The 144,179-nt window shown below is 38.6% G+C and overlaps 3 protein-coding genes and 2 long non-coding RNA genes across 19 annotated transcripts; 2 read left to right on the top strand and 3 right to left on the bottom strand.

The window, feature by feature from the left end:
* Nucleotides 1-55,691: 55,691 nt before the first annotated feature.
* On the bottom strand, nt 55,692-75,248 carry znf217 (zinc finger protein 217). Of its 4 annotated transcripts, none has more exons than XM_057830110.1 (5): nt 75,132-75,248; nt 66,400-67,757; nt 60,116-60,223; nt 57,363-58,694; nt 55,692-56,662 (listed from the first exon to the last, which is right to left on the bottom strand). In XM_057830110.1, the coding sequence occupies exons 2-5, from the start codon at nt 67,715-67,717 to the stop codon at nt 56,550-56,552; spliced, it is 2,871 nt and encodes a 956-aa protein (XP_057686093.1). In that variant the 5' UTR covers nt 67,718-67,757; nt 75,132-75,248; the 3' UTR covers nt 55,692-56,549. The 4 variants fall into 4 exon arrangements, with proteins under 4 accessions (XP_057686093.1, XP_057686092.1, XP_057686091.1 ...); XM_057830109.1 differs by lacking the exon at nt 75,132-75,248 and adding an exon at nt 74,710-74,804; XM_057830108.1 differs by lacking the exon at nt 75,132-75,248 and adding an exon at nt 74,471-74,703.
* Nucleotides 74,638-79,329, top strand: LOC130912206 (uncharacterized). The gene is made up of 3 exons (XR_009062568.1): nt 74,638-74,893; nt 76,709-76,931; nt 78,881-79,329. It is a non-coding gene; the product is annotated as an uncharacterized LOC130912206 (long non-coding RNA).
* Nucleotides 79,330-82,285: 2,956 nt separating this feature from the next.
* On the bottom strand, nt 82,286-105,635 carry bcas1 (brain enriched myelin associated protein 1). 6 transcript variants are annotated; one of them, XM_057856293.1, is made up of 15 exons: nt 105,562-105,628; nt 105,414-105,478; nt 105,135-105,210; nt 102,685-102,968; nt 94,690-94,830; nt 93,898-93,951; nt 90,407-90,442; nt 89,665-89,883; nt 88,601-88,663; nt 88,446-88,487; nt 88,310-88,366; nt 87,080-87,118; nt 86,350-86,469; nt 85,614-85,820; nt 82,286-83,089 (listed from the first exon to the last, which is right to left on the bottom strand). In XM_057856293.1, exons 2-15 carry the CDS (start codon nt 105,450-105,452, stop codon nt 83,018-83,020), a joined length of 1,449 nt encoding a protein of 482 aa, XP_057712276.1. In that variant the 5' UTR covers nt 105,453-105,478; nt 105,562-105,628; the 3' UTR covers nt 82,286-83,017. The 6 variants fall into 6 exon arrangements, with proteins under 6 accessions (XP_057712276.1, XP_057712269.1, XP_057712293.1 ...); XM_057856286.1 differs by having other exon boundaries at nt 93,898-93,987; nt 105,562-105,626; XM_057856310.1 differs by lacking the exon at nt 93,898-93,951 and having other exon boundaries at nt 105,562-105,635.
* Nucleotides 105,636-113,812: 8,177 nt separating this feature from the next.
* pfdn4 (prefoldin subunit 4) lies at nt 113,813-120,423 on the top strand. The gene is made up of 4 exons (XM_057858066.1): nt 113,813-113,928; nt 115,300-115,407; nt 116,447-116,587; nt 120,125-120,423. The coding sequence occupies exons 1-4, from the start codon at nt 113,902-113,904 to the stop codon at nt 120,254-120,256; spliced, it is 408 nt and encodes a 135-aa protein (XP_057714049.1). The 5' UTR covers nt 113,813-113,901; the 3' UTR covers nt 120,257-120,423.
* Nucleotides 120,424-125,039: 4,616 nt separating this feature from the next.
* LOC130930079 (uncharacterized) lies at nt 125,040-128,464 on the bottom strand. Of its 7 annotated transcripts, none has more exons than XR_009066988.1 (10): nt 128,303-128,464; nt 127,683-127,781; nt 127,513-127,619; nt 127,119-127,166; nt 126,226-126,286; nt 126,103-126,153; nt 125,834-125,902; nt 125,612-125,725; nt 125,458-125,528; nt 125,040-125,323 (listed from the first exon to the last, which is right to left on the bottom strand). It is a non-coding gene; the product is annotated as an uncharacterized LOC130930079 (long non-coding RNA). The 7 variants fall into 7 exon arrangements; XR_009066990.1 differs by lacking the exon at nt 127,119-127,166 and adding an exon at nt 127,856-127,889 and having other exon boundaries at nt 127,513-127,589; nt 128,303-128,452; XR_009066985.1 differs by lacking the exon at nt 127,119-127,166 and adding an exon at nt 127,856-127,889 and having other exon boundaries at nt 125,041-125,323; nt 128,303-128,449.
* Between the last annotated feature and the right edge of the window lie 15,715 nt (nt 128,465-144,179).

The raw sequence follows: 144,179 nt of genomic DNA, 5'->3' as shown, positions 1-144,179 counted from the left end.
AAGCATGGGTCCATTTATTAATGTCGGTCAAGTACAAGGCAGGTCGAAGGTGGTAAAGATGGTTTTCTTTTGACCAAACAAAAATACAATGTAGATAAAATTAAATTAAATTTAAAAAAAAATTAAATAATATTTTGACTTAAAATAAAAAAATAAAAATAAAAAAAAAACATGCAAGTACAATGTTTATGCATATACACTAAATAATTGACCAGATCTTGTCATTAAGGTGCAAACAATAACTATTGACAGTGCATTTTGTAATTGTAAAACTGCTGGACAAAACAGAAAACATGTGCAAGTAGTACTACACATGTTCACTTGTTCAGAACATATATGACAAGCTCTGTCATTAACGTGCAAACATAACAATTATTGACAGTAACTTTAACTGTAAAACACTGCTCAATGAGGGAAATGGCGTTTGGGTGTCACAAAGCTGTTTACTCACATCATCCACCAGTACTTCAGCGCATCTTGTGGTTGATAAGTCTGAGAGTGAGATTTGATTGATTTTTGTTGTCATTTCCTCCTTTTCTTTCTCTTTGCTGAAAATTGCTGTCATCACTTCATTCATACACTCTTTTATTATTTCTACATCAGAGAACGGCTTCTTATGTTTGGCCAGCACCCACGACACACTGAGTGAGCAATTCGTTGCAAGTTGTTGTTGTGTCATAGATTTAACAATAACCTTGCTTGACTATTGATATGACTGCTTCAACCTGTTAATTTCTTGCCTTCTCAATTCTGATTTAGGAGGAAACATCTTCAAAAGAGCTGTGTTCTTTAACAAAATGGAGTTTCACATTTTCACTTTTTATCAGAGCAACTGTCTTTAAGCATATTTAGCACATAGGTTTGGCACTTGCACTTGGTAAAATGGACGCATATTTGTCATTCTATTCCTCATTGAAACGGCGATTTTCGGTGTCCACTTTTCTTCTCTTGGTCAACTTTGAGTATGCCATTTTGTTAGATTCGGTCTTTTACTAGTGGCATGTGTGGTGTGCCCGCATGCAGCGAGAGTGCCTGGGTAACACAGGAAAATAAATAAATAAATCACGTTTGCTCACAGTATGACTCACGTTCTTGAATGAAAAAAAAGTACACGACAGCATGTACAACAGATTGCAAGGTGCCGGGTGCGACTCGTGTTTGAGGTTGCTGACATTGTTGCGGTCCGTCCTCGCTAGCTAGTAGCATGCAGCCTCTCTCAGCCAATCAGCGCATCGTTGTCAAAAAGATGACAACAAAAGTGAGAACATGGAAAATATTTGACAAGAAAAAGGAAACAGAATTTAGCGGAAGAATATCGCGATAGATCGGCGATTCATACAAATGATATATGTTGGAAAAGTTTTGGGTTGTTTCTGTTTTTTTGTTCATTCGTGGGTCCGCAGAGAGGTGTGCCGTGGTCCGGTCGTGGACCGCGGTCTGCTAATTGAGGACCACGGGTATATACAGTATTTGTTTGTTGGTTCTTTGTTTTTGCGCTTCAGAGAGGGCAGGAAGAGGTTACCTCTCTACAAGGATATTAATAAACTTTTACAGTGTAAGGGGGGAAATGTGTATATATTAGTGTATATATTAGACTTAAATGGTTTTGATAATAACCCAATAAAAAACTGCAGCCATATATAAGTAATAATTATTTTAATTGTATTGCAGTGTAAAAGCATGCATAATTATGGCAATAGCCCATCAAATATAGGTTCTGATTTGGCAGCACAGTGTTTAGCACCATTCCTTCCCAATGGAGAGGTCATAGGTTTCAATCTCAGCTGTAACCCGCTTGTTTTCACAAGGCTTTTTCCCACATTGTCGGCAGATGTCAATGTAAGTGTCAAATCTTGTTTGTCTGTATGTGCACCGCGACAACAAGTGCAGGATCTAAACACCCGTATTGTAATTGTGCCATGTCATAGCCCCCTCTGACCCCAAAATTTTATCACTTATACCATGTTGTAAAGCATAGTTTAACCTAAGTTATACATGCATTAGACATTACCAGTTAACAGTCACAAGTGGACATGAAGCTTTCCCGATGACTCATCAATTTCTGTGAGGCTCGAGCAATGGTAAAAAACGTCTCCCAAGCCTTAAAGTTGTGCTTTTCCTCGAGTAGCAGATTAGAATGGAGAACGCGGAGCTAATGTCAAGAAATCAAATGGATCAAATGATGCAAATGTAAGCAACGGTGACGGTGACGGGCGAGGCACTTGTCACTGTGGTCAAAATTCAGATGTGCAGTCTTAAAAAGGCAGCCGCATGTTGGACAGGAAAATCAATACTGCATTTTGTTATCCATCTTTATCTTATGAGCTAAAAGAGAAGGATGATGTGTCATAGAGTGAGCCCAGGCAGACTTGGACGGAGATCTATCATTGTAGAGAGTCACAGGCCTCTTCCTGTGTAAATCATGTGTCACATGGGCGGCAGGTTCATTCTCTGGCCATGGAATACATTTAGGCCTTGGACACCCACTTCCATTTTTCTCTTTTGATCGAGTTCTTCCCTGCAGTGGTGCACCTGAAGTGGATTATTTTGCGACACGGAGCTTTTCATTGTTCGTTTTGTTACTGTCGTCCACATCGGATGGATCAAGCGGGGAGGAAAAATGGTGTTCTTGAACAACTGATTGATACATTTTAATTAGCTCTCTTCTCGCAGGAGCACAGCTGTCACAGCTCCCGAGGTTTTAATGTGACAAACGCTCAACGGCGAGACGTGAGAGCGGAATGACAACACCTGTGGTAAACTTTAGCAGGGACTCAATTTCTCCCAGGTGCGCACTCAGTCCTGCACATATCAGAGGCTCAAATTTAAAATGGACAGTTTCATCTTGCCATTTGGGGTGATTTCTGACTAATCACCTGACAATCATAGGACTGACACATACACCATAAAAAATTGACTCTAAAATTTTCACTTTTAGTCTTCCACTGGATGTGATTGTGTTGTCATCCTAAAAAATAATGGGCTATGATTAACAATATTTTTTTGTTACCATTGCCGACAACAAACATTAAATGCATGCAGTACTGTAATGAAATGGCGTACACATGCTTTGTTATTGTACTTTTTCTTTTTTCTTTTTTTAACCTGTCCTGTTCAGCTGCTTGACACAGAGAATGGAGCTCTGAGTGTACGATTGGTCTGAACAGTTTTAATGTATCACATAGGAGTATGACATACTTTCATTGTGATCATTCAACATACCTCGTTTATTAGGAGAAAGCAGCGAACAGGAAGGGGTTGTGGGGGGACAGACGAAAAGAAGGAGAGAGAGACAGAAGAAGCACAAGCAACAACAAGAAATACATTGAACGCCTACACCAACTACTAACTATGAATATGTTGGTGCTATCGTTAGCTAGTTGTATTTCCGGTTGACACCAAATTGGGGGGCCTGATAACAAACGAAAGAGGGTGGGGGGAGAGTGTCTGAGAGATAAGCCATGTGGTCTAAAACCCAGTATTTGTGTGAATCCCTTGTGAGTGTATGTTGGCATCTTATTCTATGCTGTCTCATCTCTCTACTTGAGTGTGTCTATTTTCACTGACTCATGCGTGAATCCCATCTAACATGTGATAGTCCCACAGATGAGTGGAGATGCCGCGTGGGTGCCGTGCCAGGGCCATGGCTCTTGCCTGGCCAATCTGGCAGGGTCAACGGAGCCCACCCCCCCTCCTGCAGCCCAGCAAAGTAGAATTTTCATCAATGTAATACCATGCATGTATGTTAATCCTTAAGCAACTAAAGCTATTTCAGCAACTAATATGACCGAGTGGGGTCATTTGTGACCCCATTGACTTATAGGCGGAGATTGAGGGGGCAGTGCCCCCCGGTGGCCGAAAAATGTCATTGCATATAATTGACTTTCTTAAAAACTAATTCAAGTTCAAGTTCCGAATTTTTTACATAAGGCTTCAATAAAAATTTCCGAGTTAGCGCGGGTTTAATTCATCAGTGGAGTTGATTTCAACAAATTCTGTGCAGTTGGTCAGTTATTTGTTAGTTTCAGGGCTCCGAAGTATGTGGTGTCAATGGTGCCTGCATAGCATACCAATAAAAAAAAACATATGCACGCATGAGAATCACTGATGACCCATGGCGCAAAACACAGACAAGACTGAAAAAGCAGTTTCTGCTCTTGCACTCCTCTTTAAAAGAAACTGCTGTATTTTTAAGCCACAACAACTGTTGTGTTTGATAGAACAATATGTCCATATGCCCTATATGTCCATAGCATATTCATGGCGCATGAAGCCCCAAACTATTTTTAATATGTCCGTTTTACCCTGAAAACCCCCATTTACAGACATCGTGCAACCGCTTTTGTTTCAAACCAGCCATAAAACGAAGGTAGTTAATTATATATATTATTCAAAATGTCTGTTGTTTTTAGTTTATAATCATTAATGGATGTCTCATATTTCGTTTAAAAAAAAAAAAAAACGGCTTTAAAAAATTATTCACTCACATATTTTAAACAAATTATGTCACAATGAAAAAAATGGCATCTGTAAAAGAGTCACGGGTATATACCTCATAACTATCACTTAATTGTATTTTTTTTTTTTTTTTTTTTTTGTTACTGTCGCATTTTCTCCGATATGTTAGATGATAAATAATTGATCCAAACAAAGAAAAAATGAAAAAAATGTTTAAAAGGGTAAATATATGAGAAAGAACATCTCGACCACTCCTTGATGTCTGCGATTTCTGCATCTCGAGCCTTGTTATATTACCATGTTTCACCCATAAAATCCCCCAAAAATCCGGCTCTGGCCATTCACATCTGTGTCTTGACACTCAATGATACATGCTATATGGAGTTTTTGGATCGAAACAAGGTAAGTACGCGATAATATCTCGTTAAAGTCATGGTGTCTGTAATTCTGCTCTCGCGTGCTCTCACCTCCAGATAGGGTTTTGCTGTTTAAAAAACATTTTTATTTTTTTTTAAATGCCCTCCTGTTCAAAATTCTTCTTGCCCCAGAAAATTTACATTTTAAGCTTTCCAATGATGTTTCACACATGCATATCGGACAATTTTGAAAGTTGGCCAAATTGGGTGTCTCAGAGCGGAATTTCAAGTCACCTGAGTGTTTTCCGCAGTGTGCAATCAATAGTGTTGGCTAAGTTTTCAGGATAAAGTTATGAAAACATACCATTGCATGTCAATAATTGTAATATGAACTGCAACATTTGTAATCCAGCAGCTCTGCAGGGAACAGACTATCTTGGCAAGTAGGGTGGAGTGATATCATTTTTTTTGTGATAACGAAAGGGACTCCCTAACAGACGGGGCACGAGTGGCCGAAGCACTCCTCACAACTGTGGTTGCATTACGCATCTAAAAACAATAGTCCCGCAGAATGAAATGAATAACAGCAGTTTGGTGTGACATTGTTTTGGCCGCATGGGTATTTTGACGAATGATCTGCATTTTGAGTTTATTTGACTATGTTAGATCTGTTAATGTCATTTTTATTGGCATGCTAAGCAGGCACCATTGACTTGCACTAGCTTAGCCACTCCGGAGCCCTAAAACTAACAAATAACTGACAAACTGCACGGAATTTGTTGAAATCAACTCCACCGACTAATTAAACCCACGCTAACTGGAAGATTAAGCCTAATGTCAAAAATTCTGAACTTCCCCTTTAAAATAAAAACATAGCTGTTAAAATGTTATCTATAAAAATTGTAAAGCAATAAAAATAAAAAAAATGAATGAAATGAACAAGATTCCTAAAAGATTTTTTATAATGGGTCAAAATTATTTTTAGAACAGATTATGTGACTAGCACCTTTGCTTTGCTTAGCCAAAACTACATCTGAAGAGGCAAGATTAATATTTAGAATTTCTTCATACCTAAGCTTTCAAACGCTTCAACAACAACTGAGCCACCCCTCCAGACACACACACACACATACACACACCCCCACACCCCTACGCACATACATAGAAGTCAAACTACCGGAATATTTATATATAAATGATTGTTTTAGGGTTGTTCAAATTTATTTTACTCTTTCAAATATATGTTTCCAACATCTTAAGTAATCAAAGAATTGTCTTGTTATTATTTTATTTATCATTTTTTTTTTTTTTTTTTTACAAAAAAATAAAATAAATAAAACACGCACAGATACAACAATACAGTTACAAGCTTCTCTACAAGACAAGTTTCGATTATATTTGCCGCACAGATCAGCTATTCCTTGAATAAATCTATGAACAAATGAGGATTCCTGGTAGAATGTTTTTAAATTTTTGATTAAAATTATAAAAATGGCGCACAAACACGTGCACCTGCGGTCATATTGGCCCCACTTGGTCGCTTGAGGATTAAAAGTGCAATTTTATGGAAATTTGACTTTTTGGTGTTTGTCTACAAATATTTGGGTTAAACCATAGAGCGTGAAATTAAATAACTATGTAAATCTTCAGTGATCTACAGTATTTCTAAAAATGTGTCTGTGAGTGAGCAGTTCAGCACTATTATGAAACAGTGGAGCTAATTACCATAATAACCAACCTCCACTGACATGATCAGATCGCCTCAACAAGGTTCCAGAGCGAAACAACCAATCTGATCCAGCAGCCAAAGCACTATCATGTCAAAGGCAACCAAATTATCCAGATCAGCATTAGCTAACAGCTACAGTATTTGAGTATTAGTTTCTGATGATAATGTTATCACACCCCTTGAGCAAATACGTTACGCATGACATTTGGACAACTGAGTGTTTTGCAACTTGCGTCAATTCTGATTTTTAATGAAATGGAGCAAAATATGTATATGGTATCATTAAAAAAATCAAGAGACTTTTGAGTGTTTGAAGAAACTAACACTAACGTTTTGCACATATTAAAGATGGTTAAAAGGATTTAGGACCACAATTTATATTTTAACATTTGACTTTTATTTAAATAATACAAGCTCGAATTTACTGTATATAGTGCCTTTAATGGAATCCATCCTTATGGAGTATTGTTTTGTTAAGATTGAAAATGTTGAGTCTTGAAGAAAACAATCAGTGTTATTCTAAGCAGTGGGGCAACCTTACTCTTCAAGTAATCAAATTTACCATAACTGTTATTCTCAATATTATAATATATTGACACTATAAAATTGTGAAATGCTGTATTTGACTTCCAAATAATGTTTTTATTTTATATATACAGTATATATATCGTCTTCAGTGATAAGCTGAAAATTGACTACAGACAGTGCTCAATTTTACCTTATAAAAGGACAACCTGAAAAACATTCACACAGAAAATTTTCAAAGCCATAGACCTGCACTGATCCATGGTTTCTGCCAAAAGAAAAAGAGGATTTTGTGTGCCTTACCACTACATTACTGAAAGGAAATCTTGTTATCAAATTATAATAGCCAGGTCGAGATTGATTTTACAAGACAGACAGTTATACTGCAAAGCATAAAGACATAAAGTAATTGATCCCTCGCTGCAGGCGCATGATGATAGCAGAGGTCTCGTCCTATGCGGTTAGCATAAAAAGACAATCTTGTGGTGCAGCTAGCGAGGTGGGAGGTGCAAAGACAAAGCAAGCAGCAGGTAGTCAGTCATTGGCGACATCTATATTACATCTGTGAGATGAGCTCTCCGAGAGGCAATCATTGCTACCATTCACATTCGCCACAAAAGAATCATCTGGTGTCATCAAAGTGTGTGAAATTGTCAGACAGCTCCCACCTCAAGCTTTCATCATGTCGTCCCAGAGCGCTTGAATTTAATGGGGGTGCGCCGCCAAGTGCTCTCATTCTGTTTTAATGAAGTTTTTAAAGTTGGTGGATCGCTTATGTATGAATGTCACAGGATGCATTATAATACATTCTCCGTCTTCATACTGTATCTATCTATTCATCCAACCATGTAATTCAATCTTATTTACCTAGCTACAAAGTCATATTTGATCTAATCTTGTTTTAATGAGGGCAGCATCATAGTATAGTGGTTAGCAAGCCTGTCTTGCACTAGAAACGCTAGTGTTTGAAACTTCCTATGCATATGGAGTTTGTTTTTCGTTTTTAGTCTCGTAATAAACAAACCTTCACATGTATGTATGTATTTTCTTGGCATGTGGGGGGAACACGGATTTCCCAGAGAAAACCCACACAATCAGACGTACAGTATACTGTATGCTTCACAGTCAATAAGAGAATGGCCAAATGCACAATCTTCCATATCCCAAATATAACCCCCCCCCAATCATCTGCTAATTCTCGCTATATGAGCATATGACATGCTGAAACACTGAAACAATGAAAACTGCTATTGTCAGTAGCTAATGTCAAGGCAAGGGGCCATATTAGAAATTTAGATATTAGCCATTAGTGCGGGAATTTGTCTAGTTACATCCCACTTGGTTAAAAGTGACCCAAGATTAAGTGAAACAAAGGCGCGGGAAATGCCGTTGTCTACTAAAAAGACAATGAGATGTTAGGAGAATTTAAACAAAGACTGAAATAAAAGACAAGATCAGCTCAGAAATGGAGATGGGACTGAGGCGACTCATCAGAACGGAGAGAGAAAAGCGCCGCATTTGAAAGCCCGTAGGCTTAATACAAAAAGTCTAATCAGACTAGCAATCCCTGATGTTAATGAAGGTGTCACACATTGCACAAAGAAAGTTGTGCCTGGCAATCTTCCATTTTTCGGCTGCCTACACCAGTGACATTTCATCTCACATTCAAAGAGCGCCGAGGCCCCTTAATGAAATGCATAATTAACATATTCTAATTGTGCTGAGCACAGTGATGGTTTTGACAGAGCTCACTTTCCATGTCTAATTCAATGCTAATTTAATCTGTTCTTTTCCCGCCGACATGACCTTTCTTGATTGAGTTTCACCGCAAATAATTTTTTGATGGATTGATTTATCAACCCCTCGCAAGGCGACAAAAGTGCCACTTTTGGAAAGACATACATCTGAACACTGCGGAGGAAAACAATCTACTATTTTCACATATCGTTAAACAGAGACTGCCACATTGTATGTTGTACTCTCTAGTGTGATGTTATAGCGATGAATCGTGAAAATTGACCACAACACAACTCTAATTTTTGCCGCACGTATTGCAATAGCATATACATGTCCATATACAGTACATCTACAAGCTACCGAGCCTATTGAAATGAACACATTGACAATTTACTTCTTTTTTTTTTTTTTTTTAATCTCATATGCGTACTTTCATTAAGCTGTATTAGTATGCTGACATGCTTCAGTCATGACTTTGTTTGGACTTGATGAGTTAAAATTAGTTTTAGTTCATTGTGGAAGAAAAATTGTAGAAAAAATATTAACACATAGTCTAGAATAGACCTATGATCAATTAAAATACACCAAAAAACCTGTGCACCAACTGTGAATCTAGCATGTGTACTGTAATACAGAGACGATTGCTCTAAGACGAAGGCAAGGGAAGCTGAGTTTCCCCCGAAATGTCAAAAAATAAGTGATCCAATGTATACTGTTTTGTGTACGTCATTGACTAAATATGCGTTACAGCACTCACCCTTTCTTCAGAATTAACTTCTTACCAATGGTTACGATGCAGCTTGCTTTTCATTCATCCACGCAGCTTCACAGTCCTTTAAACAATGCAGACTGCGCTGTGTCTCCAGAGTGCTAGTACATTGTTCCAATGCAGCGAAACAAGATGAGTCACTGTCTAAAGGCTGGGTTTATCGGACGCTGAGCTCCTCTGGGTATGTATGGGCAGTGGCCGGGTCTCGACTGGCCTGGATGCTGACTTCTCTGTATGATGATTGGATGATCTGTCTTAGGGTGGATCCCTTTTTGATTTTTTTTTCTAGTTTCCTGAGCGAAACATGGGCTGCGCCATCTTGGAAAATTTCTGCTCCGAACTTCCGATTTAGACAAAACATCATCAGTTGCGGTTGAAGTTAGCAGTGCGTTGACAATGTCAAAATCAAATCAAAGGGACATACTGATTCTCCAAAAATGAATTTAGCGCAATGTAAACAAGGGTCTTTACGAGAGACTTTGTGTGCTGTGCGGGGCAGTGCAAACTCCTGAAAGCGCATAAATATATGGTTTGAAGGGAAATGTTTTTATTACGGACCAGCTACAAAACGCCATTGTGGATGTACCCCGCCATACGCCTTAAATCCGAAACCAGCAGACAATATTTCAAGAATGTGGATCGCTTCTCTAAATTCAAGATTATATTTTTTTCTTATCACTTTGTTGATAAGAAACCCACCGAAGAACATCCTTTCCCGGAACTTTGGTTGTATTGTTGTAGTAACAGCTACAGCAGCAGCAATAGATTGAAGGAATCTGACCTTCGAGCCAGACCGCCGGAATCGCACCAGCCGAACCGCCGAGCCTGCGCTGGCGCAGCTCCAATGACCTGGGCCAGCAAGATCCCAACAATCCAGCCAGAAGGCGAAACTCCGCACGTTCCCCTTAGTCTTAACACTTTGTACTGACTCCATTTTGAAAGGTTTAAAAAAGGCTCACCGAAAACAAGTTGACAATTTATTCAGATTGACAGCGATCAAAACGGCAAGGTGAAACAGAAACATTCAGGCAGGGAGCCAAGGTCACCCTATCATACGTGAATAAAAGGTTCCTGAGAAAAATGACAACGCTTAGTTAAACATTCAGTCTTTTGAAGGCTGTGGTGGGGTGGGCCTGGCGAAGGGTGTTGTTTTAGTATATTTCTTCTGTTGCGGGTTTGGGCGGTCAAGTTCATGCGGCTTCTTCGTTGCTGGGTCGTGGTTACTAAGGCAACTGAGGTTGGAGGTTGGGCCTGCCTTGAACATGAGAGGCGTCACACTATCAAACTTAGTTCTTCTTGTTTTCAGGTGTTGCTTTGGTAGGCCGGGGTGTCTTGGCTCCACCCAAGAGATGACAATTGCGTCATTTCGGGGGTGGTGTGGCTCAGTGGTAGAGTAGTTGCCCCCCAACCCATAGGTTGTGGTGAACCCTGATGAACTTGTCTAAGTGTCCTTGAGCAAGATACTGAACCACACATTGCTCCTGGTGCTGCTTCACCAATTGGTGGATGGCGAGATAGTGTAAAGCGCTTTGAGGGCCTTCAAAGGTGGAAAAGCCCTATACAAGTATAACACCATTTTCCTTTGCTTATCAGGCGAGGGCTGATATGGAATGTACTGATGACTCAGCGCTGGCCTCTTGCTTTGTGAAGAGTGCGTCTGTGTATTATAACTTATATTTCTTAAATTGTAATATTTAAACTATGTTAAAAGTATTTTTTTTATATATCGAGTGTGTTAGAATAATGCAAAAAGTGAGACGGTGCCTACGAGGAAAGGTACTATCTCCTTCAAGTTCTTGTAAAAATTATTATACTGCATCATTACAATCATTATCGTAATATTCGTAGCAAAGGCAACAAGTCGTTTCATGGGCCAGATTTTAGTTTTCGTATTTTTGTATTTTCGTATATTTTTTTTTCCCGTTGTTCGTGTATGAGGACACATTCAACTTTGTGGCTGTGCAGGTACTGGAATGCCTTGGAGCTTTTCAGCTTCCTGATGGCGTTTCCATCCAACGCCATAGGGTCAATAAAATACAATTTTTTTATTTTACTTGTGGTCACCCCCGGCAATTTCTTTGTGTTGTCTTCCCATGCTGAGATGGCAGAAGGATGCGGTCCAAATAGTGTTTTTTCAGGGTTCTTACTGAGTGATTTCACTCCCACGCCATTGCTGTCAAGTCGCAAGCAGAAAGCAGGAAGTAAAGCGGAAGTACCTCGGAAACTTGTCCATTGCTGCTAGTGTTTGGAGGCTTGCCTTCTAAGAATATTTTCTTTTCCTTGCGAGCAGCGGGTGCCAATGAGCCCCTCCACCGTCACAAAGCACTCACAGACGGACACAAAAAAATTGTGCTTCCCTTCATTGAAAGACCAGGATCCACCACTGCTGTAGTGGTTGTAAAACACCGGCAGAGAATAGGTTAACCAATTCACCTTTCGTGTAAGGATTACTAGGCATCTTCATAGTACAAGAAAGAGCAAATAGAAAAAGACATTGGAACAGTTCCCAGATTCTCCTAATTTGTCATATTTACAAAAGTTTGTTGCCATGTATGCAGCAAAGACGCTGTCTTCTTAAGAATGCTGCATGCTTTTGTCAAATATTTCCCTAAAGGGGATTTACCTGAATCCACGTAAACCTTTTAGTTATTTCTTGTTGGACTATATATTCCAAATATAGAAGTGACATAAATCTCCTCATACCCTGTTCTGCCTATAGGCATCAACCAAGCAGTAAAATTAGAGGAAAAAGTCAGTGTTGAGGAGGAACGTGGAGCTGTCAGTCAGTCCGTCAGTAGGAAGGGGGATTATGCCGAGCTCAGAGGCGTAATTGAACACCGTCGAGCCCGCCCTCATTTACATCTCTCCCTTCCGCTGCTTTGATTGGCAGCTGTACATGAAATGCCACATCGGTTGAAAGTATGTCGTGAGCTGGCACTAACAATCCCGTGGCTCCGGGGAGACCTGCCATATTGTAATTTGGTTATCAGGCATGAAGGAAATAATTCCAAGTGCCAGGAAATGTGAGGCAGAATAAACGCTTCGTCGCTGCAACTCGCCCAGGGTGACAGTTCTTATTTAATGTACCACAAAGCGTCCCGTCGCCTGTAGATTTAGGCTGCTGAACAAGGGAAGGGGTGGGCGGAAGTGTAAAAAACAGAAAGATCATTAAGGAAACTAATAGAATGTGTTTTGCTGTCAAGTTTGAACCTTGTTTTTATCATCATTAGTGAGATTGTTTTTTTGTTTTTTTTAATTTTGTGTTGGAGGAAAGCCCAAGCTTCAGATATGCTACAGCTCGAGTGGAGTATACAAATAAGACCAAATCAAGGGAATCAAGGGATACTTCAGTCATTTTGATGATTTGTTTCTAAATGCATGAAATCTGTTTATGATAAGTGCTGAAAACATTAATAGGCTGAGAAAAATTGGGTGCTTAATCTCCGAGTAACAGTAAAAAAACGTGACATCACCTAGAACAATTGCTTTTTGTCCCGCCCATAATACTATATGAAGCTTATAGTCATTAGTGGCTGCCTTCTGTAGACATAGAAAACATCTGAAAAAAGTATCATCAGGGGTGAAAGTGGGCCGGAGCAGCGTTCCAGCGTTAGTTTTGGGGCCGAACCGCCGTTCCAGCAAATGGTGCTTTGATCCCGAAAATATGACAACAACTGTCTAAAGCCCATGCCATGCTGCCACACACTCATCTCCAATATAAACAATCTACTAATGTGCGATTTACATACACAAATGTTAACAACAAGCCTAATAAAGAGCTTGTGTATCGCAATGAATTTCCACCAATATTGATTATTCATTTCTTTATTCTGCGTAGTTCGTCTCTCTCTGTATCTGATTGGTTCAAATGCACGTTTTCTCTCCCCAAGAGAGAGTCAGCTGCAAAACGGGACTTAGACGAGCGGAGGAGAGGCCTGAGAGGTCTGCGGCCAGACCCCTCTCCATTATTTGGGAACAACAAATAGAAGAAAAAAAACAAGCTTGTTGAATTAAAGGGGCAATGCAACGGAAAATTGATCAGTGTTGATGAAGTCTATTTTATCTTCCATGTTAATGTGGACATTGGACTTATTTTTGTTCATTTATGTAAAGCTACTTATTTATTTCCTTCTAATTAAAAAAAAAAAGTCAATGTTTGCTTTCCCTTCAAAATATATTCCATTTCACTGCGCAAAATGTAAGTCATTTGTACTTGTTTTTTGTGAATGTTGTGTGTATGTTACTTTTAACTCTACTATTTAAATTTAAAAGAAAAAAAAAGAGAAAAAAAAAAGGTCAATTTTAGAGTGCATCCTATGTTCTTGAATAGTTAAAATTAAGGTTTTGCTTTTAGATTTGAGGGAATGAGGGAAAATAAAAATTAGATGGAGTTTTAGATGGAATTGGAAATCAGTGAAAAATACAAATTAGAATTGTATTGGTAGTATTGCTTTATGCCTTGTTCCGGTGTAATGAGGTAGCATAATGCATGTGTGAAACATTTCATTCATTCATTCATTTTCTGAGCCACTTATCCTCACGAGGAGTACGGGGGCGCTGGAGCCAATCCCAGCTAACTATGAGCAGTATGCGGGGTACACTCTGAATCAGTTTTTAGCCAATCGCAGGGCACAAGGAGATGAACGATCATTCGCGCACACAGTCATACCTATGGACAATTTAGAGTGTTCGATCAGTTTACCATGCATGCTTTTTGGATATGGGAGGAAACCGGAGTACCCGGAGAAAATCCACACAGGCTCGGGGAGAACATGCAAACTCCACACAGGAAGGCCGGATTGAACCTTTGATCTCAGAACTGTGAGGGGAACGTGCTAACCACTGTGTGTGTAAAACCTGTTTGGTTTTATTGTGTGTTATATTTATAACTGTGCCAAAAGCCGTTTTTGCATTTTGGTGGTTCTAGGAGGCTTCAAAATCTTTCAATAAATGTTGAATTAGCAATTATGCATTGATCTTCAGATCTCTACCATTTATGTGAATAAAATTATATTTATTTTAATAATCAATAGCACAACGTACCCCAGTGTATTTTCTCCAATGGCACAAATTACTTCATACGGGAAGCAAATTGTGCCACAAGACCACTTTATTTTTTTGATGTATGTTCCAATGTGATTGTTATCAAGGATGCAACACATATTAACCAAAATGCAGATATTTCATTCAGAGGCATGACTATAATCATCTTGCTTTAAAGACACTCAAGTAAAAAAAAAAGAAAAAGTAAAAACTGGCACAGCTCACACCACTCTCCCCTACATGAAAGTCTGTGCATACTTAGACTTGCATTGCTTCATCTTTCAGAAACTTGACTCAAGAGTTTTTATACAGTGGAGCACTAAACCACATCTGTAACAAAGTGCTGTTCATAAATACATGACATAGTCTTTAGTGTAGAACGCGAAATTGGGATTATAGACATTTAAAATGCGTCCAATAATAGTAAGCAAAGCATCCCCATAGCAGGATCAATGTTCTCACAGTTTGAATTTGTCGATCCTGTGACTGGAGCTAGAGTATGTGACAGGAGCAGCCGGCAGGAGTGCATCACAGGAAGGAGCCAAGAAGCAACGAGCAGGGAGAAGGACAACGCTTCAATTGCCCCTGAGTTTTATTGTTGTGATGTAGAAACAGCCTCATTGAATTTTAACTTTCAATCTCTTTTCATTAGTCTTAAATGTGTGAAAATAAAAAGCACAGAACTTAATGGTCGGCACACAGTGTTAGCTGGAGAATGTATCGATTCATCTTCAAAAAGTAAAAACTTTTGAAAACATTTCGACCTCGAAAAATACAAGCACTAAACTATTGACTAACCCTATTTCACAATGGGTCTCAAACTAACTTGAATTCTTAAATCAAGGTAGCTACATCTGCATTGGATAGGTAGGTTGTTTTAACTATTCATTTCAATTCAATTCATTGGGAAAAGGAGAAAAACAAGACAAAAGAATTCAACAGATGCCGAGAAAAAACAGAACACACAGCACAAGAATTATAATTACTAAGTGGACCCACAGATATGAATGGATGGATTGATTAATAGGTAGTTTATAAGACTGCATTAAGAAAAAATATGCTATTGTATTTGTTATAGACATAGTAGTAGCAGACAAATTCATGATGAGCACAGAAGCAAAGCAGATTCGGGTATGCTCCTGCCTCATTTGCCTGACATGTGGTGAAAATGGGTCCTGAACGCAGCCACTTCACTTAAGTGGCCCAGGCCTTATTTGTTATGATGCACTGTTTTTGCATGGGGAATCTTTTCTCTTGAGATGGAGCTGTCACGTTGTTTAAAAAAAAAAAAAAAAAAAAAAAGGAAAGAAGGCTCCGACGCTGGCAGCAGCCCCCGGGCAAAATGAAAACAAGTAAGTGGCATAGATAAATCATGCCAGCCAACGTCTTGTTGATGGATCAGATAAGACCAGAGCATCTCAGGAACACTGTGCTTAATGGAGGTCCCAGTGGCAGCTGTGGGTGGCTTCATCATGACTGACTGTAAGAGTGCTCCTTTTGTTTATGTGCCATAACTAAACAACTTCATAGATTTACTGTAGATATGCATTAGAGGCCAGAAGTATATCGGCAAGGACAGAATTTTTATTAATTTTGTCTCAATGCAATTCACTACAGATTTAAAATACATAAAACCTTCACACAAATACAACATTTATTAATAAAGTAAAGCCATTTACATGAAGAATTAATACATTTTCAGACCAGGAGACTTTTGACAAAATGGACAGAACTTTGTTAAGTGTCCTTGAGAAAAACACAATCCTAACTGTGACTTAACAGTGTCTTGCATACAGTATATGCATGAATGGGTGAATAAAATGACACATTTGATTACACGATGTATCATAATACATTACCTCTTGTTAAATCTATACTTAAATATATATGGAACTTTGTCGCGGTATGCGTGTGTGTATGTCTGTTTCTGTGTGTGTTCGTTCTCCATGGAATCCAAAACAGCTAGGCGGATTTTGACGAAAATTTACACAGTTTTACTCTATCTGTCTGGGAGTTTTCTTAGATGGGTTTGCCTCCATTTTGTGTGGAAAATTAATCCGAAGCACCAAAAATGAGGATAGAAAACAGACAGCACCTTCTTTTGGGCAAAAGACGCATCTCTTGCGATTGCAATGTCACAGTTGGCTTTCAAATTTTATGTACAAATTTATATGTGATGTTATGATACGTTGTGGCTTTGAGTACTCCTCAACAAGACGCTGGATTTCTTTTTTAAAAAATGTACAATTTTCCGGAATAACAGTAAGGGATTTGTTTTTGCTGGATATCTTAATCTCTACTGTATAGACAAGTTTCATGAGCGAAACATGGGTGGCGCCATCTTCGACATTTTCTGGGTTGAGTCTTATCAAGTTGTCTTCCCTTGCCTAACAGTGTTTTCCACCTGTAAACAAATGAACAAAAACTTGTAGTAGATGAGTGTTTGTTTTCCATTTGTTTACCGTTGAATAACTAACAAAGCTAATAATATCTCAGCTGTGACACAAAACACAGAATTGTAGTCAAACTGAACAGAATTGTGCAGTCCTACATATAATTATTAGCACCAGGCTAACAGCAGATAGCATGTGTTGCAGCCACATTGGTACAGCAGTTGTCGTAAATAATATTAGATTTCATCATTACAATTATCATCATAATAATAGTATCAAAGACAATAAGTCGTTTCATGCATGAGATTTTAGCTTTAGTATTTTTGAGCACCGGACACATGAAAATGCAGGGAGAGGAAGAACATACCTACCATAACACAGCGGCAACATGACTACACAAACACCCGTTTTTTTGTGGTGGCACGGGCTTGGTTCAACACTTGCCTTCATGAACATGTTGTCCTCACATGTCATGATGATGGCAATGATGCGTTATGCCACTATAGCTCCATTGTTGTTTTGTTTAGAGACTGTGGAAAACAGAAGTCGTGAACAGAAATGCGGAAGTGGAAGTACCTCAGAAACTTGTCTATAACGGTGAGTTTGTTTGTTTGGCTGTCTGTGTGTTCGTGTTTTATGGGCGCCGAAACGGCTGGGTGGAATTCGACGAAATTGTACACAGTTGTACTTTGTGTCTGGGAGTTTTCTTAGATGAATTTGATCTCTGTAGGCCTCAATTTAATGTGGAAAATTAATTAGACACAAAACAAAAAAAAACTAGCATAGATAATGCCAATTGTCCCTGTTTTACCTGAGCAACGCCATGGGGAAGCCCAAATTTCAAGGTATCTTATGTGTCGATTTAACAAACCTTGGCCCAACAACCCAGCACATGTACTGTATTGTGCCCAGCAACACTGGTCAATTCTGCTGGTTCTGTTTAATTTTTACTTCTATTTTCTAAATAATCCGTGGTGTGCTGCTGTAGCACCTGAATTGCCCCAACTAGGGTCGTCGTTAAAGGATCATTTTATCCTTTCTGATAATTGTTCATCAACTTGTCAAGTGCTCCCTATGTGAACAAAGTGACAGTGAGTTGATGACTGACATTCCCAGGCAGAGTGACCATCATTTGTCCGCCAGAAGAGCGGCAAATGCCACAGTGTGGGGGTGTCCAAACAATGGGCTCGCTGCTGGACTAGTCGGCTCTCTTGTCAACAAGGATTGGCCCCCATTTGGAATAGGTCCGCTTGGTCGACATCCTCACCCACTTTGTGGAGCATCATTAGGCGCGCCTGCCAATTTACAGGCCGGGGTTAGCCGGATGCCATGAAAACAAGGCATCATTCCTCCTTATGTTTGCATCCATCCCGCTGCTTGATGAGTTCACAGTTTGGATTATAAGCATCTTTGTTGATGACATATTTGTTGTGCTTAATTTTTGCCAGCTCGACAGGGAACCTCATTGTAAGGTACCACATCACATTTTTGTTCTGCTTAACCTGGCATGGGCTCAAATTGGTAAACATGGTTTAAGATAGTGTACATTCATCCTGACTTGAGAGTGCATTTGTTTAGTGCCTGTAAAGGGCCGAGACAGGTTTAGAGCATCATTACTCCACTGGGAGTTTGTAGACCCCTTGTAGCCATGCACTAGCATGGCTAAATTGGCTGCATGTCAGTCTGCTTGGCCGTTGTAAGGCACTAAAGAGCCTAATGATGTCTGGTCCGGGCTGCTCCACTGTTTGGACATTTGATCTTCCGCTGCAAGTTCTGTAATGTTTGACCTGTTACCACCAAGTTATCAGCAATAGGATTCCTCCAAATGTATCGTATGTCTCCCAGTGGATGAACAAGGAGAAGAAATGGAATGGTGATTTAAAGTTGGGCCATTTATTTAATTGTAGTGTTATTAAAATGGGACTTTAGTTTCTTGGTAGTACTGTATTAGCTTGCTCAAATTCTGTAGATTATTCTGAAAAAATCTTGAATTAAGGAATTGTTGTCTAAAATAGCTTCATCTACAATGGTTTGAAAAAGTATCTGAACCTTTTGGAATTTCTCACATTTCTGCATAAAATCAACATCAAATGTGATCTGATCTTGGTCAAAATCCCACAGATGAAAAAATAGTGTCTGCTTTAACTAAAACCACAGAATCATTTATAGATTTTCATATTTTAATGAGGATAGTATGCAAACAATGACAGAATGGGGGGAAATAAGCAAGTGAACCATCACATTTAATATGTTTTACCCCCGCATTGGCAGCAATAACTTCAACCAGACACTTTCTGTAGCTGCAGATCAATCTCGCTTATTGATCAGGACTAATTGTGGCCCATTCTTCTCCATAAAACTGCTGTAGTTCAGTCAGATTCCTGGGATGTCTGGCATGAATCACTGTCTTTAGGTCATGTCACAGCATCTCAATGGGGTTCAAGTCTGGACTTTGACTTGGCCACTCCAGAACGTGTATTTTGTTCTTTTGAAAAAATTCTGAAGTTGATTTACTTCTGTGTTTTGGATCATTGTCTTGTTGCAGTGTCCATCCTCTTTTTTAGCTTCAACTGTCTGACAGACGGCCTCAGGTTTTCCTGCAAAACATCCTGATAAACTTTTAAATTCATTCTTCCATTAATGATTGCAAGTTGTCCAGGCCCTGAGGCAGCAAACCAGCCCCAAATCATGATGCTCCCTCCACCATGCTTCACGATGCGGATGAGGTGTTGATGTTGGGAGCTGTTCCATTTTTCCTCCACACATGACGTTGTGTGTTACTCCCAAACAATTCAACTTTGGTTTCATCAGTCCAAAAAACTTCTGTGGAGTGTTCAAGTGCCTTTTTGCGAACATTAAGCGAGCAACAATGTTTTTTTTTTTTTTTTTAGGCTTCCTCCGTGGAGTCCCCCCATGAACACCATTCTTGGCCATAATTTTAAATATTGTTGATGTGTGCACAGAGATATTGGACTGTGCCAGTGATTTCTGTAAGTATTTAGCTGACACTCCAGGGGTCTTTTTTACCTCTCTTAGTATTCTGCGCTGTTTTACGAAATGTCAAGGTTCGCAGTGAGTCAGCAACAGGCACACTTTTGCGAACTAGACAATGTTTATTGATTAGAAATTGCAAATAAATGAAGTTTATTGATTACAATCCCACAAAGCAAGCAAAAAAACAAGCATAACACAGAATAACCACAACGCTAGGTCTAAATTGTCACTTGTCATCACCTAAGACCCCCACGATGCAGTTAAAACACACCCAAGTACAAGAAACGATGGCGCTAGATATATTAGTTGTCGAAGCTAAAACATCCCCACGCCACAGTTAAAGCACAACGAGTTCCCTGATAATGAATCAAGCTCCTACCTGTCGACAATGAGCGGGGAGCCAAACGCTCCTGGTCTGAGTATCCAAGGAACAACACCGAGCGATCACACGTTAATCCACAGGAGACTCTGGCGTGGCCCGGAAATGTTCGGCTCTTTATTGGCACATGCCACGTGAGAACAGAGATGGCCAGCCCCTGCTCTCAGGAGGCACACTGCCTGCCCAAAAATGGTAATCTTAACATGTTTTGCTCAACCTCTTAAGGAGATGAGTCTCGTGTCTAAATATGATTGGTTCACTCGTTGTACTTTTTAGCAGCAGATGGTTTGTATCAGGTATCTTGGTAACCATAGCAATAAGCTAAACCGCGTCAAAGTGGTGGGCATAACCTGATAAGAAGTATTACAGTCAGTCCAAAAGAACGTGTGCACATAGCAAACAGCAATACACAGTTAGTTACTCTTAAAGGCACTCTCAAAGGCAGTTATTGCTATATAAATGTGCAGTTATTGCTATATGTGTGTAGTTATATATGTGGATCCAGTTCGGGTCACAAAAAAGGTCTCAAGAAAGGTCATAAAAAGGTTACAGGTGTTTTTCTCCATTCATGCGCTGAACTCATCTTTGGTGCACAGCCACTCCTTGGGAGAAAAGCAACAGTGCCAAACTCTCCCCATTTGTTGACAACTTCTCTGACTGCCGAATGATGAACATTCAGACTTTTAGAGATGGTTTGGTATCCTTTCCCAGTTTTATACAAATCAACCATCCTTGATCGCAGGTCTTTAGGCAGCTCTTTTAACCGAGCCATAATGTACATCAGACAATATTTCTCATCAAGAAAATTCTTACCAGGTGTGTCTTTTATAGTGAGCAGGGCAGCTTTTTTTTTTTTTTAATGGAATTTTATTGTCATCATCATTGGTATCATTGACAATCATTGACAATTACAAAATGTGATATGATTTGCCCGAAGGAACCGAAGAAGAAGACAAAGGCGGACGAGATGAAGCATATGCTTATCAGTTTCCCGTCCCCCATACAACTAAAGACGCACATTCAGGCATGGAACATACATCAAAACTGTAAAATAACACAGTCAACAATCTGGGTTTGGTAACTAAGCGTCCAGTCTAGCAGCTCCAATAATTTTAGGGCGTACAAGGTTATGACTTTGTCATGTCCCTGACATTTTTGCATCTGTTTGCTGTGGAACATTTTGTTGTGGCTATGCGTGTGACATGTTATCACAGCTGGTGTGAGTAGCGACTCAAAATGCTTTTCTTATAAGTCTCTTAAAAGGATACATTGCTGAGGTGTACATGGTGGCAACAATTGGCGCACACAAGGTCACTGTAACAGTTTCATCAGACATGAATGTATGAGAAAATCAAACAACATGCTGTACATATTTTATCCCAAGATTAATGTCTCCACAACGAAAACATGCTTATTATTCGTTTTATACAGTATCTTTTCCATATACTCAGTAAACGAGACATTTGAATCAGGAGCTCGGTAGACACAGCAGATAATTATGTTTTTACAATTGGGGATTAGGAGTTCAATTGTAATACATTCCAGGAGATTGTCAATCATAATTGCAACACCCCCTCCCCCCTTAGATGCCCGAGACTTTTGTGTCATGTTATTTAAACCACTCATCAGTGATTGGGCACACACCTGACTTAAAATGTTTGGTAAAAATTGGTTTCAATTGCTCTTTAAGTCTCCTTAGGCAGAGGGTTCATTTACTTATTTTCCCCCCTCTGTCATTATTTTCATGCTATCCTCAATAAAATATGAAAACCTATAAATGTTTGGGTAGTTTCAGTTAAAGTATACAGTGTTTTTTCATCTGTGTGATTTTGACAAAGATCAGATCACATTGGATGGTGATTTTATGCAGAAATGTGAGAAATTCCAAAAGGTTCACATACTTTTTCATACCACTATAGATGCAATGAAGCCACAATGGAATGAAATCCTTTCTTGCATTCCAAAACATGCATCTTAGGATTGGTAAAGACCGCAGGATAAATTGTCCATAGGCATAAATGTGAGTGTCAATCTTGTTTGTTTTCTGTATTCATGCAACAATTCAGGCTCTTGAAAGTGTTATATACAACTGATGTACCATATAACCTTTTGATTTTTTTCCCCCAGAGACAACCAAGCTTTCTAAATCATGTGTACTTAAGCGAGGCAACTCCACTTCACTCTGTCCCTAAAAGAATTCATTAAAGACTCAATATCATAAAGTAAAGACAGTATTTGACATGGAATTCAGGTTCCACTTCAAAATGATCAAACAAAAAAAAAAGAAGCTAAAATTCAAAGTAATTCTTTCATTTAGCAGAATGATTTTTGGATGTTATGGATCCGAGCGAGCACACTTGCGGGATTTATGGACTTTAAAACCATGCCCAGGCTTTTTTTCCCAGACTAAGATGGAATTTCCTGTGTAGCCTTGACACCTTTGACAATTGGGACAAGAGGCAACCTTCACAACTTTCAAGAGTGCATAAAACTTGGATCAGTTGTTTTTTGTTTTTTTTTTTTTAAGTGCAAAGGGAGTGTTGCAGCTCACCACTGAATCAACATTTCAAAGTCTTCCAAGAGCCCTTTATTCATGCTGCACATCATGGTGGAAGACTCATTTACATTGTTGGGGCATGTGAAGAAACATGGAAAATACTCTGCTTATTTTAAAATTGTAGTTTATGTAAAATTGAATATATTTGACTGATAAAATTTGACAAAATGACTGTTGTTTCAAATAAATGTAACTTTACAGTGTAGAAAAATGTCTGTGCTCAAATAAACAAACACGATTTGGACAAATACTATATGTTGCCAGATGAAAACAAAACTTTAAAAAAATAATGAATACTAATTACTTCATTATTAATAGCAATTTGTTTAAAAAAAAAAAAAAAAAAAAAAGATTACATTGCACTCAAAATAATTTCAGTGCAAATGTTATTACAAAAAAAGTCACTTAAAATTACAGTAATCATTGTACCAAACCCAGCTTTGCAATGTAGTATTCTTGTAATACCACAAGGTTTCCATGTTGAACAATGTTGACTATCCATGCAATGATCCATTAAGAACAACTTTGCCACAATGCATTCATTGACAATGATTGGATCCCATTATAATTTTTTTTTTATATAACATATCAGTTTTTAATGTTCACCAGCCAATCACGGAGCACACACTGTATATTTTACCATTCTAATTAGTATGGGGTTCTGTTGGAGTTCATCTTAAACGCCCACAAAGTTCACAAAGTTTTCCTCTTGACACGAGTATAAGAAAAAAGGGAGAAAAAAAGTTGACTCCTTGAGTGAGCTGTCAGTTGATTAGTCGCCTTGATTAGCATTCTTAAAAGACGCAGGCGCTCCATATTATTTGCATTCCCATTTAGCAGCGATTTTGCGGCGGGCGCACCGTGATTAAACTTGTCAAGAGACTTGATTGACGGGGTCAAATCTCCACTGAAATGAGGAGGGGGAGGGTAAAAAAGACAAGTAAAATGGACACTCGATGTGTCAGCTTGCATTTCCTCTGCCGCTGTAACAGTGCCTCCACCAGTTTCACTCAGGAATGTTTTAATTTTACGACTTGGATTCCGCCTGTCAAGAAGATGGGCTTTAGTTCATCTGAGGAGATGTGATGGGTGTAAAACAATAAAAACGGAGAAGATTAGGAGATGGGCGAGGACAAAAAGGAAAAGAGACCCCTTTATTGGACAGATTTAATTACACTGAATAGAGATTAAGGCAGGCGCTCCACTGAAGTGTGAAATTAACCCTTGATTACTGATGGAGGCTGAAAACAAGCGTTAAGATTGACCACTTGCTGGTGCAATTACTTGTACGTATATTGCAGATCACTGCCTTTTTTGTAATCTCACTCGGATAGGTAATGTTAGCGCACATAAATGAAGAGCGAAAGGTACCTACGTTATTAAGCCCTCAGCTGAGAGAGCAAAGACTCTGTGGTCGGCTGATATTGAGCAGCTTGCTTGCATCCAAGTTTGTAACCCTTCCATTACAATAGGCAAGAAGAGCAAAAAGAACATAAACAACTAACAACACAAAAAGAGTTCATTTGTTTTTGCCATTTGTTTGCCATAAAACAATACCTAACAGAAACTGGCCTGGTTAACTTAACACACATCTGTAGTATTGTTATGGAAAAGAAATTAGATTCATATTTGCTGTGCGCTAGTCTGCCAGCCATTGCTCAACACACTGTCATATTTCGATCAGCTTAAGTAAACGCTATTTCTGAATCTGTCGGGGTTCCAAGCAACGTAAGGCATTGTTTACCATGCTTGTTAGGGAAAAACTCAATTAGTGCAACTGCACAGCACATATACAGTGTATCACAAAAGTGAGTACACTCCTAGCATTTCTGCAGATATTTAAGTATATCTTTTCATGGGACAACACTGACAAAATGACACTTTGACACAATGAAAAGTAGTCCGTGTGCAGCTTATATAATAGAGTTAATTTATTTTCCCTTCAAAATAACTCAAAATATAGCCATGAAGATCTAAACCGCTGGCAACAAAAGTGAGGAAACCGCATGGAAACTATGTGCATCCCTAAATGTCCAAATTAAGTACTGCTCGTCATTTTCCCTCCAAAATGTCATGTGACTCGTTACAGGAGTGCTGTCAGCATTGCTGCAGAGATTGAAGAGGTGGGGGGTCATTCCGTCCACCATGCTTGAATGTAGGCATGACACACTTATCTTTGTACTCCTCACCTGGTCGCCGCCACACATGCTTGAAACCATTGGAACCAAACAAATTAATCTTGGTCTCATCAGACCATACACATGGTTCCAGTAATCCATGTGCTTTGTTGACATGTCTTCAGCAAACTATTTGTGGGCTTTTTTGTGTACCGTCTTCAGAAGAGGCTTCCTCCTTGGGTGACAGCCATGCACACCAATTTGATGTAGAGTAAGGCGTATGGTCTGAGCACTAACAGGCTGAATTCCCCCCCCCCCCCCCCTCTTCAATCTCTGCAGTAATGCTGACAGCACTCCTGTAACGAGTCACATGACATTTTGGAGGGAATATGACAAACAGTACTCAATTTGGACATTTAGTGATGTACACAGTTCCCATGCAGTGTACTCACTTTTGTTGCCAGGGGTTTAGATATTAATGGCTATATTTTGAGTTATTTTTAGGGGAAAATAAATTAACTATATTATATAAGCTGCACACAGACTACTTTTCATTGAGTCAAAGCGTCATTTTGTCAGTGTTGTCCCATGAAAAGATATACTTAAATATCTGCAGAAAGGCGAGGGGTGTACTCACTTTTTTTGATACACTGTACATACAGTACACGACCATTCAACAGATGAGTCACTTAAAAATATTCTTATTTCTTAAAGTAAAGCATGTTGTTGTTTTAACAACTATCTAATGAATAAGATTGCATGTGTTTATGAGATGCGTTTGCTTGATCCTGATATTCAGTGACTTGACTTAAAGTATAGTGTACAATGAAAACAAATACATTTTTCCCCCCAAATTTTAAAAACCGTAGTATACAGAATAGCATAAAAAAATTAGATTATAAATGGAATATATTGCGGCTGTCAACTAATTTATTTTGAAATACAGAAATTGTACTTTAGTATGGGTGATTTCAAACCATGTACAGTAAAAAAAAAAAAAAAAAAAAAAAACACACACACACACACACAAAAAAACAAAGCAATAGTAATATGGAAGGTGTACCAATGTACCCCCACCAAGACTTACGTAAATAACCACTAGCATGGATTTAAATATAAAAATAGTCAAGTTTTAGAAATCATCAATACGGAAACTGGCATAAGAATTTTACAAGGTACTACCATAATAATAGATAAATACATTAAAAGAAAAAAAAACAGTACAATGAAAATTTTTTTGAAGGTAATGGTTAAAAAATTAAATGGACACCAATTGTTGTTCTGGAGTGGTCCAAATCACCCAGCGGGCTTATCTTCCCATCCCACACATTAGTAGTCAGTCATCCAGAAGGGAAATGTGCACATCCGCTAGTTCAAACCTGATGTTCACGACTAGGAGACAGCCAAATGCTCTTCCCCCCGCCAAGGCTGTAGCTGTTTTGTATAATTAGCAGTAATTAATGAGCACAAAGTCAGGAGTCGTTTGTGTTTTAAATCATCTTAAACGATCCCATTAGCACTTGTCATAGTCGCGTACACCAAACAGCGTGAGATCAATTAGATTTTTGTCAAATTAAAGTGGTTTCGCGACGCTTTATTGTGAGTCTTCTAGTGGGCCTCTTCCGTGCCGGACCGCACCTTCGCTATATAAGGAGTAAGTATGTCAAGTAAAATAGATTTTGAACTCTAATTTCTAGGAATTAAAAATAAAAGAAAAACTTTTTGAGATTTTGATTGTTATATAATAGGGGTGTGTATTTCCTCATATCTGGCGATATGATTTGTAACGCGATTCACAGGTCACGATTCGATTCCATCCGGATTAATTCCAATAAGACGATTATTGTGATATTTGTATATAACTTTAGAGAAAAAAAACAAGTCCAAATGGACATAAGTACATTTATATCATTTTACTCCTGAAACCTCATCCAGCACTCAAGTAAAAAGGTTTTTGTTTTAGGTTTGAACAACATATGGCTTTCATTATAACTTTTTCTCCTTTTTAGTGCAAACCTACGCTAGTCCAAACCTGCTTGAATGTAGATTCTAAATGCTCCATGACTCTCTTTTTACAGTCAAAGACAAAATGAGCCCAAATTTCAGACTTATAAAAGGACTAATCCGAGCAACCACTAGAGGGCGACGTACACAAATCTCCATTCAGATTAGTCTAATGTTGTTGTTACTTCAGCAGACTGCACGGCAATGCAGCTGCGCACTGCTAACTACTGGACGGGAGAAGAAGTGCAGCAAATGAATTTTTTGTTTCCACCAAAAACACACGTGTAAGGATTAATATAGACGGATTTTGAATCAATATGAGAATTGCGTGACGTAATATCACGACATATCTCAGAATCGATTTTTTTTAACACCCCTATTATAGTCTATATTTATTGACAATGTACGTATAAAGCCAGAAGGATGTTATTGTTTTTGTTTGATTGTATTGCTTTGCTTTGGGTTGCTACATTTTTTTCCGCCTTCGAAAGTTCGTGTTGTGTAGATTGCTGTGTTTACATATGCCCAAACGAATCGATCCTTAGGTTTTGCTCACACGCTCGAAACGGGCCGGGTTTTAAAGCGCCCATATTGGCAGCATTTTTTTTTTTTTTTTATACAAACAAACAAATAACAAAGAGGAACGTTTTTTCCTAAAAAGCTGAGAAAAATCTAAAATGGGTGGGTTCTCACAGAAATTTGATTGTTTCACAATTTTTCTATTTGTGCCATTTTAAGAAAATGAAAAGCGTGCACTTTTGTTTATTTCCACATAAGCACAAACGCTTGTTTCCAGGTTGCATGTGCGTGACAGTGTGCATACTATAAAATATGTAGCCTGTCTTGTACATTTCATTGCTGCAAGCTGAGCAGACAAGGGGGGAGGACGTAGAGGAGAAATAAGGTGCCATAATGAATCTAAAAGGCATAATTCATTCAGATCAAGCGCGCTCTGGGATGAGTCATGCACCGGTGAGCCCCCTCCCCCCCCTCAGTCCCCCCTCCAGACCAACCCAGAGGTCTGAAGACAGTGGACGAGACGATGAAGGCGGGATTGATGAGCACACATAAATTCTAATTATTCCCAATGCATGGCATGCTGTAAATGGCCGTCCTCACAGTGGTGGCCCACAAAGTCTTTCTCTAACAAACTAAACCCTTCTTCCAAAATGTCTCCTTGGACCATTTTATGAAGGAGCTGGACAGAAGGAAGGAGGGGGACTAAAAGAGTATCAGTAAGGGCTGGGAAAATAAGGTAGAACGATCAATTAATCCAGCTGGTAATTGGACGAGTGTGTACATAAGGCGGTAATGTTGTAAGGAAAGTCATCTATTGTGCACATTCATTCCTTCTCTGGCCAGTGAACCCTCCCCCCACCACCCCCACATCATCCTCTGGATCTCAGGTGCTTAGCCATGCAAATCTGTCTGACAGCCCAGTACATCTCTGTCCGCCTAATTGGACAGTATGGAGTTGTTTATGGATATCACAGACATTTAGGGCTCAGTCGGGGGCTGCTCAAAAATCATTAGCAAGCGGCCCCCGTTACTGGCCTGTCAGCTTCGCTTCACCCACGTCAAAGGCGTGCGATAAAGAATGTTTATCTCTTGCAGTGGCTGGAAGAGCGCTGCTTAAACTCAGCACAAGAACTTGATGAACATTCAAGCAAGAGCATTTAGATTTTACATACACGTGCATGACAAAATCAGATATAAGGCATGTACTGTATATGTATTGGAGATGCCTTTCAACTGAAAACGAAGAAAAAATTGACGATGGTCATCAAAGTTGCAGAGTTCTCCTCGATAGGTCATGCTGTTTTTTAATAGTTTTTTTTTTATATTTGGGCCTTTTTAAATCTCGTTTAAAGACACACCTTTTTAGACTCGCCTTTCCCCCAGATTAGTTTAGCCTGGTTTTATTTCTCAAGGGTTTTTAATGTTTTTGGATTTATCTGTTTTATTGTTTTATTTGCTGTCTGACTTTTATCGTGATGCGTTATTTTGTTTTTTTTTCTTTTCTTTTCTTAATGTCATTGTATAATACTTTCCTGCCTTTTATTTACTATGAGTCATGTTTGTCTTTGTTGTAAAGCACTTTGGGGACCTTTCGGGTTTTGTAAAGGGCTATATAAATACATTTGATTTGATTTGATTCATACTATATTACTTTCATGTATGGTAAACTGACATTTAGAATACGAACAAAGTTTGCTTGACTGTGCTACATGCATTGAATGAGGCAAAGATAGTGTCTTTACCTGAGTACATCCAGTATGTTGGTAGGCAATTGAAATGAAAATGGATTTGTGGAGTTAAATCATCTTTGTGGATGGTGTCAGTGCATTAGTAAATAAGATATTTCTTTGTTCCAAAAATACCCCTCCCTCTCATCATGGCGATAAAAACTCACCTGGATCTCGGCTCTTTAATCTTTGTGTAAACCTACCTTGCTTAAAATGATAATTTTCACCAATTTACATACTATCTTACGTCAATAGTCAGATGTTAAAATAAGACTAACCACTGACACACTGCCCTGACACAATGGTTCTCTTTATTGACTGACTCCGTCACAGTTTAATGCTCATCAGCTGGTCATATATTTCAAAAACAACATCCACACATTTACAAGGTTGTCAATGTATTAAAATTGTTTAATTTGTTTCGACACACAAGCACACCCATTTTATTAAAATTGATTAAATGAAAATAACTTTTGAACTTGTATTTACATATGTGTACAGTACACGTATGTTCTCCTTTGTTTTAGATGAAACACATGTAACTTTTTATTTTTTTGAAGAAATCCACGATTAATACAATAAGTGTTTAGTAATAATACCACGAGTGTTTCTTTTTTAAGGCTCGCTTCCTTTTTGTTCATCCAGTGATGATCTAAAAGCAGGAGACTGAAAGCAGACTAGAAGAATCCCATATCTTCATACAGTAGAATTAAAAAACAAACAGCAGGGCAACTGTCATCATGTACAAACAACTTTGTGTTGGCAAACTGATGTAGGCAAATATCAAACACCTGTAAAGTTTTTGGTTTGAAATATTTATGAGGGCCAGGCAAAAAGTACGACGGATATATTAGTGCTGTCAAGCGATCAAAATTTTTAATCGCAGTCAATCGTATTTTTTCATAGTTAACTTACACCTTACACCTTTTTTAGGGGGAAAAAAAATCTGTCCCATTATTCTATCAAATTTTAATACTAGCACCGTCAAGCGATTAAAACAATTGTGTTGAATTTTTTATATCTTTATTTCATACACTTTAGTTTTCTATATACATGTTTAATTAAATATACCCTTTGTTATCATTGGTTTCATATTATTTATGAATTAAATAACATAAAATGAAACGTGACATATAAGACAAAATGATTGAACTCACCAAAACTCTGGTCTCCCAAAGCATTTACTTAGCACATCTGTGCATTTTAGGGGCGCTTGCGCCAGTCAATCCACCTCAGAGTGCCACATTTTGGGCTAAAAAGCCAAAATTACACTTCGCCTGACACAGGGAATTCAGCCCAATCCTCCATGTGTTTTTGCCGCATATAGTGTGTGTCGGGCCGCCTGAGAGCATGCCTGAGAACGTGCTCCAAAACAACTAAAATGGATTGCACAAAGTTGCCAGTCGGGTTCATAGCCGCCTCAACGTGCCCCATTTTGTCCATTAAAGTCCAAAATGAAGTTACGTCTGATAACCAGTATTTCACTTTGGCTCTCTGGTCCAACTCTGGTGTCCACGGGAGCACACGTATAATCTTTCATTCCAAACTACGGGGGGTAGGCAATGCCATAATTAATTGCATGTAAAAAAAAATTGACAGTGTCAGAGGCGGTTTGCGTTAATGCTGTTATTACGTCCTTTAACTGACAGAATTAATATACTAGTATATCGGATATATATCTAACTAGATATCTGATGTGCGCTATGAGCCAATGGAGACCCAACGTTGTCATTTGTCAGCAATTTTACGCAAGGGCCGTTCATAAATATATGTTGCTTGCCCCGTTAATACAGTTTGTTATAAACCAAGCCATTTTTAAATCCCTTAAGAATTCAGAGATTTAATTTTTGCAGAGATATTCACACCTCCACTGCGAGTTGGCCACCAGTAACTTATGGCACCAAATCCACGTTAAGACATCTAGCCTAATATATGTGATATATGTGCGGCAGACCACATAATTATATAGGTATATACTGTACTACGTATTGTATATACATCGCACTTTTCTTAGATTTGTGATATTATCATCATGAAATCGGTGATTAAGACTCCTCGTTAGGACCTGCCTAATTTCAGCATTACAAAATGAGCTCAACAATAGCTCTTATCTTAAACAACTTATAAGTCTGGTTGCTGTATATCTTGTGTCTCAAGTCTTCACTGTACAGTGGTACCTTGACATACGATCCTTTCAAAAGCCAACGTAAAATTTGACTCGTTATTTGTCTCGACATATGACAACATGCTAGAAATACAACGATTTATGACAGCGTTGCAATTTCATTGTTTTCCCGCAAGACTGACACAGTGGATTTTCTTGTGAAATGAATCAACATGTGTTAGGGCTCCTCGATTGCAGGCGGTTGGCCAGACGGGGGGAACGGCACCAGCTGGGAGCGATCACAATCAGCCACCTTCATTAGCCTGCTCGTCGTGGCCGCTCATCGCAAGACCAACACTTTCGGCATCCCCCTCAGTCACTTCTTGCACTCAGGTATTTTTCATATTGTATCGCACCCGACCATAGACATCATCATTATTGACGGGTCAGCTCGGCCATGCACTGCGCAACTCCTTCAAGCAGGGGGCCACCCACCTAGCTATTCGCAAACACTAACTAACGGTGGATTTCGGTTCAAAAAAGTACAAAAGCTGTACCACATACAAACAGGAAGGATTGTCTCAGGAGTGATTTGTTCGAGGATTCAAAGTAATTATTATATTTTTTTCGTACTATGCATGCATTTTGAAACGTGAAAAAAATTTAGAAATTAGCCGTTAAGGCATTGGCATCATAGTTCGTAATATTTATGTAAAATAAATGCTACCTGCATGTTTTTTTGTTTTTTTTTGCTTTTAATCAAGAATCGATATTTTCATCCATAGCTATAAAGAATTCAAGGATTTAAGCATTTATTCACAAGAATTTCAACGTAAAAAGCTCTTTGTCGTGGTATGGTGGCGCCACAGTGAACTTAAAGACGAGCTGCACATTCGACAAATTTACGTAAAATAAAGCTACCTGCACGGTTTCTTTTGCTTTTAACCAAGAATCGAGATTGTTTTACGTCCATATCTATAAAGAATTCAGGGATTTAAGCATTTATTCACAAGAATTTCAACATAAAAAGCTCTTTGTTGTGGACTTGTGGTAAGGCGGTGCCACAGTGAACTAAAAGACGGGCCGCACATTCGACATTTACGTAAAATAAATGTTACCTGCACGTTTTTTTTCTCCTTTTACCCAGGAATAGAGACTGTTTTACGTCCATATCTATAAAGAATTCAGGGATTTAAGCATTTATTCGCAAGAATTTTCTATGAAAAAAGCTCTTTGTCTGTGATTCCACTCGGTGAGCTTTGACGGCCTTGCCAACAATTGCAGGCCCCCTATTTATTGGCCCTGCACCCATGTCACCCATATCAATTACATTATGATGTCTATAGCCCGGCTGATTCGACTTCTTGTTCCGTCCCAGTATTCTCCATGCCTTATTCCTGAGCTGTACCCTCGCCTGATTGACAGCCCGTCAACTCCTGCCAGCTACTACCCGGCATCCACTTGCACTCCTGCGAACCTCGTTCGCACTTAAATAAACGTTGAATACCAGCACAGTTATTCTCTTTGTCTGCTTTGGGGTCCGCTTCCAGCACACCGTAACAACAGGGGTCCCAAAAAGGCTAGTGCGGGTGGTGAAAAAATGTGATGCTTAGCATTGAAATTAAGATGGAAATGATGGAATATGTCTACGATCTCGAAGGTCCTCCTCCGACCTCCATTCACCGGTCTTTATAAGTTAAGGTGACAATTATCATTATTGTAACATCAGGAAGGAAGTCACCAGCTTCGTTAGGTTTTTAATAATTTATTTCGGAACTTGTGCAACACAACACGGATACTGTCCGCCATAGCTGATGCCAATAAGAACAGAACATGAAAAGTGAAAGTAAAAACTCTAACGCACCTCTCTCTCTTTTGTCAGTCATATGGTGCGTTCAGGAACAGCATGCAAACCACAACCCCCAAATTAGAACCCGATTCGTTACATATTGATATTATATTATCTGTAATTACTATTTGCAATTGTACCAGCAGTGTTTATTAAGGGTTTAGCGTTGTTTTTTGGCCCATGGAACGAATTAATCGAGTTATAATGTATTCTTATGGGAAAATTCTGATCGACATGGGACCATTTCAATTTACAAACCAGGTCCTTGAACGAATTAAATTCATATGCATAGATATCACTGTATTATGTTTAGAGAAAATTGGGTGTGTGGCTCATTTTTTGCAGAATCAAAATACTTAACTATGTTCAAAATAAAATTTGCAAATTACTAATTGGGTCATTTGTAACAACTACCGTAATTTCCCGAATATAACGCACACTTTTTTTCCCCCCAAAATCAACTTGTAAAATCATGGGTGCGCATTATACACGGGTACATGGATGGAGACAGAAATATATATTATATATATATGTAAAGACAGATTTTTTTTTCTTGACACCGCCATGTTGTGTTGAATAAAACGTATGCGGCAATCCTTTGCCGACCATTACGGTACATGACGTCACCATTTTGTTTCGGTAATACTTGTTTCGGTAATACCACTCTGATTGATTGAATGATTTCGTCTGTGTTAAATTCTGCTTTTTTCACTCTTCATAAAGCACAGAATTTAGTTTCTTGAACTCATTTGAGTCAACGTTTATTGCAACTTGGCAACTCGGACCATAACAAACGTAACACAACACAGACTTCCTGTGTTCGTCAACTATATCTGTCCCTCGGGAAACTGAAACCCAAATAACAATAGTTCCTCTTGTTAGTCTACACCGATGCACGCTTTCGGTTTTCCAATTTCTAGCCTCACTTTTATTTTACAGTATCTATCCATGGAAGAAACATTTATTCACCATGATGACACGAGCAAGTTATACAGCAGCCTTTAAAAGAAAAGCCAAATCTATTTTGTTTTCTCCTGGATTCTGGTAAGTTGGAGAAGTTATCAAATCATATTATTACCGTACATATTGTCAGTTTACAGTAATGTTTTGAACTACCAATGTGCTATGCTTGTGCTGTGTTTCACCAGTGAGTAAAATGACATTTCTGTACCTGTACATGAGCTCTGTTGGTGCTAAAATTAGGGTGCGCATTGTACACGGGTACAATAATTTCCCCTAGATTTTACAAGTAAATTTAGGGTGTGCGTTATACATGGGTTTGCCTTATATTCAGGAAATTACGGTAAATCTATTTTCCTCACACAAGACTAGTCATTTTCAAGATAAAAGTGTAGATAATATAATAAGGTAGCAAAGTCATCTCAAAGACAAACCAGATCATACCATCATTGCCGTCGCGTCATCAAGGAACTGATTGATTGGGCTCATTTCCGAAGACTTGACGCAATGCACAAAAACAGGTGACGGGACAAGGGTAAAATCCAAGTTCAGTAACGCTCACTCAGACAATTTTTTCCCCTCCACTCCCCACTCTTAAAGCCATTCTGTCTTTATAGTTGGACCAATCAATGGCAAATGTCTATTGTGTGTTCTATACTCGGACCACTGGCCTCCTCTTGCACCCAACCATTATAGAAATGTTTCTTCCCATCAGTGCTTTTACTTATCACTTCCCCGGTGACATTGAACTTCCGATGCCCCCGCTGCCGAGACACATCTCTGAACTCGCACAATCACTCTTCATCCCCCACTAACAATTTAGTAATGAAGTATTGATTTCCAGATTCTCTCTCTTATGGATGATATTAGATTTTGTTTGATAAACTGTGCCCAGGCCTCTAATCTGCACGCTCCCTTTTCCCACTGTCTGTAAAACAAAGTGCCACTGGAGGGATAATGACCGAGGAACATCGATGAACTCATTTCATCAATTTGTAACACTTGACAATGAAAAAGGGCAGGCATTTTTCAAACGGCAATGTCAAAGTTTATTGCTCTGGGTACAGTCTTATTGGAAGCCAGACATCTTGAGCGGCGTTGGGCCCTAATTTATAGGCCCCGGCGTGCCAGTTACTTTTAGGGGAAATGTTTGGATACTGGGAGGATATTACAGCTGCACCTGGCTCATTTGATTTCAACCGGCTCTCCGGGGGATTGGCGTGCCATGTTGGAAAATAGGAAAACAGCAAACGGGAGCTCGGTTACTTGCAATGCAACACAATGCTGCTTTGGGGACATAAATCAGTGTAATATGCATGTGTGGCTTTCATGGCTGCAGCAAACGCACACTTGCAAGGTGTGGCTCGATGACTAGTATTATATACTGCATTCAACAATATTTACGGTACTTTACAAAAGTCAACCAGGGTTTGGTTTTTAATGGCCTTTTTCCACAGTCCTCTTGGCATCATGAAACAGTACCTAAATGCATAATACATAAAAATACAAAACTGAATAGACATGGCCCATTAAAGAAGCCATTACATCTGGATTTAGATAAAGGTGCAGACAGAGGAATTAATTTGCACTGGCTTCAAGGGAAGCATTTAAACACAGAAAAAAACACTCTAACATTAATGAACCACATTTTACCAATATCATTAAAAATGTTGAAGAATCATAAATTCAAACTGACACAAACCAAGAACACAACATACTATAATTGCCTAATTTACACACAAGAGCTTAGTTGAGAAAAAAGAAAAAAATGAGAATTTTTTTTGTTTGTTTGTTTATTGTCTTCTTGGCAGGCAACTTGTAGCTCCGCAACAGTGGACTTTAATCTCCTTTTTAGCTACCATAACAATAAGGACCGAACAATTTTAAACTTGCGGCATTCATGAAGGAATAAAAATGGTAAGAAAAAAAAAAGTGCTTGATGCGATAATGATGGAGTGATCACTGCCAGTTAAAACGGTGGTTAGCAGTAAAACAACCATGACCGCTACACAGGAAGTATTGTTTGTTTCCAGGTGGATCTGAGAATCGAACCACAGAGCTTGCAATGGCTTGCATCTCTAGCTACATCTTCTTTTGCAGCTGGCCTGAGGCATATCAGGGTGCGAGAGTGCTGACGCTAGCGTTCAGCTCAGTGCTTTTCCTCCCGAGTGCTCATAAACTGGTCCCGTTAAACCAAGGGACCGGAATCTCATTAGCCCCGGTCGGCTTCAGGAAAGGGATTAATCTTTGCCTTCGCTCGCCGACTGTTAGTCTTTGTTATTCAATAAAGAAACATTGAGAAAGTTTGTCTTTCCGCCTACTTGCTCTTATATCTACAGCAGGTAGAATGCATCTAAATCGGTGTCTCTAAATTGGAGTCCTCAGAGACGTTACATGAAACATGAAACCTATTTGCGCATTTGTAACTTTCCAACACACGTGCTGTTCTTGATGTTTGCCTGCTCATGAGCCTCAGGCGGTTTATCGGGTGCAAAGTCAAATCATTTGTTTCCCTTCATTCATCCTGATACAATGAGGGACCCAAGGAACACAACAGCCAATTTAGGCAGAAAATCCCAGTTCGGCAAGGACTAATCTGATTGCTCCGCTCCCCTGAAATCTACATGTATAGTGCTTATCAAGTGGATTACTGGCAGGTAGGAAGAATAACCCAATTTCAGGTTACTTGTTTCGTGCTGTGTAGTATTCAGTGTCACAATGAATTAGCAGACATCAGATATTGCTTTCTCTGGGATGGATGTCTAACTTCCTTGCTCAGGTTGTAGGAGCTCATTTACTTTTTTTTTTGTGTGTGTGTGTTATTGTTGTATAATTTGTCGGCATGGGTGGAACAAATGTTCAAATGTAAATGTTCTGCAATAAGATAATGGCTTTGAGTGAGGCATTTAAGAGGAGGATTCAAGCTTGAGTGTGAACATGTAAAGGGGTTACATTTTTCACTTTTGAAGGCAGATTTGTGGGCATGCATTGGCTTTACAGGCCTGGTAACAAGCCTGGCTATAGTGTAACAATGTCTACATCCAGTTTAGTATTGACTTTTATCATGCAGTGTAAAAACACAATAGATACTTCATGCAAATTGCACCATTTGTAGTGTTTATGATTCTGTGTCACCCAATCAACCGAGTATAGAGTGTTTTGTTGCACCATATCATTAAGGTTGGGCCTGCCAGGAGTGTAGATTTGGTGACCTCAACAATTTAAGAAAAAAAAAAAAAATCAAAATGAAATACTGTTTAACAATATTTATTTGTCATTACATTGCAAATAGTATTGTATTCTTACACGTCACGCCAATGATGTTGTAGTGGTACACACTAGAGATGTTACCGAAAATTCGGCACCGAAAACTTTCGGCCGAAAATAGCTAACATTGCATTTTCGGTTTTCGGCTAAAAGGCTGAAAACTACCACCGAACAGTGTGAAGAACAGTAGTCGTACGGTTTTGCGGTTTTACTGGTCTAAAATTATAGGCACCAGATCAGTAACGGCAACATTTCTTTAGAAAAAATTAAGAAAATCCGCATTGGGACATCATTAGCAATTTCAAGTCTACAGTTTTGTGATTGTTAACTTGATATTATTTGGAAAGGCAAACACCTAGGCTTATTAGGTATTGGTACCTTAGTTGACATTGCAGGCATGAGCAACCAAGCACAATATAAAAGATATTTTGCATTTGCTTTGCATATCTGTATCAACAGATCTTGGAAGCATATTTAAATGTATATATCTGCTTCTTTGAAGGGCTAACTGACCACAATGGCCTCCATCAGCTGTAAATTTGGGACCACAAGGACTCTTCCTTCAGATTGTTGTCCATCTCAATTGATGGATAAGAAGGAGTGAGACCTTAGTTAGGGGGTTGACCAAGATCCTGGTGGTTGATCTGTCAGCACTCCTTGAGTTTACACAAATGCACTCGTCAAGACCACAAGAAACAACGTGAGACAAAGATTGAATTATTTTGCTTGTATTTTTTTTGTATTTGTATTATATATTATATTATATATTATATCTCTAAATTGTCCGTAGGTATGAGTGTGTGCGTGAATGGTTGTATGTCTCCTTGTGCCCTGTGATTGGCTGGCAACCAGTTCAGGGTGTCCCCTGCCTACTGCCCATAGTTCGCTGGGATAGGCTCCAGCACCTCCGCGACCCTCGTGAGGAAGAAGCGGCATGGAAAATGAATGAATGAATATTATGTATTATATTATATTATATATTATATTATATATTATTATAATTATATATTATATTATATTTATAATATATGTTATATTATATATTTGTATTTTGCTTTGAAACAATGCAGGCACCCCTCATCACCTGGCCATGGAGTAAGAATAGATTGACATGAGGCCCAAAGCACTTTTGAAGTTATACTTAGTTTTAATTTATTTCAGGACTTTCTTAAAATAATCACAGACTACGTATTCCAACTATCATACATATTTTGACTACACCATGGCCATCAGACAAGAACCTCTTATAATTGGAATTAACCCGAACATTGACTGGTCCTTAGTGGAACCGGAAATCATTCAGTTTATATGGTCATGTATTTGTTTCCTACATGGTGAAGCCTCTTTCTTGATATTATCATGTTTATAAATACAGTTTGAAGCACCTCAAGTAAGACAATGTTCCCGAGGTGAAAAAAAAACAAAACTCTAGTGGTTTTTGCGTCTGAGGTAACGGATGACATACAATCGCACCTGCCCTCCCTTATCCATGGACCATAAGTACAGAAGTCAATTGCCCTTGAGCAAGAGCAACAGTACTCCCAAAGGTGGTTTATGGGTGACACACCAATGTAGGCATGAGCAATATCACCCTCTGCTCCAATCACTTCTCCTTCTGGATGTAGACAGGGAGACCTTGCTTAATGTACAAACATTGTAGTGAGACACAATTCCCTCACCTATTGAGTGACCATAAAAGAAACGGAGTGGAAACCATTATGGATGCAGGGGACCGTGCCAGTTCATCCTCACGTGTCTCAACTGATCATATTTCCGGATCAACTTCACACTAATGCACATTGAATGCATCACGCGGACGACTCTTGGTTTATGTTTTTTCCATTGCACGGCATTTTTACAGTTGGTACATAGCAAAAACACTGTAAGTTCAAATATAGTTTGTTTGCTTGTACTATAGCTGCTTTCATCTACTTGCTGACAGGGCCATTTTGAAGTTTGTTTTTAAGGTCTCTCTAAATCAATACCTAATTCCAACTGCATTTGCATAAGGCATATTAAATACATTATGAAAAATTAAAAACACGGAACTGCATATTTTAATTGTAAACAAGTTGTAAACTTACATCATCGGTGCATAAATGTTAATTTTCAATGTGCACACTATATTGTATGTCGACCTTAATCATCAGAAGTAAGTTCATGATCAGTGCATCAATCATGGAAATGTTTTTGAATCAAATGAATGAATTGTTAATAATAATGTATTATTGTTATTCAAAATGATCAATTTAATTAAAGGTTGAGTATAGCTTTTAAACTGCTTACAATATTTGAATGTCGCTTCATATCCTTGACCAAAGCAGTGTCCACCACGAGCATGCACATGGCCTGCACTGAATGATTTAATTGAACAGTAATTAAAAGTTATACATTAATTTGGAGGACACTCATAGAATTTTGTTGTGCACTGATCTGCTTTCACAATCCATGCACCGCCAATCAAAAACGATCATTTCATCTCCTTGAAATGTGGTGTAATAACATCCTGCATAGAGATGTCTCTGTAGAGAAAGGTATGCAGCGATTCATGCAAGACCAGAGAATTGCTACTGCGCTTGGTCAATGTGGCAACAGACAACATAAATGGGTACCCTCATAAACTGAGCTGGTGATAAAAGCTGGTAACTTAAAAATATCTGCATACCTCATGAAATGAGTGAGAATAAATTGAATTCTTAATGGAATGGGATACCTTAGGTACGTATCATATTTATTACCACTGCTTATCCTATTTATATACCGCCCCCTAAAAAAAAATCACAGTCACAAAGAAAAATGTTACCAGACCTTAAAAAGAAATGACACGTATGCACCCCATCCATTCACTGTGCTTCTTTTTCTCTGTAGGGTCACTAGTGAGCTGGAATCTATCCCAGCTGATGTTAGGCAAGAGGAACGGTATTTCCTGAACTGGATGCCAGTTATTAACTGGGCACAATTCGAAAAATATCTATTTCACATTAACAACTACAGACTATTCTAAGTCTTCAGTTAACCTACAGTGCACATTTTGGTGATGTGTGTGGAAAATGGAGTACCCAGAGCATTACGTTGATCGCGATGTATCAGTTGATTGCAACACTAGTGTGGGTAGATCGTAGCATAAAAAAATTATCATTATTATTATTGGGGGGGCTAAGAATTTACATAGTTAATTATGTTGTGTGTGCAAAATATGTGATTTGCAACACAGATCAACATATAAATCTAGCATCCAGATCATTTTGACTTCATTAGTAGCTCACGACATACATTCCCCTGAATCCCCGCTGTCAAGGTAGATCGCGGGAGGTTGTCTCCTTGAAAAGTCGATCTTGGAGCAAAAAATAGCGAGCACTCCTGACCTAAAGAAAACCCCAAACAGGCATAGTGATAACATGATCGTTGCTCTCAGAACTCTGAGGTGCAATTTCTAACTAGTCAGCCATTGCACATTACAATCTTCTAAATATGAATTGATAAATATTTGCAGGACACGATTGATTTATCGTTATCATTTAAACTGTGGATAGAAATATTTGTGTTCTCATGTCCCAGTACAAACTGTAAAAAGCGCAGCAAGTCAGTTCAGACAACATTTGCTTCTGTCGGAGGCTCCGATGTCACCTGAGGGGGAATCACATGGCTGTCATCCCAGAAAGCCTGCCGCATTGATGCCTGCTTACCATCTGCTCCCCATATGAGCAAAAAGGCACCTCAATCACGCTGTCATTGAACTATCACACCAAACATGTTCTCTGCCTTTGGACCACATCTTGGGAGAATACGCAATGGAGCTATTTGGCTGCCACAGATAAGAAGAGAACGATTGTGCCAGAATTTGAGGACATGTACTAGTAGAGTGTACACCATTGTCCCGCCCCTTCTTCTCACTAGGCATCTAAACTGGAAGCCTTTGGACTCTTGTAAATAACCCCTCCATGCCTTTGGTTTTATCATTCCCTGACAAAATTATCCCAGGCCCCTCCAGAGTCGATGAGAAATAGCATTACTTTATGGCACGGAAAAAAGGAGGAGATAAAAAGAGCAGCCAGGGAGAGTAAAAGGGAGATGGGGCTAAAAAAGGTCCTTCAGGGAATGTGGTGTAAATGAAGTTCCAGGAATGACACAGGCGAGCAATGAGGCGTGGATTGAAAATATACGCTGCACATCATCAGATAGAGATGCCGGTGGAAATGGCTTCATTGAAGTGTCAACCCTCATCCATCAATCAATCATCCGCGAGAAACAATAACGCTGCAGTGGTGGCGGTTCGGCTTTTATGGGGCTTACTCATGGGTATCGGAAACAGCACTTAAGTGTGGTTCTGACACTGTACGGGAAACAGAGGTCTGCTGCTGAGCTTATTCCATATGCAGGTAGATAGCACACATACACACCGTGAAGGGGACAAAGCAATGTACTGTATACAGGAACTGCTGGTATTAGGGCACTGGACACAAGTGGGAACACTTCGAGGGCTCAACCCACTTCAGAACACAAAACTGTAATCTTTCTTTGTGAGCATTCCAGCATCAAATTACTAACTTTTATTTTCTTAAATGAAAGCATCAAACAATGGCTGTGAAGAGGAAAAAAAACATTACTCACACTAAAATGAGCGCCACAAAATTTGGTCACTTGAGTACACTAATAAACTACACATACCAGACGGGTAATTATGGACAATCTGATATTTTTACACACACTATATTGGCTTAGACAATAAAAAAATAACCTGTATACGCTACATATTAGGGTTGTGAGTCTTTGGCATGAGGCTGATTTGAAATGCATCTTGATACACAGGTTGTGATTCAATATGGAAACAGTATCTTTGAAGTCATATCGGTTCAATTATGATTCTTTTCAGATTGGAAGTGATACGGTAGGGAAACAAAGTGATACAATTTGATATTATACGGAAAGACGCAACAAGATTTCAATAAGATCCTACCTTGGACCCCAACTGATCACAATTGACATGCCACAAAAAATGTTTGAACCTTACTGCTGGCTGAAAACGACAATGTTGTTGCAATGCTGTGTCTGGAGTTAAGTAGTCTAATTTGTTGGTTGGTGCCACTTTACCAAAAGGGGTCAAAACATAGAGAAGGATTTTGCCATTATCAAAAATAAATAGATAAATGAAAAAGAAGTAAATCACTTTCCAATCAAACTATAGGCATGGGACATTGTGCAGGGCTATAAGATCAGCACTCTGACAACATGAAAATAAGTGCCCGAAAAGCTTAATGGTCCAACAGTCACTTTTGCTGTATACGAGTCTTTTGAATTCCCCAAACCGAGTCTCTTGATGGCTTCTGGGCATCATGAAACATGACACATCATCCATTATTCTGTACATGTGCCCTGCTATCTCAGCTCACTCCATATGGCCTCTGTTGTCTCCAGACACCCAAATCCCTTTCCTGAGGCCAGGGGCTGTTTTTGTGGGAACCACTACATCGTTCCTCTTCCTCAGAGGAGCAGCGCAGGCTGACGATGATGAGCTATCACAGCCAGAGCCCAGATTCCGCCTCGATATACTTGACAGGATGCGCAACAATCGACTCGACCGGCTTTTATTTGGCCCAATTGCTAATTCATGCAAGTTGACAATCTGGAGGCAACAATTAGGAGTGATGAAAGCAGCAGTTTGACGATCACAAGAGTTGAGAGGAAGAAGACAGAAAATTTCGTTGGCTTTCGTACTGTTTACGCACCTTTGTTGAGACATCACTCTCGAGATGGACAAGGCGATGCTAACGCAAGCATGAAACTGTGTTTTTCTTCTGATTGCAATGGTACACGCCGAGGGCTTCAAATTGTAAAGTTTGGGACTGCAGTAGGAGTAGATAAAACCTCAGGTGCTTCATATCCTAGTGTTGGAACTGTATAGCTATGAAAACACAGATGGCTCCAATATGCCATGTGCTTACAAATAACTGTACTTTGTGTCTTGAAAGTGTGGTTGTCTCTCTCTAATTGATGCTGTGCCCTAATTACTTAGTGACTCAATCCATTCAAGACAAATGTATTCTCCCTCATTTATAGATATATAATTTCATAGACACTTCTCAAACATCTACATACAAAGTTGACCCCATAGCCTTTTTTAACTAATGCTAACCAAAAGAACAACACCTACTAACATATAAAAGCAGTCTCTCAAATGAGTCAAAGAGTATATATTTCCCACATGTTGTGACGGAATCCCGTGAAGAGTAATAAAGGTGATTCATTCAAGTGTTCCAGTTACAGTAACTCTGACTCGATCGTTCCACAATATTATGTTTCGGAATGCTATGAGCCTTGGTTATTGCCAGTGCTGCGGTTCTCTATAATAGTCATCTTTATTTTGTCTCAATATTCACTTCATATAAAAAGTCACACAGCGTTAACATTTTTTAATATTTCAAACACACATTCGTATAAATAAGGCTTCTCATACCAGGTGACTTTCAGTAAATAAACAACCAATCTTTGCAGAAAAACAATAATTAAGGTTTATGATTCTGATGATCGTGAAAGGAGGGCCTGTCATGTTGTCTTTGTGTTGGATCTTAAGATGGAGGTAAACATCTGGCACAATCTGTTGTTCCTGATGTTCCTGTATTCCAGCAAATAAACTTAGGCAAAGTCCAGAGAATCTTCAGCTGTTTATAGTCAGAACCATCATTAAAAAAATAACCAAAAACACATCCTGGCAGGCCCAAAGATGGAAAGTCAGCGGACGGATGTCATAAGCTGTTGTCGACTTGCAACGGCCGCTGCGTGTTTGCGCAATGCGGGGGAATATGAGGGTGATGCTAAGTGAAATGCTCATTTTGCGTTTGTGATTACCGAGGCCCATGGGCAATATGCGCTAATGTGAGCTAATGCAATAGATTACACAGTGCTGGCCCAGGGGAGCAGACAGCAAACAGATGTGGTCTGCTCAAAGGGGAGGGAGGGGGTGACAAAAAAGCCCAAAGTTGAAAGTGTTCAATGTACTACAGAGTGGAATATTTCATTTGGTACACATCAACAGTAACAAAAAAAGAATCATGCTCAAGGTCAAAGTGCAAGGAGCAAATATACATATACAGTATATTTTTACTAGTTATCTAATTGAAGGCAAGGTTGCAATGTAAAAAAAAAACAACTGTTTCCTCTTATTTGTTAAGACTGTCAAAATACACATGACAGCATTGTAATAAATATCTAGGGGTGGGGGGGTTATCATTCTCTAGTCCCATCTTGTTCCTCTTGTTTGAGTTTCATGAAACCATGGCTCAATTTGCACTCATGGATAAACAACAAATCAGCGACAGAAAGCGTGACTGACAAGGTCATTCGCACTACACTCACAACCACATGCCCACAGCTTTGTGCTGAATTGTTTTGTAGGCTACAGGGGCGTTACTGAAAATATTATGGCATAACTGCTTTTATTTTGCAAAAGACAGAACTCCACAGATCCGTGGTCAAAACAAGGATGAGCATATTCTAGGAGCACTCATTGAAAGATGTCATAGGAAGTAGGGCCATAGGAAATTGGGAAGAACCAGAACCACTACAGACAACATTCTGTTTACAGAAGAAGTTTACAGGTAAGTGTGAAAGTGATGTACAGTATATTCCCCATGACAAAGGCAATAAGATCAGGGTGTACATTGTCTAAAGTAGTCTGAAAGAGTCTTCTTTCACTTGAGGTTAGCCTGGATAGGCCTGAGCACCTCTCCACCAGGAATAGGATAATAAATGTTGAAAATGGAAGATGTTTGCGTTCGCTGTAATGCTGGTTTTAATTGAATAGCATATAATTGGTCTTTTTTTTCAGTTGGGTTTCATTATGTTATGTTTCATTATGTTCAAGAACTAGATACGTAGCATATGTTCAGTTCATAATTTATTAGTTATTTTGCTCATTAAAAAAAGAAAAGAAAAAAACTTTGGTCCTGGGGCGAGGAGGTATCCCCTTGACTGGTGGCCCTATGGAGTAGATGTGCTGGCACAACTTCCCTTTAGGATGGCTCGGGTGATGCCCGTCCTATCGCTGTGACCTGGCCAGTATGAATGGGTGCACTTTTGAAAAGGCAGCACAAGACACAGATTGAGATATAGCTGTCGGTCCCGGGATTAATAATTAGACCATGACTATTAGGATAACAACTGACTAATTCTCCCAGGTGATCAATCGTATTAGGAGTTGCCGACTGCACATCAATAGCATTGCTGGCATATTCACGCTACCCTGTCATACCCTACTTCTCTGTCCTCCATCTTCCTTTTTTATCAGTTACTTGGTATATGCCTTCCTCTGAGGGTACCAGTATCGGACTAAATCACGACCCCCACAATCCAATTTTTTCCACTCCTCCTCCTTTCGCAAGTTTCGTTTTTCATTTTTAAATAAGTACTTAAAACCCCTCTGCAATAAAACAGTTCTGGAAACAGGAATGTTGCTCAGCACATTATTTGTAAATGAATAATGAATAAACTCCCTCAACGAGATTGATTAAGTGCATATTTCAAACAAACTCAATTTAGTTTGAAAAGCTAAAATTAAAGTGCAAAAGTACATAAATACAGTTTACCACAATGTATTCAAACAAATATAATATCGATTAAAAAAAAAAAATACGTGAATGTCGAATACATTTTAGAAACTAACACTATGATTTAAAATTGCAAAATTATAACCTTCCACCCTCCCAGTGGATGAAAGGGTTGGCAATGAATTGGACATCTATCGCTGTCAAAGGTGGAGATGAGCTACAGTGCAAAATGGCTGTCTTGTATAAAAGATTTCTTTAAAGTAGGGCTGTCAAAATTATCGCGTTAACGGGCGTTAATTAATTTTTTTAATTAATCACGTTAAAATATTTGACGCAATTAACGCACTAGGCCGGCTCAGACAGATTTAAATGTCAGTACAGTGAAAGGCCAACTTGTTAATTGTGTTTTATGGAGTTTTTCCGCCCTCTGCTGGCGCTTGGGTGTGACTTGCATATGATATGTGGCGTAATGTCGCCCTCTGCTGGCGATTCAGTGCAGCTGATTATTTGGGTTTCGGCGCACTTTTCTGACGTGATTATATGTCGACGCGAACTCACACTAATAGACAGTGCTCTTCAGACCAGCTAACGTCCGCATCCAGTATTCAGTTGCAGTTCTCATAGCCCCATCACACTGTTTGTGTCTAATACATGCATCACTTGTGAGTTATATTCCTCCTTTGTTTATATTCATGAGCATTAGATAGTTATTGATGATGTGTATTTGAATTTGTTCACATATATGGTGAAATGCAGTTACATTGTTAGATGCTTGTGAGCTAATTGGCTAGTGCTACTGCTCAAATGGACACGTGTGTGTACATTTTATATTATTTTGTGATTTATGCAAGTTATTGACACATTGCCTTGTTATTTTCAGTTTTGCAAAAATACAAGAAACGTGCTCCTGTCAAAAAGAGATGACTTCAGTAAAGCCCATGCAACTGTGCCACACCGTCTGATTTCTTTTTGGAACTTATGTTCGCTATCTGTCAATTTGTGTACTCACACACATTGAGGACAGAATAGGGCTACTGGTTTATTTTTTGATTGAAAATTTTACAAATTTTATTAAAACAAAAACATTAAGAGGCGTTTTAATATAACATTTCTATAACTTGTACTAATATTCATCTTTTAAGAACTACAAGTCTTTCTATCCATGAATCACTTTAACAGAATGTTAATAATGTTAATGCCATCTTGTTGATTTATTGTTATAATAAACAAATACAGTCCTTATGTACCGTATGTTGAATGTATATATCCATCTTGTCTTTTCTTTCCATTCCAACAATAATTTACAGAAAAATATGGCATATTTTATAGATGGTTTGAATTGCGATTAATTGCGATTAATTACGATTAATTAATTTTTAAGCTGTAATTAACTCGATTAAAAATTTTAATCGTTTGACAGCCCTACTTTAAAGATAAATGTACTCGAGTGATCCCGCGTTTTTCGAGGTTAAAGGGGACCAGGACCAGCCGCAATAAGTGAAAAACTGCGAAATAGCGCCCCCTCCCCCACACGTTTTTATTTTTTATTTTTTTTATTTTGTTTTCAATGTATTAAGATTTAGCATTGGAAAGAGATTTAGCCTATATAAGACATGTTTTTTTAAAAACTTTTTTCCCCACAGTATAATTAAAAAAAAACTTTTATGTATGTATATTTTAATAAATGTTTTAAGAACTTCAAATGTAATAATAATAAGTTTTAAACATGTTACTGTCCCACCGATTTATTTTAAAACAAGGATAAAGTACAATGCTGTCTTTATGAAATGCTTCATTGAGTGAGTCCACTCAAATCTGTTCATGAGTTGCCACAGCAACTGTTTAACAAGCTAAATGATAATTGACAAATGCGGCGCTTTGAAGCTTCGACAACCAAGCATCTCTGGCAAGATCGAACCTAAACGCCTGTCAAACATTGTTAACTTTAATCAGCAACTCCAGTGCACTGCCAGACCAAGAAGAGTAGCAAGAGGGAGAGGGAGACTACGTGATCGGATCCGGAGAGCTCACCTGTATGTTTTTATTTTTAATTGGAAAAAAAAAATCCGCGTTGGACTGAGGAAGCGAAGTTTAAAGTGCGCAGTAGTGAGGGGATCACTGTATGGCAAATTGGATACAAGTAAAATTCAACACAAGAATTACTAAGTTAAAAAAATGCAGAATAAAAAGTAAAACCCGCTAGCTCTCTGCTGATCTTGCTAGAAGCACTCTTATACAAATGGGGTAAGGCAACCAGAGTGAATTACGCAGTGCCGAACTAGTTCTGTTCCTACTCTGGCGATGTAACCCAAATTTCCCCTTAAGTCGGATTTCGCCATTAATATCAAAATTTACGTCAAAATACTTCATATAAAAAAACTAAAATACAATTAAATACATAATAATAATAATAAGATGCTGTACTTACAATTACGTCTTAGAGGTGAAGAGAGAAGGAGGGGAAGCTATGAGAGCTATGTGCACAGCTGCACATACTGGTTTTGACATAATATTAGCAGATTAAAGTAATATTACGAGAAAAAAGTTGTGAAATTACGAGATTAAAGTTAGTATATTACTCCGTTAGTTTTCAAAGGTTTATTTGCAACCCGAGAGTACGGTACACAACTACTGTAAGCTGTAGCAGACCCCAACAAAAAATAATAATAACGTAACAACTCTTCCACGTCTCCTTCTCTCGCTCCAGTCAGACACATGGTGCGTTTAGGGACAGACCAGCAAACGCAGCACTCAACACATCAACATGGCAACCTGAAGCCTACAGTACATGCAATCCAAATCATTACATTACTGTCCTTATTTTTACGTTATATGAACTGGAAGTTGTTTGGTTTTGCAGACTTTGACTGTTGGTGACATAAGGTCTGTTTTAACAGTGAACGCAAAACTACATTTGACCACGAGCAAAGCGTTTTTTCACAACGGTTTAACTTTTGTCTGAACGCAGCCTATCTTTACCAGTGTTCGTCAGTCTCTTCTCTTTCTCTGTTATTTTTATGATATTAAGCTTGGTTCCAATAATTATTGCTTTTCTTTTGGCTGGACATAAAAAACCCTGTTTTCTTCATTGGGGCAATAATAATCTCTGCCATCCTATCAAAAGCTTGTCTCCAACAAGTTCCCATCATTACAAATGTCCAACGACTTTATACAAGCAAACATGTTTCATGATCTTGACAAAGTTTTTCAAAGCCACAATCATAAATTACATACAGTACATAAATACTGTACATGCGTTTACTAAAATTTCTCATTCTCGCTATGCACACATTGAGGAATGAGGCCGAGATGATCACATCTCAGACCTCATGGGCATTCAACAGCATCAATAGACTCATTCTCCAGAAGTAATCATTCTTCATATTGCATAAAAATTACAAAGTGGTTAAAGATCATTGAAATTCTATGGAGATGGACAATAGGCTCAAAAAGTTTTTTTTTTTTCCCCCAAAATAATTTTCTGAACATCATAAAAAATTCCCAAGATAATTTTGAGGGTACATTTTTTCCGGAGATCTAGTATTTCAATCCAGTAACATTCAATAAGTGAGAATGTATTAAATGTCCTTTCAAATAAATCTCAATTTTAAACAAATATACAGTACACGCACACAAACCCAAGGTGACTAAATGTCAGCCAGAAAAAATATCCAGTTTGGTCAGGAGCAGCCTACTTGAAGGTTTTTGTCCTTCATGGATATCCTTCATTTAATAATAAATAAGTAAAATGTAAATTAACCCAGCTCGACCAGGGACGGAGAATGATTATTTCAGTGGATGGTATAAAATTGAGCAAAAGTTCTTGTCTGGCCTGCAACTAGACTTCATTTCTTTGTGGAAAGGGTATGCCTTTTATTGTTAAAATCGATAATACTTGTATGTCACAGCCTCTCCGGTTCAAAGTGGAACAACTTTATCATTAATTGTCCGAATGACCAATTATGGTACCCTGGCATCTTTTATGCTTCATCTTTCATAACCAAATATAAGGCATTTTAAGTATTTTTATCTCCCAACTACCCAGCCAATCCCTCACTCATTATATGAACTGCATCTATCAAGCTGTAGGATTAGTTTACCTGTTGTGTTGGTGTAAACCGTGAGGTCCTCCCAGACAAAGAATATTAAAGGTGCACAATGTAGAATTGGTGGCCAAAAATGGTACTACAACTAGAGCAAAACATTAATGCCCTCGAGCTTTGAGTTATCAGAATACCGCTTCACCTTGGAGAACCTGCAGGAAAAGAACGACGAGTCCTCTGCGGATGGTACAGTGGGGCAAATAAGTATTTAGTTAACCACCAATTGTGTAAGTTCTCCTACTTGATAAGATTGGAGATGCCTGTAGTTGTCAAGATGGGTAAACCTCAACCATGAAACAGGATGTGGGAAAAAAACAACATCACATTGTTTGATTTTTAAAGAATTTATTTGCAAATCATGGTGGAAAATATGTATTTGGGCAATACCAAAAGTTCATCTCAATACTTAGTTTGTTGAGGTGGTTGCAGCTCAACGTTGCATTCGTAGGAAGAACTGATGGAGAATAAGTTGTCTTTTAGCCAAAACTTGCCGTGTTTAATTTCCACTGACATGCGGATACATCCTCTCTCATTGCTGTCTTCACAGGCAATCCCACAAATCAAAGTCATCAAAATCAAACACAAAGAAGTAATAAATGTAGCACTTTAGACAATTAAGTCCCATCCTGCCATCTTGTGGCGAAAAGATAATATGTCAATAATAACAAGCAATAGGAACATTATTTCAACATCAACTGGGGACACATTTATGAATACAAAACATTTCCTCCACCATTTCTCTCAACACCCCCACTTGTTCTCATGTTGATGCCTTTTTAACAACCAAATTAAATTTTACATTTCAAATTCGAAAAATAGCACTGTCAAACTTCTTCAATTTTAACTTTGTTACAGGTTTTGTCATGATATCAGCTATCATGTCATCCGTTGTCAATCAGGTAGCACTCCGCATCTCCTCTTTTGAGTGCGACTCCACTGCACCGGGTACCATCTGCCAACTCGACGCTGTGGTTCTCTGGTTTGAACGTCTCCTGGAAGCTTTTGAATTTGGTCTCGTCAGTGATGATATGAGATGTCGCTCCTGTGTCCACCATCAGGCCTCGTTCCCGGATGCTGTGTGGATCCTGCCGCCTGGTGTCGGGCTGTTCATCTCTCACCTTGGACACGAAGTCAGGATCTCCATCTTCAGCAATTTTTCTCGCTCCGTCCGGTGTTTCCTTGCGTCTGCAAGTGGTGTCTTTGTGCGTGTCCGTTTTGCACCGACTACACAATGTCTTTTGTCGACATGATTTTGCACGGTGGCCTTTGATCCCACATTTGAAGCACACCAACTCTTTGTCGTCTTTGATCCGGTCACGAGCGTTTGCTTTTGTGGTTTGCTTTGAAGCTCTTGCTTTAGTCTTCATTACTCTGTCGCTTGTTTCTGCTGCATTTAACTTTTCCGTTTCTTCAAAACTTCGGAGTTTGGTTTTGAATTCTGCAAATGTCATGTTCTCATCGGTATGCGCCACATGAATTGTAAATGGCTTGTAACTTTCTGGCAGCCCCTTCAAGACCATTGCGATAAGTAGACCATCTCCCAATGTTTCACCTGCATTTCGCAATGCTGTGATGGCGGTCTCAGCTCTTATTATGTAGTCGACTATGCTTTCTTCTTTTCCCTTTTGAAGAGATGTTAGCATGGTGTACAAGTTTATAATCCTGGGTTTTCCCTTCCCAGCATAATATTCTCTTAATATTTTCAGAGCTTTTCTTCCGTCATTTGGCGCATCTCTCATTATTAACGAGAGGCTTTTATCATCAAGAAGTTGTATAATTTCAGCATACGCGTCCGCATTTTTCATTTCATCATTTTCTCTCTCGGCTTCAGTGGTTGGTCCTACCAGCACTGTCTTCTTTAGCCCGATTAGATGAAAATGTCCCAACATTTTAGTTTCCCAGAATTCATATTTAGCTTCATCTCCGTCAAATGCCAGTCGAGGTAACCTACTTGTTCCTCGTGGATCCATGTTGCTTGTTAGATTTTTCCGCTAATCAGCAGTCCGTGAGCACGCTGTCCTTCGCGACCTTCTACACAGTGGAAACTGACTTTACCTTCGAATGACTCCTGGGCCCATAACCTTTTGAGGTGGTTGCAGCTCAACGTTGCATTCGTAGGAAGAATTGACGGAGAATAAGTTGTCTTTTAGCCAAAACTTGGCGTGTTTAATTTCCACTGACATGCGGATACATCCTCTTTCATTGCTGTCTTCACAGGCAATCCCACAAACCAAAGTCATCAAAGTCAAACACAAAGAAGTAATAAATGTAGCACTTTAGACAATTAAGTCCCATCCTGCCATCTTGTGGCGAGAAGATAATATGTCAATAATAACAAGCAATAGGAACATTATTTCAACATCAACTGAGGACACATTTATGAATACAAAACATTTCCTCCTCCATTTCTCTCAACATAGTTATATACCCTTTGTTGGCAATAACGGAGGCCAAACATTTTCTGTAACTCTTCACAAGCTTTTAACACACTGTTGCTGGTATTTTGGCCCATTCCTCCATGCAGATCTCCTCAAGAGCAGTGTTGTTTTGGGGCTGTCGTTGGGCAACACAGACTTTCAACTCCCTCATCAGATGTTCTATGGGGTCGAGATCTGGAGACTGGCTCCTTTGTTGCCCTGGCTGTGTGTTTAGCATCATTGTCATGCTGAAAGACCCAGCCACGTCTCATCTTCAATGCCGTTGCTGATGGAAGGTGATTTTCACTCAAAATCTCTTGATACATGGCCCCATTCATTCTTTCATTTACACAGAAGTCCTGGTCGCTTTGCAGAAAAACAGTTCCAAAGCATGATGTTTCCACCCCCATGCTTCACAGTGGGTATGGTGTTCTTCAGATGCAATTCAGTATTCTTTCTCCTTCAAACACGAAAACCTGTGTTTCAACCAAAATGTTCAATTTTGGTTTCATCTGACCATAACACATTCTCCCAGTCCTCTTCTGGATCATCAGTTCACATCCAGGCCCGCAGACGGGCCTGGACGTGGACTTTCTTCAGCGGGGGAACACGTCTGGCAGTGCAGGATTTGAGTCCCTGGTGGTGCATTGGGTTACTGATAGTAGCCTTTGTTATTGTGGTCTCAGCTCTCTGTAGGTCATTCACTAGGTTCTGGGATTTTTGCTCACCGTTCTTGTTATCATTTTGACGCCACGGTGTGAGATTTTACATGGAGCCCCAGATCGAGGGAGCTTATCAGTGGTCTTGTATGTCTTCCATTTTCTAATAATTGCTTCCACAGTTGATTTCTTTACACCAAGCGTTTTACCTATTGCAGATTCAGTCTTCCCAGCCTGGTGCAGGTCTACAATCTTGTCTCTGGTGTCCTTCAACAGCTCTTTGGTCTTGGCCATAGTGGAGTTTGGAGTGTGACTAACTGAGGTTGTGGATAGGTTTCTTTTATACCGATAATGAGTTAAAACAGGTCCCATTAATACAGGTAAAGAGTGGAGCCTCTGATTTATGACAGCGCCGCAGTTTCTTTGTTTTGCCGGAAGATGGACGCACGGCGGATTTTCTTGTGGGAGAAATCAATACTGGTTCCAAGAAGGTTAGTGCAGTTGGGGAAAAAAAGAAAAGGCGACGCTTACCATTGAAATGAAGATATAAACGATAACTAAATATGAGCATGGTGTGTCCATCCGTGAACTGGGTCGACAATACAGCCGTAGAATCTCGATCTCGACGGTCCTCCTCCGACCTCTGTTCGCCAGTCTTTATGAGTTAAGGTCATCTTATTGTGGTAACATCGCCAGAGAAATCGCCAGCTTTGTCAGGTTTCTCATCATTTATTCAGTCAACTTGTACAATACAACATGCCTAGTGTCCGCTACTGTTGACGCCAGCATCAAAATATTAAATGAGAAAGTAATATAGAACCGCGCTTTCTCACCATCATGTCAGCCCTGCAGTGCGTTCATGTACAACAGGTACAACAAAAAATGTTCGCCACGTTAGAATTTGATTAGTTATATTATTACAGGTATTATTATTACTATCATTATATAATTATTCTGAATTTTATTCATAATTTATTTGTTTTGCTCTCCGTAATTGCTATTTGCAATTGTAACAGCAGTATTTATTAAGGATTTAGTGTGGGTTTTTGGGCTGTGGAACGAATTAATAGAATTATTCTTATGGGAAAGTCCTGCTCGACATACAACCATTTCGACTCACAAACTAGGTCCTGGAACGAATTAACTTCGTATGTAGAGGTACCACTGTATATACACGAGTTGGGACCACGTTTGCCCGGTTGTGTATGGATCCACAGAGAAAATAACGTAGCACCTATCAATAGATCCACATGCTAAGTAATGTAGCACAGCCACACCAAATGAATGCATATCCTTGTATTGATTTTCTTTTTCTTGAATCTTTTGAGATTCATAACAACTTTTTTGCTTGAGTGGCAGACAAAATTCAGACTGTTTGTCAAAGGTGGCACAGCCTTAGTTTTGTACAGAGCTGTGGCAACTCTGACGAAGGCTGGAAACTGGTCTCGTGAGTGGTGGAAGATGAACACGGAAGCAAATCAGTAACAAATTTGTGCAGCGCAGATAGTTTTTTAAAAATGGGTAAATCTCCGCATAACCATTGAGAAACGTTTTAGAAGTATTCAAAGATATATATGTTTAATGTCTATTGAAATATGGTCATTTCATGAAAAATTTAAGTGAAAATCATAGTGTGCACCTTTTATACAACCCCCTTTTGACTGAATTGCAGTAGGCTTAAAAATTATTATTATTATTTTTTTAAATGGTAGGCCTAATTAAAGTCAAAGAATGCTGGTAGAGAAGGCGGTTTAAAAACAAAGACATTTAGGATGGTTTCTCAATCCTTTGTCAAATGACACAAAGGTTTTTTGATTAATGGTTATGTCATTGGAGACCTTTCAGCTTTTTGCCACCAGGAAGAAAGTTTTGACTTCAAGGTGAAACATCATGCAGTCTTATAGTAATGTCCAGTATATTCACCAGGCCATAGAATCGTTTGCAACCGTTCTGGTTGTCTTCAATTACATGACCAGGACGAATAAGATCATTCTCAGGCATCATATTTGAAGCATGATGATAATGGCCAGTAATGACACTATTTAAGAGGGTCCATCTCAGAGACGCCAGTTCCACCGGATCCACCCAATATACCACACTGACCATGGGCCAACTGTTTTGTTCTTAAGCAGACAAAAATCAATTTTTTACTGTGTGTGCATTGTACTTGCTGTTGACAACGGAGTGAATACATTCAGACGGCCAGCCCCATGGAGACTGTACACTCAGCACTGTACTTTGTAAATATTACCCTCTAGCGGTAGATTTTTTTAAAGCAATATGGAGCACAACAGTACAGTATTTGCACAAACCTAAATGAAAAGTTCCTTACTGCATTCTGTATGATGAAATAATAGTTGTCTATTGTATCGTAAACAGGGATTTTTCATTTGGTTTTCACTAATGTCGGTCCCAATCAGATTCATTTTGATCACAGTTCCAAAAATGATTATCTGACTAAAGTAGTCAATATAGCCAATAAGTGAAACATTTTATATGCAGCTCTTTGGCTCTCTTTATTTAAAGTGTAATACAAATCTCAAACAATATATTTCATTTTAATTACACAAGTCGAGAAAAAAACAACAAATAACTTAATCTCAATTTTTCAAAGTGGCACAAATCTGAGATGTTTTATTCACCTTACCAAATTGGCCCTGAGAACCAAGTCATGTGTTAATGTTAACAGCTGTTGTATGAAACAAAATAGGATTTTAAAGTCTGCAATTCCTGAAAAGTGACAGAAAGTGTGCCATGGAGCAACAACATACAGCTCAAACGACCACCAAACATGAGGACCATTTAAAAAAAAAAAAAAAAAAAAAAAAAAAACAGAACAGAACACCCTCAGTCAAATAGAAAAGCTAGCAGATCATCAGAATCCTAGGCGGGGGAAATGGGAGGGTCGCCTCTTGACATACCATGTGAATCTACTACAACTCATAAATTCCACCTAGTGCCTCAAAGGTTTGATATAACAAAGTGACTGGTCAGAGCTTTGCGAGAGAAGCTCCAATTGATGAACTTGGCAGCAAAATTTCAGACAGCATTTGTTTACAAGACGTGCACTAAACACCCACACAAATGTTCATCCGAATTTACCACATATTAGTGTGGGTAGGAAAAGGAATGGAACCTTCTGAGCACTAAAATATAACAATGCACCCCCCCGCCCCCACCACCCCGGTTTCTGCTGGAAATGGGGAGCATAATGCCTAACACTTTTGTTAACGAAATAAGGTAGCAGCATATAAAAAATCATTTCAGATAATCAAAAGGACTCATTTCTCTGGTACAAAGAAAGAAGACTTTCAGAAGTCCTTTAGTGTGCTTTGAACTTTTATATCGTATTATCAGAGGTCCCATAGTGTTGATTAGGGATGGGGGACGGTTTCTCTCTCCTTGGCAGTCGGGGAAGCGAAGGTAAATTTTGGAACAGCACACTTCTGCCCCCTGAGGAAAACATTCGCCACATTAGGTCCTCAACATTTTTCCATAGTTGCCTTTAGGCGCTTGCATTCACGCAAACATATTTTAGCCATTGAATCTAACAATTTACTTTCAAATGTGATGTTGTGCTTAAACCTAATCCACACCATCTAACAAACTCTGATGAGAAGACAATCTAGAGCTGTGCGATCTGTCCAAAAACAGAACACTATTCTTTCATCTAGTCCAATCTTGATTTCTTTCGCGTTTTCTTTTTATACCTTCTACAATGAATCTGACACTGTATATTCATTTTGTATTTTAGTGCACAATATGTGTAATTTTCTTTTTTATGTGTGTTTAGCTTTACAGTTAACCCCACCTGGAGTTAAGACACTAGAAAACAAATATTGGACCCTTTTTGAGGAACAGTTCAAAATCTGCCCAATTAGTCAATTTGCATCTATATATACATATAGTTGATTATACATGACACAGCAATCCAAACTATCTAAATTATCTGATCCAATGGGCAAATCAGAGTAATATTACAGATATTGAGACTGACTGTAATGTATTGTACCAAATGAAAAGAAACAGAACCGTGCGAAGCAGGAGAAGTTTACAAATCCTCATTAGATTCTTGCTGCAGAGAAACAAATATAGGAGTGAAAGCACCCTAGGTCGTCCACCAACAACACCCTTTGATGGTTAATCTACATACCTGTTCTTGGGTTAGTCTGCCCCATGCGGTTTTGGCTCACTGGGACGCCATGGTAGAGTGATGCCAGGTTGTTGGGGGTACAGGCATGCAAGAGGTTCATCATGTTCCAGTCAGCGACCATACCTACTCCAATGGCCATGGATGTGCCCTTTCTTGGAGCCAAGGTGTTCACAGCTGGATGCAACCCTTGTGACGTAGTTTTTACACCATCCCTTTGATGATGCAGCCTATTAGGTTCATTGCTAGTTGATGGTGCTCTAAAACCAACATCGACACCAACTGCAGGAAGAGTTTGCTTTAACCTTTTGCTGGATGGCTCACCAATCCCGGGCAGGTTCCCAAACTGGCTGGAGAGGAAGAGGTGGGCAGCATCAGATTTCCACATGGCGGCGCTTCTTTCGGGGAAACTCTTTTCAGCAGCTGCCACTGTGGTGAAGGTAGTTGTCGGTCGCTCATTCTGGTACAAGCCTAACTGGCTAGAATTTCTTACCTGCTCAGTTAATCGAGCAGACTCTTTGATAGGCTTTGACTCCTCTTTGTCTGTTACATGTTTTCTCTCATGGGGACCAACGTAAATAGGTGCATGGATCAGCTTTGGAGCATGGGAGAGGTTGGTAGTTTTCATTTCTTTGGGTTTTGCAGGTTGCGGAGGAGGGGACTTAGTTCGGCGAGGGTGACGCCTGTCAATCATAGTAAGCGGGATGACGTCTTTTCCTTGGAGCGCAGGTGGGCAGCCTGTGAGGCGTTTCTGCTTGCCGTAAGTAATCTTTCTTGCACCATTGCACTCATCTTTGTGAGACAGCCTTTTGTGCATAATAAGAACCTCTGGGTAGATGGTTTTATATGTGCAAAACGAACACACAGATGAAATTAATGCATTTTTGGGTTGTGTGCTGGCAGGGACTGAGAGAGACATTTTTAAGGACAGATTTAATGGGGCCTCGCAGTTCTCATTTTTTATCTCCTCCTTTTCCACCGTCAGATTAACAGCTACAGGGCACTTTATGCTAACATTCTTAGTTGGCTCGAAAGCTTGATTAGGAATTTCTACTTTCTTATGTTCTTCTTCATCCTGCACGGTCGCTTTTTCTAGCTCACCATCAGTGGTTGGCAACTTATCCTGTGTTTCTTCCTTGGGCACCGCAAGCCAAAGTTTGGATCTTTTCACTGCTGAATTTCCATTCCTGTCACTCAGGGAGGGCACCGGAGTCACAGGTTTGGTCGGGACATACACGTAAGGTTTATCCTTGTGACGCCGTTCCAGGTGATATTTCAGGGATGTCCTCTGGGCGGCAGCGTAGTCACAATATACACACTCGTAGGGTTTCTCACCTAAAATACAGGAAGGTTCACAAGAATGAAGGAAAATTTCATTAACGTTGATGTATACAGTAAAAATTATCAAGGCATGTGATTCAGAATGAAACACACTAAGTCAACACATAAAGACACACACACACACACAAAAAACTGCTTGTGTATGATGTCACATGTGATGTCACTTTGGTAAATCTCGTGTGCATGTAAAGTTGCTTTTAACCATATTCATGTGATTTAAAAAAAAAAAAAAAAAAAACTACGATCAGAGAATCTGAAAATAAAACTGACATAACACAAAAAGTAGTAGCCATAGGTGAGAATTTACAACGTAATTCACTTCATAAACGGAGCTGTGTTAGCAAATCATATGGGTTGATGCACTTAAGTCAGAAAATGCAAGCAGCTGCGTACTTTTTGGGCTGTGCATATTCTCCCTCTACTTAAGTGCTGCTTTTACGTGCTTTCATGAATGTAAACACGTGGGTGAAGCAACCCTTGAATGAGGGCATTTCTATTAAAATCTCTCTGAAATAAAATTCTACCACACCTGGCTCATCTACGCTGACTGACTGCCCGACAGATTTGTAATGTCTCCCGACTACACCTAAACAATGGCCAAAAATCCACATATTATATCGTATTTATTAGCAAGCAGTTAGCGCAATGAAGGTCACAGGAGATTTATGCACCATATACAGTATATTCTGAGCTACATGCACACACTTTCTTTTATATATTTATATTATATATTTCATGCATTCAGCCACATTCATAGTTTTGCATATGAATGGAGGGGTGAGGTACGTCATCAGTATTCAGTAGCGTAATTCATCTTTTACAAATGAATGTTTATGACATTCACACATAACCGGAAAACTTCATCATTCAGGAATTGCAGGAATCTTCAGACTTCAATGAGTCACATCTACTTGTAGTAGGCCGCTTCGTGCACTTACAGTTTCACACGAAGTGAGTGCATCAGAAGTCTAAATAGGAGGAATGTGGAACTTTAAAAGAATGCAACTCAGGCGCGTAAAAAAGACTTTGCTTAAGTACAAACGGGAGAATAATGATAATAATGATCATGAAAAATTTAAAAAGTGACATGTTTGAAGTTTTTGCGTGAGATTACTTCCCTCTCTAGTTTCGCTTTCGTATTCTCATCTCAATATAAATTATCCCCCAAAAAATGTGTTATATCTAACTCATTAAGTTTTTGATTTATATATTTTACATGTACTTGATTTTGATTTGAAAATATTTCTTCCAAAATTAAACATCTAATAATGGTTACACTCTGGACCTGAAACCAATTATTTTCGATAAAAAACATTTTGAAAAATAATATTTAAAATTTCCAATTGATCATTTATGGAACTTTTTGTGCTTAACCACATAGGTTTCACTATAAGAATTCAAGCAGCTGAATGTACCTGTATGAGTTCTCAGGTGCACTGTGAGGTAATAGCTGGAGCGAAAAGATTTTCCACAGTAGCTGCAGTCTTTGGAACGGTCTTTAGATGAATAGAAGCCATCCTCACCTTAAACAAGACAGAACAAGGAACGTGAAGGGGCGGGTAGTATTCAGATGTGCATATAAAAAGATTAAACTTGGCAAATATTGATCAGTTCCTGCCTCCTAATTGTATAAAGAGCAGGAAACTAAAAACATAACATGGCAGTGATATTTTTTTTTCTGCTCATAAATAATGTCAGATAAGGTGAAACTGGTAGGCGATGTATTGGCTCATAAATTATTGTGATATTATTTCCAGTTTTTTTTTTTTAACCTATTCAACCACGAAAAAAGTGACAATACATCCTAATAAATTATCTATTGAAATGCAATAAATTGTTATTCTAAAATAAACTACATTAAAATTTATGAATATTAAAAAAACACACACACACATGACAGGAGTCCTTTTAAAGCTAGTAACAGTGTATCACAAAAGTGAGTACACCCCTCGCATTTATGCAGATATTTAACTATATCTTTTCATAGGATAACACTGACAAAATGACACTTTGACACAATGAAAAGTAGTCTGTGTGCAGCTTATATAATAGTTAATTTATTTTCCCCTCAAAATAACTCAAAATATAGCCATTAATATCAAAACCCCTGGCAACAAAAGCTAGTACACCCCTTAGTAAATATATACACCCCTAAATGTCCAAACTGAGTACTGCTTGTCATTTTCCCTCCAAAATGTCATGTGACTCATTAAGGGAGTGCTGTCAGCATTGCTGCAGAGATTGAAAAGGTGGCGGGTCAGCCAATTAGTGCTCAGACCATACGCCACACTCTACATCAAATCGGTGTGCATGGCTGTCAACCCAGGAGGAAGCCTCTTTTGAAGACGGTACACAAGAAAGCCCGCAAAACGTTTGCTGAAGACATGTCAACAAAGCACATGGATTACTGGAACCATGTCCTATGGTCTGATGTCTGCCAATTAGAGCCCCATTACAAGTGTTAATTTGATCCAAAATGACTGTCATCTTGTCCTGCAAACTGCGCATGCAACAAATTTGAAGCCAAATTATCATCATTCATTACCGTACATCATATTACCATTGCCAATCAGATTTTTCATAATGGGTGTCATTTTAAATTTATTCTTAGTGTAGAATCTGAAGTATATGCAATTGCCTCCAGAAATCTGAACATGACATGCTTTTATTTTGAAATGTTCACCAGAAGTACGTTTGCTAAGCCACTAACCGTAAGCTTTACACTCAGTAAAAAGCCAAACAAAATGCACTTCTCTTTCGTAATGCATGTTGTATCAGTAATAGATTTTTTTTCTTTTGTTCGCATCGGTTGCAAATTCTTTAACCCAGTTAGTTTTCATGTTTGATTTTTCACCTTTTAATCGCAATTTTGCGTAGTGGAGAAGCCTATCAATGTTTTATAGCAGACTAAAGATGTTAGTAAATTGTCTTTTTTCCATTAGCCTCAATGCTGCAATGCTAACATTTTACAATGTTTAATATAGAAGTGTTTCCTTATTTTGTATGTCCGAACTATAATTCCACGGCATGTTGATGGCCAATAAACATCTGTGAAAGCTACTGGAGTCCCATATGTAATCAACACGCACGTGCACGCATCACACGCACGCACATATGTACAGTGTGGCAAATAGGTATTTAGTCAATCACTAATTGTGCAGGTTCTCCCACTTGAAAATATTAGAGAGGCCTGTAATTGTCAACATGGGTAAACCTCAACCATGAGAGACAGAATGTGGGAAAAGAAAAAAACAGGAAATCACATTGATTGATTTTTAAAGAATTTATTTGCAAATCATGGTGGAAAATAAGTATTTGGTCAATACCAAAAGTTCATCTCAATACTTTGTTTTGTTTTGTGTTGTTATTTGTTTGTTTGTAATACTTTGTTATGTACCCTTTGTTGGCAATAACGGAGGCCAAACACTTTCTGTAACTCCTCACAAGCTTTTCACACACTGTTGCTGGTATTTTGGCCCATTCCTCCATGCAGATCTCCTCTTCCACATCCTCCTCAGTGATGTTTTGGGGCTGTCGTTGGGCAACACGGACTTTCAACTCCCTCCACAGAGTTTCTATGGGGTTGAGATCTGGAGACTGGCTAGGCGACTCCAGGACCTTGAAATGCTTCTTACGAAGCCAGTCCTTTGTTGCCCTGGCTGTGTGTTTGGGATCATTGTCATGCTGAAAGACCCAGCCATGTTTCATCTTAAATGCCCTTGCTGATAGAAGGAGATTTTCACTCAAAATCTCTCGATATATGGCCCCATTCATTCTTTCCTTTACACAGATCAGTCGTCCTGGTCCCTTTGCAGAAAGACAACCCCAAAGTATGATGTTTCCACCCCCATGCTTTACAAGGGGTATGGTGTTCTTCGGATGCAATTCAGTATTCTTTCTCCTCCAAACACTAGAACCTGTGTTTCTACCAAAAAGTTCTATTTTGGTTTCATCTGACCATAACACATTCTCCCAGTCCTTTTCTGGATCATCCAAATGCTCTCTAGCGAACCGCAGACGGGCCTGGACGTGTACTTTCTTCAGCAAACGGACACGTCTAGCAGTGCAGGATTTGAGTCCCTGGCAGCACATTGTGACAGTAGCCTTTGTTACTGTGGTCCCAGCTCTCTGTAGGTCATTCACTAGGTCCCCCCGTGTGGTTCTGGGAGTTTTTCTCACCGTTTTTGTTATCATTTTGACGCCACGGGGTGAGACCTTGCATGGAGCCCCAGATCGAGGGAGCTTATCAGTGGTCTTGTATGTCTTCCATTTCCTAATAATTGCTCCCACAGTTGATTTCTTTACACCAAGCGTTTTACCTATAGACCATACCCACGTGACGTCACAACTCCGCTCTCCTGAATGGTACCGCCCAATTGTCCGTCAAAACATAGTGTTAACCTGTTACGGCTACGTACATTCCTCCTATTTACGGCGTGCTTTTCTGCTCCTTAACATTAATAATCAAAATGGTGAAGGCGTGTGTGGCTGTTGGTTGCACTAACAGAGAAGATGGAAGGAGAGACTTGAAGTTTTACCGTATTCCGAGGGATCCAAAGAGGAGAGCGAAATGGACGGCTGCAATTCGACGTGAAAACTGGGCACCAAAAAAATCACCACAGACTATGTAGTAGTCATTTTATATCCGGTAAGATGCATTTAAGATATACTTAGAGGGGTTTGGGCTGACAAATAACCACAATTAAGATCATTGCTAGGCTAATCGCCGACAACATACACGTATGTATGTAGGGAGAGTGCTATCGCTAAACCATATAAACATTAAAAGCCTTAACTCCATTGACAAACGACATGAAATACATTAGACTTGACAGTGGATGTTAGCAATAACAAAAGATTTTGAATTGAAAATTTCGTAACTCACCTTTCCAAGCACAAGATAGATTCCTGCCGAATTTTCGTGGACGAGGACCTGTTTCACCCAACCAGCAACGAAGTATTTATAAGCCTCCAAGCTCTTGAAGTTTTTCAAATTTTCGTGAGAATAGGCTGATTTTGTGTGGACAAGATAATTGTAAATATCAGCGTAGCAGATGTCAGGCAGACAGGGCGAAGACAGTGGGTCGAAAAACATCGATTTGGGCATCAAATATGGATCTTGCGACTGTATAGAACGAAGCTTTTCCACATAACGCCTTTTATGCAACACATCCAGTGAGTTTACGGCATCAGAAAGCACCGGGTCTTCCATGAAATGCATTTTAAATTCCTCGATCAATTGAAACCAATGCTAATACAGAGACAAAATGACGGACAAGTGGGCGGAACCATACAGCGAGCACGTGGTTTTGTGACGTCGGTGGGTAGGGTCTATTGCAGATTCAGTCTTCCCAGCCTGGTGCAGGTCTACAATTTTGTCTCTGGTGTCCTTCCACATTTCTTTGGTCTTGGCCATAGTGGAGTTTGGAGTGTGACTGACTGAGATTGTGGATAGGTGTCTTTTATACCGATAAAGAGTTAAAACAGGTGCCATTAAAACAGGTAACGAGTGGAGCCTCGTTAGACCTCGTGAGAAGAAGTTAGACTTCTTTGACAGCCAGAAAACTTGCTTGTTTGTAGGTGACCAAATACTTATTATGCACTCTAATTTGGAAATAAATTCTTTAAAAATTAATCAATGCGATTTTCTGTTTTTTTTTTCCACATTCTGTATCTCATAGTTGAGGTCTACCCATGTTGACAATTACAAGCCTCTCTAATCTTTTCAAGTAGGAGAACTTGCACAATTGGTGGTTGACTAAATACTTATTTGCCCCACTGTATACACGCACGCGGCGTTAAAGAGCATACGACACCAGAAAAAAAGTCTTAAATGGCATTATTATGTGAATTAGAATCATATTTTGAGACGATTCGACCATATACAACAATTTAGCAAAGCGCAGATGACGAGAAATTAGTCTTTTAATCTGCCGGTTAGCCACGCCTACAATTATAGGGCTTTAGCGTCCCCAACAGGTGGATGACGTCAGCGGTAGACTAGGCTCATCGGTTTTACTATTCAGCCCATTGAGGGGGAATTGTTCAGAACGAGGAAAACGAGACGAAGAGAGCTGCAAAATGTCATTGTTTCAGTCTCTCTACTCCCAATATTTTTACAGGATATTCTTTTTATCCAAGTATTTTCCCCAATAGCTAGATAAATGGCTTGAGAAGGACCAGTCAGCCCGTCGAGGGGGAACTATTCACAATGTGGAAAACGCGACGAAGAGAGCGGCAAAATGTCATTGTTTCTGTCTCTTTACTTCAATATTTTTACAGGATATTCTTTTTATCCAAGTATTTTCCCCCAATAGCTATATAAATGGCTTGAGAAGGACCAGTCAGCCCGTCGAGGGGGAACTATTCACAATGAGGAAAACGCGACGAAGAGAGCGGCAAAATGTCATTGTTTCTGTCTCTTTACTTCAATATTTTTACAGGATATTCTTTTTACCCAAGTACTTTCCCCAATTGCTAAATAAATGGCATGGTCATGACAAATAACTTGTGCTAAATGGAATATAAAATAATAAAAATCCATTTATTCAAGACGACATGGCAAAATTACTCCATAATGGTCAAAACAGTCGACTTTACCTTTACTGTCACACCTGCCGAACGATATTTTATGACACCTAAATCGGACATATGTCATTTCCCTTCCCCGGCTTCGGAGAATGTAAACAGACCAGAAGGAGTGACAGTTAGCCGACATGCTAACCCGAACCGAGGGATGTTTCAAAGTCTTCGAAGTGGAAAATCACACATAACTAGCCTGGATTATTTGACATGACGACCCGGTTGTCGAGTTTCTTTGCGGATCGGCAAACCGCCCGGCGGAGAGCAATTTACAGTTCGTTCCCTGGAGGAGGGTGGCTGGAATTGTTGTGTAGCTAACGTGCTAACAGCTAACTGCTAATGAGCGTGAGGATAGCTTTTTACATGCCTATCAATGATCAAACGTAAGTAGTCCTTTATTTAAAGGAATTTTATAGTGTTTACTTTGTAATCACTGTATTCGTATTTGACATAATACAAAACAAGATGTTTACTCACTTCCTTGTAAGTCCAATGGTCCCACAGTAAATATCCACGGTGAATGGGAACCTTTTGAAACTCCAAAAAGGCGCATACGCCTCTCCCGCATACAGAATGATTTTTCTGCAGCCGTTTGGCTGGCGTGATGCAAAAAATAAAAGTATTAATCCGCAAAATCAGCTGAATCCTTCGTCCTCATACACAACAGTACACTGTAGCGTGAAGAAGACGTCTTCTACCGTACACGTCACAGCGCCCTCCTCCTCAATGCGAGACCGAAGCCGGAAGTCACTCATTTTCCTGGCGCGGGATTCAAAAAACTAAATAAATATAGCGATCGCTTCCACACACATCCAAGCGGTCCATATCATTCAGGAGCATAAAATACCGCGTGTATTATGAAATAAACATGCTTTTTCGTGTCACAAGCACTTTAAATCGCAGTCAGGAAAATTATCGCCCTCGTTTTCTTTACCGTGCGATAACTTGACTTATTGCATATCGCGACAGGCTTAGGTGAAACTTTGGAATGATCGTGTTCCAATCGGCTGACAAGTCATGTCTAGTGTGTGGAGTTTTCACAGTGATTGCTAGAAATTCCTGGAACTGCCAAAATTTACTTGATCACAAAGAGACAGGGTAACCGATGAATACATACCTGTGTCGAAGCCTTCTTCAGCCTCATCTTCGATGCGGTATGCTGAACCTGATCTGGACAACATTCCCTCAGTTGAGGGAGTGGGGCTCTCCTCTCTGCCTCCCTCACGCTTGTGTACTCTGGAGTGAAGCACTAACTGGTGGTAAGTCTTAAAGGTACGCTGGCATTCCCCGCATGTGGTGGGCCTGTCAATCTCTTTGCTTTTTTGCATCAGGGATCTTCTCTGTGGAAGTCGTGAGTTGTTTTGTAGGATTGTTGGCACAGCCTGCCGCTGGGATCTTAGCTCTCTGCTGAAAACCTCTTTGATATTTTTATCTCCTTGACAATCAGACCAGGTAGATGCAGAGCTCAATGGCTCTTTATCAGAGATGCAGTCTTCATTGTCTGTGCTGGCTTCCGGGCCCATTTCTTTCGTAGAAACGGGACCAACTGCAATCTTGCCCCTTGTGGCCAATTGCCAGGCCTGAAATGTGTTATAAGGATCCAGTTGAGGAATCCATTTGGATGTTCTTTCAGGTTGCAAGGATTTGCCTGCGGGATAAGGCCTAAGTTTGAGAAGGTGAAAAAAACTTTGTTGGGTCAAAGATTTAGTAGCAGTTTCCTTTGACTCAGAGTAGTCTTCTTTGGTAGGCCCCAACTCTCGATTATGTACTTTACTATGTTCTACCAAGCTGTCGTGGTCTGGGAAGAAAAAACCACAAACCATGCACATTTTATAGGCAGTGATTACAGGCTCTGAAACAGTCTCTTGAACAACACCATTGACTGTGATGGGGACCTCCTGGTCTTGCATGGCCTTGCTCTTGGCTCCTGACTTTCCATGCATCTTCATGTGGTTTTTCAGGAACCAGGGCTCTCTGAACCGCCGCCCACACACATTGCAACCATAGGTGAAGTAGTCCTTGTGTTTCCTCAGGTGGGTCTCCAGTTCTCCTGCGTCTTGCGACACCAGGCCGCAGACGATACATGTGTGGGCATCCCCTTTATCGAGCGCATAGCTGCTCGATTTGGGCCGGGATCTCTGCCCCGGGATCCTAAATTCTGCTTCAATTTTGAGCACGGTAGGCTCAAAAAATGTAGTGGGATGCTGTGTTAGAACGTGGTGCCCCACCTCATCCTGGTGCTTGAATGTCTTGTCGCAAAACATACAAGATGGCAACTCATTTGCTCCGCACTTTGCCTCAGTCTTTGAGGGACAGGTAGCGTGAGGTGTCATGCTCGAGCCAGAACCCGGAATACTGGCACTGTTGCTAATCAAATTCTCTTGGGTGAGTCCCTCCGGGCTCTCCACAAACGGCAGCAGAGACTGAGTTGGCATCGTTGTGTGGCGCAACAGTCCAGTGAAGATTACTGAGAGCCTGTGAGCAAATAGAACAAGATCTGCTCAGGCTTTAGTCAGAGATTACATAAAACATTGATCAGATATCCGTGTCATAAGGAAAATGTCTGTCCATTATAGTGAAAAACGTTTTTAACAACAAACTGAAAACGCCATTGCTTCCAATTTGGGACAACTCTTGTGATACAATTCTTACACATTAACATGCCAATTGTATTATGTTATAAGTATATTGCAGCAACTCCTACAATCAGCTATCGTTGGCTAGTTGACCTTCCTGACAAAAAAATAAAAAAACAGGATAAACATTTAATATTGTAATGAGTTGTATATTCAACAAAAAAATATCAATGCTAATCTATAAAATATCTGTCTAATAATGTTAATGATTTGGGCAAAAAGAAAAGTTACTACATGGATTTCAAAATCACTGAATCATTTTGTTTCATTCTAAATGAACAGTTTAGTCCTTGAATTTAACTGGCAACCACAAACACTGATCCAAATCAAAGTTAAACCTTATCCGCTATATCCTATTTTAAAAGCGCTCCATTGGCTCCCAGTTGCTTTTAGAATTTTGAAATCTTGGTCTTGACATTAAGAGCCCTTTAAAGTTCATGTACAGGCCCCTGAATACATAACTGGCCTGATCCAGCCACACTCTCCGCTTGCAGTCTGAGGTCAGAACCTACTGATGGCCCCTCAAATCCATTACAAGACCCGACAAGACTCCTAGTGGTGGCACCCGTCTCTGGAGTGAGCTCCCTCCGTCTCTACGTTCCCTGCACTCTGGAGAGTCTTTTAAAAAGCAACTAAAAACATTTCTTTACCAACAGACATTCTGAAGCTAACAGACCTACAGTGTTTTACTAATGTTTTTTTATATTTTATAATTCACAGTAATTTAGTATTTTGTTGTGTGAAGCGCTTTGTGACTTTTATCTGCAAAAAGTGCATTTAAATACCCTACTTATGGTACATAAAACAGTGCCATTCACATACACAAGTTCAAATTTAAAATTTTATTCCCTGAAAATAAAAAAAGATGACATCATCCTTATAAAGCATCAGTGCCATACTGACCACATAGTACGGCATTTTCCAGAATATACCTTTTATGGCCCACCACACGAATTAGTGAACGGACCATTTCTTGGTTGGTTTTTAAGTACAGTATATCCATGCCAACACAGAGAAACTAGTTTATAGTATAAGTGACTATGAAATAATCTTTTGTGATATTGTTGTTTAGATTTCTCGTATCATGGTAGCGTGTGGCAAGACCGAGCGTATTTTACATGTACTTCGATTGTGTTTTACGTTTAGAGGAGTATTTAAGCGAGATGGATTATCTGCCAGGTCGATTATCGGTGCTGAGATTTGGAAATTTGACGTATATCGGGATCAGCCTTTTTTTTTTTATTCGGCCGGCCGATATGAAAAAAATCTATTTAAAACTGGGTTGTTACGGCTCACATGGAGCCGCGCCTCTCTCTGCTGCATGCAGTCTCCTGCACCCAATCTTCTGTTTAGTTAAATAGTAAATAAAGATACACAATAATATCGGTTACCGATAATTATCGGCCGATAATGGCAATTATGACGTCACACAGATAATACAGATTAAAAAAAATCAACCGATAATGCAATCCGATAATTATATACTTGATTTAGCCTCCAAATATGCGCAACCAAGCAGTTTTCTCCACTTCTCCACCGCCGCCTGCTCAACCCCTCCCCTCTCTGAAGCCTCTGTGGGAGGAGGAGTTGAGGAGTACGGCGTCATAGAGGAGGCGGTGTTACACATCAGTGTTGAGGCGCTCTCACTAGCGTGCGTTGCATTTCCCGTGTATGAAATGAAATAAACGACGCTCTCGCCATCTACAAAACAGTTCCACGAGGCGTAAAGAAAGCATCCTCATTGAACACCACTAGCACGAACCCAGCAGCCATTTAAAACTGCATCACAATGATTTTCGGAACGAATACGAGGCTGCAGCTAGCGCGAATGCTAAAGCTATTGTAAACACAAATAAACTATAAAGGAAGCTACGGGGCTTGTGACGATACAGAGACGCTGCGGTCCTCCCAGAGTCGGGTTGTTTGGGAATGCAACCCCAAGCGGGTGGTAAACTCCCATCCATGGCTAAACACCTCACGAGACCGATAGTCGACAAGTAGTCTTCCGACGGAGCCCGCCGCCTTGCCCTCGGCGGGCAGAGCAGAGCCATGCACCGAATATGCCGCAGCGAGCCGGCCGGGCGGGAGGATATCCGGTACGAACTTAGCTGCCGCCGCCACTCCGATTAAAGACAGAGGCCTGGCGCAGGTGCTAATTTGGCAGCCGGGGGGACTGAAGGGCACAGGCGGGAGGAAATTCCCGAAATGACCCGATAGCCAAACCCCTGGATGAAAAAATAATGCAGTTTATACGACCACAATTCTTCTTGAAAGACATGCCGATCACATCAGTTTTACCACGGACATTTACACAAGTGAATAGTGATGTCAAGAAAGCATGTTTATCATGACGGCACAGTGGTTAGTTGATAATTTTAACATGCACCAAACCACACAAAGAAGTCATCCAGTCAGTAATGCATTCAGTACGCTTTAAATTTATGACGTCTTAATCAGATCATTCTTCTTAAATCTAGTCAAATAATTTTCCCCAGCTTGTTTGAGTGTTGAAGACTAGTTAACAGATGAATGTGCCAGATTATTCCACTTACTTGAACTAAATATTGCCATTTGTTCTTATTAAGCCCAAACATCTAAAAAATGTCATGTTTCACCTAAATCAAGAAAAAAATGCTTTCAAATAATGTTTTGAACCATACATATTCTTGAATAAAGAACATTTCTGACAAGTTTTTTTTTTTTAGGATTATGTATAATAATTTATTGCTTAAAATAAGGCTGTTAAGCTTATTTTCAGCTGGCTATTTTTCTTCAAGAAATCTAAGTGAAATATACTTGAAGTGCTGGCAGTTGATTTCACTTATTTCCAATAGATTTACACTAAAAACAAGGGAATTTAACTAGTTTTAAGGAGTTGTGTTTTTGCTGTGTAGTAATGCTATACGTTAGGAATGGCTTACTTTTAAAGCCATTTTTGTGCAACTTATGTATTTACTCTAAGTAATTGTTGCCAAAAGTTTACCATTACACAATGTCAGACAATCTATCTTTATTTAGATGTTGGAATTTACTACTTGTTCACATTTGATGTTGGAAAAAACGCAATAATATTTTTGCACAGTAATATTTTATCTTGTGTATACTTTAAAATTTTACATAAATCTTTTAATAAAATTATCGGCTTGACATTATCGGTTGGAACGAGGAGGAAATTATCGGTTATCGGTATCGGCTGAAAAATGCATTATCGTGCATCACTAATAGTAAATGGAGTTACACATGTATTGCACCTTTTCATCTCTCCATGGCCCTCAAAGCGCTTCACACTATATGCTCATCTACCTACTAGTGATGCAGCACAAGGAGCAATGTGGGGTTTAGTATCTTGCTCAAGGAGACTAAGACAAGTTGAGCAGGGCTTTCCTTTCTGTGGAGAAAAAATCAGAGAGCTATTTATTTAACCTTTTATTCAACTTTCAACAACAAGAGATGTTTCCGAGTTTAGGAAATCCAGGCAGTTTTTGAGCTATTATTGTCTATTTGTATAATTCAATAAACATGCTTTAGACATATCAATAAAGTTCATTGTTTGTATTATTCTATTTTTACGCCAATTTTTACACTTTTATTGCAAATAAATATCGGCTCCAAAAATCAGTTATTGGCCCTCCAACTACTAATAATCGGTACCCATTAACCAATATCGGTCAATCTCTAGTATTTAACGAGGTAGAGGCTTAACTCTAGCTATGTGGTCGATTATACGGCCTGTTGGGGGCCTGGTAAATGTTTTTTTTGCATTTGTGTAATTCCTACCTAAAAGGACCATGAAAAATGATAGAAATAGCTTCAATCGATCAGGAGATTAAAACCAGTGTTTTGTCAGTTTAACATACCTGTATGATTTCCACACATCAATCACTACCAAACAATATTGGTTACGATGTTCAACTGCTCATAACTAAAGAACGAAAAAAAGAGGAAACAGGCTTTTTTTTTAATGATGATACATGGTCATCTAAACTTTTAAATTTGGTGTTCAAATAGCCATAGAACACAGCATTCTGTGGTATGGTACAGTGATGTTTGGTAGTGAATGAGTTAACTGTTGCTCCAGTTATACACAGAATTGACATAAATATTCCCTCAATCTACACATTTGTATCAAATGCAGTCTAGTGTATGCCACACAAGGTTAGTGTACAACTACGTTCATAATTTAACGAGTATTTTAAGAACTTTTACAAAGCGCTTTGAGCAACATTTAATGTGTGGAAAAGCGCTTTATTTGCATATGAGTTTGCTACTCTGACAAAGTATGTTAATCTTACAGAACCCCAGATGCTCCGAAGATTCCTGTAGATACTGAAAGGGTTTGTTTGGCTCACTTTAGTCTTTGTAAATTCCAGTGACTATTTATTTAGAGACTTTCAGCACAACGACGGCAAAATAAATCTTCACAAAAGAAATTGGCCCAATTTTCCTTGTAACAAATTAATTGTAGGACTTATAATTACAGTATATCGATTTTGTCCTGTCGTCAATACATATTTTAAAATTGGAGATGCTTTTAAAATTGGAGATGCTAACCGTTTGTGGCGTCTCCAGTCCCTGCCATTATGTTTGCCGCAAATATATTTCAACAAAGATCCTCCTATTGCAGTCACTTCTTTTTGGTCTTCCTGAAATGAACATTGTACCACTACATCTACACAACTCAAATGTTGACAAAGACTCGGAAAAAATCGTGTTACTATGCTCTTTGAAGCCTCAACTCATATCTGCTTCAGTATTTACTTTAAATTGTTTGAGTTTTACATGAAAGGCCAAAAGTTTGGAGACACCTCATTTGTGTGTTTTCTTTATTGCATGACTAGTGACAATTGTAGATTCTCACTGAAGGTTTTAAAACTATGAATACATGTGTAATTATGTACTTAGGAAAAAAATGAAAATAATTTTAAAAAATAATGTTTTTAGCACCCTTTGCTCCGATTACTCTTTTGCACACTCTTGGCGTTCTCTCAATGAGCTTTAAAAGGCATCACCTGAAATGGTTTTCATTTCACAGGTATGACTTATCAGGGTTAATTAGTGAAATTTCTTGCTTTATCAATGGAGTTGGCACCATCATTTGCTGCATTGAATGAGGTTGTGTCCAAGCCGAAATGGGTCTACACTTGAATATTTTGTGTTACAATGGTACATATTTCTAAAAAACAAACATTTGTTAAACAGTTTAAACCTTGTGAATGCTTGAAATATCCTTCTTTAACAATAAGATACTCATCAAGCTCTTCAACATTTGGGCTTAACTAAGTAATTTCTGTAATTTGACTACGGCCTTATTTTTGGCCGACCCTACTAGAGTGATTGATGGTTTGATGAACAAACACTACGATTCTGAGGGGTGAAAGTAAGTGGAATGGATTCTTGCTTTGGCCATGAATGCTACAATTTTCTGGGAGTCAATTTTTGCTTTGTTGTAAAGCACTTTGAGGGCCTCTCAGGTTTTTTTTTTTTTTTTTTTTTAAAGGGCTATGTAAATAAATTTAATTTGATAGTATCTATACTTTTGCCAAATGCGTTTTACTTTGAAAATGCAGAATCAGATTGTTCTATTGCCCAATTTATCAAAATCGACGTGTTACTTTTGCAGATGACAACACAACCGGATTAATTGATTTATTGATAGGCAGACTGACTCTTTGGAACAAATGAAACTAAAAACATTTTTATGGAATTACTTTAAGTCTTACAATAGATGACTATACAAAGCCCTATGTAAATTTATAAAAGGAAATCAATTATTTTTGTTTTCTTGTGCAAAGCTATTAAAATACGTATTGTATATAACTGGCAGTTAACTCTTTCAGTGCCATCAATAGTGTTGATGGACGTTCAATCATTGGGTTCTTTCTTCCTTCTGCTGTGAATTTATCACTCGAAGAGGTTCAATCCATAACTGGGTCGTACGTCTTTCACCATCAATGGCAGCCATTGAATAGCAAAAAAAAAAAAAAACGTAAATTTTATGTACCTTCCACCCAGATACATTGGGATTATCAATCTCCTATAATGACTGCTGAAAATGTCTTTACACCAACTAAAGCGAACAAAGCAACGACTTTCTGCTTTAAAAGACACTCAATGCCACTTACCCAAAGTGATGGTTTTAGTGACGTCATCGACTTGTGGCAGTAGGTAAATTAGTCCATAAACGTTCAAGACTAGGGCAAACTCACATAATTCACACATTACCATTTACAGAAGTCGTTGCCGTCACGTGCTCCACACCAAACGCTCCCCCAGGATTTTGTCAAGTACGAGCAAACAATCCTTATTGTTACATGCACGTCCAAGGTGAACAAAAGTGAATAACTGCCACTTCAGCCACCGTCTCATCCAGGAAGCTTGTCTTCTTTGCTAACGTATTATTCGGTTATCGAAGCCCGAGTTTAGACTTTTGTTTAGAAACGTCCTATTACATTTCTATTATCTGCCTCTCGTGCACATGTGGAAATGTTTTCAAAATCAATTGGATCTCATTCACATTAGGAAGACAAACTCTTTTACCGTACGTGTACTTACTTCGGGCGGATCTGTGGTGCGCTCGGGATCCAAACATCGACTTAACAGTCTACAAGTTGTATTTTTTTTTTTTTTTTTAAGAAGGAAGAAACAAAACCGAACCACTCTCCTCTCCCGTTTCCGGTATAATAACATAGACTTTTGTTGGGTTTTGTTTTATCTTTGTAGTTTGTCAAGGGGTGATCAGTGATCTTTTCAAAGTTTTCTTTGACTCTTTCTGTCCTGCTCGGTTCACTCACCTTTCCGCCCCCAACAAATTGTTCCAATCATTTTTGTCAGCCGTTGGGACGAAGATGAGGCGCGTGCACGGTGACCCCCACCCCCTTCGCCACTCTTCTTCTACTAACCTCCTTCACGCGCACGCGCGTCCTCCCTCCGAAGACGAGTGATGTCACGTGGTGGCGATAAACAGCTGAGATGAAAGTAAAAAGATAACTCCCGATTTATTTTCAATGTGCAATTTACTAATTGTTTACGGAACTCGCAATATTGTTACCCGGTGCTTGTTGCCATGTCGACGTCACGATAGTCATCAGCTGTGAAAGCCATTTGATCACGTTTTTATATGCTTAAATGCACCCCGCACACCGACGCTCCGTACAGTTTAATCTGGCGTATTTTCATTCATTATAAACAAAACGATAGGGCATTAATAACTCACTTTAAGTTTTATCCACCTTATGAAGTTCTGTAACTCCTCTTCCTCTTTTGCCACCATGTGGGGGTGGGGGAGGGGCCACCTCCAACTTTTTCACAGTTACATGAGGAGTGTTTTTTTTTTCTACAGAAGCAGGTTGGTTGAGTGAGTCAGCTTCCTCCTATTTCAAGACACTGAGTTTAATAATGACCCCCCCCCCGCACCCCTCATAAATAAATACATCTTTGCCTACAACTGAGTTCATGTGTGGAAGAGTTAGGGGGAAATGGTTTAAAGTGAAGCATCCACTCTCAAAGTGAATAAAATCTGTAACAGTTCACTGACTTTTTTCCCCCAATGAGATACTTTACAGTTTACAGTAAAGAAGGAACAGTGTGTGGAGAGAAACAGCCCATCCTCCACCCATCAAAGCAGCCAGACAGCAGGCATTGATAGCAGTTTAAAAGCCACACACATACAGTACAATGATACAATCAATCAGTATATTCAGTTGGCCACACTGCTCACAGTCTGGGTGCCTAAAGTCAAAGGCAAGCATTATGTTTAAGCACGCCCAGCTGAGGAAAATTATAACAAAGAGCATTTGTGAGGCCAAAGTACATAGGTTTGACTTCTCTGCAGTCCACCTTTTGTTAGCCACTATATTTCATTTTTCAAAAGGTGAATAGTGGATTTGTATAAGCACACAACTGGTCTTGCCAGTATATATAAATAATAATGTACTATAGTATACAAAAATCTGAATGAGCAATATATTTGAATAAAGTATTTCAATAACCATGCATCAACTAAACACACAAAGTCAACAGTTGTCATAACACACAGTCATTTCTGCCATCTTTTGAACAGTGTCACTACTGAAATACACATTACAAAATGAGTATTAAATGGATTGAAGTTTGAACTTGTCTGTGCTATTTGATGAATTGCTTGATGTGTGAATTGTAAGGTTGAACTTTGTCCAGTTTCTTTTTCAAAACATAAATAGTTTTTTTTTTTTTCTTTAACCTGTCCTGCTCAGCTGCTTGACACGGAGAATGGAGATCTGAGTGTCCGATTGATCTAAACAGTTTTAATGTATCACATTGGAGTATGACATACATCCATTGTGATCATTCAACATACCTCGTTTATTGGGAGAAAGCAGCGAAGAGGAAGGGGTTTTGGGGGAACAAAAGAAAGGAGGGAGAGAGAGAGACAGAAAAAGTACAAACAACAACCAGAAATACATTAAACACGTACTCTAACTAACTAAGAATATGTTGGAGTTATCGTTTGTTAGTTGTATTTCCGGTTGACGCATTGTGAGGGGCCTGATAACCAAGGAAAGAGGTGGTGGTGGTGGTGGGGGGGGGGGGGGGGTGTCTGAGAGATAAGTGATTGGAAGGGGAGAAGTATACCTAAATCAGCCATGTGGTCTAGAACCCAGTATTTGTGTGAATCTCTTGCAAGTGTGAGTATGTTGGCATCCTATTCAATGCTGTCTCTTCACTAATCCTGACACCGAGGTTTCCTACTTGAGTGTGTCTAATTTCACCTAGTTATGCGTGAGTCCCATCTAACATGTGATGGTCCCGCAGGCGAATGGAGATGCCGCGTCGGTGCCACCCTCGGGCCCCAACCCTTTCCCAGTCAATCCGGGGGGGCGAGCCAGCGCAGCCCATCCCTCCTCCCGCAGCCCAGCAAGGGGGCCATCGCCACCCCTAGGGATCCAGGGTGGTCCCCCAGGCCACCCGCGCCCCAATCAACCGGCCTTCATGGATGGGAAGAGGGGACAACATAAATATCTTAATGCGCTAAAAGGTAAAAAAAAAATAAGTCCAAAGTTCGCATTTATTTGCTTCAGTTAATTAATATCAATTTGTTTTACTTCATATATATCTAAACCAAGTTTAAACCCCATCTTATTGAATTTTTAGACATTTACAGTACATACTGGATAATCAGGTTGTCATTTGTTGTAGTCTGGAATGCTCAAGTGAAATCATCACAGCCTATCCAGAAATATTTCTGAATTCAAAAGAACACGTCCACTCTAAAAACAAATTCAAAAGAACACGTCCACTCTAAAAACAAAGCTGTTCGCAATTGCAGATTCTCAAGGTTTATAAATGAACAAGATCCACATAAATTTCTACACACAAAACAACACTGTATAGTAGTCTTTATCCTTTCTTACACACTTTGCATGTTTGTTGTTTTACACAAAAGAATTGTTGTTTTAATTACCTCTACTGGTTAGCATTCTGTAGTGCAAAATGAAAACAAATTTACTGTTGTTTACTTTTATCAGACTGGATTGATGTTCCCTTTGATGCTGTTCAAACCAACAAAAAATAAAATTGTTTCCACCAAGAAAATAATTAAGTTAAACATGTTCATAAAGAATTAATGAATGCATAAGGCCACATGTTTTATGTCTTTACTCGTCAGGAGCAGCTGACTTCTTTGTTCTCCTCTAGTTTCATGGCCCCCAACCCCCCTTCTTTCATGATGGCTCCTGAAGAAGTGTGTGATGAGAGTGATAATATAAGGTCTCCTTCCACACTCTTGTAGCTTTCATTGTGGATTAAGGCAGTTTTTTAATTTCCCATCAATGGAAAAATTCTCAAATCTTACTTTTCTGACTTTGGAGTAAACACTTGACATATAGTTTTTGTTGATGAGCGATGACTTCCAAAAAGATTTCTAATGTTGTCACCTTGAAAATCTACAATAACGAACAACTTTGTTTTCTTTTGAATTCAGAAATATATACGGATACGCTATCATGATTTTATCTTAGCTTTCTAGTCTACAACAAATTACAACCTAACTGGAGTATACAGTATATACTGAATATGTGTAAAAATACAATCAGATGTGGTTTAAACTTGGCACAGACATGTATGTGATCCTGCATACATATAGCAAATGGAAGAAAGAGAACCAATAATCAATATTTAATTGTAAATTAAATAGTAAATAAACTCTAGATAACCGCTTTTGCCGAGGTAATAATATAAAAATATTGAGTGAATGTAATGCCACCCATATTTCCTTATAGCAGCTAAGTTGATTACAAGTTGAGTATGTTGCATTTATTTGAATGTTATCAATGTGTTTATATCAATATCGTAATTAATTATGTGATTTTATTGATGTGTTTCACATTATTTATATTCTGCATTCAGCCTTCATTACAACTGCCTTTAAAGGAAGGTAAGTGAATTTGATCAATTAAAACGACTGCATATCATTCGATCAATCTATTCATTCATTTTCAATGGCGCTTGTCCTTATTAGACTTGCAGGTTAACCTGAATTTATCCAAGATTACTTTGCCAAAAGTGTGGTGCAATATTTATTTTTTTGGAGGTACTTATAATGAGACAAATACATATAAAATATGAAATGCTGTGTTTGATTTGTCATCCTGAATGGCTACAGTCCGTAAAACACTGATTTGGACTTTTGTTTTGAATTAGGACCTGCTGTATTCTAATATTCTAATGCTTCATCATTGTCAGGCAAATTTTTAGAGTAAGCCTGAAAGGGTTAAATTGGGTTCATTCAATATAATTTTAAGGATAATTTTCGGTTTTTACACGTATTCTGCTAGTATCAGTTTCAGATGCCTTTTGTTGACACATTTAAAGAGCGTCTCCATGACAATGCCTCCCAAAATTCACACTGCAGGCGCTGATGTTTTGGACGAGGCCAGCAGAGGTTTTGAGTTACTATTTGAAACTGTTTTCTCTTTTTTTCCGTAGTTTGATCTCTACACCAGCAAGCAGCCTTTTTCGCTTGGTGCAGTGACATGACGCACATTAAAGGCGACAGGAGGCCTCCACCAAGGCCTGCCCATCCATTGAGCTTCATGTCCTGTGATGAACCTCTCTGGATGGTGGTCCATGCAGCTGATCTAATCCTTTGCATGATTAATTCCATACACACCACCGTTCCCACGAGGGCCTGCAATGCTGCACTGAAGTGTCACAGCTTGCAAACTTTGGAAAGACTTTTAGGGCCATGTAGAGGTGACCAAATAAAAAATGATAGCTGCATTTTGGAGAAGCGTCGATCTTATTGAATTGATAAAGGGAAAATCTGTTCTACAACTTAATATGTTGTTGCTCATGAACAGTAAAACACAAGGTTCAACATCTTGATGAGCTAAATGGAGATTAAAATCTCGCAGGATGATTTTTTGGGAACTGAAAGCGTACACATGCACATGGGGTGAGAAACTGTTCAGTTGCATTTTATTACATTTTGAGGCGTCTTGCTAACTTGTTCAACTAAAAACTTCCTCCCTCCCGCTTTTTCCATCATAAACCTGGGAGTGTGTTAAACTGTTCAGGCGATGTCGTCACTTTCTTTCCGTCATTGCCTCTGCAACTACACTGATGCACAACTGAAAATGATCCACCTATTATGGAGGGTAACGCAAGAGGGTTCTTCTTGATAACAAAGAAGAGGTAGGTGACAGTTATGGCTGCAAGAACCGTGACTCATCACTTGACAGAGGATGAATGAGTTGCACTCGGAGGATGCCATCCAAAATGTATTCTTCCAAAGGCTTACACAAGGCTGCTAATCACAGGAATGACATCATAAAGGCTGAGGCTTCTTTTAGTTTAGTATATAAGTATATAAAACCTCTTAGCCCCTGTGCGATCTTAATATCCTGCTTACTTCACTTGTCCTACTGCTAAAAAATGACCCACTTTTCAAAGCCCCCCCCCCAAAAAAAAGCAGTTTAATTGAATGTTAAATCTAAATGTTTTTTGTATGATGAAAAAACATATTTTTTAATTCAACCCAATTTACTCTTTATCAGTTATATTTGTGACACAAAACGACAATGACTATGAACATTAGTTTTTCTTTTGTTTTGTTTTTTAAACCATAAACCAAATGCTTTGAGCAGTGAGAGCCTTTGCAACTAATTGCCCTAGGAACATCTTTTGTTTCTCTTCTCTGACATATAGGCAAGGTTAATCTCAAGATAAACATGAATATGAGGAATCTCATCCATATTTTTCCAGTTTACTTTGTATTTCCCTCTAAATTTGTATTATCTGGGATGTTTTTTTTAAAATTTATTATTATTTTTTTTTCTCGATGGTTGGGATGATGAACAAAGTAAAGGTGGATAAAACAGGACAGGACAGCTGAATAACTTGCCGACCCTGGAATCTTCCATATGATGTAGACAGGACAGCTGAATAACTTGCCAACCCTGGAATCTTCCATATGATGTTAGGCATTGCTGTTCTGACCTGGTTATTGTCTAGATTTGATGAGGATCATGCAATTTATAGTGTTTCTGTCTGCAGACCGTGAGACGAGGGCGTAACGTGCTTTAGGGACGTGGTTGGGGTTTGGTTAGGGACAGAGGTTGGTAGTAATGTGTTACATGTACTCTGTTACATTTACTTGAGTAACTTTTTGAGAAAAATGTACTTCTGAGAGTAGTTTTACTAAGCCATATGTTTTTCTTTTACTAGAGTAGATTTGTGAAGAAAAAACGCTACTCTTCCTCCGCTACTTTGGGCAACACAACAGTCGTTACATTTTTCCTCTTCATCCTACATGTTAGATTTATTTTATATAATATTTTTATATTTTATTTTTTTGCCAGGGATGCAAAGAGTAGCTCTACCAATTTCACCAATGAGACGTCGCAACAATAATCACATGACTCCATTACACCAATTTGATGCAAATTTGCCGTTCTATGACCACGCCAGCCTTTTCAATTACGTGGCATCTTTAAAGTAAAAAAAATGAAGTATTTGACATAGATCGCTGCCCTCAATATGACTCGAAAGTGCGGATTTAAACCTCTCTCCCAGTTTGTATTTGGCACCAAATGACCACGGAAAACTGGAAATATGATCTTTTTAATTTCATAATAGTAACTATGAAGGAACTACTGTATTCACTATTCAAACTAGGAACTATTTTCTACACTAGAGAGCCTCATGGTCTTTGGACGAATAATGCTTAATTTGTCTTTTTTTCTCTCACCGGAGTTCAATGACTTTTTTTTTTCATATCTTTGGCTTAATGTGATTATGTAATGGGTTATTGTACAGTATCACAACAACAGTTTAAGATGTTTGTGCTGAGAGAAAAAAAATCCATTAATTAAAAGAAATAAACCAAAAATAAGCAGTTACTCACAATGTTACTTATTACTTGAGCTTTACTTTCACTGGATACTTTTTTCTTGTACTTGAGTATATTTTTTGGATGACCTCTTTTACTTGAGTAATATTATTTTGTAGTAACGCTACTCTTACTTGAGGGAAATTTTTAGCTACTCTACCCACCTCTTGTTAGGGACCTTGCTCAGTCATGTTACGCACCCAAGGAGCATGATATGTTTTTAAAGAGTACATTACGCCCCTAAGATCACGTTACGGCACCACCTTGCAGGCTGCCGACTGACCCTACTGTGCCATTTTGCTGTATATTGCGGACCAGGTGAGGGGGCGGACTTTTGCCAGGAACTGGCAGGAATTGGCAACCTCCAATATATTTTTGTTAGTGATTGGTTGAAAAATACCAATAAAAATTGGTAAAAATATTACATAAACCAAACAAATCCACATTGGTTAGCCGCAGGACCCCCCCCCCCCCCCCCCCCAAAAAAAAAAAAAAAAAAACCCACGGTCAGACTTTTTGATTTTGAATTTTGATTAAGCGATTGGTATAGAAAGAAATGGCCAAAAAATAAACCAAATTAAGTACAAATACAATGTCCTGGCAAGGAAAATCAACAGAGTAAACATACAGTGGTCATTTTGCAGGGGATAAGTGATCTTTCCAGTGCAAATTGTGCCAGAGCTTACTAGTCTGCAGTACTAGTCATGTTAACTAATTCACAGCCATCTGGCTGTAAACATTGAGCCCGAGATAGGTGAGCTACTTCATAAAATACATAATGCTGAGTTCATATTTTTTTCCTGGCTGTTGTCAGTGACTGAGCTAAATGATTCCAGTAATGACGGAATTTACAGCAAGTGATTGATTAGTCAAACACTTTTTTTTTTTTTTAAGTTAATCACACACGTCCAAGTGCTCTTAGCATCTTCAAAACTCAGTGACTCATAGCAGTGTTTTATGAAGTGGCCACTCTGAGTGAAGTTCTAACATTTCGCGCTAAGCAAGAAACAACAAACTTTTTATTGTACTTAAAAGATGTAAAGACATGAAGCAGACAAAAGCATAACATTAATTGCACAAGACAATACCACAGGACAGCCATTAAATGACAGTTCACAACATAGCAACATTATGTTGACTATAGCATCAGTTGCAATTCATACAACATGCACGCATGACAATGACTATGATTTTGCATTCATTCCAACTTGAATGTTATTTTTTAAGATTGCAATCATTTCCAGACAAAGTAACGATTGTGATTCATAGCAAGGGTCTAAGAGATGGTGTCAATATTGATGAACAGCTTACATAATTCATCTTTGAGTGCAGTCTATGATGTCAAGCACATATAAATGTTGACTCAATAACAACAAAGAAAGGTTTCTGTGTGGTACTAAGCACCTACAGTAGAAGCAAAGTGTGCTAGTGGATCCTGTAAAAAGTGTTTGTTAGGCGAGCAAGGCGAGTCCCATTACATGTGTCAGGTCCTTAATTAAACCAAAAATGGACATCTTCCCGCATTGTCACTAATCAGTTTATCCACTCTACTAATTCACTTTTACCCCCCTCCCCCAATTGTATATACTGTACCTCTAAGCAGTCAAACGGATTAAAAAAAAAAAAAAAGAGTAATTATTGTTAAAATGGTTCCACAAAATGGAGACATGAGCCAGAGAGAAAAATAAGGATAGAGGAGTCTATACAGAAGAACTTGAGTGTTGATTCTGGTCTCATTTGGCTGCTGTAGCCACATTCACTGGCTCGGTCTGGACCCCAGCATCTGTCGAATGACGTTTCTGACCCTGCCGATCATTAGAACATTGATCAGACTTTTCTTGGCATTTACAGTGTTTCTTTATAATGTGTCATGAAGAATTTCTGGTCTCAAAAGCCTGGCAATCATATGGGAGTACTGTATTTTCACTTTTTGGGAGGTTCAGATAAATATTTTGACAATTCTCACCTGTAAACATTGGCGTACTGTGGGTTACCAGAACCCAGAGTGAAGTTATTACTTTATATACTGTATACTGTATTTTCAACTCCCTAATCCTTGGGTATCCAGCTAATATTTAGTTTGTGAGACAAACCACATTTTCCGTGTTGGTCTATTTACACACATATCAACTGTAAATGTTTATATATGAATGAAAATAAAGCATGACTACAATCTGAAATCTCTCAACTACATACAAATAGGTAAATGGCAAATCTAAACCCAAATGTGTTATATTTCAGATCTGCATAGCCTCATGTTGTTTGCTTAAATGCAAAAAACAGTTTTTCTTCTTAAAAACGAAAGAAAGTATTAAAATAAATAAAAGACCCCAATTTTATAAAACATAGTCAACTAGCTTAAAAAAGCCACCGTGATTATGTGTTTTCACGGGTTGCGAGAATATGATGTGTGTCAGCCATTGCTTGGCAACTTATTGGACTGAGAAAACCATACAGTTATTAGATATTCAGCAACAAAAAAGCAACACATCATATACTTTGATTTGAAAACAAATATTTTGAGATTTGGTTCCCCTTTAAACATCCCATAAACAAGGGTTGGCAGCAATGGGTGCATGGAGTCATGACGCCCAATGCACTTTGAAACTGTGATTCTGGAAAATATCCAATACAACTAATTTTGCTTCGGTGCAACCAATAAAATATGTCATAAGTTCTTGAAATTTTAATCACTTCAAATATAGAATAAAGTGCAAGATAGAATCTCCTCATTAAAAAAAAACTGAGAAATTATATTCTCCAATTATTAGATGTTCTGTAGGTTTTTACATTGACATCATACATGGTTAAATTCAACTAATCTTTTATGGAATATTGTAATATAACAATATGTATAGAAATTTACAGCATACAATAAAATGCAGGTCCTTCTGAAAGTAAAATTGAAGAGCGTATGCATGTAGTGTGACGATAGTTCAACAACTCCATGCTCAAAGAACCTCCTGGCTGCTCTTGCACTCTCAATTCACAGGTCATCCTCGTAGTATGGCTAAGTTCGGGCAAGGGCCTGCTATACACAAGAAGTTTGAAGTTCGGCTATGGGAAAGGGAAAGTGCATGGCCAGCTATTTCACAAGATATTGTCATTAGGCCACCAAAAAAGCACCAAGATTCAGGAAATGAAAAAAGAAAAAAAGCAGGTGACCAAGCCTTACTCACAGGTAAGTGTGCTGCTGCAGCTGCTGCAGCTGCTTTGTTGTCGTTAGCAAAGATGAGTTGTAACAAGCTAACATCTTTTCCCCAGGCTAAAAATTTTACTGTAAGCCTCCAGCTCCTCCACACACACACACACACAAAAAAAAAATACAAATAAAATCTGATTTAATCATCTCAAACCTTCAGAGCAGTACAGCTAAAGTCAACTGTGATACGCCTGAGATTTCACTTTCTCAATGTCTGAAAAATCAGATATTAACAGCACAAAAAATAATAAAATCATAGAGACTAGTGAAGGTAAAAAATGATCTACGGGTGTTTGGTTATTTCTCAAAATTAAATTCCAACTAGTAGCGAGACTTTTTTCATTAATTTGCTTTTTGACTGTTCAGCATCATGCGGCTCTGACTAGCTACATGATGTTTCTGTTTTGTTTTGTTTTTCCAAACGCTGCTGGAGCTTTCATGTGCTTAGCTAACGGGTGAGAAGAGATGTGAGCACGTGGGCGGTGAGATTTGAGCTACCTGCATGCAACAGCCCCCCCCCCCCCCCCCCCAAAAAAAAAACAAAAAAACAAAAACAAAAACAAAATAACTGCTCAAAAATGGTTAATAGTAGTGTTGTAATGCTCGAGATCTGTCAATACGAGTCTTGAGACCACATTTTGAGGGTCTTGGTCTTGTTTTAGGATTAACTCCAAAGTTTTGGACTTTTCTGGGTATTGCACTTGCCGGTCAGACACTTCAACTCCATTGGTATGACTTTAAGGAAAAACAATTGTTAGAAAATACATTTAATTTTTGTGTAACTAAAATAAGTGCAACCTTCACTGTTTTTTTTTTTTTCTTTTTTCTTTTGATAGATTTTTATGGTCTCAGTCACTGCTTATCTTCGTCTTTATCCTCTCTCGGTGTCGACCCCCCAATTTGTTTTGGGTTTTTGTATTGGTCTTGGTGAGTTCTGGTCTTGGGCAAAGGTTAGGAGGTGTCAGAAGTTGGCTTTAGTCACCTGGCGAGCTACTCCTGCCCTCTAGTGGTGACAATGCTATAGGATATTATCACTGAAAATGGGATTCCTTGGAAGTCTTGAGTTTACAACTAAATATTGTTGGTAACTTGGTAGTTTTTGCTGTGAATGTTGTGTTTTAATTTACCAGATGTTTCAAGAAGAGCTGGATGGAGTTCCTCTTCTCTGGCTTCCGGGCACTGTCACCAGCTTTGGTGGCCACTGAGGCCACTTTGTCATCTATGACCACCTCGACTGATTTGACCGTTGCTTTGGGTTCCTCTTTGGCCTTTACCGCAGAAGTTGCGTCTGCAGGTTTGGCAGGGGCAGGGCTTGCCTTCTTGGGGTCACTAGCCTGAAAAGAGTGGAGCAAACCATAAAAGGTGCATCATAAACAATGCAGGCCATTTTGTCAGGAAGATTTCCCCGTGCTTATTTTTGTTTCCTCCACAGTACAAATACACGTTGCAACTCAAAATTGTCAAATTGTCTTACCATTTATCTTTTCTGCTATATTATTGGCACAGGCATCTGTTACCAGTAAATTTCCTGCAAGTACACCTGATGATCTCTCATCAAACACACGGCTTGCAGCCTGAATTTAAAAGTGTAAAAAAATACTGTATTTGGGAAATATATCATTTTGAGAATTATCATGCTCATGCAGAAAACACTGAAAAGAAAATCCTACATTTTTGCCCTGACAATTGGCTTCCGAAAATTTATGATTCCAAACTGTTTGTAGTTGTGAATGAATGAGTTGGTAGGGCCTGTCCTATGACTGACAGGTGGTGAATACCATGAATGTTACACTTGAACGCAACAAAAAACGTGCCAGCTTGTTTCTAAGTGAAATAGAAAATGCACTATCAATAAGTTCTTACTTTAGGTTTGAGGAAAGAGAGGAATGAGGACTTCGATGGCGTTTTCTTCTCCTCGTGAACAGGTGGGGGTGGTTCTGGCCTTGCAGTGGCCTCCAGAGTCCCAGCTTTAGCAGGATTCACCTTTTCTCATGAAAATGAAATAACAATTAAAAAAGCAAGCTATTTTAGAAGAAGGATAATAAGGACATCATTAAAGTGGACACCTATAACTGAAAGGTGAGAATAAATAGGGAAAAGATTGAGACCGGAACCAAACCAAATAGGAAAAGAAAAGCAGCACACCTTGATCACTCTGAACTGAAGATAGTGTTTATAATACTGGTGGAAGTAGAATGGTCAGTTAATCATTGGAAGAAGTGAAAGAAAATGTCACATAGCAATTTTAACAAAGTGCAATAAATTCCTCGATCTTCATATGGATCTGCACAGCACTGGAATGTGATCTTACTGAAGTTTTATGTCAATTGGAAGAATGAATTTTAGCCAATAATCGGATAGGCTGTTAAATTAAAGACCAGAGTAGACAACCTGCAAGTCAAAGAGGATGTAAGGAATATAAAGAGGTAAAAGTGCAGGATCATTAACTGATGCAAGGTGGGGAAAAGAACTTCTCGCAATAAATTAAAAGCATGGAGAGTTACCTCATCAATATAAAACAGTATCCTGATTCATAATACATGCAATATATTATGTAGAAAACCTACAAAATCTAACCAATCTAGATTGTTACCTCATTTTCTACCTCTGGCTGCGGTGCCTCTACCGTCATCTGTAGAAAGGAAAAGTTTGTTGCTTTCCCATCAAAGATTCTCTACAACAGACTTACAACATTTAATACAGTTGTTATTTTTTGCTATTTTAGATTTATTCCAATTAAATAGCACTATGATTGGATCAAATCAATTCCTAGAATGCTGGTGGAATGTTTCTTATTTGGGTACACATTTCCCCAAGAGAAAAAATGGAATTGGAAACAATGAGTTCATGGGTCATACTGTAGCAATTGTAATTTTTTGTTTTTATTTATTTATTTGGTAATTATACAAGCTGTAACAGTATCAGTACAGCACAAAACAGTACAGCACTGTATTAAAGGAGACACTTCATGATTTCCCTCCATTATTTAGAACAGTTATTAAGTGTTTTAATAACATTTCTATCTGTCTGCCTGTCTGTTGATCTTCTCAACCGAGCAGCTTTGTCACAATATTGAGTGAATAGGATATAGTCGCTTCTAACAAAAAAAATATAGTATTTTTTAGTGGCTGTTGGAAACCGCGAACACAGTTTGTTTCTGCCGCTGACTGATTCTACCAGTGAATTTTCCCTGAAAGGCAGCACTTTGCTATGCCCCTGAATTACATTTTTTACTTTTGTTGGCGGATCCACGAATTTGGCACATGCAGAAGATGGGCAGAATGATTGAGTATGCTCTGCTATTCAGTAGCTGATTGCAGACCTACTGTTAGCGAGTGCTAGCCTGTGCACATGAGGAGCTGCCTTTTTTTGTTTTTCTCAGCTTTTCCATGATAATGTTAATATTTTCTACCCGTCATCCAAAAATGGCAGCTTTACCCAGTCAATAGCTGTTACGTCCAAGGCAAAGGTATTTACAGTCGCCAGTTAGATACATAGACTTAATAGAAATCTGTAAAATTAATTCTCTTGCAGAAAAAAGAATTATTTGTGGCTAACTCTTCATATATGTGGAACATGGTTACTCCCCTTTAATTGTATCATAAATAATATGTTTTTCACTAAGCTTAATATTCTACACCTCTAGAAGTAATTGATAAATGCTGGCACTTTGACCTTGCCATTTGAAGTTTTGTGTCACTTGAGAGGCGCATTTTCTCGAAAATTTGGACCGAATACCAAAGGTATGTACTCCTATATTACACGTCATGTGAGCAGTTGCAAAATATAGATAACTTTTATTACCACATTTCTGCTTATTTACCTTCTCCTCTACAACCATCAGTGTTGCCTCTTCTGGTGTCTGTTGAGGTTCTTCAGCCTCATTTGCAAATTCAAACAAAAACATTTTTTAAAACGCGTTAGGGTCGCTTATCAAATATTTACTTTCAGTGAATTACCTCAACCTCTATTACTGCTTGTTGCACATCATCAGGAGTTTCCTGCAGGCGAAATTATTGTATTTTTTAAATTAATAATTAAAATATTTAGTTGACGCTTAAAAATAGCTACAAATAAATTTACACACTTCCAGAGTACTGCTGGATGAGTTTACCTGTTTTTCTACAATGGGAATTACTTCAGCCTCTACTTCTTGCAGTTGTGTCTCCTTGTTAGTCTGTAGCACATTGAAACAATTCTTATCAAAAGATAAGTGACTATAAAGCATCAACGCTGTTAATAGCAAACCTCACCTAACTTGTCCAACAATCAATAGTTTCATGCAATACATGTTTTGCAAAACATTAATTTATTCTAAGAAAACTAGACATCAATGACAAAATATTATAATAAAAATAACATTTAATTGAACTTTAGTCGCTTATAATTGAATAACTAAATCAAATAGTATCATGAAAGATAAATGTCAAACTTAATTCAAATGGATCTTTATTCTGCCAGACATATAGCAAAAAAAAGTCACCATTTTTTTTTTTATTGCTCTGCACCAAGCACTTTAATGGAAATGAACCCATAGTATTGTTGGAACTCCAATCTGAATTTCGCTGTTATCCTGATATTGACAAACAAACTCTGAATCTGAATCTGAATCTACATATCACCATGTAAATGCCAAGAGCAATATAACTTCAAAAGTTTCAAAATAATGTGATTTATAATCATAGGCAATTGAGAACAAAATAAAACAAAACCTAATAATAATAATAAATATTACAAAAATTTCAAATCCGCCCGTTTGCCTAGATGTATGTTATATGTAAAACAGCGGGGGGTGAGTGAAATTTAGAAGGGGAGGTGTAAGTATTTCAGTCCGTTGCACTGTTTCACTATTTAGAGCAGGCTAGTGATGAATTATCTTCTCAATGCGCATGAAATACCGCTCACCTCCCAAAAACCATGATGAAAACAATTCAAATAATGCTGGCATTCTAATTTGATCATCTTTATTTTAACCTGTTTCGAATGCTGTGCCTGAATGATAATACTAAAGTGGATCCCTTCATATAAGCTTGGTTCCACAAGGCAGACAGATGTAAACAATATAATGGCATATTTTTCTGGGGTGTCGATTTGACCTTAAAGTCATACAATTTTGGAACATATTCATCTTCAGATACAGTTTATCACATATAATGAAATATTAATCATATAAATTACCTTTGGACGGAAGAATTTGCTGAGAACATCTTTGGTTGATTTCCCTTTGGATGATTCCGTGCTTTTTGCCACAGTTTTTGTTGTTTCTTTGGAGGTGGTGGGCTTTGCTGATTTGCTACTTTGCTCTGCTTTGACTTCCACTTTTGGAAGCTCTGGTGGTGGAGGTGGTGGGATTAACATTCCCTTAGAAGCTGCAGGAGGATCAGAAACTTGTGCAACCTTGGGAGAGAAACAGACTTAGAATTCTTGTCATCAAGGTAAAATACACTCTTTTTTCTATAGCTCTTGTCATCATTTCAGACAAACTGACTGGGCGAGGTACGCTCTGGTCAGTCAATCACTGGGTACCTAAAGATAAACAACTACAGTATATTCATTCACACCTAAGCGCAATTTGGAAGCTTCAGGTAAACTATTTTAGGTAAACCTTTTTTTTCAAGATGTGATCAAAAAGCCAGAATACCCAGAGAAAACCCACACAAATGTGCGAAGACACACAAACTCTACAGATATGATCAAACTGTGATTTGAATTTGGATACCCACCCAATAACCATCATCCTACTGTGCTCAATAAAGCAGTGCAATAAAGCAACCATTGCAAGGTATTCAAACTTTCACTGTACAATAGTAAAAAAAAAAAAAAAAAAAAAAAAAAAACAAGGAGCTTTAACAGAAGGTGAACCCAACACAAACACAGAAGTAGCCCAATGGCTTTAGGAGGAAATAGACAATGTGCTCACAGTGGTGGTTGTCGCTGACTGGCTCTCCCTCTGCCTCTGTTTAGCAACAAAAGAGGCAGCAGTTTAGAGTAGATCAGCAAAAATGACCAGAAGCCATAAAAACATCCCATTCAGCCGCACTAAAAAGAAGGCTTGTCTGACTAAACCAAAGTCTAAACGAATCACTGTATTAGCAAAATATCATTCACTACAACTTGTTTATTCATTTTAATGTTGCTGTCCTATGAAGAACACTATCGTGTCATATTTTACTAGTTTTTTTTTTTTAGTCTAAAACCAATTAAATGTCTTACTTGTTGTTTATTTATAATTAAATTTTATTTCAATCACATTACATGTTTGGTGACTGACAGCAAAAAGAAAGAAAACAAGACCTTGCCATCAGTTTTGATTCACTTTACTATAATTTTTCAAATAATTCGTTAAAAAACATCTGTACTACAAAAAGTCTCAAAAAAGGCTGAAAACTACATGTACTGAATAACAAGTAAAACACTAATAGTGACGATTATAACGTTGCTAAAGAGATTTATGAGATCCTTGAGATTTTATGAGATCCTTGTTGTGCTTTTGATGAGCTTGCCAAAACTACAAAAAATACTTGACAATCAGTAATCTCATTTTCCTCCTTTAAATTTGTGGAGAATTCAAGACCGTGTAATCTAAAAATATGACACAATTGGCTTTCAAATATCCATATGATTCATGCTTTTTTTTTTTTTTTTTTTTTAAATCTATTAATTTATTTTCAATTTTAAGTGTTTTTATTTATTTATTCATTTAGTTACAACAAATTCAACAGCTCAAACAAAATGGCACCCAGTCCTAAGCCAAGACATTAAATACTGATCAACAGATTGATCATTTATGGAATGGTTGGCACACTTCCCTGAGTTTGTCAATGTTCCTTGGGGAATTGCATTTAAAAATGACATCTGAAAACATTGTGAAAGACTAAAAAAAACTCTTCAATTCTTTCTTTCTTCCTTCATTTATTTTAATATTTTCCTAATGCTTGGACGGATCTTTTCACAAAAGCACCAACACAACTTTAAGATGCTAAGGTTGATGTGCATGGTTCTGAGGTGAGCTTTTATTCAGAAAGCATTTTTTGTAATGAAATTCTAACTCTGTACAATAGTCATATGCAATTTTTGCACTGTGCGACAAAGATTTAGTTTTGGCTGAATGGCTCACATATTTGTGAAGAAAATACCTTTCTCGTGGTCAATGGATGCTTACAAGCATTCCAGGTTCCTGTCATTTAAAAAACCATGTTGGCATCTAAGCATTACATTGATACTTAACAATCAACATTGAAAATAGTTGAACTTATCAATGAACGGCTAGTTTGGCCTTCTGATTTTGACCGTTTGCAGAAGTCAGGCTGTGTCGAAGGAAATAAAGTATCGTTACAGCATTATACATCATCTGCTCAAAACTTCATGGTCATTATTCAAGGTTGTCAGCACAGTTTGATAAAACAATGTGACAACCTTGAGAATCTTTTACGTCCAGTATGGTGTAAAATCTTATAATGAAGATGGTGAGGTGTGAATATTTTATTGAAAGGACACCTTTGCCTACTGGAGATCGATTTTTAAATAAATTAATACTTGAAAATGTTTTAAAAGTACTTTCATTGTTTAATTTCAGGGCTGGATGATATGGCAAACGGAAAATGATCACAATGTGAACAGTGGCGCCTCCAGAAATTTTTCATAGGGGTGGCCAGATGGGGCCACTTAAAATCTTGGGGTGGCCAAAACTAAAAGCCATAATATCAGGTTTTCATTATATTATTGCAGTAAAAAGGTCAGGGGAAAATCTCTAAAATGTGCCATATTTTTCTGTAAATTATTGTTGGAATGGAAAGATATGACAAGACGGATATATACATTCAACATACTGTACATAAGTACTGTATTTGTTTATTATAACAATAAATACACAAGATGGCATTAACATTACTAACATTCTTTCTGTGAAAGGGATCCACGGATCGAAAGACTTGTAATTCTTAAAGGACAAATGTGAGTTTGTATATTGTGACTAGATGTTGCCATCTAGTGTATTTGTTGAGCTTTCAGTAAATGATACTGTAGCGACTTAACTGTTTTGCTCAAATGCATGATGGGAAGTGGTGCAACCATGACTGTGTGTGGTTCTCTGCGTTGGGTACACTACAGGGCATTAAGAAAAAGTTCAACTCCTGTCATTCTTCCACACGTCGCTTCCCACAATATTTATAGTTGCTGCGGGAGAGATGACAAAGCTTTTGCCAATTAAAAGCACGGCCCCAATGAATGCTTGTAACTACTCCACTCACGTGACACTGCCTCTTATCTCTGTATATAAGTAAAGTGGCACCATTGTAGGCTGTTTGCGGCAATGCGTGAATAAGTCGTATCGCGAATGTGTTAATTGCGATAAATATTTTCAAGTGATTAATTTAAAAAAATTAATTACCGCCCGTTAATGTGATAGATTTGACAGCCCTACACTTAACAATTCAAAATAAATGCATTCATTTGGGATGAAATGCATAACTGATGCTCCAACAATCTAACGATATACTGGCAAGTAAGGTGGCCAGTGGGGTGGCCAACCAATTTATACCCCTGGCCACCCCCTGGTGGCGCCACTGAATGTCAATCAGCAGAAATTAGGTGGAAAGTTTTTTTTTTTTGCGTCATAATATAGGTAGCATAAAGAATTGGAATAAAAATTCAGCAACACTGACTCTGCTTTTTAAAACTGGTTCCTTTCTGTTTACTAAACAATGATTTCATGAGGAGTGCATGCCAGCAAGACACATTTTGCGTATTACCGTAATCACTTTATCACCAATCCCATGTGTAACGCGTGAAAGTGAATATTATGAGGAACGACACGTTTGAAGTAGCCATTGGATATCAGTATAATAAAAATAAAAAAAAGTAAATAAATAAATAGGTGTCGAGCAGACTCCTTGACAGCCAATGGCCATATCTTTTTCAGAGATGGTCATTAGCATTGCATTGTCCAAGAGAGCAATTCATTTTCAACGCTATTGATTGGTCATTAACGTAAAATACATGTACTGTCATTTAATATGAAATAAAATTCCAAAAAAGAAAAAAAGGAAATGACCCATGTTGGAACTGACCATTTGTAAAAACTCGAATTTGAACATAAGAGGTTTCTGCTTGACAGTGATGATGTAAAGCAGGGGTCTCCAACCTATTCCACAAAGGCCCGTAAGGAGTGGAGGAATTCATTCCAACCAAATAAGAAGACACCTTTTCACCATTCTGGTGTTTTACAAGTGCAATCAGTTGATTGCAGTCAGGTTTTAGCACAAACCTCATTGGTTCAGCTGTATGTGCTGGATCGGTCGGAGCAAAAACCAGGACCCACAGTGGGCCTAGAGGACCGGTTTGGAGACCCCTGATGTCCTGTTTTCTCGATTGTTATCATCTCTGATCATGCAGTTCAGTTTAATTGGTCACCTGATCCTTTGAGACTTCAGGAGTTTCCTTTTTGGATGTTTTAGTGGGAGTCATCTGCCGAACAACGGAAGGGACAGTCAGCGTTAAATTCTGTCATAAAAGAAAAACATCAAATAAAATAATATTGTGCCCAAGTGTAAAAAAAAAAATCTGAGTAATTTGAAATGCTGAAGCTGCACATAAGGCACATATTGAATGTCAGTCCATAATAGCAAGAATAAGTCTTTAGAATAAAATACGTGTCCACCTCTGTCTGTGGACATGTTTGCACACTGTGTACACTGACAAAGTGGCAACCATTGTACTCTGGAGATGGCGTAGGCCTGCCCTCGCTCTATCTTCACCAATCTAAACTTCCATCCACATAGGCCTCCCTTGTGAGCTCACACCATGGCTCCAACAATAGGCCACCACATTCCCGTATGTTCTAAACCTTGATTAGCATGGCACGAGGGCACTGTAACTCTTTAAAACGCTACACGTTCCAAACGACGGCATGATGAAGAGGAAACACAATAGCTGCCTATTGTACATCAGAGGAGAGTTTGTTATACGTATTGTAGATACAATAAATTGAGTAAGCTGCTAACGATAATTCTTATTGTGTTATTTTACATACAATATCAGCAGCTGGAAGACATTAAACAAATAACTTTTGTTGAGCTGAGAGTTAAAGTTTAAATTGAATAGAAATTTTACATTTAATCTGGTTATAGAAAACAAACCAACCAAAATACCACAAGCACGCATATGATCAGGTTTTCTTATTTACTTTTAAAATGCATCACTTACTAAATTTTTGAAGAAATTCATAACTGGACTCTCTTCTGAGTTAGTCTCCTCTTGAGCAGATGTGCTGTTAGCGTTGTCAGTTTGGTCTGGCGATCCACTCTTTACTTCTGTCAGTGCCTCTTGCTTTTGGTTAGCTGTGTCCTAAGCACCATCACACAGAGTTAGCCTTTAGAGGGTTATGGAGTGGTAGAGCAGTGCAGCAGCGTCTTAATAACAGCATTGAGATGGGAGCACAATTCCAACCATGCCTCTGCCTACTCTGCACATTGTAAACAATAACCCCATTATGAACGTGCATGACCCCCCTCACCCTCACTCATTTATATTCAACTATGTCGGAGGGTCGTGTCTCAAGAATTGTCAGAAGATCAAAAAACCTTGCTGTCTTAATGGTGAGACCCTGTGAAGTGGCTAACCTTGATTTTAGTTAATCTAATAGTGTAATCCAAAATCACTGTTTCATTCTCTAATCCAAATTTGGCATTCTAGGTCAAGACCGCCTGCAACGAGCATTTATTTGCTATTCATAAACTTCATTTAGATGATGATTAAAAGAAAGGCAATTTGTAAAGCAATAAAGACATCAGTAAACGTCACTAAGATCCCACTTTCCCTAAACGACTGCAGTAATCTTCATCTTCAAGTGCAGAGCTTGAAGTTAACCGCTTCCTGATCAGATCGGATTGGATTGGATCTGGTCATTTGCATGCAAATCTGTAATGGTGAGTTTTCTGTTATTTAATTGTTAATTTGGCTGGAATGTCTCAGTTTAAAAGAGCCCTTGGTCTCAGACAATGTCGTCTTCAGCATAACACTAGAATATAATGATGAGGGAAGCATTCATTTATTCATCACTGGAGATCAAATGAAACACATGTACAGGTAGAGCAGTGTTTTGTGATATCATGCACACCTTGATACGTCCTTGGCAGCCGTTGTGGAGGTCTATGCATTGTTTTGTTCTGGTTATCATTGAACATTTGAAATGATAAATTTGTGTGGTGAATCACTGCGTAGTGTTTGGATGCTACAACATAGGTGGGAAGAACAAAGCCTCATTTCACCGTTTGCTATCACCAAGTATGAATCAGGGCGAAAGGACTGAATATTTGCCAAGGAAAAGACAGAGAGAGTAGGCCTCGTGGCTGTAATGACTCAGAGGAGCTGATTTCACTCATTTGTTCAATTACTGTACATGTACGTACAACGTGTACATGTTACATAATGTAACAACAGTAGGCCTATGCACATTTTCAAAGGTTATATTTTAATTCAGAATTTTTAAGTTTCACACATATGGGATATCAGTCAGCTAATGTGAGGTCTGATTCAGCCCTAAGGTACTTACTGAGGGTCGTTTGATCATTGATACAGTCATTTATGCTAGACATTGTTTTACTTTGCATGAAATACATTAGTGCAATAAAATTACGGCACAGTGAAAAAGAGCCCTTTATTTCATATTGTGACATTTACAAACATTGTAAACTAAAAAGGCAGGGAGAAAAACAATAGCTCAGCTCAGTTAGCATGCTGTTGTGTGCCACAATGCTGTGGGTCCTGCTCGGCCTTCTCCCATTCATCGCTGTGGGTCCTGCTCGGCCTTCTCCCATTCATCTGCCGTTGTCACTGATCCGTTCCAGTTGTTCGCTCCTTTTTGACTTCCTTTGTCAACCCTGTTGCGTCTACTGAAGCTCTTGTAGGTGACTTGACTTGTCTGGATTCTATCATGGTGGACGGTGGTTGACCTGGACACCGACTCCTGCACTTTACCCCTAGCAACTCTCTCTGTTGTTTATTGTCGGATTTTTGTGCAGCATATGTTTGTGTCGTTAAAAAATCTTTATAATTTTGATGTGTTAGTATTTTATTTGACAAATGAAAAATTAATCACAATTGTAATATATACTCTACGTTTTTGTCATTGCTGAAGAAAACTAACATTCTTCAATGAATCCAGCGTCTTTGTCTAAACTATCTCTTAATTAATTGAACATCAGTTTAATTTTTTCAGTCAAGTTCTAAATATGTGAGGATGTAAACTTTACAAAACACTTCCAAAGATGGGAAGAAATCAACACAGAAAAACCTGACCAGAGAGTCAATCAAGTGACGCCAACCCAGATCTGGACTGGAGACTTGGAAACATTATTGTAAATTAAAACAAAAAGGAATCGTAAGTCACTGTTATGAAAAAATGTGCCGTAATATGGTCAAAACAGTCGCATTCAGTTTCATGTACTGCAAGTGTACGCAGTATAATAATAAAAGAAATATATAAAAAAAAGCAATATAACAATGAGTCAAATAAAATTATAACAAGAGAAAATATGCTTTGTATTGAACTATTACTTCTCTAATGGATCTACTTATATGACAAAGGTGATCTGTTAACCTGATGAGATATGGTCAAAATGTCAAGTGTGTAAGGTGTTTCTTGAACAATAGATGTACACAGTCTCCAGTCATCAGTAAAGCTGTCATCTTCTGCTAGTGTTCTGACATTTGGTCTGACCAACATTCCTTCGACTTCTTTTCTATTGTGGCTAAGCTTGATTTGGCCTCTGCGGTAATCTCTGATGCATCATTCATTGAGATCAAAAGGCAAGGTTTCATCTTCTAAAATGATTTTTGTGACAACAGCTTCAATGCCAATCTTGTACACAAAGAAGCTGCTAAAAAGCATCAAATTCATTAATTGATTCTTGTGTGGCTCCTTTTGTTTTTAGGTGTTTTCAATCTATCCTTACGGATCACCTAAAAAAGAGGTACGTCTAAGATATCAATATTAATTCTAGATAAATACTCTTCAATATCTTGATCCTGGTTTTCTTTTTGTTTGGATAATGTTCTCTTCAAATGGTTCATCTTAGATTGAGCTTCTTGAAACCAGCTCCTATTTTATTATAATTCTGCTGTCAAATCACACCATTCCGTGGATCTGATTTTACAAACTTTAAGGTTCTTGGACACCCATTCAACAAAAAGCTCTATAACCATAACAGTTTCTTCTTCATGTGAACTTTCATTTTCCTCTGTGGGCACATTGGAGACAGTTGGATTTTCCACATAACTATTGGGTTGTGCTTAAGCATATTTAGATGACTTAGAGATTTTAACTTTAGTAGATGTTTTCTGAAAGGGTTTGTAATCTTTAACAGGTACGGCATCAAATTGATTACCGTAGTTAAAAAAAAAATGGTTAGAAACACAGATATGTACTTTCTGGTGCAACCTCAGTTTTTATCTGTGTAAGTTTCTCAGCGTTATCCTGAACAGGCAAAAAGGCTCTTCCTTAGTTGTGCTTGAGATTTCATGGATGATTTGGGAACAGAACAGTTTTCACACGTGCTTCGGTGACTTTTTAATTTCAGAAGACATTTCTTAAAAACTGTGTCTTCATCAACACCTTCTAGCACTACTTCCATTTGCTTTTTATTCCTCAAAGTACATGTCATCTTCAGTAGGGATGATGGTCTCCACCACAGCTTATTTTGGGACTGTCAGGATTTGGATGAGCTATTCTGAGAGGTATGCTGCAGCTTCCGCAAATGCTTGAGTGACTTCACATTGGGGATATGAGTCTTGGATAGGTGCATCCTCATCAATACTTCCTCGGACTTCGACTGTTTCCTCCTGTGTCAGTTCTCCAGTGTTCATCTCATTATTAGTGGGGATATTGGTCTCTACGAATGGTAGGTCGGAATCAGCAGGTGCATTTTCCTGTTCTGTTGAGAGGGAAACAAACGTGACTGAAGTGATGGCTTGGTCTTTCAGGTGAATTTCACCTCTGGGTTCCAGAGGTGTGGTAATGCTGATTTCAGGGTTCTGAGGGGGGACTACAACTGTTTCCTCTTTCATCTTATTTGTAGTTCTGTTCTCATCTGCCAAAATGGCAGAATGTGTATTTATCTCAGAGGCCAAATCAATGTGTTCGTTTGCTCTAACTTCTACGCTGGGTGAACATTCATCAAATTGATCTTCAGGAACTTCGTCAATGGTTGACAGCTCTTTGTGCCATGTAGCATACTTTTCAAAACAGTCTTCAAGCAAAAAATCATCTTGAGAATTATTGATACCTTTTTCATAGAATGGCTCCATTTTGCCCAAAATTAAATGTTCTTCTTCCTCTGAGATTGGTTCCATCACCGTGATCAGTGGGTCAACACAGATGGATGGTATGTCATTTCTGTCCCTTGTATTGGGAATGATGACCTCAGTCTCACCAACAAGAGTTTCATCTGATGATCTGCCTTTTCCATCCTGAAACCAAAATACTTTGACCTCTTCAGCTATTTCTGTGACTGATTCCTCTTGGTTACATTTTACTGGGATTTCTGGATCATTTTCATCACAGTCATTATGTCTACTTTTTCCCGGATTTGGGATTAAACATTCCTCAATCACTTCCACTCTTTGAGCTTTGAACACAATATCTTCATTAATTGCATGTCCTTTAATGATTATTCCTGCAGTCTGGTTCTCAGATAATTCCTCTTTTATGATGTCTTCAACTTTATCCTTTGCAGTGATGATATCAGATTCATTCAGTTTTTTTACTCCTTCTGGTCCAACAATGTTCTCCACCACTCTCTTGGTGGTCAATGCTTCCTCTGCGTTGTCTCCTGTTTGCATTGAAATATCTGCTTCAAATTTTCTGTTTGTCTGAGTGGACGATACAGCTTGGCAATGCATAGAATTTGGCTTCTCTTTGGGGTCAGATGTAGCAACTGCATCTCCTTTGCTCGAACGTGATTCCTTTATCATGAAAATGAAGATTCACATTTAGAATGAGACTTTGGTGTTTAATTCTGGGAAAGACAGTAATCACGTGTATGAGCAGGATATGTATATTGCCGACACCCCAACCACGACCCAGAAGAAAGCAATCTAATGGGAGAAGTGGTCACAGACTACATAATGCATACAATCTTGGGTGCCGATTACATAGGACATATTAGATACAACGGCTATGCTTTAGCTCTAATACTAGTATATCTTTTCCCCAACTGTCTATCATTTTTCTATAGCATCTGCCCTCATTAGGTTGATGGTAAACTGAAAGCTACAGCAGCTGACTTTTTTTGAGAAATGGAGTAAATCATACGGCGTCTAGTACAGCATGTAGACCAGGGGTTTCGAAACCTTTCCACATAGAGCCCCAGTGGGTGCTGGATTTAATTCCAACAAAACAACACGACACCTTTTCACCAATCTGGTGTATTACAAGTGTAATCAGTTGATTGCAGTCAGGTGCTCCTTGTTTTAGCAGAAACATCAATGGTTAATGTCTGTGCTCGATTGTTAGGAACAAAAACCAGGAGCCACAGCGGCCCTTGTGGACCGGTTTGGACACCCTTGATAAAGAAAAAAACAACCACACACACACTTAAGGCCAATCTATTTTTTACAACTAATGTTTTTGGAATGTTGGATGTAGTCGGAGTAAACTAACACAAAATGTTAGGAAAATATGCAAACTCTACAAAGGAAGGTCAGAGCTGAGAGTCAGACCGTAAACTTGGGTTGTCCCGATGCTGAATAAATATGTATTTTTTAGATTTTTTTTTCGATCCGATTTTTTTTCAAGATTCTTCTGATACCGCTACGATACCTAAACTTTTAGACCAGTAAAAATAATCCAAAAAATAATGAACCCAGTAAATGACAAATCATATTTTTTGTATTAAACCTAGCCATGCTGGTACCTCGTCAAGATGCTCTACTCTGAAATATTACACAATGTTCTGTTACTATCATTAGTTTGCAAAGAACAGTACCGTATTTTTCGGACTATAAGTCGCAGTTTTTTTTCATAGTTTGACTGGATACTCATGAGCAACTTATGTGTGAAATTAACACATTATTATATCATTTCACATGTTATTTTGGTGTTTTGGAGTGACACTCATGGTTTGGTAAACTTGGTAGAATGTTCTTCATGCTATAGTTATCTGAATCACTCTTAATAGCTATCTGACGTTAACATACTGTCTACATTTGCGTTCTGCCTTTGGCAATCTGTGTTCAATTTTATTATTGACTTTTTTATATTGAAATGCATGCGTTTAGTTTGTGGCGCTTTCATGCCAAAGTGGGGCCGTACTCGCACTTGTTTACGTGAAGGACAGCACTCAGACGTCAGAAGAAGACGGACAGCTACGCAGCTCTGAGCGAGTGGGCGAGTTAGCGAGAGACAGAAAAACATGGCTGCGAACCTAGGTTCATTGTTTATGCTTGTAAAATATCTCTAAAAAGGCAACGCCAGTGTGTATCATCTTTTCTGTTGTTGTTGTGTGTTGTCCACCCGCGATCGGACACTTAGAGCCAGTTGTGTGGTTGTTTGAACGATGTGCTAATACTAGCGAATTCATGCTAACCGTTTGTGTCATTGCTATAATAGCAGCTAATTATTATTTATTTACATTTATACGAACCTGTTTGGTATCGAGGACGAAATTGATTTGCATTATTATTTTTAGTTTCACTCATCAAATGATGGTGTCATAACGTCGGCCAAAATAAAGTCAGCAAATTATACTGACGTCCAGCATCGTCATTTGGGAGTTTAGCTCGCTGTATAGCCAGGACCGAGCCATAGCGTCCTGGTGAGGACAGTACAATCGCATTTCGTTGTTCATGCATCATGTAACACTATCATACTGTAGACTTATTCAGCATGTTGTTCTCTATTGTATTTTTATTTTAAATTGCCTTTCAAGATGACATATCTGTTCTATGTGTTGGATTTTATCAAGTAAATTTCCCCCCAAAATGTGACTTATACTCCGGTGTGACTTATATTTTTATATTTTTTTTCCTCTTCGTTGGGCATTTTATGGCTGGGGCGACTTATACTCAGGTGCGACTTATAGTCCAAAAAATACGGTAGTCTCTCTCAGTGGACATGTTTTCCTAGTGGTTTGAATTACAGCAGCCGAAAAGCACAATGGTACTGAAAACGCGATCTTATACGTTCCTGTGACCAAATTCGATACTGTCCAATACGTCAAAAATAGCCTTATCGGGCGCCGATACCAGTACTGCAGACATCACTACTATAATACTACTATATACTACAATTGGAAAACCAATAATTCACAGTGTTTGGTTTTCCTTTTTAAAATTTTAAGATGAATCAGTTACAAAGATAACTGAATCATCAGAATTGTTTTACCACAAACCTTTCTTATACAACCTGTAACCATGTGTCATCTGAATTGATCTTTAAAAAATAAGCATTAGCATTTGCAAAGCTAGAAGTGGAAACTATAGCAGCTATTTCTTTACATTTTGTAGTACTGACTGAAAAGAAGGTATACTGTGAGCATGTTGTTGATTAACTAATATCAGGTAAAATGTTGGCTGTTTTCCTCGTTATATGTACCTGTACATTAAAGTAATAGTAATCGGGCAGAGTGGCAGCAACAAATAGCGACTCCAAATCCAAGTGTGGCAAGATAAACTAACCGACAGCAGACAAAATGCACAACATTCTCCTTTTCATACCTTTTTTGTTCGTGTAAAATCACTCTATGTGCGACTATAGAAGTGACGACTTGCAAATAAATATTGCCATCGCAAAAGCATAGACCATTTTGGGTGTATCTGACGTCATGAGCAATGGCGGACTATCTGAAATACTTGCATTTGATTGGCCGAAACGCTTCTGGCATTTAAAAATGACTGCTCGTGGCAATTTTGCCTACTGTGGAACTACTGGCCTTTGTTGACATTTTTATCCACCATCAAACATCAGAAAAAATGAATTCTGACTCAGAATACTCAAAAACTGGTTTCTCATTCTTCGTCCAACTGTTTTCTCATCCTTCGTCCAAAATGAAGCTAAAACCTGCCCTTAATCCTGACATACGCACACACACACACACACACACACACACACACACACACACACACACACACATTAGACATTACATTACAGTCCAACTCAAATCTCAGTACCCCTTCCCTAAACCCTAAAAGTGAAGGACTCACCAACTGTGTTTCGTCAGCAAGGAGACTTGACTCATTTGTTATGTTCTTATGGTTCTCAGCAACACTCTCTGTATCAGCAGGGGCCTCTAGATCTGCTTTCCTTTTGAATATTTTTTCAAAAAGTTGCATCTTTTCGTCATGTTTTACATCTTCTTTCTGGGGATTGACAGCCAGCTTCTCGGGAACATCTTCTGTTTCAAGATGCTGACTGTTCGATTGCATGACCAAGTCAGAGTTTAACACTGTGGCCTTGCCGTTTAGTTGGTTTGGCAACTGACTGCTCACTAAAAAGAGGATAAAAAATATCAAATAAAAGCATCAAACATATGACTGATCTACAGTTGCGATACATCAATCCATCCATGAAGACCTTTAGTCTGATTTACTTATATTGCACTGTACCTCAAACAGCAAAAGCATAATTGAAAAAAAACTTCTTTAATAAAGTTTCTTAAATTGTTACCGCTGTTCTAACATAAATAATAATGCAATTTTTATCCGAAAGGATACGAGTGGATAGTGCTCCCTGAAGTAAACATGGGTTGGTCTGCCCAAAGAGATTAGCTCGATAGCCAGTGTGTCAACATCTGCTCACTGGATTATAGTCACTGTGGGGGCAATAACTGCACCATGACAGATTAAATATTTTATTTTAGAGACAACACCCATAGTTCAAAATAAGAGGGCAGAGGAAACGTGCTGTATACACAGCATTAAAAAATCTGAAGGATTCGCATTGAAAATGGAAGGCTGATTGTTCACTGAACGATAGATAAAGGGTTAGGGTTAGGTTTTAGAAGGTTTTAGGTTTTAGAAAAGTAAGGAAAAAAGATAAATTGATAATGTGTAACTTTGGAGTTTTCAATTCAGTTTACAATTATAAATGCAGAGGAAGCAAGAATGTTAAAACAACGTTGACAATTCAAATTAAAACAAAGGTTTGGAAGAAAACCATGTTTCTAAAGTAATGTCATAAAATGTCATTTTAATTTTTTTCTTGACACTTTAATGCATTTTCCAAAAATTTTCAAACAGAAAATACAGCACCATCAAGGGCTGTGAATGAGAATATGAAGTTTTTTCTTTTTTTTTTGCCATTAGGGAAGAACACATCTTCTTCAATTACAGTTAAAAATGTTTTTATGATACCTCTGACATACCGTATATAGCTGTAAAAATTGACAGAATTAATGATTGATTCTGTATGGTTTTAAAAAAATGTTGGACAGTTGTTTACCAAGTAAAATATTATAGTATGGTACTATTTAAAGCACTGTATGTTTTTACCCTTGTATGGTGATCAAGTACAGTACTATTTAAAGCACTGTATGTTTACCCCTTCTATGGTTGTCTGTGGGATGTTTTAAGTACCCCTAAATACCCCCTAAATCTTAAAATAACTATCCCACAACATGTACTATACGTCATTGTACTGTCCTCGCTAAGACGTTGAGGCTAAGTCCTAGCTAAACAGCGAGCTAAGCTGTAAACTTTAAGCTCTCTCTTTTACTTGGCTGAGCGACTTCTTCGTGGGAGCAAATGTGCTCTCCCTCGTGTGTGCACATGTGGTCTTTTTTTTATGTGTGCGCAAAAACGTTCTTCCTCGTGTGTACGTACGCGCTGACGTGCATGCGGAAGAACTACCTTCCTGCGCCAAAATAAAAGCATGCATTACAAAAAAAAAGCCACCATTATAATCAAATACACATTTCGCCGAAGGGCAGAACAAGCATATTAATAAAATAAAGATATAAATAAGATACTGTGATGTACAGTAAATTACTGTTCACGCAACTTAAAAAAAAAAAAAAGAAAAAAGACTGGAAACAAAATGGCGGAAGAGACTGTGGCGTCGGGAAGTCCAAATCACGTAAGTCGGGTACGGGGACTACATTTATTAGAAAAATGCTGACAAACCTTAACACAGGCACGAATAGTAGTAGACAACTATTTCCATTATTTGCACTATATGCATCTCCAACTTTCAAATTTGGGAAAACAAGTGAAAGTGAAAACTAATAAATGGTGGAGCCCCCTGGCAGAAGACCAGGACAAAGCACCCATAACACTTAAAGACTTTTGTTGTTGTTGTACGCATGAAATTGTCAAGAGTTACAAAAATTTACAATATCTGATACTCAGGCATTTTTGTATTTACATATATCATATTTTTATATGCCCTTCAACTCATAATTTTTTCCAAAGACACCAAAAGAAGACCAAGTTTACCAAGTTTGCATTCAAATCATGAGGTCATCAACTCTTGCTAGGATAGCTAGGATAGTTATTGGCATATGCACGGGAAGTCAGCCAAGCTTCTTCTACAAGTTAAGTCACGTGATGTAGCTCATATAGTGGATTGGAAAGCTATTTCCAAATCCCAACAAAATACTGTAATGGTATGGAACTTTGAGGTTCAACTGCAGTTTTACGTAATTATAAAAACTCACCATCAATATCTAATCCATTGGATGCTATGTCTACTGCCTGGCCATTTAGCTCTCCATTTTTACCATCTTGAGTGATCTATGAATAAATGGCACAGAATAAATAAAAGCTACTGTAAAAACGTACATGACAACACTACATTTTGGTAACATTTAAATACAGCAAGTAATTGCTGTAATATAACATTAATGGTTGCTCAAGAAAGGTGCAGAAAAGTTAATTATTATGATCATCATCATGAGTAATACTAAGTGGTCAACAAGTTCATTTCACCACATTACCTTGCTTGAATCTTTGATCTTGGAATTCTCATTCCCCATACTTGAAACTTAAATGTGCAGGTTTACTAGAGCCAAGGGAATACAGCATAAACATATCTATAATTTGAACCCTAGCATTTGATCATATGTTATCTATCAGTTTACTTACCCCAGCTGCTCCTCAAGTCTAAGTATAAGAGATCCTACTCTGGAAGAAAACCACAGGTGAAGTGTCACCCTGACAAAGGGGTGGATTCACTGCTACTGCCCAACTATGTTTGCCACTATTGTTGACAGGCCATTGTATGTGTGCTTGCAGATGGGTGGGACTGTAAAAGTAAGTAATCAATTGGATTTCCTTCTCATGAAAAACCCAAAAGACGGGCAACAGCACATGATTAGTTCAAACTGATCCTTCTTTGAGCCTCCTTCATCAACAGCACAGTAATGTGAAGCAACAGGATGTATATTGCGGATGTTTACATGGCAAGCCATACACAAAGCATGTTTTCGTGTTTCAGCATGAGTGACGAAAAAATTAAAGATTAAAAAAATAAAAATACATCATAATGTTAAAGCTGATTGGCTGTATGAGGATTATATCACTGTTTTAGTTGTGGTTTGGGAGAAACATATGATTAATTTTAATTTTTAAAAAAAGGTCTTGCAGGCTATATTGCTTTAGTTCTGTTGTAACATTGTGCGAAAACAGATCATACATCCCATGGTTAGCCAACAAGGTAACGCTATTAACTAACATGGAGGTTCCACTTTTTGGGCCTCATTTGTCTTCAAGTGGCAGACACTAGACAAGTGAACTAGTACCTTCTTTGTCGCCAATTGTGGTGCCACATATTGTACATTTGAATCTTTCAGTTTTCCATTGAAATGCAAGTTATTAAAGGTAAAATGGATAACTCTGGAACTACTTAAGAAATTACCATGGGCTGCACGCTTTCCAATTACTTTGTCTCAAGTTGAGTCAAATCCAAAGGCGCATTTTTTCCCCCTTGTAGTCGGAGTCGAGTTGCATGTCACCAAATTTGCGACTTGAGTCAAAGTGCCTATGACTTAGTTCGAATTGTTTGAGTGTTTGTGCCATCTTCTGTCATCTAGGCTTTCTAGCATTGATATATATCACCTGTTTTATATGCTTCTATTCCCCATTTTATTTTCTTATACCGTAAGATGTATTCACGTCATATATTTTGGTTATTATTTTTCCTTGGCAGAGAAAATTTCCATCATCATACTATAGCCTAAAAAAATATTGTCCATGAACCAGAAAATAGTATGATAGCTATGTAACTGAAGCGCAAACACATACAAATGCTTTGCAAAGTGATTTTTTATTTATTTATTTTTTTGGTGGAGATGATGGGGGGCTCACTTTTCTTGGAGAAACAGTCTTTAATTCTGCCTCAATGTCAAAACTGGTACAATACTATTTTAAATTTTACTGTATGAACATCTTAGCCTTGTTGGTTCTGCACTCAGCTGAGTGACATTCCAACTGTTTTTGTTGTTGTTACTGTTTTTTTAAAGTTTAACTCCAGTTCCATGTAATCAAAATTGACAAGTGGCTTAAAATATCTAATATGACAATATTCATTTTCAAAGCTAATACATTTGTGGATTGTCAAGAGCAAGTAATGGCTCTTTTTGATCATAGCTCATCAGAAAAGACAGAGAGCCCTGTGATGAGATCATCTGCCACTGCATCCCGTTGCACAATACTTCTCTGAGGGTACACAGTGGGGCATCAGCACATCAATACTGCAAACCTTTCAGCTATCAAAGACGTCAACTCATCAACTGTTTTCTTCCTTTTATCAGTCTTTGTTTTTGCAATGGAAATGTGTCATGATCAGAGGGACAAAAGCTCCTTAATGTTTGTTTTTGCTCTTCTTAGAAGCAAACATCCACGTCAGTCACACTAGAATTTTTTTATTTTATTTAAATGAACACTAAATGTGCTGCATTGATGGACATTTTTGGAATGCTTGAACACAATGCTTTCATTGTGGCATGTGGCATGCACATGAAGGTGGGAGTTGGATTCCACGCCTTTTGGATTTTGCACACTTTATATAGGTTCTAATGGCAACACTGCATGCCAATTACAACAATGAAGACATTTTTTTAAAAAAAAGTTTTTGCTTTAGCATTTTGGATAATTCCACCACTTTTCTGGCAGATATTACAATTAATGGTGCTGTAGCGTTACAGATGTGTTCAGCAAATATTTGAGCTTGGGTGCAGTACTGTTTGCTGGAGAAATATTGACAGTGCACTCATTTTGTAACACCTATGAAATTTTGTCAGCAGCATACTTGAAGTGTTTCACATATGATACTGTATACTATCTATATGTCACAAAAATTAAAAAACAAAGGCTCGTCTTGTTCTAGGGACAGTTGTAGAGACTTAAATCAATCGAATGCATGTTCTTTGAGGAAGTGTAGTGATGGATGGAGTCTGACACGTAATGTGGAGAGAGGTTTTGTTGACCTTTCCAAGTAAGGAGGAGCATTTTGTCTTTATATGAAGCGCAAAGTGGCTGGTACCATATTCATGCTGCACAAATTATTTTTTCATTATCAAGGGCAGTTGCTTTCGAAATTCTTGGCTCTGGTTCAGAATAATGAGCAGCATCCTTACATTGATTGTCATTCTGACCGAAGTCCATTAACCATTGGCCAAGCAGTACTGTACTGTATGTGGGGCAGAGTGGGAAGTGTCACACTGTGGTCAAGCTCCTAAGGCAATGGCTTGCTACAGCAAGTAAAATGGATGCAAGGTGGGTACTGTGCAGAATAGAAAAATTTCACTCCCAATTCAAGTCAGCGCGATCGGCTCAGTTCCGCATTTGGGTAGAGAACATTTAGTGCATGCTGTCCCCCACCAAAATAAATAAACAAAGATGGAAAAATGCCTGACTGATGAATAAGAATACACCCCTGCTTGATAAAGCACTAATGTAATTCTATTGTATTTCATTGAGTGGCATTATTAAATTTGTGCTGACAGAAACAGCAATAAATTGATAAAATTATGTGTAAGGCTTAATTCTGATAAATACAGATGTGAGTTTATCAGGCAGTATAGAATAGACTTACACTTATCTGTGGTCAAAAGGTCAAATGACCCAAATTTAACATAATTATGGTGCATAAACCATCAAGAGCATCTTAATACACAAAAAAAGTGGACTTTTTTCAGTCACGGTTCTCTAAAACACAGTTATGAAATCAAAGGCATAGGTTGGTAGGGACATAACACTACCAACTTTTCAGGATACTCAAATTGTCCCCACCAACTTTAAGCGACCTTATTCGCATTATATAATGAGTTCAGTTATGAATGTAATTTAGATTGTCTTCCCGTTTATTGTAAGGATAGAATTGACCCTACCATTGGTAAGTCAATTATTTTGCATTATGTTCGGACGTACATTTATCCCTTTACGTTTGACTTGACCCCCCCCCCCCACACACACACACACACACACACTCACAACCCCGGCAGAAATAAAACATGTCGACAACATGCCTTCTCCTCCGCCACCTTCAAAGAAGAGTGATATTAGAAGTTTTTTTGTTTTTTTTTTGGCCAGGAGCAGCCACTGTAGGTAATGTAAAAAGATGGAGGTGGGGAACGCACCACTGATTTTGCTACTGAAAGTGTGACCTGCGTCAGAGCATAGACTTCATAATTTATTGACGGGACACAGGGCGTGGAGCGGATTCATAGGGAGCCTATTTTTTTTTTTTAAACTTAAAATTCAAAAATATTCAAAACCAAAGCTGCTACCGACCTAAAACCAAAACAGGCATATACCTTATGTATATATGAGTCTCCATGAGCAGCAGCATCAAAAAACTCGTCATTTCCAAATAAAATCCAAAATAAAATTATTTTTATATACGTATAGCAAAACTTAAAATGGCTATAAAATTCTCAGATTTTACACTAGATGTACAAAAATCACCAAATTCAGAGATAGCCTCCTATATTTTCAGGATCAATAGAAATAAACAACATATCATATAAGTTTTTGCCCAAAATATCACCTTAATTTTTTTTTTTATTTACAAAATTTTATATATCATTCAATTTTCACATCAAAAACTTAAGACTCGTGGAAAACATGCAGAATCAATTATAAATAATATATAAATAATAATATAATAATAATAATAATTATAAATAATATATAGATTATTAATAAATTCTGTACACAATCAAAATTTATTATACAGGGTGACCCAAAAACAGTTTACACTGCCATAATACAACTTAAATGCCATGTTTATTCATCTTAGAATTAGAATTTAATCACAAATTATACATTATTGTAAAGAACATGTACAGTACACTCTATTTTTCAATGTGTTCTCCCTTAAGTGTCACAACAGCCTCCAGGCGCCTGCGGAACGCTTGACAGGTCTTTTTTTATGTAAGATGCTGTCATCTTTTCCCAAGATCTAACAATGGACCTCTCCAAGGCTGCCACAGAAGTTTGTGGCTTCTTACAGGCACTGTCCACCACAGTTGCCCATATGCTATAATCCAGGGGATTGAGATCTGGACTCTGGGGTGGCCACATATCACCTTGTCAATCAACTTTTTGGTCCACACAGATCGGGTTTTCCAGACCCAGGTTTTCGTTTCTTTGTAGACTGCACATCTGGATATTCTCAGATTTGCTGCAATCTCAGTAGGTGTCAGACCGGCACGCAGCAATTCAGGTACAGCTAAAGCTTTCTTCACTTTCAGCAGAAGCACAGGAATTATAGAGACGAGAGATTATCAGCTGCATTGAATGACCTTAATGAATCACTTAAGCATGACAACAAGAGATGTGCAAAATTTCCGATTCTTAGATTATTCGCGATTAGGCCGTGGAAGATTCGAGAACGATTCACAAACATCCAAATTCCGATTATTGAAATATGCCAAGTAAAGCAGAAGTGCGACACACTCAGCGCGCCGCGCGGTCTTCGGTACGCAATTAGGGACGGAGCGAGAGTAGCTAAACATCATGCTTCTCATTACCCGGCCCCTCGGGTAACGCCAATGCTCAACTCACGGCTCTAGCTCAACTCATGCCACGAGATAAAAAAAAACAACAACATACCTGACTGCTGCCGAAAAGCTGCTACAAGCCACATTATATTACGGTAGATATCATTTATATAGGACTAGATGCATTATAGTTTCGGTATCGTTACCAGCACATCTACAAAAAACTAGATGCGGGCGTTAGTAACGGCCGCCATCTTAAAGCAGTACACTTCCCTGCAAGGCTGTTGTTGCGAACCTTCCAAGCGAACCTAATTAACTTTTTATCTAAAATACTCCTAAATCGGTAAAATATTGACTTGAATCTATCTTTAAAATAGTTTTAAAACTTTTACATGTTGAAAGTAGACAAAAGAGAAATTATGGAATAACAGGAGCAATTTTAACAACTTTAACGGTTGATTCACAACATTAAATTAATTGAAAGTAGTTTAAAGCTGCTGATATAGAATGGGGACTGGAGTTTTTTATTTACTGTTATTTTTGTATATTTGTTTACTGCTATATGTTAACTTGATACTGAAATAGTAGTTTGGTTTAGCCTGAGAGGATTTTTGAACAATTTTGGAACTAATGTACAAAACAAATTAAAAAAAAAAAAAAAAAAGGGAGTGGGGTGCATCAATATTCGTTTTATAATCGAATCGGAGCCTCTGAATCGTAATCATAATCGAATCGTTAGGTGCCCAAAGATTCCCAGCTCTAATGACAACCTATTTAGATATGTTTCAATGGCTTTTAAACAAGCAGTCAACTGAGTGTAAACTTTTTTTTGGGTCACCCTGTAGAACAGAATAGAATAGAATAGAATAGAATAGAATAGAATAGAATAGAATAGAATAGAATAGAATAGAATAGAATAGAATAGAATAGAATATCACTTTATTGTCATTATACAGTTGAAAAACAAAGAGCTTTCTCTGTTGAAAATTCTTGTGAATAAATGCTTAAATTGTGGCATTTCTATAGATATTAATGTAAAACAGTCTAGAATAGATTCTTGGTTAAAAGCAAAAAAAAAAACAAAAAAAAAAGAAAACGGGCAAATATAATGTATTTTATGTAAATATTTCGAAGTATGACGCCAATGCCGTAGCGGCTAATTTCTCACTTGGATTTTTTTTCACAACGTTTCAAAATACATGCATGGTATGAAAAATATAATAATTACCTTGAATCCTCGAACAAATCACACCTGAGACAATCCTTCCTGTTTGTACGCTGTGCAGCTTTCGTACTTTTTCAACCTAAATCCGGCGTTAGATCGCTGCGTTTGTTTGAGAATAACTGCTCTTGATGCTGGGTGTGGGCAGGCGTCCTACGCAAAGGCGTGGCGCAGTGTCTACGGATAGTGACCTGTCAATATATTATGAAGTCTCTGGTCAGAGTTAGCATAACGTTATGCTGTGTGAATTTGGGAACCTGCAAAACTCGAGTAGGAAGCTGCTTAGAGAGAAGTGTCCTGTTGTATGTGTTTTCTACTGTTAACGTAAATTAAACAGCGAGAAATGTAGTAGACCGAGGTTTGCCCACTTCGCCCCAAATTTCATTTTTATTTTATTTATGTGGTCTTAAAGCAGCACAAAGGAGCTTTCTTTTTTTTGTTGAGTTTGGCTGTTGTAAAGCAGTGCTGTTTTACCTCCATAGGCTCCATTTGTATTTATTTTTGTGATTCCCTGACGAAGACGTTTTTTCAATTACGGTATATTTAATTCCTTTATTTTGACAGAGAATGTTGAGTGCCAAATGTTTATTTTTTGCATTTCTGGATAGTTAAGAGATCATTAGCAACAACTATAACTTTGTATTTTTTAAAAATGTTCCTTTAGTAGTTTTTGAAAAAAAGTTTTGAATCGAACGGTGTATCACCTGAACCAATGCATATGAAAGTTAGTATAAGTCATTACAGATTTATTTTGCATTGATCATATAGCTTATCAATTAATTAGGTTCATATTGGTGAGAAATGTAGCCCTGACCCCCATTCACCCAATCTGTTTGTTCTTATTAATGTCCCATCCCCAGCAAAAAAGTGTACATGCAGGTTATGCTGTTATATCGTCTCTACCAATGTTGAGACCAAACCTACGCCCTTGTGTCAAATGTATGGGCTGCAGGCCAAAAGCGGCCTGCCAGGGGTTCCAATCCGGCCCTAGGGGTTGTTCTGCCTGACAGACATGATGTAGCTCTTTCATGCAGTATATACAAAATCACATGCTTTTATTTTGACATTGACACCATAAAATTGTGGATTTGTAGACTTAGCAGTTACATTTGCTCGTTCAGCCCCTTCCAGTCAAAACATCTAGCACTGTCAATGGCAGTCAATGATTTAACAAGTAAGTGACTGAAAATGCCCTAAACTAACAGGAAGCAAGCTGGGAATGCCCTAAAATCAACATGAAATGACCCGGAAAAGCACGAAAAATCAACAGGAAATTATCCAAACTTTGCAGGAAGTGACACATACTTATCTTGAAATTACATAAAAGGGATGCAAAATTAACTCATTGCCTGCCTTTAACAAAAATAGATGTCCAATTCAATTATACCAGAAGGACTGGCTGCGAATGCTCATCTCCCAATGCCACTGACAGCGCTCAACGTCCAATCCATTTTGACTGGGATGAGCGAATGAACATTGCTTCATCCGCCCCTCTCAGCCAAAATTAATTGGAGATCTAGCGCTGTCAATGACAGCTGGTGATTTAACTTATTTGGTCAAAAATCAGCCCATGAATATAATCCAGCGAACTGGAATGAGTTTGACACACCTGGTCTACAACACTAGTCAACAACAACAAAAAATTTTGCATTGATGCTGAATCCAAATCTAGCTTTTTTTTTTTTTTTTAAACTACTGTATCGTTTTTTTTCTGTTTTTTTTTTTTTTCTTTTTTCATTCATTCATTTACTCATTCAATGCATATTGCATATACATATATTTTACATATTTGCAAAGTGCTGAAAAGTTTAACTGGAATTGAGTAAAACAATCTGTATAAAATACTATAACATAGGAATATCACAAATGCTAGTTGCATGAAAACTAAACCATACATAAAAAAATGACCAGACTATAAATCAGCAACCCAAAATTGTACAGAGGAATTTCACACACACACACACACACACACATACAAAAATACAAAAACAGAAAACATCGAAGTCTTTCTTTTTTTAAAATTAATTTATTTATTTAAATTTATGTATTTATTTATTTATTTTAAATTAACCCTAAGGGAAATGCTCAATTGACAGACTAAATAACTTCTTTGCTCAGATTTTGTTCACGCTGAAGGCAGCCAGTTTTACGATTGGTCACATGGGGGTGGGAAGCCGTGGTCCTTCGTTGCGCTAGGGGCGCTGTTTGCATGACTTTCACATTGTTGTTGTGACACGCGGTGTGAACGAGGTAGAGACGATGGCTGCAACGATGAAGGGTCCTGTGGTAAATTGATTTAAACTGACTGTTGTTTCTCTTTTACACATTTAGAATGTCTCCGGAATGGATGCTATGAACAAGAGCTTGACAATATAGACGAGACCGAGCTTCTAATGTTTATAAATCGCAGTCACACCCTCATGTTAATCGCAATAATTTGTGCTAATCGTCAACTCGCTACCTCGCTGTACATAATATCTATCTATACAGTATTATTTAGAAATTTAGAGCTGAATTAGGATTCATTCCTCTGGCGATGAATTTGCTCAGACATTCATTCTTTGATAGATGGACTAATTAAGAGAAAGACGCACCGTTACACAAAATGCATTTCGTCGTTAGTTACCTTTTTGATATTGATTGCAGTGTTCGTTGTTATTTAATTCTACCTACTCGTGCGTAAAGATGTGCTATAATAGTGCTGTACATAAATAGGGCTGCACCACCAATTCCGTCAGTGGCCAGACTGTATGCCTTTATAATAACAAACTAGCCTGACATATACTTCAAGGGTTGGAGCTGAGATACTTTCAGGACACAGAATTTACAAATACTGACAATTTTGTTTTTTGCCAAATTGACGTGAGCAGCAGAGCAGCTATTGGCTTTTTTAAATGTTTCGTACATTAGTTACAAAAATTGTACAAAAAGCCTCTCAGGCTTAAAAAAAAAAAAAAAAAATCTATTTCAGTATAAAGTTAAAGTTGTTAAAAATGCTCCAGTTATTCCATAATTTCCCTTCTGTCTACTTTCGACATGTGAAAGTTTTAAACCTGTTTAAAGATAGAGTCAAGACAAGATTTTGCCAATTTAGGAGTATTTTCGATAAAAAGTTAATTAGGTTCGCTTGAAAGGTTCGCTACAACAGCCTTCCAGAGAAGTCTACGGCTTTAAGATTGTGGCTGTTTACTATCGCTGGCAAGTCTGTCATTTCTCATGTAGTTTTCTATACATGTGCTGCTAACGCCGCCGAGTCTGTCATTTGGCATCTAGTTATTTATACATGTCTTATCTACCATAGCATTATGTGATACTAGTTCGTTGCGGCTATTGGCAGCACTCAGGTATTATTGTTTTCTTTATCTAGCGGCATGAGTTGAGCCAGAGCCGTGAGTTGAGCATTGTCATTACCCGGGTAATGACAAGCATGATGTTTACTCTCAGTCCGTTTCTCATTGCGTCCCGAAGACCTTGCTGACTGTGTTTTAGTTTCGCTTTGCTTGACATATTTCAATTATCGGAATTTGGATGTTTGTGATCGTTCTCAAATCTTCCACGTCCGAATCACGAATAATCTAAGAATCGGAAATTTTGCACACCTCTACTGCTGACCATGTATTTTGATCAGACTTCACAAAACTCACCTCTTGCCTGCAGGGAGTTGAAGATGTCAATGTCACTTTCGAGGACCAGCAGAAGATCAACAAGTTTGCCAGGAGCACGAATCAAATGACAGAGCTCAAAAAAGAAATTGAGTTAAAAAAGGTGAGCACTGAATTAGAGAGAGCGCATGGCGTTATTGAATACAGCTTTCAAGTTTTGTCCACTGGCATGCTCAGCAATCTGGCATTTCCCATCCCTTGCGGTCAAAATCGGGAAAAGGCCCTATGCTCATATTTCCCTGAAAGATTTTTGAATTAAAAAAAAAAATTGTCCTATCGTATAAGGTGTTTTGAGAGTATTTTTCCTCCCTTGCCGCTAGAGCTGCGTATTGCGGGTTGAAGCATTTGCGATACAACAGTCGTTTGAAAAAAAAAAACATAAATAAGGAATTCAAGCCTGAGAATGCTCAGTTTTTTTTCTGTACGCCAAATGGGCACTACTGTATTTCAATGTTGCTTACATGGCCGAGTCGGGGCAAACTGACTGGATGTGTGTGTCATGCACGCACAGTACGTGCATGAGTTGTATCAATTCATACAAACTTTGAATATTAGACGAAACAGGGATTGTTTATGTCTTTTATTTGTGTCCTCTTTTTGAAAATCAAAGCATGATTGCCCTAGAATGACAGAGAGGCAGCGTGTGTAGTCATTTGTTTTGGTGCCTCTGCACACGCAGGACAGTTTTCTCACTTCAAACTGCGAGTTGGTGGGCATGCGTACTACATTTACGGTCTCAATGGAAAAAGGCAGTCTGAACGGGCACGCCAAATAAACAGATATGAAGAAAAATTGGATTTGTGCATTAAGACCTACTGTATGAACCGAGCCTCAGACTCACATTCTCCGTATCTAAGCTGCTGAACGGGACAGATTGAAAACAAAAATTAAAAAGGGGTATATTTATAGGATTCGTTATATTTGAGAAAAGAAATTGTTTGCTTCACCTTTTAACTAAAGACGTCATTTGTCATTGCCTTCTCTAGGTCGTGGGTTACATAAACATGGTGGATCAGAAATATTTGTCTTCCAAATGACTGGGCATCATCATATTTTTTATGCCATTGTTATGCATGGTAATTGTAATAATAATGCGAGCTACTCTCCAATTCACACCACCGATGTACTCTTCTGCCTTGCAGAAATCATTGCAGAACTTGCAGGATGCTGGCGATGACCTAATGATGTTTGATGACGACTCGCTGTTGATTCCATATCAAATTGGCGATGTATTTATCAGTCACACGCAAGAAGAAACGCAAGAGATGCTTGAGGCTGCTAAGGTTGGTTCACTACTGAGCAACTGTACACAACATTAACACACAAGCTAAAAAATGTAATGAATGCGATAAAGTTGTTTTTGTTTTGTATTGTTTTATGTACACATTTTTTTTTTTTTTTCAAAAATATTTACCGAGTCATCCAAATAATTAAAATTACATCTTCCAATCACTCATCAAAATCAAGCACCTTGGCATACAGACTGTTTTTAACAAACATTTATTAAAGAATGGGTCTCTCTCAGTGTTCAGTGAATTCCAGCATGAAACTGATAAAATGCCTCCTGTGAAACAAATCCTGTCAAATTTCCTTGCTCCTGAATAGAGATGTCCTGATTTGATACTCATTATCGGTACCAGCACCCGATACGGCTGTTTTTGGAGTATCGAATTGGGTGACAAGATCGGATCTGATCCAGCAGTCACGTGTTTCCAGTTACCATCGTGTTTTTCGGCTGCTGTAAATCAAACCACTTGACAGAATGAGACTACTGCTCTAGTGAAAGTAATGATAAGAACAGAGTGTCCTTGCATATGTTTTTGAGCCAGCAGAGCTCCATTTAATACAAAAAAAAATTTTTTTGCATTACTTTTTACGCTTCTAAAAATATATTGGTAGGTATCGGATCGGCATCAGATCATTAACGGTAAAACATATCTTGAAAAAAATTAGATCAGAAGTGAGGGGAAAAAATCAGCATCGGGATACTCTGTGCTCTTGAAATTTTCACGGTCAACTGTAGGAGTGTAGCAATTTATCTGTATCAATATATCGATTGGTTAAGCACAATCAAATCGAAATAGATAAAAACGCAAAAAAAACAATCTATAATCTTTTAGATATGCAGTTGTGTTCCCCCTAAAAAAAGGGATTGCATTCAAATGTCTGAAATGTTTCAGCAACAAACATTGTCTAAAACATCAAAATTGTATTTCTTATACTTTAGGTAAAATATAACATTGTTAAAGGTGGAAGGCAAGTTAGAATTTGTAATATCGGCAACTATTGCATCGTTTTCAAACAATCAATATTGTATTGTATTGTCATGAAATTGGTGATTTACACCCCTTGACAACTGTCAACTGCGTTACAAAATGAAGTGTTCGGGAATGAAAGCAAGTCAGCCACAAAGTGGTAGACAACATAAACTGCCAAAATGGACGTTGAAGCGCGTAGTGCAAAGAGGTCGCCCACTTTCTGCGGAGTCAAGTTGCTACAGACCTCCAAACTTAGTGGACTTCAGATTAGCCAAAGAACTGTGCAAAGAGAGCTTCATAGAATTAGTTTCCATGGCGGAGCGGCTGCATCTAAGCTGTACTTCTGGAAGTCCAGCGGAAAATGTCAAATGTAGTGAAGTACGCCGACGTTAGACTAGAGCAGTGTAAACAGGCTCAAATTGAATGACAAATCGCGCTTCGGCGAGTCTCGCTTTGAAAGATGCCTGAAAAACGATAATTGTAAAGTTTAGTGGATTGGAGCAAAGCTGAGACTGAGATTGACTGGCAGACTCTTTGTCCAACATTGTTGTTTGACCTCATAAATGTGCTTCTGGAAAAAAAAGTTTTAAAAAATTCTCATGAGCACACACCTAAACTTTGAGGACAGGTTGTGAAGCTGCAAAGGGTGGACTGACATAATATTGAATCTTATTGATTTGGAATGGGAAGTCACTTAAATTCATTTGTCAGCAAATACTTTTGACAAAGTGTCTTAAGAAACCACATTTAGTAAAATGAATCATAGGCACTCTGCATTGATCAGTTGGGGAGAAATCACATGCCCAGGAATATATGTGTTTATATTAGGTTTAAAAATTGAGAAATAACATTATATACAGTGCCTTGCAAAAGTATTCGGCCCCCTTGAATCTTGCAACCTTTCGCCACATTTCAGGCTTCAAACATAAAGATATGAAATTAAATTTTTTTGTCAAGAATCAACAACAAGTGGGACACAATCGTGAAGTGGAACAACATTTATTGGATAATTTAAACTTTTTTAACAAATAAAAAACTGAAAAGTGGGGCGTGCAATATTATTCGGCCCTTTTACTTTCAGTGCAGCAAACTCACTCCAGAAGTTCAGTGAGGATCTCTGAATGATCCAATGTTGTCCTAAATGACCGATGATGATAAATAGAATCCACCAGTGTGTAATCAAGTCTCCGTATAAATGCACCTGCTCTGTGATAGTCTCAGGGTTCTGTTTAAAGTGCAGAGAGCATTATGAAAACCAAGGAACACACCAGGCAGGTCCGAGATATTGTTGTGGAGAAGTTTAAAGCCGGATTTGGATACAGAAAGATTTCCCAAGCTTTAAACATCTCAAGGAGCACTGTGCAAGCCATCATATTGAAATGGAAGGAGTATCAGACCACTGCAAATCTACCAAGACCCGGCCGTCCTTCCAAACTTTCTTCTCAAACAAGGAGAAAACCGATCAGAGATGCAGCCAAGAGGCCCATGATCACTCTGGATGAACTGCAGAGATCTACAGCTGAGGTGGGAGAGTCTGTCCATAGGACAACAATCAGTCGTACACTGCACAAATCTGGCCTTTATGGAAGAGTGGCAAGAAGAAAGCCATTTCTCAAAGATATCCATAAAAAGTCTCGTTTAAAGTTTGCCACAAGCCACCTGGGAGACACACCAAACGTGTGGAAGAAGGTGCTCTGGTCAGATGAAACCAAAATTGAACTTTTTGGCCACAATGCAAAACGATATGTTTGGCGTAAAAGCAACACAGCTCATCACCCTGAACACACCATCCCCACTGTCAAACATGGTGGTGGCAACATCATGGTTTGGGCCTGCTTTTCTTCAGCAGGGACAGGGAAGATGGTTAAAATTGACGGGAAGATGGATGCAGCCAAATACAGGAACATTCTGGAAGAAAACCTGTTGGTATCTGCACAACACCTGAGACTGGGACGGAGATTTATCTTCCAACAGGACAATGATCCAAAACATAAAGCCAAATCTACAATGGAATGGTTCAAAAATAAACGTATCCAGGTGTTAGAATGGCCAAGTCAAAGTCCAGACCTGAATCCAATCGAGAATCTGTGGAAAGAGCTGAAGACTGCTGTTCACAAACACTCTCCATCCAACCTCACTGAGCTCGAGCTGTTTTGCAAGGAAGAATGGGCAAGAATGTCAGTCTCTCGATGTGCAAAACTGATAGAAACATACCCCAAGCGACTTGCAGCTGTAATTGGAGCAAAAGGTGGCGCTACAAAGTATTAACGCAAGGGGGCCGAATAATATTGCACGCCCCACTTTTCAGTTTTTTATTTGTTAAAAAAGTTTAAATTATCCAATAAATTTTGTTCCACTTCACGATTGTGTCCACTTGTTGTTGATTCTTGACAAAAAATTAAAATTTTATATCTTTATGTTTGAAGCCTGAAATGTGGCGAAAGGTTGCAAGGTTCAAGGGGGCCGAATACTTTTGCAAGGCACTGTATGTACTGTAATACTTGGAATATGGCGATTGAATCCTGTTCAGAGTTATTCTAAATCCTGCGATTCTGTGAGTAGGAGGAATTGGAGCAAGAGGTCAAAGAACTTGAAGAACGCGTGTCGGCCATCCAGAAGCTCCTGTCAGACCTGAAGGTGCAGCTCTACGCAAAGTTTGGCAACGACATCAACCTGGAAGCGGACGAAAGCTGAGATGGGATTTTTGATGAATACTCACTCAGGACTTTAACAGAACATTTGACAACAATAGGAGGTCCAGTTGGAGCTGATCTGCAATGTTAACACAAAGATAAATAAGGACAACAATGGAAGAATAAAAAAAACAGGAAAGAATAAATGCCTTTCAGGTGTATTTCGTTCAGTCTCTTTTTAATTTTTTTAATCTTGTTTGATCAGTTTTGTAGTACAATAGAATTGGAATGAATAGTGGCCTTGTGTTTAGCAATTCCAGGTGTTGGGGTTAGAATCTTGGCTCAAGACTTCATATACTCATGAATTATGATTCTACTTACTCAGAAAAGTCTTGCATCCTCCCACATTTGAGAAATATTTAAGATTCCAATTGGCTCATAAGTATTAATGTGAATGGCTATTTGTGGTGCTTGAGTAGTGAATTTCTGCTCATGAGTTATAACCCCTGTAAAAAAAAAAAAAAAATCACATTTTGTGTGATAAAATTTGACACCATATTTAATAGTGTCGCAGTGGTGAGTCCAAATAAAAAAGAGGCAGTTGGAGATGTATCCTACCCAACAATTACATTTCTAGGGAAGAAGTACATAAAGGGGAAAACACCTTTATCATGTGCATCCTAGCAGAAATATACTTTAATAAAAATTTCTGATTTGTAATAGTGGGGAAAAAAATGTCACAATCTAGTATTTTCAGAAGGTTGCTATCTCAGGTGGAGGCAGACAACAATCAATACCGGTAAATTTATAACCAATCAAATGTGAGTAACACAGGTTGCCCGCCATGGCTCTTAACGTCCTTAATACCTATTGTCAATTGGATTTGTGCTCAAATCATAGGGATTGAGAACTAAGGTTCGATCCGTTTGACAAATTTAAAAGTGGTATGTGATCTAAAATTTAAATCTGTTCGTATGTGCGTGGTTTTAGCTGTAGCTGTGACTTGAGTGAAATTCAGTTAAACCTGCAGAGCAAGCGTTGCATACTTCATTCTTTTTACAAATGTACAAATAATTGTTAGTCAACAGCTTCATATCAAAGAGTCGCTTTTGGTAGAATGCAATATAAATTGTATATACTTGTAATCACAATGCACACATGGAGATGATTGACAGATCAAAGATTTTTATGAAGAAATCTGAAAATATTTGTAAATTTATGACCCAGTTTTTGTTGTTGTTGTTGTTGGATTTTTTTTTTTTCGCTTTTCATCCAGAGGGGAATACAAATTGTAGTTTTTATTGATTGTGCTATAAATGTTAAAGTGCAGGCCCCCCCTGAACTACAACGAATTTGACGGCCAATATGCTTTTGCCATTCATTCAAGTGATGGTGCGTGCAAAATGAAACCACATGGCGTCGCTCTCCCTCCAACGGCAAATCCAAACAAGTGACTGGTGAAAATCAAATCAAATGAAACTAGTAGTACATTTAGTTTCCAAGGGCGTAGGTTTCCTTAGAGATTAATATTATTATTTTTATTATTAATTACATTTACATACATACAATTACAAAAAAAAAAAAGTTCATTTTTTGTTGAGTTTAGCTGTTCTTGTGGACAGAAACGGTAGTGTTTTACCCCAAGGAAGGCTCCATTTTTATTTATTTTTGTTATTAGGCTCGAGCGTATGACGTGGCACTCGCGAGGTTTCCGCCGCTATCGCCATTTTGGAAGCGGGAAACATAAACAGTGAGGCATTTCAACACAGGTCGCTCTTTAAAAATGGTTGGAAATTATTGTGCGGTAAAGAATTGCAACAACCGATCGAATAGAAAGGAGAATGTACAGCTCGACGGAACACCATTGACTTTCTTCCGGATCCCTACATGGAGAAAAAGCGAGGGAAAGGTCATATCTGAACTCACCAAACGTCGAAGAATGGCATGGGTGGCCTCGATCAGAAGGAAGGGCATAACGTTTGATTCTCCAGTAACACACAGAGTTTGCTCTATGCACTTCCACTCCGGTAAGTTAATTTCGTTTGTTTACGCAAATTTCGGTAACTTTATGCCCTAAGTCGGCCTGTTGTTAGCTATAGCTACAGCTAAACAACTAGCATGCATACATGTGCATTGTCTTCATAAGACATAATTCCTGTCGTTGCTAAATGAAAAAGCTGTAATATTGTGACGTGAGAGAGTGGCAAAGAATTTGTACACAGGCTACATTTTCTGCAACAAAAAATTTGTACATCCGTGGTCACAGACTAATGTAAACACACATTGCCTACCTTTGCTAGAAAGATGGTGTTGCCGTTTGCTATGGTCATAATGTGCAGATCCTGCACCCATCCGCAGCAAAACTGTTCGTAGCTTTGTAGGGATTTGTAGTTTCGGAATTGCTGATGAGTGTAGTAACTTACTCCAAACACTAAAGAAAGCATGATGCCCATTTCGCGTAGTGGTGGAAGCTTGTCGACATCTTTATTCCATTTGTGTTCGGCTTGCTCGTAAGTGTCAACATTGTTCACATCCTTAAAATTGCTCACATATCTGTCCTTCGCCGTGGTAACAAGTTTGTCTCTGTATCGAACTGGCAAGTTTTCCTTACTTTTTTCCATCTTTGGCACTCGTAGTTGAATTGTATTTGCCGTTAAGTTTAAATGTCCCGTGATGCAGACGTGCTTCCAAAATGGCTGCGTTGTCGCAAATCTCGCATGATCCCGTGCTGCTGTGACATAAACGCTCGAGCCTAATACCATGACTAAGACGTTTTTTCAGTTTTATTTATTAAGATGGTGTTGAGTGGTCTTAATACAAATATTTATTTTTTTGCATTCCTGGTTTGTAAGAAATAAAATAAAATTGGTATTTATTGTGTTTCTTAATATAATTTATGTTCGAATATTGCTATTAGGCTCGAGCGTTTACGTCACAGCAGCACGGGATCATGCGAGATTTGCGACAACGCAGCCATTTCGGAAGCACGTCTGCATCACGGGACATTTAAACTTAACGGCAAATACAATTTAACTACGAGTGCCAAAGATGGAAAAAAGTAAGGAAAACTTGCCAGTTCGATACAGAGACAAACTTGTTACCACGGTGAAGGACAGATATGTGAGCAATTTTAAGGATGTGAACAAAGTTGACCCTTACAAGCAAGCCGAACACAAATGGAATAAAGATGTCGACAAGCTTCCCAATACTACGCGAAATGGACATCATGCTGTATTTAGTGTTTGGTGTAAGTTACTACACTCATCAGCAATTCCGAAACTACAACTCGCTACAAAGCTACGAACAGTTTTGCTGCGGATGGGTGCAGGATCTGCACATTATGACCATAGCAAACGGCAACACCATCTTTCTAGCAAAGGTAGGCAATGTGTGTTTACATTAGTCTGTGACCACGGATGTACAAAATTTTTGTTGCAGAAAATGTAGCCTGTGTACAAATTCTTTGCCACTCTCTCACGTCAAAATATTACAGCTTTTTCATTTAGCAACGACAGGAATTATGTCCTATGAAGACAATGTACATGTATGCATGCTAGTTGTTTAGCTGTAGCTATAGCTAACAACAGGCCGACTTAGGGCATAAAGTTACCGAAATTTGCGTAAACAAATGAAATTAACTTACCGGAGCGGAAGTGCATAGAGCAGGGGTTTTCAACCCAGTCCTCAAGGCACACTGTGGGTCCTGGTTTTTGTTCCAGCCGATCCAGCAGAGACAGTTGAACCAATGAGGCTTCTGCTAAAACAAGCCACACCTGACTGCAATCAACTGATTGCACTTGTAAAACACCAGATTGGGGAAAAAGTGTTGTCATCTTGTTTGGTAAGAATGAAATCCTGCACCCACAGTGTGCCTTAGTGGAATAGGTTGGGAACCCCTGGCATAGAGCAAACTCTGTGTGTAACTGGAGAATCAAGAGAGTCTGGCTGCAGCCCGCCTCTCTCAGTACCCTGCGCCGCTCGTCTCAGTACCCATCCCGCAGACAGGAAGTGACGCAATATCGCAGCTCTCAGACCGGAAATGACAACATGAAACAGCGCTCGAGCTCCGAGCTTCCGGTTTTATCGTAATAGTTAGCGTCCATTCGAACGTAAATACTAGTTTACTTTTCTTTTCGCACGTCTTTTATTTTCGGTTTCAGCATCACTCATTATTATTTAAATAATAATTTATTTCCATGCTCCTTAAATTGATTTGGTGAAATCGGGAGATTAACTCTTTAAGCGCGGTCAGTTTGTTAAAGCCTGGTGATTTTACCAAAATGAAAAACATGGTTACAGTACATCAAAATTAAAATACACACTACTGTAATAAAGGTTTAATTGGTGACTGAAAGATCGCATGTGACCTATCACAGTGTGTACTTTAGTTTGTCAATTGTAAAATATACGCCAATTGAGAATTATTAGAAATTGCTGTCATCCTTACATTTTTATGAACGGACACATTAATATAGCTTCATTACAATTTAATGTATCAAAAACGTAATATTCTCTCCATGTTGCAACCAAACCAATTTTGTCTTTCATTTTGCTACTTAAATTCATTCATGTGAGTGAAGATCCTAATTAACTAATTCAGAAACTATATTAAACTTTCTGCTCCAGGAAAGGCACCTTTATTTCAAACAGAAATGACAAAATAGTTGTCATGTGTTAGTTGTTTTTTTCTTTTATCCCAGACAATAGTTGTAGGTTGTTTTAATTACCTGACATTTTTCGGCAAGCACTCCCGCCTTCATCACAGGTAATTAAAACTACCTACAACTAACATCTGGGATAAAAGAAAAAAAAAACAACTAATTTATAAGTGTAGAAAAATGAACTCAATACAACCAGTTCTAATGTGGTAAACTTTATTTTTTTAGTTTTATTATTTTTTTTATTATTATTGAGAGAATACCAGATATTTTCTTTGGTCAACAATCTCCTCAAAAAAGGTAAATCCATCTTCCAGATGGTTGAAACAGAACTTGAATGGCTCCAAGACATTGTAGTTCGTGCTCATCCTCTTCCATCTGCAGGATGCTTGGGAACTCCTACTGCATTAATTCCCCCCCCAGCCCTGTCTGAGGCTTTTGTGCAGTCTTGCACAGTCCTTTTACCAAAACTGTTCATTGGAAAAGAGAAAGAAAAGAGCTATTTGAATATTACATAAGTAAAATAAAAATGATGCTTTGTTAATTTTATACTTGATTTTTCTTTTCAGGCATTGCATTAAACTAGGTATATAAACAATCTTACCATTTTTTTCCCGTCATATCTTTTTGGAGTGGGCCACCACTAACTTGAAGGAGCTGTGGTTGCACCTCTTCCTAAAAATAAATCAGTGAATAAAGGGGGACATGTTCAAAAGTGCGTCAGAGTAATGGACACTAAAAAGTCTTTAAAAGCTGACCTCAGCAATTATATTCAAATTTCACTTCTGTAGCTGATAGACTGGTGGCACTTCACCCTGCAGTAATGCTTTTGCCTTATCTGTCCAATGGGCAAACTCTTTCCTGTGGCTCACCTAAGTTAAAAAATACAAAAATAAGTATTCCACATTTTCCAACAAAGAATTAAGGTACTGTGCACCTACTTTCCTATGAATGCCATATCAACAGTTTCAAAGACTTACCATGCACCCAAGTTTGAAATTGTCCGCTAGCAATATACACCACCACTTCCTCAGAGTTGGCATATCAGTCTAACAAAAATTAAAAACAAGTGTAAATAAAGAATAACGACAAGGATATTTTGTACCCCAATTTGAATGATTCAGTGAACTTCATTTTACAATGGTTAAACTCAAAGAGAGCATCCAGAACAGTGCAAAGAGCATACTACAAATGGATAAATGAATACAAATATAACAGAGGACAAAATTGGACAGTTAAACTCACCTACCATCAACATGAAGATGCCACAGTCCTTCCCCTATGGCTGTCCCGAAAAACCCTAACGTAAGAATTTAACCGAGTCACTTCCTTCAAGTTTTGAATCAATGAATATACACACTTTTACAAATACCTCTATTTCACTTCCAATCCTCTCTTTCCATGTCCCCCTGTTGATTGACTGTCAACGTTTTCTGCAATTGAAAATATAGGTTTATATTAAATACAGTAGTTAAACAATTACAAACGTGTTTCCATGCATAAGAACACCAACCAGTCAGGTTTAAATGATTCATGCAAACAAAACAAGGGCGTAGGTTTGCATAGGGACGGTAGTGACATAACACGACCAACTTTTCAGGATGCTAAAGTTGTCCCCACCAACTTTTGAGCAACCTTATTTGCATTATATTCGTCCCTACCAATGTTGAGACCGGGCCAACGCCCTTGAAACAAAACATTCGCAATTTTAGAGTGGCATTTTAGAATTTTGCTTCAAATGATTGGATGAATCATCTGGAGTGCAATTCTGCTTTAATTGAAGGGGCAACATAAAAGGATCGACTGGAACATACCTTCAAAACCAAACAAGGCTATTCTGGATCATCATGGAAACGCCATGCCAATATGAATGGTTACTGAATTTCATTAGAGATAACAATAGTTCTGTGATCTCAAGATTGGATCTGTTTTTCTTCCCACAAATAATTGGAATTTGGATCATTTAATTTGTTATGATTTGACTGTTCTTTGAAAATGAACCAATGCTCCAAGTTGTAGTTGTTACTAATCAGCCTTACAGGCAAATGCATGTGTGGGTCACATCCTGTAGGCTTTCACTATGTTGCAACAACATAGGGGTCAGCCACAAATATGGTCCTTCCCTGAAAAATACATAATCTATACACACGGACATATGTTATATAAATACAAACGTACGCAGACACCTACATGAGCCCATACAAGCATTCTGTAGGCTACATAGTTAAAATAATACCCTACACACGCCAAAAAACTTTTTTATACCTTTGAATGAGCTACTTGTTAGACAAGTTATAAATATGCATTTCATATCTGCAAAAAAACAAACACAAAAAGTTACATTTTACTTAATTGTACAAGTGACATTATGTTCTTTAGAGAAACTAAATCCTCAAAATTCACAGTTGATTCCATTTCATTGTTCAGGCCAACGTTCCAAAAGTCAGCACGTGTCAATCAAACTTTCTTTTTTTAGACAATCAACACCATTTCTGGCCTCTTTATATTCAAGATTTGCATAAGCTAATGAGAATGTTGATTGGTTAAATAAACAAAGAGTAAATAATCAATTATGTCCAATTGTTAACTAATATAAGGAATAATAAGCCTATCCAGATTTCCACTGAGCACAACATTTGTCTCAGACATAAAAACATACCAGCCGTTCCTGGGCAGGATGAGTTTGAACCGTCCATGAAACTCGGCATGGTCTTATATTGTCACCATTGGTCCTGTCTGCACAGTGGGTTTTACAGTGTTCGATGTCTATCGAAAAAAGTGTTCAGCACAGTCCAAAATCTAAAGTACATTACTATTTATGCTACTTACTTCCATTTGGATCTGTGTGACATCCCTGTATCTGCATGGGAAGACTACCATTTGGGGGTCGTGATTTAGTTTCTTCCCAATGGGGTGGTGATCTTGCAGCTAGTAAAAAAAAAACAAAATAATGAAAAAATATATAGCTAAGCAGAGTAACAATATCAAGAAAAAATTACAACCTTGTCCTATTTGGATCATGTGACAACATTCAAACTACAAAGGACCAGACAAAACAAATGAAGGCAAAACAACAATACCATACAACAACAAAAACAGCGAGCTGCGAATTGCAGGCATGTACATAATGAAAAATAAGAGTGCAATATAATGAAAACTACACAAAGAAGACTGTTCATTGTGAAAAAAAAATGTAAAAAGCATTAGCAGCATTAGCTAATTCGCTGCTGAATTCATCAGTACGTATTAAACAATATAAATAGAGCAAAGTCGCATGCAGTTAGTAAAGGAAGACATTATTTAAATTGCATTAAGAATACTAGATATAAGTACGGTCTTTTCAACTCAGAATAAACACTTCATATTTTCACCGCAAGTGTTGTTTAACTATTTAACATTTTTAAACATGCATACGCTTTTAAAAACTTTTTTTCAGTGCGGCCACTTACCGTGTTTTTTTCGCGAGAGGTGAAATAACGTAACTTGTTTTCGTCGCAAGGGTTGACGACATTTCCGGTCTGAGGGGACTGAGAGCTGCGGTGTTGCGTCATTTCCTGTCTGCGGGATGGGTACTGAGAAGAGCGGCGCAGGGTACTGAGAGAGGCGGGCTGCAGCCAGACTCCTCTCGAATCAAACGTTATGCCCTTCCTTCTGATCGAGGCCACCCATGCCATTCTTCGACGTTTGGTAAATTCAGATATGACCTTTCCCTCGCCTTTTCTCCATGTAGGGATCCGGAAGAAACTCAATGGTGTTCCGTCGAGCTGTACATTCTCTTTTCGATTCGATCCGTTGTTGCAATTCTTTACCGCACAATAATTTCCAACCATTTTTAAAGGGCGACCTGTGTTGAAATGCCTCACTATTTATGTTTCTCGCTTCCAAAATGGCGATAGCGGCGGAAACCTCGCGAGTGCCTCGTCATACGCTCGAGCCTAATTTGAATCTGCTAATAAAATCCAGACATTTATTAATATACAAGTTTTCTAAATGTTTCTTTAGCAGTTTTTGAAAACAAAGTTTTGAATCGAACGGTGTATCACCTGAACCAATACACCTGAAAGTGGTTTAATACAGATTTATTTTGCATTGATCATTTATCAATTATTTTGGTTAATATTTGTGAGAAATGTAGCCCCGATTTCCATTCACCCAATCTGTTTGATCTTATTAATGTCCCGTCCCCAGCCTAAAGTATACATGCAAGTTATGCTGTCATATCGTCCCTAGCAATGTCCAGATGTGGAAGTGGAAATGCTGACTGATGACTCTCAAATCTCTCAAACCCCATTTAAAAAAAAATATTATTATTAAAAAGCCGAACTAAAAAGTGATTATAAGAAAGGTTTAGAAGCTAAACTAAAAAGTCTTAAAGTCTCCTTGTAAAGATATCAACAGTCCGTGCCTATGTTCTTGATGCCCTCTGCCAGGCTGTTCTAGAAGTGTTACTGAATTCAGCACCCCTGTAAAATTTTTATTCTGACCCATGAAACTGTAAAAATGCCGGTGATGGAGGGAGGACTTCATAATACAAGAGGGATAAAACAAGAGTAGATAAATACTGTACTGTATAATGAAACGGTCCAAGACCGTTAACAAATTTTAAAAAGGAAGAAAAAAAAAGTCCTGTCATTCCATAGCCAGAATTTCAGAATAGAGATTTGTTTTTTTTACTATCAACACTAAAACGTGATCAGAGAAAAATAAAGAAAACGCACTGTGACAAAAACGATGGAAACGTGGAGGTCGGCGTGTATGTGGTCTTCGTCTACTTCTGTTTGTCAGTGTCGGCTACGTGATCTCTGTTGTGGTGCTACAGTGAAGGAAAATTATTGTGTCTGCCCTTTCCTTTCACACGCTCATTCAAATGTCAGGACAGTCAAACAAATCCACTGAGAAAGTTGCTATTTGCTGATCCTGTGCTGTGCATTTTATTCGTAAAAAGACATTAGCCTTGACTCTACTTCTAAAATCAAAATCAATGTTATGTAACATTAATGCAAAGGTCTGGATGCCCAAGAGTTTACTAGTTTTCGTGGTTTAGCCTTGTTTTGCATTGTTATCATTCATTTAGTATATGCAGGTAGTCCCCAGGTTATGAACGAGTTCCGTTCCTATGCTGGCAGCGTAACCTGAGTTTCCGTGTAAATAAGAATTAACACTTTAACACCTTGACTTCTAAAATCAAAATCAATGTTATGTAACATTAATGCAAAGGTCTAGATGCCCAAGACTTTACTAGTTTTCATGGTTTAGCCTTGTTTTGCATTGTTATCATTCATTTAGTATATGCAGGTAGTCCCCAGGTTATGAACGAGTTCCGTTCCTATGCTGGCGACCTATTCTGAATTTCCGCGTATATCAGAATTAACACTTTAAGTACTCTTAAACTTGCCTGGAATTCTAGACTCACCGCTGTTCCAGCGATAGAGTCTGGCGACTGTTCCCCGGATCCAATTCCCAGGGCAGAGCAAGCCACAGCAAACACAAAGCGGAGGGGACCAATCAGTGATGGGCGAGCGTGACATTGGTAAAGCGACGAGAAACTCTAGCAAGAGGGTGTAAAGATACAAGGAGAACGGAGAAGTTTATTCAACGTGGCTAGCGCGAGACGGTTGCTGGGGTTTTGGCAACTCGATGTGTTTTTGATCATTTAAAACTGAATTTACTGCGGATTGGAACATATTCTCGGCTCTCTCGTTCGTCATCTGTGTTGTGGGGACGACTTCCAACGCGCAAGAGTGACGTTGCTCATTAAGAACACGTCACGCAAATAAACGAATCTGATTGCACGGATTATTTAGTTCTGGCTCGAGAGGGCAATGAGGAGCTGGGTCCCAGACTGTTCTCCTGGTGTTTGAAAAAAAAAAACAGAACAGTCTCGCCGTGCTAGGCAACTCTTAAACCCCCCAAAATCTCAAAATAACTATCCAAAAAACATGTATTATAAGCAGTGATGTCATTTACTGTAATCTGATTACTAAGCGCAGTTTGACTTTTGGTTGGGGGGGGGGTTAAAACATGTTGATGGAAATACCTCATCATTTGTGTGCTTTCTCTATTATTTACGTTGTAAATTCTCAACAAAGATATCAACAGTATGAATGAACATGTAGAGTTATGTACTTGGCAAAAAGAGTGAAATAACTGAAAACAGGTTTTAAATTCTACTGTCTTCAAAGTATCCACCCGATGCTTGTATTACTTTTTTGCACACTTTTGTTAGTCTAGTAATGAGCTTCAAGATGCAGATACCTGAAAAGGTTTTTACTTCACAGGTATGCCCTATCAGGGTTAATAAGTGGAATTTGTTGCCTTTTCAAAGGGGTTGGGACCATCATTTGTATTGCATTGAATGAGGTGTGTCCAAACTTTTGGCCTGTACTGTATATACAGTATATACAGTATATCTCAACACTGTTCATGTTCAAGCTCAGTTGTTGAAGCTTTAGAAAGCTTAGGTTTAAAGAAATTCTAAATATCCATCTTGCCTCCTCAGCTGTAGTTTTGTCTTAGCAAAGCAAAGGACCGTCTCTCAGGTGCTTCTCACATGATCTGTTCGAAAAATAATTTGGACCAAATATGAAATACTTTGAAGGATTCTTGTTCATTTCGTTCATTTTTGTTGTTTGTTTTATTGCTTTACAACTTTTACTGACAACATTTTAACGTATATATTTTAGAGGGGAAGTTCATAATTTCTGACAGTAGGCTTAATCTTCAAGTTAGCAGTGGTTTAATTAATTGTTGGAGTTGATTTGAACAAATTCCGTGCAGTTTTTCAGTTATTTGTTAGTTGGAGGGCTCCGGAGTGGCCAAGCTAGCGAGAGTCAATGGTGGTTGAAATCAACTCCATCGACTAATTAAACCCCCTCTAACTTGAAGATAAAGCCTTATCCGAACAATTCAATTCCATGCGCTGACATTTTTCTGTTGTCATTCTTATGTTAAGATAGCAAAGGGAGAAAAATTGGTAAAAAGTAACTGATAAATTACCTTAAAAGTAACTTAGTTACAGTAGTTATTTTGATAATAATCGGTAAAGTTACTAGATTACTTTTTTTGAGGCATAATCAGTAATTAAATTACTTTTTCAAGTAATCTGTGACAACACTGATTATAAGTCATTGTACTGTCCTCGCCAAGACGGTGTACCTAAATTCTAGCTAGACAGCGTGCTAATCTCCGAAATGACTATGTCAGATATCCGTGTGGTTTGCTGACTTCATCCAGCTGCTCATGACACCAACACTTGCAGAATGAAACTAAAATAAAAACTAAATTAAATCCGTTTCATCCTCAATAACAGCAATTCAAATATGAGTCTATAACTAGCCGCTAATAGAGCAATTGCAATCTACACAATTAGTATGTATCAGTTAGCATCCAAACATCATCAATAATAATCTCTCTCTCACTCACTCACTCACTCACTCACTCACTCACTCACTCACTCACTCACTCACTCACTCACTCACTCACTCACTCACTCACTCACTCACTCACTCACTCACTCACTCACTCACTCACTCACTCTGTGTTTGGGCGGGCGCTCTTTTTCGTGTACACAATTACATTCTTCTTCGTTTGTAATACAATACAAATAGTATTTACAATTTCAACATAACTGAGATTTATGCAGTGCTTGTATTACTTGCAGCCTATCACGAAACTTAAGTTGATGGAACCTAGAAATCAAAATTAACAATTTTATTAAAAATCGGCGCAAAAGAAAATACACCTGTAACAAAAGCTGCGATTCCTATTATTTTATAAGACCTCCATGACCTTTAAAGTCTTCGAGGCATTGGTTCAGCATGTTTCTGACCGAATTTCAGGCTGGCTATATTTGAACATTGGCATTAGGAGAGGCTTCCTACGTAGAGGCATCTATGCATACAATTTCTCTGCAGTGTCCGCCGTATTGTGTGATGGGAAACAGGCACCCTAGTTTTGCTGTGTAATTGTTGAGCCAACTGCAAAGAACTGGTATGGCATTTTTTAAATACCTTTCTCATCAGGTGACACTCCTGTCGAGGTGTTGACTTCCTTGGATGACCTGCATTCCTGGCATAATTTATTTATATCTCTTTTAAATTTATGCACCCCTTTTGCTACAGTGTTTTGACTGCAAACTGATCTTCTTGTAGCTCTCACCCTTATTAAACTGTTTTGGACTGAAATCGAAGTCACATTCTCTGTCACATTTTGGCCAAAAAGTTTGTCACCAAATTTTCAATTCATCTCAAGTGAGTTGAAAACCAATTGCAATTGAGATTGTAGGCCGGGTGGGTACAGAATGGGGAATTTGTTGTGTTATCAAACATCTGATGTGAGTATGCCCTTATTGCAGTCTACCTGCATAGACAGGATCTCAAAACACGTTGCCGTTCTGACTTCTGAGTGATAAAACTGAGACTGAAGGTCTCAGGTATGATGCATGAGAAGATTAAGTTGTGTGAGGTTCTTCGTGACTTGAAACGGCAGCACACAAACACGTCAAACCTGCTGTGTGCGATCATTTAAGACAAATGCAAATGACACACACAGTTGTAACAAGAGATATTATGTTTGAAACTTTTATTAGTTTGTCTATAATGAGTTCGGTCCCTCTGCTTTCTTGGACATCCACTGTGGTTTGCTGGGATGTTGTTCATTTCATTACCGTCTGTCACGTTGATCAGCCAAGACTACAGACAAACATAACACTGCGGCAAGAAGCATCACAACCATGAAGACAAGTCATTGTGTGTGTGTGTTTGTAATAAAGAATGGCAAGTACCCTGGGAACACGCTGCTGTCCCTGAGCTAAAAGCCTGTGGTTTATTTAAAGATTTCTTTATCTTCATTTATGAATGACTTGAAGGGGAAATCAAGGAAAGCCTGAGTTTTTAATTCCCACAATAACCCTTCCCAACAATCTCATACCCCTTGTGCAGCATAAAGTCATACTTGCATTTCCATTTGCGTCACAGAACAACTGAGCAGGTTAGTCACCATATGAAAGAACTGCTATCATTATGAATATTATTATCGCTATGTTTCATTGTTTAATCTTTGCATAGAATATACAAGCTCTGAGGACGGAGTTTAAAGTGTGTAAATACCTGACAAAGGAAGCACCTGCATAAACTTCCCCTATGCTTGTCACAAAAGCTCTGTCCACAAGCCATAAAATGTACAAGATTCATTAACTAATGGAGGAAACTCGTTGGGTTTGAGACTGTCATGTTTTGGTTGTTTTGGAAAAGTGTATTAATTTGCGGGTCCTGGGCGAAACTACCCAGTAAGCAGTCGATTCCTCACGGTGGAAAAAAAAATAGTGGCAGAAAATTACTGAAATGTGTTTTATTAGGCCAATCAAACTTTTCCCAGAGGAGTATAAACCAAATCTTTTGAATTTTGAAAAAGAAGTTAACTCTCAAAGTTTGCTAAATGACATTGATGTCAATTATGCCCGGACGTTCAGTCAGGCCACACTGGCCAAGCTGACGACCTCTGGGTGGCTTCAGCGAGCCAATTTAAAAGTCTGCATGTTGTTACAGAGTATTCCTCCGATGGCATTTACTGAAGAAGGATGAATACTTTACATTCAACCCAGCAGGATTATGTTCTAGAAAACATTTAAAAGAGCAGATCAGTCATATTAGCGTGCACCGACTCAGCTCCGCTGTCAGCTAATTAGCCTCAATTGATGTTGCAGCAACACGTACCGTCGTCGTCCTCATGAGAACATACTTCTACAGCATAATCTTATGCTACAACAGAGGGATAACAAGGAGGAATTATGGGTTGTTTGTTTTTTAAAATCAAATTCTCCCCTCTGCATTGTAACATAAAACTGTGACTTTAACATATGTTTACAATTTGCAAGGTGGTGAATCAGTATGGCAATTTTTCTCTGCTATGCAAAGTATATTTAATGGAGAGCACAAATTAAAGTGTATAACATATATCTTGTTTGTATTATATGTATGTATAATACTGTACTGTACTGAAGAGAAACTCCAGAGCACATTCTTGGTAGCTGTCCGGAAGGTACAGAAACTGTATATACTTGGAGATGGCCGCGACCACTGGTGACATAACCAGGTTCTGATGGCAGTTGCTGGGACCATCAACCAGAGCAAGCAAGGAGTGCCTGAGACGGAGGTGGCATGTACAGCGTTTTCCTTTTGGAATGTGGGGAAGTTGTGTTTAAAAAAAAATAACTCAAATCTTAAACCTCCTAAAACCACTGAGATGCAAAATTTTGGCACAGTTATAAATATAACACACAATAAAACACATTAGGTTTCACACACACACACAGTGGTTAGCACATTCCCCTCACAGTTCTGGGATCAAGGGTTCAATCCTGGGCTCTGGCCTTCCTGTGTGGAGTTTGCATGTTCTCCCTGTGCCTGCATGGGTTTTCTCCGGGTACTCTGATTCCCCCCCACATCCCAAAAACATGCATGGTAGGCTGATCCAACACTCTATAGCAGTGGTGTCCAAACTATTCCACATAGGACCGCAGTGGGTGCTGGATTTCATTCCTACCAAACAAGACGCCATCTTTTCACCAATCTGGTGTCTGACAAGTGTAATCAGTTGATTGCAGTCAGGTGCTGCTTGTTTTAGCACAAACTTCTTTGGTTAAACTGTCTGTGCAGCCTAGCCACCACTGAAAAAAACAAGTGAAAGCGGCGATAATATATACCATGTTGTGGCCAGTGGTAAAAGACTCGGGACTGCAGGATTAGGGATGGGAATGGAGAACTGGTCCCTACAGAGAACCGGTTCCGTGTGTTTCAATTCCATGGAATCGTTCGGCAGTTTGTCTAACGATTCTCTTATAGGTTCCAAACAGTACAATTTACATCACATAACTAAACCTTAACACATGTTACACAACTTCATTTCAACAAGTGAGGCTACATGATTACTCAAAGAGGGACCACTCACCAAGTATTATCTGAGGAGTCATCGCCAACTGATTATGAATTCATTTTCACAGGCCAAGTCATTATTCATGAGACTACTTAAAGAAATGGTGATTTTTTTCCCCCCCAAAATTTCTATTAATGGGTCTATCGTATTCCTCGTCGAATACGCTATAAGAAAAATATAACACATAGGCATCTAAAATAATCCTAAACTTTTTTACTAGCAATTTTAACACTCCTGTTAGAAATGTTCCTTGGGTATGCGTTCGTTCCCTTAGCAACCAGTCGGTTACTTCCTGTTATTGTCCTAGGTCACAAACGCTGCATATTCTGGGACAGAGAATAGGCGTAAGGTGCGCTTTTCGAGCAGAGTGTGGCCACCTGTTAATCTGTGTGCATCCATGAACGCATGTAAGTATTTCTTTTTCATGTCATAAAGTTCTTATGATAAGTTAGAGCCTTTATCAGCGTGACCGTTTTATGTTTTTACTGTTACGTCGGCTGGTTGCTCCCGTGCGTCCTCGCCGCGTCGACCAACTCCACTCTCCGCTACTTGTGTTCTAAACGACACCCCGAGGCGAATGAACCATAAAACATATTGAACCCAGAACCTCATACAGTCCTTTAGTCCAAATTAGATTCGATAAAGAATCGAATCATTAAGCAATATCGATAATGGAATCGTAATCGTAAAGATCTTATCAATTCCCATTCCTATGCAGGATTGCTTCCTGCACACCTACTTGGCTGTTTTCAGGTCGCCAGCACAACTATAAGAACCTCAATATTGAACCGTATGCAGGCATGAGTCACTTCCAGAACAAATACAATTCTTGGCACGTTTTGATGCATGCAACACAACAACCAGCAGGAGAGTTAGCTCCTCATTACCCTTTGACCAGTCAGTCATGATTGTAGGCCCAATGGACACACAAAGGACCATGCTCAAGCTCAATTTAAACAAGGCGGCTGACGCAGATAACATCCCAAGTTGTATGCAGGAACGTCTTGCTGAGTTAAATTTGCCAAGATATTTTCTACACTTCAGTCGGTTAGCTGCCTGAATGACTGACGCCCCATTTTCCGGAACTCTGTAGTGATGAAGTGCTTTGGATATAATGTTTAATCTCATCACTGACAGATTCCCCTCATAATTAGACCCTCTCCAATTCGCCAATCAGATCTTGCAGCTCCATATCAAACTACACTACAAATTCTACTCATTACATGAAGAAAATCATTCATGACAGAATGTTGACTTCAGCTAAGCTTTTAGCAACATCATCCAACCTGTGCTGCTGGATTTTTTTTGATGCAGTAGCCATAACCAATCCATGTTGGCCGGAATCACCTCAGACTCAATCACCCTGATTACTGCTCCTACTAGGCTCTTTGCTAAGCCCCCTGCTTTCCACACGGTTAACAAAGACTATTGCAATGCCAGATTCAGGGAAAATAGGATCATGAGTTTGCAAATGCCATCACAGGAGTGGGACTCATAAGTGACAGTGAGAAATCACTGTAGTCGTATAACAAATAGAACCTGGAATAGAAAATTGATCCCAAAAAAAGAGCGATAACTTCTGGAAGTCACAACCTGAACACACTTCCCAACATTAGTGGCACTACAATGGAGGGAATGGCAAGTTCCTTGGAATAAAGGGCATGCACCCAACCTGAGGAAATTTAAATAGGCTTTAGTCCATCAGGCACACTGCTAAGCAGCATTCTTACACATGCAGCGAGGCTGTTGAACTGCTGACCGTGCTCCACAGTCACTATTTTCTGCATGTGCCCTGCAATTGCATCATGAACTGCTAGGGGTTCCCGACGTTCCAGCTCAGCGGTGCTCTAGTGCCGACCGTATTCTGCTATATATTGCCAAAATGATTATAAAATTAATATTGTCACAATTCCCATCCATCGTCATTATCGTAATTAGATTAATGCACAATAAACATAAAATGAGAGTTGTGCATAATGTAAAAAAAAAATAAGAAGAAATAATAAAAGTTAATACACTCATGTACAGCTGTCAGAACTCTCTAAGCAAATTGCATGCCTGGAAGATGCTAGGCAATAGCCAATGGCAGAGCAGCTATGAATATGTTACATTCAGTAAAAAGCTAGCTCTGGGAGCTACGGATAACAGCCCATACTGTATTTTTGCCTTTTGCATCCTGAAATTTCTTAACAAGAGGCAATATTTCCCCGTTGAGGTGTGTTACAACCTGAACATTGTTTGTAGAGACGTTTGTAAGTAGAGGTACCACTTTGTACTAAACTTAAGGACTGATACTTCTCTCAGCAATAGCTTATGACTGAACGGCCTCTAGATGTCTAAGGTAGTTTACTTGATATACTGCACTGCTTGTTCGGGATCGGGTGACAGTTCGCCTGGACATTATGCATAGCCAAACAACGAGTGGGCTGGTGCTTTGTTGATTCTTTTCGAGAGCTTCCCAAATACCACTTGGCTTTCGATCAGCAAATGAGCCAATCATGAGCCGCGTCATTGGAATACATCAGTACGTCATTACTGGGTTGGAAAACAACAATGGCAAAACCTTTACACTGTAGGTGTGCAATCTAATGTTTGCCCTCGCTGACTCGCTGGGTTCGACCTGCAAAATAAGGAGCCTCCATGCTGCCGACATGATAGCATGCAGTTTGAATTGAGAGCTTTTTTTCTGCTTGTGTGTGTTTCCCCATTGTGTCACACAAATCAATTAGGACCAGGGGTGAAAGTGGGCCAGAACGGTCAGGAACGCAGTTCCGGTATAAGATTCAGAGCCGGAATGCTGTTCCGGTACACGCTGCTTTGATCCCGAAGATATGACGTCAACTGTCAAAACACTATGTAAAAAAAAAAAAAAAAAAAATGCTAAGATGCCATATATACATTTAATCTCTAAGAAGAAAACAATCTAACAACATCAGATTTACATACACAAGTGTTAACAACATGCGGAATAAAGTTCTTGTGTAGCGTAATCCGTTTCCACCAATATTTATTATTAATGTTATTACATGGACGGCATGGAGGTTTCCCCGTTTATCATATTTAGTTTTATTTGCTCTGATGGGGAGGTTCAGAACATCTTAGCTGTCAATAGCCACGTTTACATGCTGACTTTTATTCATACCGATTCAAATCAATCCGAATGGAAATTTCAGATCAGCTGTTTACATGTCACTTCATCTATTCCGATCCAGCGTTTACATGTGACTGCCTTTATTCCGAAAGGACGTTTGACAACTGCCGTCTGACATGCGCAGATTGATCAAAACAAAGCGTCACGTTGCAAAACATGGAGATCGATCGTCGGAGTGCTGCTGTTTTAACTTTAACCCACTTGTTGTGTTTGTGGGGTCGTATCCGCTTCTGCTGTTTTGCTCTTTTGCCTTGTAGTAGCCGGTTTTCCACCGGTTTCTAATCTGGTCAACGCTCCGGTCTATTCCGGCTTCGTGTAACCTCTCGTGAACTTTTTTAAATAGTTCACTGTTCCTTGTTTTACGCCCGTCTAAGCGAGCAATTATATTCAATTCTTTTAAAGTTTGAATTAAATACAATCTTTCCGCCGGACTCCAATTAGGTGCGCTGTGCTTGGAAGCCATGTTGCAAGTGACGTTACTTACGTCACCAAGTGACGTCACCACGTCAGTACGGAGCATGTGCAGAAAGAACGCAACCAGACACCATTCCGCTTCCCTGTTTACATGATATAATTTTACTTCTAATCGGTTTGGGAAAAGGAATATTCCACCCCTGTGAATCGGAATGAAATTCCATTCGGTTTGGGCCTGTTCATTCCGAATGAGGTGTTTATATGGAACACATTTATTCGGTTTGAACAAATATTCCGATTGTAATTGGAATATTTGGCTCCACGTAAATGTGGCAAATGTGCACTTTGGACTTTGTTAATTTATGTTAGGCTACTTACTTATTGATTTCCTAATGATTTAAAAAAGTCAATAGCCACGTTTACATGGAGCCAAATATTCCAATTGCAATCGGTTTAGATGTTCAAACCAAATAAATGTGTTCCATATAAACACCTCATTCGGAATGAACAGGCCCAAACCGAATGAAATTTCATTCCGTTTCGCAGGGGTGGAATATTTCTTTTCCCAAACCGATTAGAAGTAAAATTATATCATGTAAACAGGGAAGCGGAATGGTGTCTGGTTGCGTTCTTTCTGCACATGGTCCGTACTGACGTGGTGACGTCACTTGGTGACGTAAGTAACGTCACTTGCAACATGGCTTCCAAGCACACGCACAGCGCACCCAATTGGAGTCCGGTGGAAAGTTTATATCCATGAATCCCTCCACCAGCCCACACAACTTTCTAAATGAACGGCGTGTCATTCTGAAGTTTTGTTTCCACTCGAAAAGTTAAAACAGCAGCTGATCTGACGATCGATCTCCATATTTTGCAACGTGACGCTTTGTTTTGATTAATCTGCGCATGTCAGACGGCAGTTGTCAAACGTCCTTTCGGAATAAAGGCAGACACATGTAAACGCTGGATCGGAATAGATGAAGTGACATGTAAACAGCTGATCTGAAATTTCCATTCGGAATTATTTGAATCGGTATGAATAAAAGTCAGCATGTAAACGTGGCTACAGTTTGCGCGATCTTCAAAATATATTCCATTTCACTCTGCATGATATAAGTCATTTGTACTTATTTTTCTGAATGCATGTTACTTATATCTTTATTAAAAGAAAACAAATAAATAAATAAATGTTTACATTTAAATCTTTAAGAGCAAGGAAAGAGCTAAGGTGGCTTATTTATTATGTTCCTTTTTATTTGTTCTGATGGGGAGGTTCAGAACATCTTAGCTGTCAATGTGCACTTTGGGCTTATATTTGTTCATTTGTGTTAGGCTACCTATTCATTTCCTTATGATTTAAAAAAGTAAATGTTTGCGTGATCTTCAAAATATATTCCATTTCACTCTGCATAATATAATTCATTTGTACTTATTTTTTCTGAATGTATGTTACTTATATCTTTATTATTAAAAACACAACAAAAAGTATATGTTTACATTATCTTCAATTTTAATATACATCCTATGTTCTTAAGTAGTTAAAATTGAGATTTGGCATTTAGTATGTGAGGAAATGAGGGAAAATAAAAATTAGGAGATGGAGGTTGGGGTTATTTCTGTTTTTGTTTACTTTTATTTTGCAAATCATTGAAAAAAATACAATTTTGAATGAAAATCAGTTTTTGTATGTGTTATAGAAATAACTGTGCCCAAAACTGTTTTCTTTGCATTTCAAAAAAAAATAAAAAAATAAAAAAATAAAATTTCTGGCTCTGTGGCAACCTTCACGTCGGGGAGTTCCGGCAAGAAATTCTAGCCACTTTCACCGCTCATTAGGTGGGTCTTAAAAATACAAGTGAAAATCTTGGATATGTTTGTGGATCTTGAAATCGCATGCGTGAATGTATTTGTGTGAATATGTTTAAGGGAAGTCCCTCCCTAGAGCAGGGGTGGGAAAACTGGTCCTCGAGGGTTGCGGCGGGTCCTGGTCTTTGTTCCAACTGATCCAGCACAGACAGTTTAACCAATAAGGTTTCAGCAGAAACAAGAAGTACCTCACTGCAATCAATTGATTGTTCTTTTAAAAACACCAGATTGGTGAAAAGGTATTCATCTCGTTTGGTTAGAATGAAATCCAGCACCCAATGCGGCCCTTTGTGGGATAGTTTGCCCACCCCTGCCCTAGAGACCCTCAGGCCGCGGGGTCTGAGCTTGAGCAGCCAGCCACTTCACCAGCAGCATTCATAACTCAGGATGGTGGCGGCAAGTAGAGTTGGAGTCAGGGGCTATTTTCATGCTACTGCTCTTTTCTGACCCACAGCAGATCGTTCACAGCTCCTCGTTCTCGTTTTGCTTTTCTTTTTTTTCTCCCCTTTATATATACAGTATATATTATTAGTCCGTTTTCGAAACATTGTTTCTCGAAATGTAATGGGAATGAATTTAAGACTTTTGACCACCTGATGGAAGTTTAGAATAGTAATACAATTTGTACGATTCTTAAAACGTATAGAATTACGGTAAAAATGGAAATAGAACTACTATATATCAAAAACCTTTTTTGAGGAATTCCTGGAATATGAAACAATACTTTGTCATTACCAAAATATTTCAAGAAAATGTGACTGGATCATTTTTATAACAGAAATTTTAGGGTCAGGATTAATTGGGTCATCACTATTGGATGTTTACATTTCTTTGATGATCTTAAACAAAGTGGGGAAACTGAAAAATAAATATGAAATTGAGGAGGGGGTAAAAATATCTTTCCATGGTATTGTATGTCCTGAAAAAATAATTTAGCTCTATTAGTGATTGAAGAAGAGTCTGTGCAATTAAGTCAACATAAGTACATTGTTTGACTGGGCTAAAGTTAGACTGCTGTATAATAAGCATGACAAATTTGAATTAATAAAAACAATGCTAAGTATATGTAATAAGGCTTCAAAATGGGGAAATTAAGGCTGGCCCATCAAGTCTGGTATTCTTTAGGCATCTGTTGACTGTGCCCAAACCATGCCCAGCTCAAGTTTCAACATAACTTATCTACCATGCCAGCTGTGCTCTGTGAGCGCTTACACGCGGAGAAGCACGCCGCACTCCCACTTACACAGGCGTGAAAAATGCCAGTGGGGCTTTGCAAATACACACCCAGTAGGAGCACTCTCTATTGGCCAGGTTTTGGAGCACCTCCCTCCCACTCTCCCAGCTCCACGCGAGCAAATGCTCGAGAAGGATCAAGGAAAGATGTCAATGTCACACCGGGAGCGAGGGCTACGGAGGTTCTTCTGACACCAACCTAGTTCCACTGCCAGAAAAGGGACTTCAAAACTATTGACTTTAAAACACATTTATTTCCAAGAGTCTAAAAACAATTTAAGAACAACATTCTAAAAGACATAAAAAAAGTAGTAGTAGTCCAAATCGTTCAGAGGTCTATCTCATCTGGCCTTGGTACCCCACTGGCCTTCGAGAAGTGTTTGGACCTTTGGTAGCGTCCGCTCCTCGCTGTGGCGTCCGTCCCAGCGTCCATTCCACTCCTCGCCGTGGGGGCGGTTTCCTCCGGACTGCTCTTTGCCATGCACAAGCACGTCGCCTGCCTCCGACTCACCTTTCTCCTCCCTGCTCTCGCCTATCCTTTTTCTTAGCAGTCTGTCTGTCTGTCTGTCTGTCCTCTCTTTAAAACAGTCACAGCCAATTATCGTCTCAGAGGAGGTGTGGTCCCTCCATCAGTCCAAATCCCTCTCAGCTGCCAGCAATCATCACATCACTAAAACCATGCAATTTTAAATATTTGTAAAAACATTAACATAACAAAAACACATAAAACCATAGAAAAAATACACAATCCTAAAACAAACATTAAAACATAAAATGGCAGGTAAGATCTGAAAACAAGGGTTCCCACTTTGACATCAACATTTTCTCATAGGGCCACATTTTCTGCACACCTCGCAGATACTTCCACCTGAAATTCAGCGGGCCCGTGACGAAATTCTATCTGACCGTAGCAGATCTATTGTCTGCACTGCTAAATGCACCACCTGTTACATGCGACACTGCTCGTGGATAGATGATATATTTGAGGAATTGACTGTAACCTATTGGCATTGCTTGATGGTGAAGTAAATGAAGTTACAGCAGCACCAAATAGCCACTGACGGCGCTTTGTGTTATATAGTTGATGGGGCCATAAAGCCATTTTTTTGCTAACGTCAGCAGATACACTGTTTAGGCCTGCCCATATATCATCATTGGATCATTATATTATTTGCATTTAATGGGTTCATCATTACATTATTCTCAGACTGCATGTTTTCAGCCCTTCAAACATATTTCATGTAATTACGACCAACTCATCAAAATGACTGCACAGTCCCTTTAAACATTCTTTTGGGGGGCAGTTGTGTTGATTTAAGTGTACAACAGAATGTGAAAGCGAAATATAATTATAATGCCATAACACAGGGAATATGATTGCATTAGAGTTACACGTATTTTGGGCAAATTTTTATATTCAGCAGCCCTAGGACATTGCTGTTCAATTGTTCGAATGGTCTTTCAAACAGGGAACACAGCACAAAGGCTCATTTTCAAGTGATTGCTAGAGTAGCTCCACTCAGTGTGATAAAGCAAGGCATTTTGAATACGGGCGGTTACTAACGAGTATGTAAGGTTACAGTTATTGATGGAAAGTTGAGACAAACAAATGTGAAATCAAATTGAAAATGAGGTTAACGTCAGATTCAAAGGTGATTGCAAACAATAGTAATGACAAAACCACTTTGAAGGTGAAGAATGTCAATGCGAATGATTACATTTTTCCTCCT

Source organism: Corythoichthys intestinalis, chromosome 2 (assembly GCF_030265065.1).
Source record: "Corythoichthys intestinalis isolate RoL2023-P3 chromosome 2, ASM3026506v1, whole genome shotgun sequence".
Taxonomy (NCBI): domain Eukaryota; kingdom Metazoa; phylum Chordata; class Actinopteri; order Syngnathiformes; family Syngnathidae; genus Corythoichthys; species Corythoichthys intestinalis.
Note: the sequence above shows the minus strand (reverse complement) of the source record. Positions and strands in the feature narration are given on the sequence as shown.

What these genes read in the sequence shown, in the direction of transcription:
- bcas1 (XM_057856286.1), bottom strand. Translation starts at nt 105,452, where the DNA reads ATGGGGAATGAGAATTCCAAGATCAAAGATTCAAGCAAG. An exon ending in TTGCTGACGAAACACAGTTG is followed by an intron (nt 94,831 to 102,684) that starts GTGAGTCCTTCA and finishes GATGGTGCTTAG; the next exon opens with GACACAGCTAACCAAAAGCA. An exon ending in AGTCAGCGACAACCACCACT is followed by an intron (nt 89,884 to 90,406) that starts GTGAGCACATTG and finishes TTCTCTCCCAAG; the next exon opens with GTTGCACAAGTTTCTGATCC.
- pfdn4 (XM_057858066.1), top strand. Translation starts at nt 113,902, where the DNA reads ATGGCTGCAACGATGAAGGGTCCTGTG. An exon ending in AAGAAATTGAGTTAAAAAAG is followed by an intron (nt 115,408 to 116,446) that starts GTGAGCACTGAA and finishes TCTGCCTTGCAG; the next exon opens with AAATCATTGCAGAACTTGCA. An exon ending in AGATGCTTGAGGCTGCTAAG is followed by an intron (nt 116,588 to 120,124) that starts GTTGGTTCACTA and finishes TTCTGTGAGTAG; the next exon opens with GAGGAATTGGAGCAAGAGGT.
- znf217 (XM_057830110.1), bottom strand. Translation starts at nt 67,717, where the DNA reads ATGCCAACTCAGTCTCTGCTGCCGTTTGTGGAGAGCCCGGAGGGACTC. An exon ending in TGAAGAAGGCTTCGACACAG is followed by an intron (nt 60,224 to 66,399) that starts GTATGTATTCAT and finishes GTCTTGTTTAAG; the next exon opens with GTGAGGATGGCTTCTATTCA. An exon ending in GCACCTGAGAACTCATACAG is followed by an intron (nt 58,695 to 60,115) that starts GTACATTCAGCT and finishes CCTGTATTTTAG; the next exon opens with GTGAGAAACCCTACGAGTGT.